Source organism: Actinia tenebrosa, unplaced genomic scaffold, assembly GCF_029948245.1.
Source record: "Actinia tenebrosa isolate PJP-AT-01 unplaced genomic scaffold, QUT_ActTen_1.0 PGA_scaffold17__23_contigs__length_9995812, whole genome shotgun sequence".
NCBI lineage: Eukaryota > Metazoa > Cnidaria > Anthozoa > Actiniaria > Actiniidae > Actinia > Actinia tenebrosa.
Window position 1 is genome coordinate 7,637,980 of NW_028292577.1, and position 138,252 is coordinate 7,776,231.

The 138,252-nt window shown below is 39.4% G+C and overlaps 18 protein-coding genes and 1 long non-coding RNA gene across 22 annotated transcripts; 11 read left to right on the forward strand and 8 right to left on the reverse strand.

Annotated features, from left to right (window-relative positions):
- Positions 1-242: 242 nt before the first annotated feature.
- Positions 243-7,786, forward strand: LOC116299299 (protein ecdysoneless homolog). Its single transcript, XM_031707930.2, has 15 exons — positions 243-462; positions 991-1,108; positions 1,306-1,393; positions 1,606-1,781; positions 1,950-2,091; positions 2,686-2,736; positions 3,332-3,460; positions 3,833-3,886; positions 3,970-4,041; positions 4,369-4,558; positions 5,061-5,164; positions 5,771-5,856; positions 6,235-6,302; positions 6,425-6,597; positions 6,875-7,786. The coding sequence occupies exons 1-15, from the start codon at positions 282-284 to the stop codon at positions 7,160-7,162; spliced, it is 1,920 nt and encodes a 639-aa protein (XP_031563790.1). The 5' UTR covers positions 243-281; the 3' UTR covers positions 7,163-7,786.
- LOC116299301 (uncharacterized) lies at positions 3,809-6,222 on the reverse strand. 2 transcript variants are annotated; one of them, XR_016120064.1, is made up of 3 exons: positions 6,058-6,222; positions 5,058-5,144; positions 3,809-4,488 (listed from the first exon to the last, which is right to left on the reverse strand). It is a non-coding gene; the product is annotated as an uncharacterized LOC116299301 (long non-coding RNA). The 2 variants fall into 2 exon arrangements; XR_004197455.2 differs by lacking the exon at positions 6,058-6,222 and having other exon boundaries at positions 5,058-5,184.
- Positions 7,787-7,911: 125 nt separating the features above from the next.
- Positions 7,912-11,033, forward strand: LOC148910405 (uncharacterized). Its single transcript, XM_089031737.1, has 2 exons — positions 7,912-8,677; positions 9,770-11,033. Exon 1 carries the CDS (start codon positions 8,074-8,076, stop codon positions 8,671-8,673), a length of 600 nt encoding a protein of 199 aa, XP_088887863.1. The 5' UTR covers positions 7,912-8,073; the 3' UTR covers positions 8,674-8,677; positions 9,770-11,033.
- Positions 11,034-11,337: 304 nt separating this feature from the next.
- On the reverse strand, positions 11,338-12,270 carry LOC148910406 (uncharacterized). The gene has a single exon (XM_089031736.1). It carries the CDS (start codon positions 11,941-11,943, stop codon positions 11,338-11,340), a length of 606 nt encoding a protein of 201 aa, XP_088887862.1. The 5' UTR covers positions 11,944-12,270.
- A 911-nt stretch (positions 12,271-13,181) lies between these two features.
- LOC116299300 (uncharacterized) lies at positions 13,182-16,287 on the reverse strand. Of its 2 annotated transcripts, none has more exons than XM_089031738.1 (5): positions 16,144-16,287; positions 15,703-15,914; positions 15,067-15,278; positions 14,011-14,067; positions 13,182-13,673 (listed from the first exon to the last, which is right to left on the reverse strand). In XM_089031738.1, the coding sequence occupies exons 1-4, from the start codon at positions 16,198-16,200 to the stop codon at positions 14,048-14,050; spliced, it is 501 nt and encodes a 166-aa protein (XP_088887864.1). In that variant the 5' UTR covers positions 16,201-16,287; the 3' UTR covers positions 13,182-13,673; positions 14,011-14,047. The 2 variants fall into 2 exon arrangements, with proteins under 2 accessions (XP_088887864.1, XP_031563791.1); XM_031707931.2 differs by having other exon boundaries at positions 14,011-14,075.
- A 294-nt stretch (positions 16,288-16,581) lies between these two features.
- LOC116299316 (cytokine receptor-like factor 3) lies at positions 16,582-23,780 on the forward strand. The gene is made up of 7 exons (XM_031707954.2): positions 16,582-16,680; positions 17,841-17,947; positions 18,081-18,325; positions 19,344-19,428; positions 19,824-19,992; positions 20,816-21,074; positions 21,622-23,780. Exons 2-7 carry the CDS (start codon positions 17,862-17,864, stop codon positions 22,125-22,127), a joined length of 1,350 nt encoding a protein of 449 aa, XP_031563814.1. The 5' UTR covers positions 16,582-16,680; positions 17,841-17,861; the 3' UTR covers positions 22,128-23,780.
- A 1,173-nt stretch (positions 23,781-24,953) lies between these two features.
- On the forward strand, positions 24,954-28,600 carry LOC116299298 (protein BUD31 homolog). The gene is made up of 5 exons (XM_031707928.1): positions 24,954-25,134; positions 25,883-25,940; positions 26,205-26,269; positions 26,787-26,953; positions 27,469-28,600. The coding sequence occupies exons 1-5, from the start codon at positions 25,041-25,043 to the stop codon at positions 27,517-27,519; spliced, it is 435 nt and encodes a 144-aa protein (XP_031563788.1). The 5' UTR covers positions 24,954-25,040; the 3' UTR covers positions 27,520-28,600.
- Positions 28,352-32,407, reverse strand: LOC116299297 (epsin-2). Its single transcript, XM_031707927.2, has 2 exons — positions 30,624-32,407; positions 28,352-30,121 (listed from the first exon to the last, which is right to left on the reverse strand). The coding sequence occupies exon 1, from the start codon at positions 32,253-32,255 to the stop codon at positions 30,645-30,647; it is 1,611 nt and encodes a 536-aa protein (XP_031563787.1). The 5' UTR covers positions 32,256-32,407; the 3' UTR covers positions 28,352-30,121; positions 30,624-30,644.
- A 1,408-nt stretch (positions 32,408-33,815) lies between these two features.
- Positions 33,816-42,402, forward strand: LOC116299313 (uncharacterized). The gene is made up of 10 exons (XM_089032073.1): positions 33,816-33,937; positions 34,908-35,090; positions 35,685-35,872; positions 37,359-37,528; positions 38,854-38,948; positions 39,049-39,205; positions 39,520-39,583; positions 39,919-40,211; positions 41,406-41,577; positions 41,733-42,402. Exons 2-10 carry the CDS (start codon positions 34,942-34,944, stop codon positions 41,885-41,887), a joined length of 1,443 nt encoding a protein of 480 aa, XP_088888199.1. The 5' UTR covers positions 33,816-33,937; positions 34,908-34,941; the 3' UTR covers positions 41,888-42,402.
- On the reverse strand, positions 41,947-43,719 carry LOC116306062 (uncharacterized). The gene is made up of 2 exons (XM_031716094.2): positions 43,492-43,719; positions 41,947-43,093 (listed from the first exon to the last, which is right to left on the reverse strand). The coding sequence occupies exons 1-2, from the start codon at positions 43,674-43,676 to the stop codon at positions 42,733-42,735; spliced, it is 546 nt and encodes a 181-aa protein (XP_031571954.2). The 5' UTR covers positions 43,677-43,719; the 3' UTR covers positions 41,947-42,732.
- A 159-nt stretch (positions 43,720-43,878) lies between these two features.
- Positions 43,879-58,775, forward strand: LOC116306060 (unconventional myosin-X). Its single transcript, XM_031716092.2, has 29 exons — positions 43,879-44,356; positions 45,759-45,884; positions 46,121-46,266; positions 46,952-47,103; positions 47,316-47,412; positions 48,281-48,358; positions 48,627-48,701; positions 48,813-48,897; positions 49,426-49,538; positions 49,802-49,928; positions 50,441-50,559; positions 51,075-51,279; positions 51,502-51,617; positions 51,910-52,007; positions 52,396-52,512; positions 53,010-53,066; positions 53,190-53,247; positions 53,614-53,694; positions 54,589-54,713; positions 54,986-55,037; positions 55,116-55,181; positions 55,599-55,698; positions 55,909-56,107; positions 56,549-56,719; positions 56,892-56,988; positions 57,068-57,167; positions 57,432-57,568; positions 57,850-57,897; positions 58,104-58,775. The coding sequence occupies exons 1-28, from the start codon at positions 43,960-43,962 to the stop codon at positions 57,874-57,876; spliced, it is 3,321 nt and encodes a 1,106-aa protein (XP_031571952.1). The 5' UTR covers positions 43,879-43,959; the 3' UTR covers positions 57,877-57,897; positions 58,104-58,775.
- A 5,246-nt stretch (positions 58,776-64,021) lies between these two features.
- Positions 64,022-65,605, forward strand: LOC116306065 (forkhead box protein I3-like). The gene has a single exon (XM_031716096.1). It carries the CDS (start codon positions 64,200-64,202, stop codon positions 64,974-64,976), a length of 777 nt encoding a protein of 258 aa, XP_031571956.1. The 5' UTR covers positions 64,022-64,199; the 3' UTR covers positions 64,977-65,605.
- Positions 65,606-73,198: 7,593 nt separating this feature from the next.
- On the forward strand, positions 73,199-77,554 carry LOC116306053 (uncharacterized). The gene is made up of 3 exons (XM_031716083.2): positions 73,199-74,652; positions 74,942-76,233; positions 76,745-77,554. Exons 1-3 carry the CDS (start codon positions 73,364-73,366, stop codon positions 77,068-77,070), a joined length of 2,907 nt encoding a protein of 968 aa, XP_031571943.2. The 5' UTR covers positions 73,199-73,363; the 3' UTR covers positions 77,071-77,554.
- A 1,128-nt stretch (positions 77,555-78,682) lies between these two features.
- On the reverse strand, positions 78,683-80,931 carry LOC116306055 (transmembrane protein 11, mitochondrial). Its single transcript, XM_031716086.2, has 2 exons — positions 80,885-80,931; positions 78,683-80,067 (listed from the first exon to the last, which is right to left on the reverse strand). Exons 1-2 carry the CDS (start codon positions 80,899-80,901, stop codon positions 79,548-79,550), a joined length of 537 nt encoding a protein of 178 aa, XP_031571946.1. The 5' UTR covers positions 80,902-80,931; the 3' UTR covers positions 78,683-79,547.
- A 52-nt stretch (positions 80,932-80,983) lies between these two features.
- Positions 80,984-92,957, forward strand: LOC116306054 (TOM1-like protein 2). Of its 2 annotated transcripts, XM_089031741.1 has the most exons (19): positions 80,984-81,078; positions 81,289-81,373; positions 81,518-81,596; positions 82,563-82,661; positions 82,971-83,094; positions 83,917-83,975; positions 85,262-85,309; positions 86,060-86,287; positions 87,007-87,085; positions 87,172-87,326; positions 87,885-87,913; positions 88,425-88,537; positions 88,860-88,971; positions 89,144-89,246; positions 89,590-89,603; positions 89,994-90,044; positions 90,882-90,921; positions 91,376-91,427; positions 91,808-92,957. In XM_089031741.1, exons 1-19 carry the CDS (start codon positions 81,024-81,026, stop codon positions 91,942-91,944), a joined length of 1,662 nt encoding a protein of 553 aa, XP_088887867.1. In that variant the 5' UTR covers positions 80,984-81,023; the 3' UTR covers positions 91,945-92,957. The 2 variants fall into 2 exon arrangements, with proteins under 2 accessions (XP_088887867.1, XP_088887868.1); XM_089031742.1 differs by lacking the exon at positions 89,994-90,044 and having other exon boundaries at positions 80,985-81,078.
- Positions 92,958-93,458: 501 nt separating this feature from the next.
- Positions 93,459-101,015, forward strand: LOC116306061 (ubiquitin carboxyl-terminal hydrolase 22). The gene is made up of 15 exons (XM_031716093.2): positions 93,459-93,677; positions 93,763-93,898; positions 93,995-94,108; positions 94,599-94,703; positions 94,950-95,116; positions 95,776-95,923; positions 96,201-96,315; positions 96,817-96,941; positions 97,040-97,124; positions 97,260-97,386; positions 98,031-98,119; positions 98,236-98,301; positions 98,691-98,772; positions 99,648-99,712; positions 100,381-101,015. The coding sequence occupies exons 1-15, from the start codon at positions 93,564-93,566 to the stop codon at positions 100,421-100,423; spliced, it is 1,581 nt and encodes a 526-aa protein (XP_031571953.1). The 5' UTR covers positions 93,459-93,563; the 3' UTR covers positions 100,424-101,015.
- A 1,011-nt stretch (positions 101,016-102,026) lies between these two features.
- On the forward strand, positions 102,027-113,809 carry LOC116306056 (polycomb protein SUZ12). The gene is made up of 14 exons (XM_031716088.2): positions 102,027-102,232; positions 102,339-102,385; positions 102,581-102,645; positions 103,597-103,665; positions 103,747-103,811; positions 104,669-104,769; positions 105,944-106,193; positions 107,085-107,371; positions 107,958-108,329; positions 108,742-108,899; positions 109,361-109,453; positions 109,784-109,895; positions 110,444-110,523; positions 112,333-113,809. The coding sequence occupies exons 1-14, from the start codon at positions 102,118-102,120 to the stop codon at positions 112,544-112,546; spliced, it is 2,028 nt and encodes a 675-aa protein (XP_031571948.1). The 5' UTR covers positions 102,027-102,117; the 3' UTR covers positions 112,547-113,809.
- A 219-nt stretch (positions 113,810-114,028) lies between these two features.
- Positions 114,029-117,991, reverse strand: LOC116306057 (cornifelin homolog). The gene is made up of 4 exons (XM_031716089.2): positions 117,842-117,991; positions 116,351-116,634; positions 115,677-115,819; positions 114,029-115,161 (listed from the first exon to the last, which is right to left on the reverse strand). The coding sequence occupies exons 2-4, from the start codon at positions 116,631-116,633 to the stop codon at positions 115,069-115,071; spliced, it is 519 nt and encodes a 172-aa protein (XP_031571949.1). The 5' UTR covers position 116,634; positions 117,842-117,991; the 3' UTR covers positions 114,029-115,068.
- A 9,931-nt stretch (positions 117,992-127,922) lies between these two features.
- Positions 127,923-129,395, reverse strand: LOC148910407 (uncharacterized protein F54H12.2-like). The gene has a single exon (XM_089031686.1). The coding sequence runs from the start codon at positions 129,393-129,395 to the stop codon at positions 127,923-127,925; it is 1,473 nt and encodes a 490-aa protein (XP_088887812.1).
- Between the last annotated feature and the right edge of the window lie 8,857 nt (positions 129,396-138,252).

Here is a 138,252-nt window from a genome sequence, read left to right on the forward strand (position 1 = left end):
TTTGACTTGTATCTGTATTCAATATATCTGTATATTAATTCTCAAGGGAATGACACGTGGACTGAAATGGGGAACATTACGCCCAATTTATGCCTATTATGAAGCATCTACAGAAGCTACGACAATTAAAATTGTTGAAATAGAAAAACGCAAAAAAATGAAATTAATATGTGATGACACAGGAAACCCAATTTAGAAGTTCAATTGTAACACAGGAAGCCCACGCATGTGCAAAAAATCAATATGGCGGACAAAACGTGAGTTTGACGTTTCTCTCAAAAATGGACGAATGTAGTGTTGAATACAGGATTTATGTTCGAAATAACACCGAGGAAGGCTCAGAACGAACTGAAGAGGAATACAAGAGCCTTTTAGCTGGGTATTTGGCTTATTTAAGTCAATATATTGGTGATTATATTTGGCAAGATCAGTCTTTTGCCTTGTCGTTCGTTCCAAGGAAAGGTAAGTTTATCTTGATTTATAACTTGTGCTAGTTGAAAAATCTGATTTTGACATTTTAGTCGTTCAACTAAGAGAATTAATTTTTTTCTTATGCGAGGAAGAAATTCAGTCAGAGTCTGTTGGTCAGTCAGTCAGTCAGTCAGTCAGTCAGAGAGTCAGTCAGTCAGTCAGTCAGTCAGTCAGTCAGTCAGTCAGAGAGTCAGTCAGTCAGTCAGAGAGTCAGTCAGTCAGTCAGGGAGTCTGTTGGTCAGTCAGCTAGTCAGTCAGTCAGTCAGAGAGTCAGAGAGTCAGTCAGTCAGTCAGTCAGTCAGTCAGGGAGTCTGTTGGTCAGTCAGAGAGTCAGTCAGTCAGTCAGAGAGTCAGAGAGTCAGTCAGTCAGTCAGTCAGGGAGTCTGTTGGTCAGTCAGCTAGTCAGTCATTGGGTTAGCCAGTCAGTTATTCCTTCAGTAATTGAGCTTAATGAGTTGTTATATTGTTTTTGTTATTATTTTGTTGTCAGTTATTATCATGTTATTTGATAAAAAACAGGTGATTCCTTGGCTCACATTTTTGGTCAGACAAACTATGGAGACAATGTTGAGGATGAATGGTTTATTGTATTCCTTCTTGTTCAACTTACATCAAAATATCCAGATGTCGTTGTAAGGTAAATACTATTGGGAAGCATGGGTAGACACTGATTGCATGCACACTTTAGACATGAAACTCTGACTCACAAGGCTGAGCAATTATTCCCTCCGATTTCAACTTAAAATAGATGTCATTTGCAATTTTGCTCTTTGCCTTTGAGCTCTTGAATGTGTGATTGATTGAAAATTACTTACTCTAGTTGTATTTTATTAGTGTTCAAGATGATGATGGAGATTTTCTATTGATGGAAGCTGCACATGAGATCCCTAAATGGTTGAATCCAGAAACTAGTAAAAACAGGGTAGGTAGAAGTAAACCTCCTCTCCACTTTCTTTTTTTGTGTGAGGCTGGGATCCCTGTGGCAAACACCTGCCACAGATAGCTCACTGGAGGAATAATTAAGAAGATTCCGTGTGTGCCTCTATAAAAGAATAAAAAATCTTTTATTAACATCTTTTGTTATGTAAGACTAAGAAAAAGTTTTAAAACCTGACAATCAATTTCCCATTTAAGGTATTCATTCATGATGGCAAGCTGCACATTATCCCCCTACCCTCCACTCCCAGGGAAATCACCATGTTTCCCACAGGGATCCCATCACTGTCTAAAGCACTGGAGCTGATACATGGGCCATTCAACACAATAGCAGGCCCCAGTGTGCAGCAAGCTGTTCTGAGGAGAATGGAAGGGTAAGTGAATCCAAAGGAAAAAACATGAATTTCATTGAAAGCTAAAATATCGTCTAGACTGTTCTAAGTCAGGGCATGTCTAACCCACAGATTATACTCTGAAACAACCTCAGGGCTGATATAAGTTGGGACATGGCTAACTTTTTTCCTTTTATGACTTTACTTTAGATATCCTGATAAAGCCAAGCACTTTTATCACTATGTGAACTGTTTTATCCCTCCTGCCATTAAATATGTATTGGATAAGAAGCCATCTCTTATTAGTGCTGCAGTGAAGGCCTTCTACCATAGGGATCCCATAGATATGAAGGTAATTTAGAGGTGATTATGTAGTCTATTATGCAGCTGCTATTAGTGTCCTCATGCAATTCTCACTCCCCCAACATGTGTGACAACACTAATAGTGACTGCTTAGCAATGATTATGATGATAATAATGCTGACAATGTTAATGTCTACACTGATAATGGCAAGAAAGATATTGATCTTGATGGTGATGATGATGATGGTATGATGATGATTACCATGACAGAAGAAAATGATGGCCATGACAGAAGGGAATGATGTTGATGATGACTATGATGATGATGGTATGATGATGATTACCATGACAGAAGAAAATGATATGATGATGACTATGATGATGATGGTATGATAATGGTTACTATGACAGAAGAAAATGATATGATGATGACTATGATGATGATGGTATGATGATGATGATGCTACTACTGTTAATGTTGCTGTAGTTGCCATTTACAATGATGATAATCCTATGATGATAATACTAGGACTAAAGACTGATTGTGACACCAATGATAATGAACAATTGAGTAATATTAATTTTATGTATGTAATAAAAAGGTCTTGTGATATTCATTATTCAGTATCTTTATCTTGTCTAGGCTGCAAGTGAAGCAAAACATTTCTCTCCAAAACAAAGAATAATGACAAGGGTAAGATAAACTAGAAATCATTTTTTAAATATATTTTCCAAGTTCTGTAAAATTCATTTGCAAAATTCAGTGAAGCCCCCACCCCTATATTTTTGGGAGTATCTGCCCCTGCAAGTGTCGTAAGCTATTGGTAAACAATTTTGGGAATTGAGGGTGGCATAACAGTAGTACGCTCACCTGTAACCCTTTGGGTTCGTTTTCTGGACTTGGCATCTCATGTGAGTAGAGTTTGTTAGGACTCTCTCTTGATTCAAGGGTTTGTCTCCTGGTTCTCTGATTTTCCTCTCTCCCCAAAACCTAGCATGCTAAATCCCAATATTATCTGTGAGTTAGCCATGCCCTGACTTAGATCAGCCTAGAGTTTGTTTCAGAGTTCGATCTGTGATTTAGCCATGCCCTGGACTTAGATCTCGCCAAAGGTTGTTTCAGGGTTTGATCTGTGAGTTAGCCGTGCCCTGACTTAGATCAGCCCAGAGGTTGTTTCAGGGTTATATCTGTGAGTTAGCTGTACCCTGACGTAGATCAGCCCAGAGGTTGTTTCAGGGTATTGATAAAATTTGTAGGTTTGAGATATCTTGTCTTTTTTAAACATCAGGTCTGCTTCACCAGATGTCTATATGCACAAATGATGCAGCAGAACTTTCAGCCCAATAAGAAGTCACTATGGCAGTTACCTTCATCAACAGATCCTCTGTACAAAGCTCATCAGCTTGGAATGAAAATTGTGAGTGAAAATAATTACATACCCCTTCCCCCCCTCTCCACCCCATGCAGAGTGATTGGAATTTCCACAGGGTGGGGAGGGTCTGAATAGGGTATATTGTGTAGTTCCAGAAGATATCCATACCTCCCCCATGGAGGGGGATGTGAATTTCCAAGGGGTGGGGAGGGTCTGAAGAGGGTATATTGTGTAGTTCCAGAAAATATCCATACCTTCCCCATGGAGGGGGATGTGAATTTCCAAGGGGTGGGGAGGGTCTGAGGAGAAGATATTGTGTAGTTTCTGAAAATGCCCATACCTCCCTACATGAAGGGGATTGAAATTTCCAAAGGCAAACAACTCCCACAGATATTTACAAAGTTGTTTTTATTTTAGACATGTGGGTTTGAAATTCTTTGCTCCAAGAGCAAAGTCAACATTGAAAAACAGGTGAGAAATGAAGGACTATTTCATAGAAATCATGGCTGCACACTCGCTCTGTAACTAATGCTTGATGTAAAACTACTTTTTAGTCGGTAAACAAGCCATCTGGTGCTGAGTGGGAAAGATATCTTCAATGTCTGAAGAAGCAAGGATACTTTAAAGTAAGTCTTGAAGCTTGGAAACCACTAGAAGTCAATCACTCAGTCGGCCAGGTCTTTTGTCAGTCAGTCCATCAATCTGTATATCTGTCAGTCAGTCAGTTTATTCAGTTGGCAGTCGGTCAGTTGGTCAGTCGGTCAGTTGGTCAGTCAGTCAGTTGGTCAGTCGGTCACATGGCAGTGAGTCGGACAGTCAATCAGTCAGTCAGTCAAGGGTCAGTCAGTCAGGTGGACAGTCAGTTGATAGGTCTGTCAGTCAGTCATGCTAAAATGATTAAAAAATACAGTAAATAATAATATTCTACAATTTTTTTTAAAATATAATTTTAGGACGAAATAGAGGGATCAAAGTTGTACATGAAACTGCTATCTGATGCTGAGCAGCATTTTCTTGAGTCATTTCATCCTGATGATGTGGTAACAGATGATCCGGGAAGCACTGTTCTTTCTCTGTTACAAAATATTGAAATAAATGTTGACAAGATGAGAGAAGAGGAAAAAGCATTACCACGAGAAGATGGTAAGATGATATACGTGAAGTATAGGAAACAGGGTATAGGATGAATCATGGTAGAATAGCTGTAGTGCACGCACTTATCTCAAACCTCTGGTTTGATTCCTGGACTCTACATCACATGGAGTAGAGTTTGTTAGGTCTCTCCCTTGATTCGAGGTTTTTTCTCCTGGCTCTACAGTTTTCCTCCCTTTGAAAAACTTAACAAGCTAAATTCAAATTTTATCTGTGAGTTATCTGTGCCCTGACTTGGATCAGCCCAGAGGTTGTTTCAGGGTTATATCTGTGAGTTAGCCATGCCCTGACTTAGATCAGCCCAGAGGTTGTTTCAGGGTTCTATCTGTGAGTTATCCGTGCCCTGACTTAGATCAGCCAAGAGGTTGTTTCAGGGTCATATCTGTGACTTAACCAGAGATAAGATTAAAAGTAAAGTAAAAGGAGGGCAAACAAGAGAGGGAAGTTTGGATATATTGGTTGAATCGCTTTGGATAAATCTTTTTCTTACCAGATGATAGTTGGCTTAATATAAGTCCAGAAGAATTAGATGAAATGTTAAGCAAGTATCGTATGACTGCTAGTACAGAACAAGCCCCTGTTGCAAATGGACAAAAGGTAACTGTCTTTGAATGGAGATATTGTGTGAACGAGCATGGGCGTAGCGAGGGCAAGGGGGGCAATGTAAATTTTTCCGCCAATAGACCCCTCGCATGTGAGTCAAAGCAGCTCAATTTGGAGGACAAAACAAAATAATTTAAATTTCATGAGAATTTGAAACCTATTGTTTTGTCCTCCAAATTGAGCTGCATTCCGTTGCAAGGGCGTAGTGCATACACGCGCGTATGCGTTTCATCTTTAGAGTTTCCCGCCATATTTCCTCCCTCATTACTCCATTTAAGGAGAGGTTTCACTGTGCAAGAAGGGAAGTAAGAAGGGAAAGGAAGAATGGATGGGAAAATTAGCAAATGGAAAGGAAGAGAGGGAGAAGAGGGCCGGGAGAGAAGGAGAGGTGTTGAGAAAAAGATAACAGGAGATGAAAATGTCAAGAAACGGGAAAATAGGAAGGGGAGAAGAAGGAATAGGAGAGAAGAAAAATACGAGGAAGAAGAGAATGAAGAAGGAGAAAAGAAAATTAAAAGAAAAAGGATTATTTACCATCCAATTTTTGATTAAAATTGGGATAATTTGGTATAATAGTATGTTTTTCTTTCTATCTTTAAGGAGGAATTCAACCTGGGCAAAATAACAGAATCGATGAAATCTTTTGTAGATACGGTGTCAAGCTATGAAGGAGCAGAATTTCCCGGGTGAGTTGTTCAAATTTCTCCAAGCTACTTTACTAAAATAGACCTTTGTCAAATTAACTCGCGTGACCGCAAAACAATGGCTTCAAGTCGAGGTTGGACTTGATGTGTTCGTACATATACTGTATTTTATCAAGTTTAACATGGAACCATTGTTTCTTGCTCACTCAAAAGAATTCACAGTGAAAGGTCAATTGATTTTACCATGAATTTGAAGACCATTTTTCTTTTGTTACATTCAATCCAGCTCATGCGTTCCTATAATGGTTCAAAGATTCAATTCATCATTGGAAGTTTGATTTCCTTCCTGCTTTGAAGCTTGCATTAATGAAACGAACGTTGACAATTTCTTTAACTCTATGGTTTTTGTTTTTCATGTAGAGAGGACGAGAATGAAGAAATACATTTTGATGCAGAATCGTTTATGGACACCATGAAACAGCTTTTAGGTTTGGGTTGCATTTTAAACTTTAATTTCGTATAACTCTGAAATACTTACCTCCACACCTTACCATAACCGTGACGATGTCGTTCCCCAGCATCTGATTGGGTTGCTCTCTCTTTATTGCAGAAGGGAAAACAGAAGAAAGGGTGGAAAGTAGTGATGAGGAAGATTATCTAAGTGACAGCAGCGTTGAAGAAAATGATGAAGACGTTCCAGAGGAAAGCGAGGAGTTCTTGAGGTACATGGAAGAGATGGACAGACAGTTAGGAAGCACCATGATTGGGAAGAGTTTTGAGAAGGTAAGACTGCTTATTTGTCGTAAATTTCAATACTCACAATACAAAATCAAATCGCAAAATTAACCGATTTCTCGTTTCCTAGCGGCCACTCTATTGCGTTTCAGGACTAGGACCGCGATTTAGGTCACTGGGAATGGAAAATAGGGTTACCAATATGGGATTCCCCCAAGGTTCATCACTAGGACCGGGATTTGGGTCCCTGTGAATGGGAAATAGAATCACCAACATATTATTCCTGTGCCCCAAGGTTCATCACTGGGACCATTTTAAATTCCAGAAAGAGAAACAACCCGTCAAAGTATCAAGTAAAAAGACTCAGCAAGAAGAAGCGAATCCTACGATAAAGATCCCAACAAACCAAGAAAAATCGTCCTCAGATATGACGTCACAAATGACGTCAGAAGAGACTGTGACGTCAGAGGAAGACCAAATTCCCGTGGACGTAGACTTGAATTTAGTTAAAAACCTGTTGGAGTCGTTCAGTAGTCAGGAGGGACTGGCTGGACCTGCCTCCAATATTCTTAATGCTATGGGAGTGATATTGCCGGTAGATGAAGAGAGATGACGGCTGTCTTTTTCTATAACATCTTTTGTGAAGTTATATATCAATGCTTGAGAGATGGAGAGGCTGCATAAATGTGATGGGAGCCGAGGAAACGGAATGTGGGATGAGAAAAGCAGCGATAGAAGGAAGACGCGGGCACAAAGGTAGGGAGAAGCAAACAACGAAAAAATGGAAAACGAAGGAAGAGTAACGAAAAAAGATAAAGGGAATGGAATGAAAAAGGTGCGAAGAAAAGCGAGAAAATGGGAAAGGAGTAGAGGAAGGAAAATGAAATGAAAAGAGAAAAACTGAATATGAAAGACAAAAGGCAAACTGAGAGGTTTGATATTTTTGATAGAGAGAAAGAGACAGAGAGATAGAGCGAGAGAGAGCTGAAATCCAAAATTAAGAAACGAGGGAAAGGCGAAAGAAAATTCAAAACAAAACAAAAAATAAACTAATATTTAAACTACAAAGGCAGGAAAAAGAACAATGGAAGGTAATACTTAAAATAAACTGTAATCGTTTTCTCAATTAAAACTAAATTAAATACAAAGCAATCTTCCAATCACAAGAACCATTATACAGTACAGTGTACCTTCATTTAGAACGACAAGTTATAATTAAAGCATGTTTTCTATATAATCGCTTTGACGTTTTTTTTATCGTGTGCTAAAGTAAAGTAAACATCAAAATTTTGATGGATGACAAACGTCAAAAGAAAATATTTAACTTTATGTATAATTTAAATTTGAGAAGTCCAAAGTAACTCGACACCTGTGAGGGTCGTTTTCGAAGAACAGCTTAGATTTATCGAAGGCTAGAGCAGATTTCTTCATACTCTCTTGGGTCAAGGATTAGAGAATAGATACTTTAAAGAGAATCTTTTCTAAGACTTTCGTTCTTCGAAAGAAAGAACCCGGAGTTTGAAAATGAGGATTTATATTTGGCACAGTTTGAATCGTAAAGATAGCTTCTTGTTTGGCGTCGTAATAATCTCGGTGGTATTTTCGAGTACCGCTCAAGAAACCGTAGAAGCAGTGGAAAATTTTTGCCCTTATTTTGAGAATCGCGCGCCTTTACCTCAACCGGATCTTCAAAATTGTACGTGGTACCGCAGCAAGTCCTGTTGTTTGTCCAAGGAGTTGAACATCATCTTCGACAACATCCCACCTCCTATGGGTGCGAATAAAAAATGCCTTGGACTCCTGAATCGTCTGATGTGCTTTGTCTGCGCTCCGAATCAAAACCTCTTCTACCGAGACGAACGTCTGACTGTTTGTCTCGAAATTTGTGATAAAATATACGAGGCGTGTGGAGATGCCACGCTCAAAGGAGCCAAGATTAAGGATACCTATAATACTGGAACAGAGTTCTGTTTGTCAAGAAAGTTTCTTGTTGCTAGTGAGATCAATAAGAAGTGCTTTATGCCTGCGGATTTGGATGTTGAAAGTTCGGCTAGTTTACTTCAAGTTGAAGTTTTACTCATTGGTGTGATGTCTTTGATTACAGCTGCAGTGGTACATAAGTGAAAAGGTAATGTAGCTATATATATATATCTTTTTGGTTTTGATAATCTTAGCTATCTTTTAGGACTTTTCTGTTAGCAGAGTCTCCCTCGTTGGCGATTCTTGTCCCAATAATTCTGAGAACAGGTAACCCTCATCCAAAAGTACCAATAATATTATCCTTAAAAACTTATTTTTGATTTGTCCCAAAAAAATATTGTCTTGTCCCTTCAAAATATTTTCCCTGTTATTCCTTATTGCTAAAGCTTTTTTGCCTGTATCCCTTTAATATTCATAATCCCATATCCCTAGCCTCATGAGAAGTGATTCAATACATGAATTGAGGAGTTGGGACTTACAGTGATTTTTGATATTCTGCAAACTCTAACATTTCAATGGTTTGTTGTGAAATTCATTTTTGCTGCTGCCAGTCAAAAAAATTAATATAAAAGGTACTGCCTGATTATTTTTGATGAAAGGCAGATAGAAACCAAATTTGAGCATGCAGCTTGCAACTACCATGTTTCAAATCGTTATAGAATAGATTTTTTTAGTAAAAATATGCAGGTGATTATAGAAAATCTTGCACGCTGGATTGGTCAAGAAACTCGCACTATCACACGATAATTACCTCGAGTGAAAATCCAAAATGGCAGCCAGCTGCTTTTTTGCGGTTAAATATTTAATTATTAATTCATGTTGTGTCCTCAATTAGCTTTATAGCTAAATATTTTGACATGGTAATAAAGTTTATTATTATTATTATTAATATTATAGCCAAACATCAGGAAACAAAATCTTGATCCCAGTGAAGAATTATGGAGAAATCCCATGTATCGTTTCATTTCCCAGTAACCTTAATCTCAGAAATTGTGCAATTGGATGTTTGCATGATGACATCATTTGACTCCCACTACCATAATGCTTCACAAATTGTCTTTCTTATTTATTTATTTTATTCCCTCATAAGAATAGTAAGACATTATAGTAAGGTGCTAATTAACTGAACAAAAGAAAGTGTGCAAGGGAGTCTGGTAGTAGAGGTCAATGATGCTATCATGCAAATGTGCTATTACCTTTAGTAACTCAACTCCAATCTCTTCTTTCTTTCTTAACACAGTAACCCCAATTTCACTAGTAGCGAGATGGTGCTTACTACAGCTGTGATGGAGAAACTTTTAGGAAAGTACATTTAAAAACTATTTAACTTTTACAAAGGCCAGAAATTGTAATTGCATTTTATTGTTTATATTCCTATGAATACGTCTTGATTATAATTTATTGTTTCCTATGAATGGAATTATCTTGGTTTGAACACAATGATATAATATGTTAAGGAGATTATTTCACTACTTTAGCTCAATGTTTAATGTTATAACCTGTTTGAAAAAAAAATATGGAAAGCCATTTCAGTGCTGGCATACATGAGGCTTGTCAATGCTAAAGTCAATCAAAAAACTATGTGAAGCCATTTTATTGTCATGGCACATAACTTGCCAATGACGTAGTCAATCCAATGAAACTATGGGAAGCCATTTCAGCATTATGGCATATCGTAACTCATACATGCTATAGTCAAGCCAATGAAGCTATAGGAAGCCATTTCGCTGTAGGGCTTATTATCTTGTACATGCTATTAGTGAAGCCAATGAGACCACTGGATGCCATTTCACTGTCAACAGAAGGCCATTTCACTGTCACATGGTAGCTTGTACACTTTGAAGTCCATCCAATGAAAACATTATAGGAATCCCTTTAAATGTCATATATACAATTTCTTTTCTGAAATTTGAGGTTTATATGGAATATAAAATATTAACCAAAAAGCATTAAAATTGAGTGGTCCACACACTAGAGTATAACGAATATTTTCTACATCATAGATGACTAAAATGTGAAAGTTAAAAAAAAAAATCTTAAAAAATCTTTTGGTCTGCAAAAAGATCATAAGTTTAAAAAAATGTTTAAAGTGATAAATAGGGATATTACATGGCAGCGTTGAGATACTGATTTTATCTCCAAGTGTTGAGGATATATCTGATGAGTGAGCACAACAAATGAATAAGATATTTTCGGCCACTCATACTGTATATATTACATAAAGGGATGTGTAAACAACAATTATTCTACTAATATGATCAAAGCATAATGTCATAACCTGGGGATACCTATGTATGCCATTTGTCATCGAGCCTATGAGTCATTGTTATTGCTATTTTAAGGATGTATGTTATGCAAATGAAGATGGCGAGTAAGGGCACCTTGTCGGAGATACCCCGCATCGACCTTATATAATCTCCCAATCTCTTTAGATAAATTAATTACGTACTAAGTTTGTTGAAAGTTGCTTGGCAAATCAAATTAATTAAAGATTGTATATAGTGTCCTATTTAACCTTAATTAATGCTTATGAATGATTGCTTCCTATTCTAGTGAAAGTGCAGGCTTATTTGAGTCAGTATTAAATTATTAGTTCCTCAGAAAATCCCCTGTGTATTGGTGATCTGTGAGGAATATTGGAAGAGTATATGTGTAGCTTACATAATAAATTCATTCATTCGTCATGCAAGAGTAAACAAATTTCCCCACTATTAATTTACATCCTTTCTCTTCCGCTATCTTCCATCTCGGGTCACAAGAGTACGCAGCAGTCTCCAAAATATTAACGTAGGAAGAAAAGATGTTAAATTAAGATTCAATGAACGTTTGTAAAATATAAATAAACAAATAAGCATAACAAACAGACGAAAGATTCGTGACCCTCGCCACTCCACTCTTTACGTTCCCGCTGTTCGGGTCGTAACTAAAACAACTCTGAAGCGACTTCTTCACGGTAACAAATCTTCTTCCTTCACAGAATTCCTTCCCACTGCCATACATTTGCTTGATTTCCAAACCTTTTAGGACGGCTTTTTTGCAGGCATTGTAAATTCGATCGCAGAATTCTTCACATACAATCATCGTAGAACGTTCGAAGAAAGTGTTTTGATCCGGAGCACAGATATAGCAGTACAAATAGTTCAAGTAGCGAGCACATTCTTCACTGGCTCCGGGAATAGGATTCAGCTGACTAAAAGCGAATTCCAATTCAGAGTTAACACAACAGGAATTATCTTTATACCAGGTACAGTTTTTTAAATTTTCTTGTCTTGAAGGCCCTCTGTTTTTGAAATACGGACAGTAATTCTGCTTGGTGTTGAGAGAAAGAGTAACCTCGTCGTTGGCCTTGCCTAGAGCTTCACTTATCACGAGCCATAAGAATATATAAAACCAATTATTAATTTTTTTCTGCATGGTTTTGACAACTAGAGTCGAATAAGTAAATGTGCCGCCAGTACGATAGTATTTGTTTACACTGAAGACATGTGCAAAAGCTTTCAGTTCAATAATGGTCTCCGAAGTGATGAGTGGCTTCGCCCAAAAATACGCCACGAAACTGTCTCTTCACATCCAATAGACTTGCTTATCAAACAATAGACAACAAGTGTGGTCTACATATGGTTTTAACTTGTTCGTAGGGGGAGATCAGAGTCAGCTTTACATCAACAGTCAAGGAAATTGGAGTGTTGATCCTTGAGGGCGCGCGAAATGCAAATTCAGTTGTCTACAAGGTGTGCTTTGAATGTCAACAATAGACGCTTGACGTGCATTATGGATCGACAATGCATTGCCCAAATACCAAATGTGCACTCAAAAATTCCTCAATCTTTGAAACAGTCCTCCTACCTTTTGAGGGGTTTTCTCCAGATTTTCCTATTTCCCTTCAACAAGGCTACTTGTTTTTTTTAGGTCAATTGAAAATAAAAAAACAAAAAATGTTTCTAAAGAAAAACAATTCAATGTACAACATCTTTTCGAAAATTTGTCCACAAATTTCAAAATTTTGCTCCAACCAAAATTACCTTTGACATTTTTCTGGAGAGGCACAGAGGATGTGCATTTTAGGGAAGCACGGGTGGCATAGCACTCGCCTCTCTCCAATGCAACCTGGGTTCAAGTCCCGATGAGCTTGGTGTTGTAGGTGAGTTGAGTTGTTTGTTGTTTCTCTCTTGTGCTTCGAGGGTTTTCCAGGTTCTTCTTCTTTCTTCCCTCTGCAAAAACCAACTACTAAATTCTAATTTGATCCAATATCTCCTCAATATATCCTTTCGCACTCACTGATGCAAATAAATTAGTGCTTATTCGACACACACCCCTGTGTTCATGGCTGATCCTCATACTTTCCATCACATTGCAAGTAGTATTAATTTAATGGTTCTCTTCTGTGCTTTGAGGGTTTTCTCTTGGTTCTTCTAATATGACAGGCCTTACTCACTCAGCAACCATGTTTTTGCTCATTATTTAACCCACATAAAATCATTCTCAAGCACTTGAATATGAAGCTACAAATTAATGGAGGAACTTACTGTTCCAGTCCACATGGCTTCCAATTTCCCTGCCTTTGTAAGATTTAACTTCTAAACTCTGACTTGTTGTGTTTCAATGAGATTTGTGCCCGACTCTGTTGTGTTTTTCTATCATTATGCAACAGCAAAAAGCAAACTTTTATTCATATTAGAGGCAATATATAATAGTATTTACAATGATGTTACATGCTCAAACATGGCTGTATTCCACAAACCAGTTCTTTATATTATGAGGAAAAGTCCAATTCCAAGATGTGAGGATTACTGTCAAAAGTAACATGTGCAGGCATGAGAGCCAGGTAATGGACCTCATACATTTATTAACGTTTATTCTCAGGTACTTGAATGTGAGGCTACGTGTGGAAAAATCTATTGTTCCAGTTAACATAGCTGAGAAAGACCAAGAAATTGTTTGTTTACATTTTCGCCAAAAATTGCCTTGCTCTAGATCTCATGCCTTCCCGCGATACTTTTGAAAATGGCTGCACATCTCAAAATTAAACTATTAGAAGGTTTTGATCTTTAATGTTCCCTGCCATACAGATGATGTGTTTGGTAACTCTGAAGTCAGATGCATGCTTAACTGTGAACAAACTAGAGGTCTTCATCTTCAATTGTCTGGAAAAAATTATATTACTTCATTATTAAACAATATGATGCTATAATGCAAACAGCATTAGTATTAGTGCATGCCTATAACGATTGAAGGGGTTAAAATGAAAACGGTATAAGTGACTTTTTGGGGTGATTTTTAGAACTCGCTCAAGTCGTCCCAAAATTGTACCAAACAATTTATTTGTTTTCGCTTATTGCTTCAAGTCAAGGCATTTGGATCAATACAATCAATACGACCCAAATGCAACAATGGCTTGAAGGCAATAGAGTATAACTCTAACATCTGTTATTATTTGAGGGTTAAGTAATTTAAACAGCTCTTTAAAGCACTCTATTGTACCTCAACATCCACCTCGCTGTCTTCACATGGCACCTTTTCAACGACCTGTGGCATCAGCTTACAGTCTGGTAGACAAAATTGACACAAATTGATTAAACTAATAAACATTATAAAACACTCATAAATTATATAATGCAGCCATAGACAATATCTATCACCTCTGGGGTCTTTAGTTTGATTCATGGACTCATCTAATGTGAGTAGAGTTTATCAGGTCTATCTCTTGATTTGAGTGTCTTTTTCCCCAGGTTTTTCTAGTTTTTCTCCCTCCACAAAATATAAATAGCTAAACATCTTTGTTTTTTTAGAGATAGTGACATGTGACAGTGTAGCCAACTTAGCACTGGTAAACTCATGGCCCTCTATATTTAACGACTCTAAGTGAGACAGGACTGACAATGTTTTACTTGGACATCCGAGCCAAATAGCTAAATTCCAATCGGATCTGTGGGTTAGCCTAGCCCTAATAACATTTAATAATATTTGAAGGTTTTTAGTAATTTTAATAAAATCCTGAGCAATAAAATAAAACCAGATGGTCCATGAATCAGATTACAAGGTTGTCTAAAATGATGACCTAAGATCAAATGATGATCTCGTGATTACATTCTTAGTGTCTTGTAAGACAAGCTAAAATGCCAACTAACACTTTAAATTACTCTCAAAAATGAACTTCCTTTCATTGTTGACCTTAGAAGTCTGGAATCTTAAAACAGTCTGCTTCTTTTGGGATATATTGTTCCAGGTCAAAAAATCTCAAATTTCTAGTCCTAGAATTTTCTAAATGAATAAAAAAGCATTAAAATATTTTATTTATTCTAAACATTCTCCCCCACCCCCCCCCCCCTCCACCACATACCATAATGATGATCAGTCTTGATAATAGCTGTCATTACAGCTGAGCCCTCTATGAGATATTCTTTGTTTTAAGAATCATCCAAGTGAGGCTATCGGGTTGAAACAATGCTTGTTGTCTCATTTGCACCTCATTTACATGTATCCATAATATCTGCTGTTCCCAAAGGGCAGCCCCTTGAGGTTCAAACCTATTTTTACCTTCAGCCAATGAATTCATTGATGTTTCTGTTGTGGATGTAACTTTGTCATCACTGGAAACAGTCCATCTTTCCAGCACTGTAGCTATCTTTTTACTCATTCTCTTTCTTTTGTCAACTTTTTTCTGATTTTTTGATTTTTTCTTTCTCTTGAGTTTTTTTTCCTTGGTGTGGTTTTCTTCAGGTGATTGTGAAAAAGTATTACTTGAATTCCTAAAATATTTGTAAGGCATTTCTCATTGGAATCAAGGTTTGGTATAGTGGTAGCAGTAAATGGTACATGTAGGTGTATACATTCTCTCATCATTTGATATTGCAGAACTCACCCACCTCTCCTCTCTGCCTACAAAATTGCTTTTCACAGGGGCTGGGAGGGGTGCATTTTTTGTATCCATCACAATATTTATCGAGGTTGGTGTGGTAGCACACTCACATCTCACCTCTCGATATTATAAAAATTCACTCACCCCTCCCCTCTGTCTATGAAATTTGCTTCTCTCAGGGAGGGGTGCATTTTTTTGTATTTATCAAAATCAAGGGTGCTTGCCTCACTTGAAATTTGGAGAATTTACCCACCCTCCTCTCTGTCTATAAGACTGATTCGCATCCCTTTTACAATTATTCATTTGAGATATACCTCTCTGTTGGATTCTGTTCTTGTTCAATGGCAAAAATCAAGCCAGCGTCTGTAAGAGTATCTCCAACAGTATAGTGTGCAGGCAGATCAAAGTGATACTCGTTTTGTAGCTTACAGACCCTTAAAATCTGTTCATCAGGGTAGAGTTTCTGAAAGACAATTTCTACGCATCTCTTGACGTCCTCAAGAAGCCAGTCTTCATATGCAATAACCTGGGTAAAGGAAAAATGAAGAAAATCTTCTGATACACAAATAGACGTTTGAAACAAATGAGCTTAATACCATGTGATTTATATTTATGAATTTAAAGCAAAACGTACCCTGGGCTCCAGAGGTTCTATTCGCTTTTCCCGGAACATTGAACGAGCGAACACAGTAATATTGCCGGAGCGAGAATGCAATAACCTCTGGGCCCCAGGGTAAGCAAAACGCGGTATTTACCAGAAATCTTTTTTCCCTGGAAGAACACGCGACATTCAGCCTTACTTTACAAGCCATAAGGCTCCATTTTTGACACTATCTTCGCATTTCCTCTTTCAAAAATAACAAATGTTATGAACTAAACTCCGTCACCTTAAATCCGCCATTTTGTTTTTAATTCATAAATTTGTTGGATACTCCGCTGGCTTTAGATATCGCGGGAGATATCCCATAGAAATCATTTACAAAAACCTTTTCACTTTAAAAGTTTATTTTCAGAAGAAGAAAAAAAGAAAAAACACTGCATGAAATAAGTAAGTAAATCCTAGAAAAATTTACTAAAGCTTTGTTGTTTTTTTTTCATTTTATAGATAACGATAAATCTAATCTTGGGCTCCCTGTGGTTAAGGGGCGCTACTGCGCATGCTATGATTATGGTTTCAAGCGACTGCTGTCATTTGAGCTGAAAGACTTGTCATAAGGTTTTCTTCTTCCCTCGGAAAACATTAAAAAAATATTCCTTGAAAATGATGAATTAGCCATCCACTACAATAAATGGTAAGTCTTATCATTATAGAATCCAAAAAGGCTTTTAGTTTGAAAATCGTTTTGTTTAAAGATTTTTTTCTCGTCAAAAATGAAGGTTGTTTTATTGAGAAATCGCTTCAAATTTATTGAAGTTTTTTTCTCAGAAACCTCAAATTTCAGTTTGCTCACGCTTCAAGGTTGATATTTTTCGTTTTCTAATAAATAATAAAGGCTCTATTCCCCTCTTGCAGTTAGGAAGGCTTCAAATATCGATAACGAGAAGTAATGTGCGTTAATTTGCTACATTTATTAAGCAAATATTTATTTTGGTAAACAGTTTAGCGTCTTTCTCTACTCATTTTTATTCATTTATTCGTTAATCTACAATATTGGAATTTAATTCATTTAATAAAAGACATGAAAATTTTAAGAGGTTGAAGAAAATTTGGTCATATTGGTAAAATCCCCTCCCTCAATGTTTATTGAGTAATTCAGTAGGTGGACTATGAATGATTTATGAAGATTATATTTGTTGCTGGATTTAATCAACGTTTGACATTTTGTTACAGTTTTGATTGACAGATGAAGTGGTTATCTAATTAATCAGCTTGTTGATCAATACTATTAATTCAATGATGATTGATTGTTTATTGATTGGTCAAATAAATGCTTTTATCATTAATTGTTTTTGATAGCGCAGCGCACTGATTCTAAAAATAGCTTAAAGATTCAGACCAACATTGCATTCTGTTTAACCACTACGAGGATTATAGAACTGATTTTATTATCTTTACTTAAAGTTACAATAATAACCCATGTAAACTAAGATCAACTGAGATCGGCTGTGGAAATTATCTGTTGAAAGTAAACTTGTAAGTTTGTTTGTCCGAATTTTGCCTTTGTCTTCGTTTTTATGATGTCACGGTTGTGCTGCGCTATTGACTGATAAATTAATAAATTATAAATTAATAAATAGGTCTAAACTGCTTGGGCAAGTATTTTGTTATCCCAGCTTCTCTTTTATTCTCTTTAGAGTTGTTTTATTTCTTTAGTGATAGATAACTTAAAAAAATATAGCCAAAGAATCAGCAAAATGACGCAGACAATATATTGCAATTTCTTTTCAAAATGGGAATTTTAAAACTATGGGAAATAGAAGTAATATAATTTTATTAATGTTAATTTTTCAGGTAAGAGAATAATGCTGTAAAATGAGTGAAGAGGAGGTCATCACCAAGGCTCGACAATCAATCAAAGAAACCTTACAAAAGCTTGAAAAATACCAAGTTTACCTAAAGTAAATATTGCCATACTTATTATTGCGAAGTGATTACCATTTCCTGTAACTCAGAGGCTCATGATCAAAACATTATTTTGACAGTTGATATTTTTAGAAATTCAAATTTTTATGCTATACTATTTATTTTTAGTTCAGAACTCACAGATTTAACCTCAACAAAGGAAGTTGTCAAGGACAGTCTTTCAAAAGCACGACAAGAGGTGGAGGTTAACTTCACCAAGATTCAGAATGACGTACTTGAAGCCCTTGATGGTAGGCAGAAGGAGATCCTTGCTACAATCGATGATGTTGGACACAAAGATTTAGAACCCTTGAATAATCTTGAAGATAAAATCACTGGAGAATTGGAAAAAGTACAAGAAGTAATAAAAGAAGGTAGGGGTTGACTCTGATGATGATAATGATGACAATGATGATGATGATGGTGGTGGTGATGACGACGATGATGATGATGGTGGTGGTGATGATAATGGTGGTGATGATGATGATGGTGGTGATGATGATGATGGTGGTGATGATGATGGTGGTGGTGATGATGATGATGGGGAAGATGATGATGATGGTGGTGGTGATGATGATGATGGTGGTGATGATGATGGTGGTGGTGATGATGATGATGATGATGATGGGGAAGATGATGGTGGTGGTGATGATGATGATGGGGAAGATGATGATGATGGTGGTGGTGATGATGATGATGGTGGTGATGATGATGATGGTGGTGATGATGGTGGTGGTGATGATGATGATGATGATGGGGAAGATGATGGTGGTGGTGGTGGTGATGAGGGTAATTATGATGTCTGATGATGATGATGATGGTGGTGGTGATGATGATGATGATGATGATGATGATGATAATTATGATGTCTGATGATGATGATGATGGTGGTGGTGATGATGATGATGGTGGTGGTGATGAGGGTAATTATGATGTCTGATGATGATGATGATGGTGGTGGTGATGATGATGATGGTGGTGATGATGATGGTGGTGGTGATGATGGGGAAGATGATGATGATGGTGGTGGTGATGAGGGTAATTATGATGACTGATGATGATGATGATTGTGGTGGTGATGATGATGATGGTGGTGATGATGAGGGTAATTATGATGACTGATGATGGTGATGATGATGATGGGGGTGGTGATGATAATGATGACAATAATGATGATGTTGATTATGATAATATTGATTACGATGATAGTGATGATGATGATGATGATGATGAAGGTTTTATGATGACTGATGATAATGATAATTTTATATTTATTGATAATGGTTGTGGTGATTATTTAACCAAGATCACATCTATTAAATTCAGCAGTACATATATGTGGGAAAACATATACCAGACAGGATATGTAATCTTTCCTTTCCTTTAAACCAGGTAATACTACTTTGGAAAAAGAAGATTCTATGTTGCTAGAAGAACTGCATCAAATAAAGAAAAACCTGACCCTAACAGAAAATAGGTAAGGCCTATAGATTAACCCTCCCTACCTTCTGTAGGACGAGAAAGAGTATGAGTTTTAAAATTGCTTCAATCTACATACACAACCAGGACTATGAAATGACAGTGCTAATCTTTAAAAGTTAAAAATTTGTACTCATTGTCATAGTCGAATCTAAAGGTCTCTATTCTTTAAAGAGAGGTGTGCTCAGACTCTGATCAGTCCAAAGGCTGCTTTAAGGATCAATCTGTGAGTTAGCTTTGCCCAGACTTAGATCAGCCCAGAGGCTGCTTCACGGTTTTATCTGTGAGTTAGCCATGCCCTGACTTTGATAAGCCGAGAGGTTATTTCAGGGTATTGGGAAGGCCAGTCTAAATAATTAAATAATTATTAACTTTGTAAAATTCCTTTTGCAGGTATCCAAGTGTGCCATGTATCTCTCAAACTCTTTCTGTCACATTTGAAGAAAGTCCAGAAGCATTTATTGAGACCATCAATCACCTTGGTGAAATCTCAATGACAGGATCGCTACAGATAGTTGAACTGACAGAACGTCCAGGAGGAATGCATGTAGAGTGGGATGACGTGAGTGAAGTATTTTAATTGCCGTTTTATTATCATTATCATCATTGCTTCCACAACTGCAGCCACCATCCTCATCATCACCACCACTAACACCACCACACTTCTTCATTATCATACCTTCCACTTACCAACCACTAAACTGACTACTTACTGTCACCTTACCGACACATTACTGTATGGTGTGGATTGTTCACAACAGCCATCATCATCATTATTACCATCACCACCACCACCACCAGCTCTACCATCTCCATCATCATCCTCACCACTACCACCACACAACATCATCATGGTTATCATTATCACCATCATCTTCATCACCATCATCATTATTGTATCGTCATCATCATTATTACATCATCATCATTGCACCATCATTAAATTATCATCACTACCATCTCCGTAGACTCTTCCACAGTCTCTCGCTCGTCTGTTCCATCTCCACGCTTAGAGACTGTAACGGTACAATGACCAAAAATACTTATGGGTCCCGAAAACTAGGACCCAGCGTGCTTTGGGAACCAAAATACTCGTCCACAGTCTCTCTCGTTTCAATATTTTCAAGATGGCGGGGAAAATGAGAGAGACTGTGGACGAGTATTTTGGTTCCCAAAGCACGCTGGGTCCAAGTTTTTGGGACCCATAAGTCCTTTCGGTCATTGTACTGTTACAGTCTCTAAGCGTGGAGATGGAACGGACGAGCGAGAGACTGTGGAAGAGTCTACCATCTCCGTTGCTATCATCTTTACCATCACCATCATCACCATCATCAAATTGTAAGTACAATATTTAAAATTTATTTCTTTTTTATTTAATGTCCTAGACTTTTTCAGATTGTGAATCAATCACTGATTACAGTGGAATACAGGAGTATATACTACAGTGCTGCTGCAGTGACAACAAGAATGCCAGTGGCACCGTCTTCAATACTGTATACACTGGAGAAGAGATGTCATATACTGTGACAGACCTTGAACCTCATGTCTCTTACACATTCCGTGTTTGTGGGAGATTTGGGAAGGATGGTCGCTGGAGCTCATGGAGCATCCCTAGAAATGGAATTACTACATTAGATCCACATGGTGTGTAGAATGTAACACATACAGTTTGTAACCCTTATTTATAATCACCAACCACTAAATTCATGCTATGAAAAACCTTCCCTGGTAACAATTTTCTTTCAACTATTTTCATTTCTTTAAACAGCTATTTTCCTTAGGTATTAATTGAGGGCAGGGGGGTCAAAATTGGTTTTGTTTTTCCACGATCATGGGTCGTGGTACAATGATGTATATCAATAAAAAACGTTCTACATCAGCAGAGGCTATCCCTCCCTACCTAAAGAAGGGAGAGAAAGAGAAAAGACTCTTCTTGTGGGGAATTCTAGATAGATGACATACACATAAACATAGACAAGGAATTAAAACTGTAGGGTCTGTCTGTCATTACTATATAACCCAGTATAAAGCAGACGCAAAAAGACCCATGTTGAGACGTTGGTGATGACCATCATCAGTGCCTGTGCTAACACTACCGGGCCCATAGTAATTGGCTATACCGTTGTGGTGCCCCTGCCCTGACATGAAAACAAAATAAATAAATAAATAATTCTCTTTTCGTCTTCCACAGAATGGTCTCCTGAAGACTGTGTCAACCGTAACAAGCTGGTTATCTACCAGCTAAGCAACCACCAACGAACAGCAACTAAAATCTTCCCAGATAGTTCTAAAGTTTTAAGGTCTAAAACTATGAGTTACAGAGTAGGTACCTCACTTCAGTTCAAGATTGACGAAACAGGTGATGACAGCAACGGTGATGGCATAGGTTTAACAACAACATCATTCGACTTTAGCAACCCAAAACAAAATCTGCAATGCCCGGGATCGGTGAGCATCAACTCTAAGGGACTGGTGTATGTAAATGGCACCTGCATGACAACAAGACTACCACCGTTCAAGCGAGGGTCTACAATAATCTTTGAAGTCAATAAACTTACCCCAGGGAAGGTGCGTGTGTCAATCAGCATTGATGACAAACAAGTCACATTTGATTGGCAGATAGATAAGGATGATGACTGCGCCAAGCTGTATTTTGCAATGGGATTTCAGCACTCAGGATGGCAAGTTACAGTTTAATGAACTTCATTCATCCTTTGCTATCTCTAGCTTTTCTAGACAAATTTGTACGAAAAAATAGAATTGAAAATCATTTTGTTAGAGCACACGCCTATAGATCTGATTACACATTCTACAAATTTATTGACATCTTTATAATATTGCATTTATTAATTTCTCCTTATTGCTTACAGTCAAACCACCTCAAGCGTGAACACGTAGAGGTCATTAATGACTTTATTTTTGGATTCTTGATTTTATTATTCAATTTGAAGATTCATTAATGAAAATGAATCTTCAATATTCAAAAAAAAAAAAAAAAAAAAAAGAAAAAAATTTTTAATTCAATATTATTAACTTGGCTTGTAGGCTCTGGTTTGTTGTGCAAACAGAAGGTAAGTCATTAACATTACATATTCCTTGCACAAAAAGTCGTTTTTGCATTTCAGCTGCATAAATGCTTGGCTTTTGTATATGCTAGGCTTTGAAGATTCGTTTTCAATAATGAATGTTTGAATTGAATAATGAAATGAAGAATCCAAAAATAAAGTCATTAATGACCTCTACGTGTTCACGCTGGAGGTGGTTTGACTGTAATTATCACATTTTTATTTGATAAAGAAAATTTGGATACAAAAAGTTTCACAAAATTTAGGGCAACATTATACTAAGCATGGCTTAAAATGACAGCTGATCAGACACTGGTCATCATCACAGGCCAAATTAGTTTTAGCTTAGTCATACCTTATTTCTGGCTGAACAATGCTGGTCAAAATGACTGACAAGGCAAAGATTTGACCAGACCAGTCTCAGCACTGGCCGGACATTGTCTGATGGCCTGCTGTTATTTTTAGCCCTGCTAAGAAATACTTAATTATGGCATCTGATGAAAAATGCAAAAGTATTATAGTAAGATATTCTAGCAAAGATTTTTTTATAAGCCACACTAAAAAGAGAATTGCCCTCATCATACCTCAAATCTTACTTTAATAGTTAATAGAATGATGCCCTGAAACAACCTCTGGGCTGATCATGGCTAATCAGGGACATTTTCTGATTTGTCCAGTTTTTGAAATTTTTCAGTTTTTCTTACATTTTTTACATTTTAAAAATATTTTTATTTTATTTTTTCCCCGAAAGTTGGTCTGGTTGAAACTTGACCAACTACGGCCCTGCTAATTAATGATTCACAGAATGAATGCGAGGTTAACATGAAAATACAAAATAAATCCCACAAACTACATTGAGAAAAGGTGTAATTTTTTTTGTATTTTATATGTTAGCCTTGTTAGGGTCCATTGGAATCTATTCAGTGTTTGGTTTTGAGGAAGGGGAAAACTAGAGAAGTTAGAGAAAACCCCTTAAATCAAGGGGAGACCAAACAAAACCTTTGTTGGATAAAAGCCAAATTAATTAGATGGATTGAAGTTCAAGATTATGAATTCTGAAGTCATTTACAACGAATCTGATCCAGTTAGGGAAAATAATTTTTCAATTCTAGCTAGACCAAGTCATTTCCTTACGAAAAAAAATTCTTGCATGATTCTCATTCATATTCATTTGTCTTCTCAAGCATAGTTGGTAAACAAAGAAATGATACTAAGGGGAAATACATAATAATATGGTCTGAAATCAGGAACCTGAGCGATGATTAAAATAGACAAAGCATGAAAAGTTTTTTGGCATGAATATTTGTGTTTTATTAGCTTGACAAAATGTAACTATATCCAGGGCTGTCAACCCCCGATATATTCAAATCTGGACAATTGATAGGGAAGGGACATGACGTCACAGCGCGTCAAAAAGCATGAGAAAAGACGTCTTTCACTTTGTAGCATTTGATGTGATTGGTTTATTTCTGACCAATCAAATTATTGCTTATATTACAATGGCCTGCTTGCAAGAACTGTTTATGATGAATGTTTTGATTTTGTAAGCGATGTAAAAATAACACAAACAACATAAAATAATTGGAATTTTATGGTTGTGAAAGTCTAGTCTCACAAGAAATGGTCAGCTTCAGGGATTATACGGGAGATCTGATACTCTAATCTGGAGACCCGGAGATACGGTCCAAAATCTGGAGACTCCCGGTTTATCCGGGAGAGTTGACAGCCCTGTATATCTTTGATCTTAAACTAGGAAAACGGCTGACTGACAAAAATTGATTATTGAAAAGTTTTATCAATTCATTATGAAAAATTAGTGTATATTAGATAAATATTATTGATGGTAAAGCTAGAAGTTATGAATAATATACATTTTATCTTGAATTTGAAGATGTAAAATAAAATTAATGTAATAAAGATAATATATGAAAATTTGAAGTGTTCTTTTGTCTCAAAATCCTGGTCTGGGAGGGGGGGGGGGGGGGGGGGAGGGGGTACTCCCATATATGGACTATACGGGGATGATCCGCTGAACAGGGTATATGGTTTTTCAAGCTTCTTGTCATAAACAGGGTATGCGATTCCACTCAAGTTCCAAGTTCTCCCTGAGTTTCCTGTCATATTCAGGGATTCTACTTTCATATTGACCTGAAACTGGTTATCATGGTCGCCCAAAAAAAAAAACAATACGAGAGTTGACATGATAATTGAAACAGGAACTCAGTGCAATTAATTATATCTTTTGTCATAAACAGGGTCTACAAATTTGAGTTTTTTGTCATAAACAGCCGAATACCCCTTTCAGATCCCAGCAGAACACCCCTTTCCTTCTTAGTAAGGAGGAAAGAGAAAAAAATCTATTCCCTTCTCTGCCCCCCAAGGGAAATATTTTATTACCCCAGGACACGAGCCAGCATTACTCTTGCCCAGCTGATATGAATCAAACGCATGCGCGAGTCACTACGAACGAATTTTCTCAAAACTAAAAGCACAGGTTTTGAAGTTTGACGATTATTTTCAAAGAATTTTCTATTAAATCTGCATTATGCCGAAAGTTAGACGAAGTAGAAAGCCTCCTCCAGAAGGTTGGGAGCTGATTGAACCGACGTTAGATGAATTGGACCAAAAGATGAGAGAAGGTAAGACTTGAAATGCGTTGTGTTGTGGCGAAGTTTTCGTCAAAGAACACGAATATTTTGTGACATCAAGTTCAAGTTTTATTGGTATAAAAAGCTAAAAAGCACAATTCATTGACACCTTTGCCTTAATAGATTTTGATTTTTGCTTTTAAAAGATGTTGGTTTTTCTTTGGGCCAAAAAAAAAATAGTGAAAGCAACGTCAAAGGTTTTTGCTTATTTGCGTTTTATACACGTGAAGATACTGAATTAACGTAATTGGAAATTGTGTAGTTTATATTTGAAGTTCATCTTAAAACATTTATTTTAACTTGAAGGGAAGGGATTTTCTTTCAGGTATCTAAGTAGTTGGTGAAAAGCATTGATATTTTAGCAACCATTTCATTACCATTATCATTGTTATCATCACCATTCTCATCACCACCATTATTATTACCATCATCATAACTATCATCATCATCACCACAATCATCATTTACAACATCACCATCATCATGATCACTATTATCATCACCAACATCACCACTGTCATCATCTTCACTACTGTACCACCACCATCACCACCATCATTTATCATCATTACCTATCATTCTCACATCTTCATAGCCACCATCATCTCTACCACTTTCAACACAACATTTTTTTGTATGAGTTCTTCAAAATGTACATGTAGTAACATTTGTTAACATTGACACCAAATTCTACAAACATACAATAAGTAAGATTTATAAACGTTTTTTTTGCATATAGCTGAGACAGACCCACATGAGGGAAAGAGAAAAGTAGAGGGTTTATGGCCAATTTTCAGGTTAGTTTATAATATTTGTATCATATATCAACATCTTGTAATTAAATTATTTGTTAGGCAAAAAGCAGGCCCATCATTAGGACCCTGAAAGGGGAGCGATGGACCTGAAAAGAGAGACATTCTTCTAGAAAATGTTGATAATTTATGAAAGATTTGGCAATGATTTTTTTTTTTATTTCTATTATTTTATTTTGACATCATATATCATATAATTATATCAGTTAGTTTTGTAAAGAGGTTTAATTCGATATTTTTCTTTCTTAGAATTCATCACCAAAAATCTCGCTATGTCTATGATTTATATTACAAACGAAAAGCCATCAGTAAAGGTTGGTAAAATTTTTCAACTTATTATTTCGATTTCAAAGCCTAAGCAAACAATTTCATCAAAAACTAAAATAATGCTGACCTAAGTCAGGGCACGGGTAACTCACACAGATGAAACCCTAAAACAACCTCTGGGCTGATAAAAGTCAGGGCACGGCTGACTCAGAGATAAAGGGTGAAGCACTTGCTGGGTTGATCTAAGCCAGGGCACAGCTAACTCACAGATCAAACCTCTGGACTGATTGTAGTCTGAGCATGGCTTAGATTGAATTAGAGTTTAGCCTGTTTAGTTTGCGAAGGTAGGAAAACCAGAGAACCCAGGGAAACCCTCAAATCAATTGAGAGACCTAAAAAACTCTACTTACACGTGATGCTGAGTATAAGAATCAAACCCAAGACCCCAGAGTTAACAGGCAAGTTTATTACTAAACACTAATCTTGATTGATAATTTTCTTGTATTTGTGCTATATTATCTTTTAAAATCTCATCATTAAAAAATGAATTATGGTTTCTTTTAGAATTATATGAATTTTGTCTGAAAGAAGGATATGCAGACAAAAACTTGATAGCAAAATGGAAAAAACAAGGGTATGAAAACTTGTGTTGCCTCCGATGTATCCAGACAAGGGATACTAACTTTGGCTCAAACTGTATCTGTAGAGTACCAAAGAGTAAACTGGAAGAGGTGAGTGACATTTCTAAATCTAAATTGAAACACTGCATTAAACTCCCCTTAATGGGATATACAACTAAGAACAAGCCAAACCAAAGTTTTAGTCCCTCTTTACTGACGTTGGGAAATAAACCTCTTTAGCTTGGCGAAAGTGTTTTTCCATTTCAGCCAACATGACATTCTCTTGAGAATAAGATTCTTTGATCAAATTGTATTCATATGAATATTTATCCATATTCATTTCCCCTGGGGAATGACATATGGTTTGAATTTGGAAAACATTATATGCTCGGCAAGCTAGATGTTGAGGTCTATTCTTGCTTCATTGAATAAGAACTTGGCTGGTAACTAGAGAGGTCAATCTGTGGCAAGTCTAAGCAACATCTAGATGTACACTGCATATTTATATATCTTGCTTTGTTGCTAATAATCTTGTCTATGCTTATTACAGTAATTTTCAATTATTTATCTGTTAAACCAAATTCAAAGCATAACTTTAACAATCTTCTCTGATTTTTCTTCATCAGGGCAAAATCGTAGAATGTGTTATCTGTGGATGCAGAGGATGTTCAGGTTGATCACAGGCTTGTTTTACATCTAATCTGTTTTCATCTTCTGCAAGTCTGTATACAGTCACCTTAGCTACTGTATACAAACACCTTAGCTATTGGATATAAATCCAAGGCTTTTACCAGAGTATATTCCTACATGTTCCTTCATCAGAGATCGTTTGTAAGAATTTCTCTTTAGCTTCAAGAAACATAAATCACAATTTTGACTTTCCTTTAGTCCAGATTTTCAGTTGGAGCTCTTCTCAGTGTCATTATCATTCGTACAAAATGTAAATATGTACTTGCTGTGAGTTTGTAGTTTTTTTCTTTAGTGTAAGGGAAACCTAGTAATTTTTTTCATAGGTGTTTAGATCAGGACTAAGAAAAGTACCCAAGAATGGTTCCTAAGAATCTTTATACAGTCAGTCAATCCCAGAAAGCAATTAAAGTATGAGGCCAATCAAAAAGATAGATGTGTTTTCTGTTGTGCAACCGACCCTAATTTTCTTGCCGATCTTTGACAACCCTAATATTTTTTTCATTCCCAAATGCACCACAGGGTTCCCAGTAAGCTCATTTCCACTGTTGTACCAGTAAAAAAATCTGATCTACCAACCCCAATTACTTTTCTCATGCAACAGGAAACACACTTGTTCCTTTGTTTGGCCTGAGCACTGATTCCTCAGTGTATTTACAAGTACCATATTTTTTATTTGGCAAGAGAGGAAGCCATTTCAGACTCAATTAAGGACCTCATTCCAAACTCAAACAGGAACCGCTGTTATAAACATTTGTAATGCTTTCCAAAAATAAATAAAGGAAAGAAAGAAATAACGAATGAGTGAACAAAGACAACGGGTTTCACCCTTGGGTATGTTTGTCTTTATTTTATTTTTTTTAACATGAAGTACATTCAAGTGTTTGAGTTTCACTTTTTCACAAAACCTACAGTATTTTACACTAAATGGTTTGATACATACTCTGGAACCTTTTGAATAAGCAGCTTTAGGGCTTTTATTTATTACTGCTAATGAAAGAGCCAAATTGTAGGAAGGCTGTGAATTAATTTTAGCATATTTTAGATATTAAATAAACTTTGACATGTCAATCCCTTTTTTTATTTTTAACTGCCGTCAATGAAAAGTGTAATAAAAATCATACCTTGCACATCATTCTTGCAGCAGAAAAATGAAAAAACAACAGATAATAAGAAAGATCAAGTTCATATAATACTGTATCGTACCCAATCAAATTCTATCAATACCCTGGAACAACCTCTGACCTGACCAAAAAGGAAAATTAAACCAAACATACAAATATAGAAAATTAAATTTTTAGAACCTATCCCAAGAATAATCCTAAATATTTTTACAGAATTGTTCCTATCTTTGTATACGGAAGACAATAAATGAAAACCCTCTTGCAGGAAAAAGTAAAAAGACTAATATTATGATTGTCTTTCTTGGAGCAGTTTTGAGAACTTGATTTCTTTGAAGGCTACAGTACTGTTCTTTTCAATTTGTCATCCACAGTCAATAACTCCCTGCATTCTCTGTAGCAGCAGGTTTTAAAATTAAAGCAGAATTCCAAGCTTTGTAAACAGCGTAAATGGTTTCCAAAGCAGGCTTATGTCAGAACCATAGTCAAACCTGGCCAAACAATTAGCTGAAAAGTGAAGTGTGCAAAAAGGGATCGAGGGAGAGAAGCTTGATTCCCAAAAAGGACCAAAACAATCAATATCAAAAATCTAAAGCTAATTACAGTATAAACAAATAAAAAAAACTAGGGACGGGATGTCAAATGGATATATGATTCTCGCCCTCTTGAGTGAATACCCAGTCTTTGCCAAAAGCACAAAATTTTTTAGACACTTTTATAAATATAAAGCCATATGTGTAATAATTATTTCTAGGTATTTCAATTTTAGTCAACTTTATGTGAAAGTAGCCATATTGGTATATAATCCTTTAATTCAAGATATCTACCAATGTGACAAAGAATGGTTGACTAAAAAATGTCTTTGCGAGTACCTTGGGGCATTTTTACACACAATGAAATCAGTTCCACACACTATCAAAATTAAGAAATTTGACCCTAAATTTGCCCAACATTTTTTGATATTCTACAAACTCGGACATTTCAACAGCTCGTTGCAAAATTGGTTTCAACGACTGCCAGTCAAAAATATAATAGGTACTGACTGATTATTTTTGATTCGTGGCAGTGAAAAACCAAATTTGAGTGTGCAGCTTGCAAAAATTACCGAGTTTGCAGAATATCACAAACTGCAGTAACTGTAATTTCAGGCCACTAAAACTGCTTTGAAGCCACTTGACAAACTATTTGAGTATCTCACAAGCATTATTGAATAGTTACAGATACTAAGCAATGTTCCTGGAGGATCTTGTGTGCATTATAACTTCTTTAGAGACCTTCGGCATTGTCAAAGATACAAATGTTAGTCTGTTGAAAATGGAAGATATCAGAATAAAAAACCTCTGATTTTTCTTCACTGTATATTTTAACTACATGGCCGTCAGATTCCATGATTATGAAGCTGAAGTATTGAAATTCAGCTAGAGCTTTCTGAAGGTAGTCCAGGACTTTCCATCTGCTAGAATCCATGCACCTTCAAGAAAAGAAAAAACTTAGTACTAGATTTTTTGGGCCAATTTTTCCATGAAGTAATAAAATGCAAGACTTTCCCAACCATTTGATGGTTTTTTAAGATGGTTGGATTATCATCCATTTATATTATGACACCAACCAGACAACACTGAATTATTACCTGGGGGGGGGGGAGGGTACTCTTGCCCGTTTAGGGTAGGGATGTGCTGCTGAGCCCTCTGAACCCTGACCCTTTTCCAGAGTAAAAATCGCTGAAAACCATACCCTGTTTGGTGGCACGTACCCGTATAGCGAATATAGGGGAGTACCCCCCGGGAATTATTACAAGACTTGTCAAAAACTGGCAGTTAAATTGTATAGGAATTCATTGATGAGAAAATCTTCCAATCCTTTCCTGAATAATCAATCACATGACAGTGATCTGTGACAAACTCCACCCATAAATGATGATTCTATAGCAATATACCTTACTGTGAATTCTGAGTATTTAAGATATGACTTACTAGATTCTTCCCATGACCTTTTCACATGAATGGATTATTAGGATTTGGATTTGAGCCTCCTGTCGAAGAACTGGGTATAAGAGGGGCAGGTAACAGTATGTTATCACTGGCGCCAAATGATGTACTCCCCACACCCGCCACTGGGGCAGAGATGTTCTGGTGCCGTAGCTGATTAAGTGTAGGCTGTTGTGGTTTCTCTTGCAGGAACGGATTGTTTGACTTAGTTTGTTCAGATTGTGTGTTACTCAAAAATGGGTTGGGAGCAGAATCCTTTGTCGAAGCAAGAAGATCCAGGTCTACAAGACTTTTGGGTAAGCCACCACCTAGGAAATCTTCTGGATTTTTTTTCTGATTAGCTAGTTGGTTTTGGTCAACATTTGACGCACCAAAGGGGTCACTAGATGGTTGTGATGCTGCCATAGGTGGGTTACCAAAGCCATCCATCAAGGAAGTGGTACCCATTGCAGGAGTGGTAGATGTAGGCTGACTGAAGGGATCAAATCCAGCAGAGGTGTTAGATTGACCATTTGTTGATGACCACGGGTTACTTTGTGCTACTGGTAATGAGGGGGTACCCCAGGGGTCACTTTGAACAGAAGCAGGAGGTTGAGAAGGAGTACCCCACGGGTCAGCTGGTGCAGATGCAACCATAGGAGCTGAAGAAACCGGTGTAATGTCTGATGTACCCCATGGATCTGATGATACAGGCATCGCCGGGGTACCCCATGGATCTGCAGATGGTTGTGGCACTTGCTGACTCCCTGTACCCCATGGGTCAGACTGTAAGGTGCTAGACACTTGTGTTGTTGTCGTTGTTCCCCATGGATCTGCTGCTACTCCTATCGCTCCATCTTGAAAAGAGTCATCTTTTTGACTCTCTGAAAGAGCCATTTTTAGCCTCTCATCATCGTGTTGATCGATTTGTGTGGTTTCATCTGCCTCTTGTTTACTTAGAGCCAGTGCCAGCTGTAATTGCAGTTCTTCCTCATTGGCATTTGCTGGCCTGCAATTTTCAATATCACTAGGTGCATTTTTTCGCTCTGGTTCCCACGATCGACTTGTAGGAAGGGCAGTATCCCCTGTAGATGCCTGGCGAATATCTGTTAAGCTTCCTCCAGATTCACTCCTCAATTTACCGCCCCTTAGAGAATCACTGCCGATTCCACCACTTGCTTGAGCGAATCTCTCCTTGGCTTTCAAAGCTCTTTGTCGTTCGTTTTTCAGTCTCTCTTCATCTTTAAGCAGAGCTACGAGTTGTTTTGCTTTCTCCCTTACATTCATCCCTTGGTCTTTTCCATCTTTGTCGATAAATTGAAAATCCTTCAGCGTCTGAATCACAAAGATGTTTTCGCGACATTGTTGGGCAACTCTTTCAGACCCAGTCTTGATTATATAATCCAGTAAAACAAGTGCTTTGTAAACATGCCTCCAGTTTTTACCGTGATCATTTAAACGTTTCCATATCATTGCCATTATCTCTGAAAATGCAACGACATTGTATGTAGCATCGGCTATTTCTGACATCAATGAACTCGAGGGTCCCCATGGATCATTAGACGTCGCCTCACGGACCTTCACTTCAGAATTGGAATAATTCTTCACAACATTTTTCATCTGCCGTCTAATCGACATGGTGTATTAAGGAAATATCGAAGAACGTTTTGGCTCAGTAAAAAGATTGGAATGACAACGTAGTCTAAGGAAATTCCGGCTTTAAAGTTCAAACCAAGATGGCGAACAACGCCTTCGCTTTGCTGGCCGTGCAACGCATCAACCGACCCCCAGCCAAGTGTTAACAATACGCATGCGTTAAACCATGACTTCCGGTATTTCTATGACGTAACTACCGGAAAAGGAAATACCGAGCACGAAGCAGGTGGCAGAAAGCAGATTGCAATATTGGCCAAAACGGAAGATGGGAAAAATCTTATGCTTACAGCTAAGGAAGTTGTAATATTCTAATGCTATTTAACTTGTATGTATCATCGAAGACCATTTTATTTTTTGGAAATTGGATTGAATATTAAGAATTACATCCTGACGAATAGTAATAATTCATATATTATTTTAAAAAGTTAATACTTATTAGGTGATTTCTTAATAATTTTTAAAAGTGAGAAAAATTCTCGGAAAATTTCTTTTTCTATCTATCTGTCAGTGTCTGTCTGTCTGTCAGTGTCTGTCTGTCTGTCTGTCAGTCTGTCAGTCTGTCAGTGTCTGTCTGTCTGTCTGTCTGTCAGTCTGTCAGTGTCTGTCTGTCTGTCTGTCAGTGTCTGTCTGTCAGTGTCTGTCTGTCAGTCTGTCAGTGTCTGTCTGTCTGTCAGTGTCTGTCTGTCTGTCTGTCTGTCTGTCAGTCTGTCAGTCTGTCAGTGTCTGTCTGTCTGTCAGTCTGTCAGTCTGTCAGTGTCTGTCTGTCTGTCTGTCTGTCTGTCAGTCTGTCAGTGTCTGTCTGTCTGTCTGTCAGTGTCTGTCTGTCTGTCTGTCTGTCTGTCTGTCAGTCTGTCAGTGTCTGTCTGTCTGTCTGTCTGTCTGTCTGATATACATGCGATATCTGACCCTTAGACAAGCAATATTAACGGTGGAGTTTAAATTTAAATTAACAAACGGCAGATGGAACAGAATAAATGGTAATACTGCTTCGACTGAAATTCAATCATTTGATCGAGCCACGTCTGATGAGACTGATAGTAGGCAACTATCAAAGTATGGCCTTTTAACATTGGATGGATTGTTGAGCTTCCAGAGTTAAGAAAATTAAGAAAAAAATTACAAAATATAAAAATATAGATAGAGTTTTCTTGGACTGATGAAAAGATTAGACTCGCCAAATTAGACTCACCAAACTTTAATTTCTTGCCCCCTTTGCAGGTACATTCGTTTTCAATTGTCGGTCGGGAGGCTACAATCTCTCCGGCCGGCTGCATGTCAAACTACAAGAAAAATTTTGTAGAAATTCGTCATATTTAAATAATTACTTGCCACCAAAATGGGTGTTCCTTGACTTTTCTTCGGCATTTTAATTTTTCATTCGCGAGAAAAAAATTGACAACGTTTGAATAAATTGCAAGTTGTGAATTGACCAATGAAAATTTTCGTTTGCATGGCTTTTGAATTAGTTTGACAAATTAAGTGTTCAGTGTTCCTTTCTGGGCACTGAGTAATTTGCAAATTATTATTTTTTTAGTTGGAGGCTTGCTACTGCTCGATGCTCGAAGGCAAAACACTTCAAGCAAGATAGCTATCAGTCCCTCTTTCCCCTGGATACTTGGCTATGTAAAGTCTTTCAGGCAGCGGTTCTTCAACTTGCAATAAAGGTTAGGCTCTGAATGGTAAACGTGTATTTTTGAACTCTTAAGGACTTTATTTATGTAACAGCTGCTTGTACAAAAGCGAGAATAAGTGAATATTTGCAATAGGGAGTAAAACATTAAGGCAGGATTCATGACAAAAAATAGCCGTGTGTTCTTATATGATATGACGTTAAGAGTCTTAACGAAATGCCTCTAAATAATAGTAACAATCCCGATCCGCCAGTGTAGTAACGTTAGTTCTTCAAGTTCTGGTGATTTTCCGATATAAAATAGATTTTTATTATTGAAAAAGAAAAACGACACCGTGAAAAGCTTGTGAAAATACGACATTTCTGCTGAAAATCATGCGAAAATTTTTTCGAAAAAAATGTCAAACCGTCATTAAAAATTCGAATTCTGCCATTCTTGTCTTCGACAAATAAATTTCAAATAGAGCTTTCAAAGCACTGCAATGTGAAAACAAAAACTCCCAACTAACAGATGGTCAAATCGTTGTCATTTCTTAGTGTTTAAAAAAAATTTACTGTCTCCGGCCGTCAGTGTGGTTGGTTGGATGAGAATTTTCGGGGCGAGGAGCCTTGTGGTTCAAAGCCATGCATTTGAAAAATACTTGTAAAAAATCAAATAATTTCGTCTTTTCTGGTACAGTAGAGCCTCTATTACGCGAACAACCTCTATTTGCGAACAACCTCTCAATGACCAATTTGCCATGACCATTCGATTGGCTAAATCGAAGTAAATTTACCATGGTTACTTACTGTGCAAATACTCCACAGGGAGCCCAAAATTTGATAGAAACGGGTTCAAGCGCAATAGAACCTTTTTAACGGTTTCATTCGCGCTATTTTCGTAGGGATTGAACTTAAAACTTTGAAATGGCTTCCATGTCCAGCCCGGCTGTGATTGAATAGAAGATATTCTCCGTGCATTTTGATTGGTAGACTCCAATAATGCATTTGCTTTTAATTCCTAGGGTGACCGTCAATCAAATCCGCTGACTTTCTCTGATGGCTCTAAGCATCTTTGTGATTCTGGTAGTGTCCACCCAGATGACGCAGTCTAGCCAGCAACCCACTGGAGTTGATGGTACGGCAGATTCAAACAACGATCACCGTCATTGTGATTCGATTCCAGTTTCAGTGGCTGTTCTTCCATGGTTTGTGAAAAGAAGTTACTTTGTTTACACATCCTTTTATTTCCATTCACTCATCGACCGACTGACCGACTGACCGACTGACCGACTGACCGACTGACCGACTGACCGACTGACCGACTGACCGACTGACCGACTGACCGACTGACCGACTGACCGACTGACCGACTGACCGACTGACCGACTGACCGACTGACCGACTGACCGACTGACCGACTGACCGACTGACCGACTGACCGACTGACCGACTGACCGACTGACCGACTGACCGACTGACCGACTGACCGACTGACCGACTGACCGACTGACCGACTGACCGACTGACCGACTGACCGACTGACCGACTGACCGACTGACCGACTGACCGACTGACCGACTGACCGACTGACCGACTGATCAAGTGACTCACACTCTCAGTCACTTCTATTAAGCTATAGCTGTTGTATCACAGCGTGGGACAATCGATCACAACAGAGCTAGGCTCCAACTGGGTGAAAGCCAAAAGATCGAATTAGAATTTATAGTAGTTGATTTTTGTCACTTTTCTTGACTGTTCCCAGAAATAATATTTTATCCATATTTATATCTATCTCATAGGCCGCCTTATGTTGGGAACGTCTCAAATGATTTTCAATCAAAAGTCATCCAACAGCTACGTGATGAGATAATTCAACGGAGCCTTAAAAACCCAATCACGTTTCGTAAAACGTCAAGCGAAAGTGAGCTCAAAAAACTATTTAAGGCCAACCAAACTGATATTGGTTTTCCTTTGATCGGACGGTATGGTAAGTATAAAGGCACGATGATGATGATGATGATATTATCGTGAATTTTTTAATACAATATTGGTATTGCTTTAAAAACGTTCGGCTTCAAGTGAGATTGCTTTTACTTCGATCAGAGAGTATGGTAAGTATAAAGACAATAATATATATATATATTGATGATGATGTTGATGATATTGATAATAATGATAAACTGACATTGATAATGATGATGATGACGATTGATTGATTGATTGATTGAAGACTTTATTTAATGAGGGTGAAACGTGACAGTAATTTTGTTAACTGATTAACTTGTGGCCCTCGATCGATACTGAAGATGGTCGTCAACAGTGTCTTCAGTGGATCTTTTACGTCCGTCTTATACAGGGTTTTATAATGAAGACAGACGGGGCCTACGGTTAAGTCCTTGTCCGAGAAGACTTGAAGGTCTAACCATTTGCAGATATAATTATAAAGGCAGCACCTTCTCCTCAGTTATTTTAAGACCCTGCGGTTGGTCCGGCCGCGGGACTCGAACCACGACCGAAAGTCCGATGCTCAACAAACTAAGTCAACCGGTTGGCAGGTCTTAGTGTCCGAAAATCCCTCTGCGGCTGTAAAGGAGAGTACTTGCGCATGTGCTTGCATCGCCTCGCCTCGCACAACAGACCGACGCTCTTACTAACTGAGCTAACTAACCGGGTGATGATATTGATGATGATGATGGAACTTGATAATGATATTGATGATGATGATGATGATGATATTGATGATGACGATGGAACTTGATAATGATATTGATGATGATGATGATATTGATGATGATGAAACTTGATAATGATATTGATGATGATGATGATATTGATGATGATGATGATGGAATGCTTGATAATGATATTGATGATGATGATATTGATGATGTTGATGGAACTTGATAATTATATTGATGATGATGATGATAATATTGATGATGATGATGGAACTTGATAATGATGATGATGGTGGTGATAGTGATGATGTTGATGATAGTGGGGATGATAATAGTGATCATGATGATACTGGTGATGATACTGGTGGTGATGATTCAGTGGTGATATTGATAATGATGATGTTGCATGATTTTGATGTTGGGTTGGGGATAATGACGATGATGGTGGTGCATATGATGAGGATGAGGACGCTGCTGCTGATGATGATCATATTACCATGCATAATGGTTAATACGGCTTTCGTATAGACCATTTTCTCAAGGCTGCGTGCCCATCCAACTTGACGGGCCATAAAACTGAAAAAAGCAAATTCAGCGGTAAAACAGAGAAACCAGTTTTATATTTAAAGAGGAGATCTAGAATAATCAATTTTATGAATTCTTATCGAAAAAAAAAGCATAGCAATGCATGATAATACTCATCATAAAGCTCGTGCTCTGGTATCGTGGCCCGCCAAGTTCCTTAAATCTGGATGCGCACGCAGCCTTGAGGAAACGGTCTATTGCTTTACCAAGGTTCGGCTCCAAGTGAGGTCATTGGAGATCACCCAGGACTGGAATTCCTTGTAGCACCACAAACCCCAAGCCCAGGAGAAGTGTGTATGAACACGTTGCGGGAGTCTTGGCCTTTGTTAGCTTTGTCACTGATCCTATCTGGAATGGCAGGGATACTGATCTGGTTGATGGTGAGTCGGGAATAGAGACTTTGCACTATCACGTGATATGGTGGCAGCCATGATAGATTGCATCCACAACAATAGAGAGTTTTAGATTTACGTTCACGGCAAACGTGAAACGTCAGTTGACCATTTAAAAATTATTTTAAATAGCTTAAAAAGAATCGCAAAAAAGTCTAAGTAGTAGAAAAACAAAAGAATATTTGTCTTTGGTGAGAAGGTTTGTAAAAGGTAAAGTAAAATACAGGAAAACAATGAAAACGTGGTCACGTTTGCCGTTTGCGGGAAGAAAAAAAGTCAATGTAAAACTCTCTAATATAGTGATTCTTCAATGGAAAACTGAATTCTTTCTCAAGTAAATTAGATTAAACCATATTCTATTGTTCCTAGTGCCTACTGTCATGGCTGCCGTCAAGTGATGGTGCAAAGCCTCTATAGGACGTTTGCATGATGGCGTCACTGACCTCTACTACCAGACTCCCTTGCACACTTTCTTTTATTCAGTTAATTAGCACCAATTGTCTTACTATTCTCATAGGGAAATACAAATTTGAATAAGAAAGAAAATTCGCGAAGCATTATGGTAGTTGGAGTCAAATGACGCCATCATGCAAACGTCCTATTGAAAATAGACAGCCCCGTGACGTCATCATGCAATCCCGCAGTGCACATTTGTTCTTCTCTTGTTCATTTTATTGCCACCAATTGTCTTAAATTTTTATAATTTGATCAATCTCACGATTACTTTCGGTGAGTAAACCTCCTTATCCTGAAACAACCTCTGGGGTTATCAGTTAAGCCACGGCTAACGCACAGCAGATCGAACCCTAAAAAAACCTCTGGGCTGATCAAAGTCAGGGCATAGCTAACTCACAGATCGAACCCTGAAACAACCTCTGGGCTGATCATAGTCAGAGCATGCACGGCTAACTCACAGATCGAATTGGAGATTAGATTGTTAGGTTTCCTGCAGGGAGGAAAACCGGAGGATCCGGAGATAAACCCTCGCATCAAGTATGTGACCTAACGACACTACTCACAGCACTCACATACGAGATATTGACTCCAGGAATCAAACCCAAGGCCCCAGAGGTGGGTGGCGAGTGCGCTAGGCTACCGTAAGCTATAGACCAAATTCAAAACTCGCGCCGATGTGAGGCTTAAGTTGTGAACAAAGGGATCTGGCGTGACTCAAAGTAATCTGGCGTGATTCAAAAGTCACGAATCACGCAAGATTCCTTTGTTCACAACTTAAGCCTCACATCGGCGCGAGTTTTGAATTTGGTCTATTCCATGTAGGCTTGATTCTTAAATTCAAATGTTCTTCGATTCAGGAAGTGATTGGCAACCGAAAAGAGTTTCCGAGGTCTTTTGCCAGAGGACCATGGGAAGGTTTTTGGTGGGCTTTCATCTCTATGACAACCGTGGGGTACGTATGGATATATGAAAATTCAGCTAGAGGGATTTTTCATTGATTCGTTCATCCATCCATTCCGTTTAACGGCCATCTTGGAATTGCTTTACCTCAGATACGGAGATAAATGTCCTCGTTCAGTAGCAGGGCGCTGTTTTGCTATTATTTGGATCTTTGCCGGTCTCATCCTGGTTGCTGTGTTCATGGCCAACGTGACAACAGCTCTCACGTCTGTCTCCATCAAACCAGAATACAAGCTAAGCGAGACAGAGGTTTGTGAAAAGTCTTAATCATATAAATGCGTTTTCTCTAAATCTTTTTCGTCTCAAAACTAAGTTTAGATTGAGTTTTCATGTGAGTACAACTCTCTAGATTTCGTGAAATAGGCCGTTTGACTACCACTTTACCACAGCGCAAAAGACAATTGCTGCTAATTAACTGAACAAAAAGAAAGTGTTCAAGGGAGTTTGGTATTGGTAGTAAATGATCCCATAATGCAAGTGTCCTATTGAATGGTCAAATATAGCACTTGAGTTTTTTCACATTTATATGGAATTTGAACTGAAATGATTTTTTTACGCTGCAGGTTGGTGTGGTATCAAAAAGCCTTGAAGAGGAACTTGCCAGAAATAATAATGCAGAAGTAAAAGGTACTAGTCAATCCATGTCACGTAAACGATACTTTTTAGTCACGCACTCTATAGTCACACAACGTGACTTTAGAGCATGGTACTAGTCGAAACTAGTCATTGTTACGGCATCCTATGGTAACGCAACATTTTGGTTGGTGACATTAGTGGTTTTAGCGGCAACAGGGTCTTTGTTATATCAGTTGGCAAGAGAATATGAAGTACTTTATATTCTCTTCCAGTTGGGTGTTACCAGTGCCGAAAGACCGCTAGCCAAAATGAACCTTCTTCTGCATACAAAAAAAAAAAAAAAAAAAAAAAAATCGCTCATTTTTGCAAATTGCTGTTTTATTTAGTATTTAAGAATTACGACGAGCTTATGACTGCATTCCGTCACCAACGCATACCAGGAATTGTCATTGATCGCTACACCGCTGGGGTACGCCTCGAGAACGAGACGGGCCCCTTTCGTCAACACATTCTTCAGGGCAAGCATTTTTCGCTCCGCAACAAGTACCAATTGATTGCCAATATATCTTCGAATTTTGAAAAGATCATAAATGATGAATGCGACGACTACAACTACGAACAAATCTTAGAATGCATCGAGGAAGTCATGACCAAACATTTACTTGAAAGGAAAATACAGGTATTTTTGTGTTAAAGTGTATACCAAGGAAAAATTTTATTTTCAAAATCACTTGCATGTGACCAGTGTAGTAGTATGGTTGCAGTATTTTTGTATGTGGTTTTCTCTTTTCAGAGATATAAACATTTAAAATATCAATATGCAAATGAGATGACGTAAATTCAAGACTAATTTATTATACGAAAATGCTGTTGTGGAAAGTACTGCTTTTTTCCATTTGCAAATCATCCTTATAACTGAAATATATGGTTTTGGACACTTTTAGGTTATTTCACTTGTCGTAAATTTCACTGCAAAATGTAACACATTCTTGAATTTACGTCATCTCATTTGCATTTTGATATTTCAAATATTTTTATCTCTGAAAACAGAAGACCAGATACAAAAATACTGCAACCAGGCTAATACGCTGTTCCCATATAAGTGATTTTGAATATAATTTTTTTTCCTTGATATACACTTTAAGATTGTATATGCCTTTCGAGAGCCGCGGACGCAAGCACAAGCGCAAGTAGTCTCCTTTGCAGCCGCTTTGGGGAGGGATTTTCGGACCGACACTAAGAGCGACTGCAAAGGAGACTAAAGCACAAGAAAACGCAGGAAATGACGGGTGCTTTCCATTTACCAAGGACAACCGGAAATTCTGGTTGGAAAACAAATGGTATGTATCATTCTGATCGAAAAGTTCCGGAAAACTCGGTCTTCTGATGGAGTAATCCACTTTTCCCGCCCTTTTTGGTTCTTCCGTTTGACGCGTGTATCATTTTTCGAAAGTCAAAGCTTCCCGCTCTTTTCATTGCATTATTAGCGAATGAATTTCCAACCGGATGCGGATTGGTTAATTGGTAAGCACCAAGGGCGGATCTAGCCAAAAAAATATTTGGGGGGAAAGGGGGCTAATTGAGTTGGGGGGGGGGGGGGGGGAGGCTAATTGAGTTTCTTCCGTCAACACAACGGAAAACGATAAAAACCATCTAATTCTTCAGTTTTGTTTTGTTTTTTTCCTGCTTTTTTTCCGCCCTTGAGCACCCAGGATCTATTTCTTAGACTATTGTCCTTTTTTAAATGTACACAAAACTCTTTAACCGGAGCTAAAGTCAGGCAGGCTACACACAAGCTAGGTAAAACCCGGAATTCTCCATGCATAGAATAATGCTTTGATAAAGTCCTAGAAAAATCTTATGTTCTTAACAGGGGATGAACAACAGTTTTTCCACGACTACGCATTCGTTTAATCTTTTCATCGAGTCCAAGGGTGCTTTGAAAGAAGCTATATACATCTCTATTGGGGTTTTAGCCGCATTGATTTGCGTTGGTCTAGTGGTTGACAAGATTTTCCGGAGAGCAGAGTCACACAAGACGGAAGGTAAGTTATTCTCCTCCGCAGCTGTTCTTTGTGTCGTCACGCAATGAGCGTTGCGTGACGACACTAAGACACTAAGAACGACTTTATGTCTGGGGGTCTAACTATTAAATATAATTACAAGATACCCTTAAAACATGATGTGAAAACATTTTCAGAGCAAGAGTTAAAAGTTCATGAAGATGATGACATCATGGAAGACATTGCCAAAGGAAAGGAAATGTTGAAGGAACTACAACTACTTCATCAAAGACTGGAACAAAAGATCAACTTAAATTCTGCTCGGAAAAGAAAATCAGAAATTTCTAAGTAGATACAGCTATTAAGTTCAATGTGTTAAATTAAAAACAAATTAAGTTAGGAAAGGTAAAACCAATTTTAAAAATGTTTATTTAATTTGAATCTCCCAGCACTCCCCCAAATAAAAAAATAACATTTCCTTATGATTTCAAAACACTACATAAAGCATATAGAAACAAGTGGACTATTGAATATTGAATATTCCTATTGCCTGATCTAATAGTGGTCGATTTCAAAGTCTATGTATGGTAGAAAAAATAGTTTTTGATGTAATAACAAATGATGACGACGATGCAACAATGATGACGATGGGAAATTAACAGTGATTCCAAAGAGTGCCTCTTCTACCACTGAATTTAAATTGGAATTTAGAAGTTGATTTTTGCAGAGAGCTAGGAAAGGCAAAGAACCCAGAGAAAATCCCTCCAAGCACAGGAGAGAAATAACTAGCTAATTGTAATCTATACACACATACATCAAATCAAATCCCACTGTTATGAGATTCTAAATAAAAATCAATTGAAATTTCTTTCCGTCATATTCTAATGCTGTCCAGTTTGTTAATATAACAATAATAGGATCACTATTTGCCCTCATGAGATATGGCTTAATCATTACATACGTAATGACAATTCCACTATCTTCAACTATATGGGCCATTTGCATTTATGATGGCATCATTTTACTAACACTACCAAAATGCTTCATGAATTTTCTTTTCTATTCAAATTTACATTTCCTCATGCGAATAGTAAGACAATTGGTGCTAATTAACAGAACAAAAGAAAGGGTGCAAGGGATTATTGTAATGGTAGTAAATGACTCTATAATACAAGTCACCTATTGGCTTGAATTTCATTATTGTTCCAATTTCTTTTTAAGGTTGTTTAGGAGCATTGTGTGAGCTTTCAAAGCCTCACTTGCTGCATATCTTGCTAGAATGCCATAGCTTGTGATTGCAAGATTGTCTGTTACTTTTACGCTTCCATCTGCAATATCTGTTAACTCCCAGTACTGGTGTACCTTCAACAGATCACTGTGTACAGAAACATTGAACTGTACCATTGAATTAGGCTCCAAAACCGTCATGGTTGTTGGCAAACTAGTTTTTTGGTTATAAATACCGAACATTGGTATTACTTCATGATATGTATAAGTTACTTGATCATTACCAATATCATTTTTGCTTTTCTGCAAGTCCGTAACAGCTGGATTGTCCCTAAGAAATAAATAAAAGATCTTATTTTAAGGAAGGTACCTTTTTTGATGGGCGCAAGGGGAGTGGCACAGGAATTGTGAGTTAAATGGGGGGGGGGGGGGGGGGGGGCAGGGGTAAGGTTTTTAAAATAGCAAATTCAAAATAAATCACCCCCAGCCTCTGCAAGATTATAAACGGACACTCCCTTAGCAATATTTCCCTCCAGCCCCTTTAAAGTGTTATTTAAAAATCGCATTAATATTTGATATAAGCTTAGAATGAAAAGTTGACAACTTACGCTAGAGGATGTAGGGATGTTATAAGATAAGGGTCAATCAGAGAAGCAAAGATCGCATTAATATTGAAAAAAATGGCATTAATATTTGATTTAAGCTTAGAATGAAAAGCTGACAACTCACGCTAGAGGATGTAGGGATGTTATGAAATAAGGGTCAATCAGAGAAGCAAAGATATCTTCTTTGGACGGTCCTCTGATTTCAACGCTTAAAGAAATGCTTCTAGTTTCAAGCTCCAGCTTCTGCACTAAAAAATATCCAACTACAGCAGCTACAACGACGAAAATTGCGAGCACAAACTTAGCCATTTTTACAGACTTGCACCAACAGGTACGAGAATACAAATACTGGACGAACTATCCCGAAGAAGGATCAATCGCGTATCAAACGAAAATACCTCGACTCTGTGCCGAAACTTTAGCGAGCAATATAATTGGATTATAGATTTATCGGAGTGTATTCGGAACTGTACGTATTACTCTGTCAAATACACAATCTTCAGCATGCATCTGCAAATAAAGCCATTTTGCTTGAAATTTTCTGGAATTTTCCTTTAAAAACTAAGAATTCTGGACTTAAGTTTACTTGAACATGGCTGCAAAACATGCAGCGTTTGTTGACAAGCCAGGTTTTGAACGCATTCTTGAGGAGAACGCTTCACTTCACGGAGAAGTGCGAATCCTTCGTGAAAACTTGGAAGAAGAACGCAGGAAAAATGGCCAACTCTTAGGAACCTTTAAAACTCGTCAAAATGAGGACTTTAAAAACCTAGCACATGCTAAAAAACTCTCAGAAACCCTAGCTGAGGAAAATGCACAGTTAAAAGCAGAGATAAAAAGTAGTAACCAAGGACGCCACGGTAGTAATTTTGGCGGGGAGTTTTTGAAAGAGTTGGAAAATTTTGGACAAAAATTTGAGATTCTTCATCGCGATTTAATGAACAGCAACTTAATGAAAAACCTTAAAGGAAAACATGTCATTAATCAAGGTGAGGCTTAATTTTCTCTTAGTAAAAAGCAAATTGTATTCTTAGTTTTATAACAACATGTATTGTTTTTCTAACCAGGTATTTTGCTATAATTAAGTGTCTATTTAACCTTACTTTTGATTTCAAAACAATAAACAAAAACCTCTCACATCAACACTTCTAGAAAATATAAAATCCTTGAAAGCTAAGGAGAATAACAATAAAATCAGTCCCGCCATTTTTGTCGACTGTACATTTATTTTCGTATGACTTTAAACCTCCCTCTAAATTCGTTCAAGTCAAAAAACTTTTTCATAAAATGTTCCAAAAAATTCCAACTTTTTAGTCGTCTAAGAAGATTGTACAAAGATTTTTCTTAGATCTCGATGTAATGTAAAAAACGTGACTGATATTTAAGGCTAAATATAAGTGGAATTTGGAGGCATTCAAATTCCGTCTTCATTTGTTTACATTCTTTTGATCCACAATGTTCATTATTATTACTTTTGTATTACAAACCACTTCATCAATGTGTATTCCTTTGTTTTATGCAAGAAAATTTATGATATCAGTTTTTAACTTTAGTTCAAAATATTTTTTACTTTGATTTTGAAAGTAAATTGGATCATGCTGTCATTTCCAGGATTAATGTATAGCATGTAAAAAGGTTTTCCATTGTAGAAACAATAGAAGCCAATTCAGTGCATGTCGGCGTGTTTGATGCTGCACTCAAAGAGCTTCTCTTAATTGGTATTAAGATATGTTGAGAAAACATTGATTATTAACTTTAAATAATTTATAATTTTTTGTTTTTTAAATCTAAATTATTTTTACCTTTGCCATTCGCATTGCATGGTAGCTACAGATCTTTCCAAGATAATGCCAAGTGCTCAGGAAACTAACTGATTGTACTTAAACTCTGTATAGATTGTATAGGATAATCAAAGACTCTGAGGTGCCAATGAATCAAATGATATATTGTTTAATAAGTGCTCTAGCCTCATGTTATTGTTTAATCATCCATAAAAATCTATGTCATGGCGGGTGTGAGATAGTCACAATAATTGTATCCCTGATAATATGTATCCAAACCGTAGCTTTGTCTAGTGCATATGCATCCAGCTGTATCTTGGGAAAAGAATATAAGCACACACATCCCATAGGACTCCATAGCAGGGTAGACTAGTGACAAGGTAGAATAGAACTTTGCTGAGTTTGCTGGAGTGAGCATGAAACATTGGTTCTAAGCCAAGGATGAACTTGATAAAGCACAGTAAATGTACAAACAAAGTCCAACCTCGACTTGGAGCTATTGTTTTGTGGTCACTCATGTGAATTTGAGAAGAATTATAGAGTCAATATCATCACTAACAGAAAAATATATCCAGGTTATAATTTTTACAAAATCTTTTGTTTTCATCAGATGATATCAGAGCTTTGAAGAACAATTTTGAGAAAACAATTACAGAACTTGTGTCCATAAGAAACTTGTTGACAAACAAGAAAGACAGTGTCCCAAATGGAGTACTATTGACAACAGCAAGACAAGGTATTTGGCCTGGGGGGAGAGAGGGGGGAGGATTGAAAGGTACATCAACCATGAATACATGACAGTTATAGTAATTTACCGTAGTTATTTGATAACATTTCAACGGCTTGTTGAAAAATTGTTTTTTCAGTGAAGCCACAACATCCCTACTGTTTTTCTACCAAAACTAAATTATTTTGATATTTTTCCTACTTATGAATCTGCTCATTGTATATATGATTCGTTTTGTGACATAGGATCAAAGACTAATGGCATTCCAAGTAACCTTTTATCTGGCAACAGAACATCAAGTATAGAAGACTTGATCCACTTGAATGGCCCTGTTACAGAGAATGCTATTCTTGATATACTACACAAGAGATTGTCTAATGGTCAAAGCATCGTAAGTTTCTAAAAATAGTAGCATTATCGTTATCATCATTTATTAGGGGCAGTAGTGAAAACAACAACTGCTGTTGTAACCATAGCAACAACATTAATGTCAGTAGCAACCACCACAAGAAAAGCAGAAATAACAATGGTAGCACTAGCAACAACAACAACAGCAACGAAATTATCGACAGCATCCACCACAACAAGAATAGCAGCAACAATTCCAGCAACACTAGCAACATGAACAACAACAACAGCAACACTAGCAACAACAACAAAGACAGCAGCAGCAACAACAACAACAAAGACAGCAGCAGCAGCAGCAACACAACAGCAGCACAACAGCAGCAGCAACAACAATGGCTACATGTAGCTGTAATGTTAACACTAGCAACAGGAGCAACAACAGCTGCAACAACAGCAGCATACTACAGGTGTAACATTAGCAACAGTAGCAGCAGCAATGACAAAAATAACAGCAACTTTTTAAACTATAGTAACAACAGTAGCAGTAGCAGCAACAACAGCAGCAACAACAGCAGCAACAACAACTACAGCTGTAACAGCAACAGCAGTAAATCAAGAATTGCAAAAATAATCTTACATTAAATTAATTACTTGCAAAAATAATCTTACATTAAAACTCTTACATTAAATTAATGATGTTGGTTATCTCTTTGTGCTTTTAATTTTAGACCAAACTTGGACCGGTACTACTGTCAGTCAACTCATTAAACAGCACCCAATTCCAAGCCTTGTCATCAGATACTCTTTGTCTAGACTCATGTGTCAAGGAAGTCATGGATAGATTATCAGAAAGGGGTATACCACAAGTCTTTGTACTCAGGTATTGGATTTCCAAGGAGAGACCTAATGATAGAATTAAAATCCTAGTTTTTAGGGGTGGGGGGGGGGGGGGGGGGGTAATACTTAATAGCCAGTGGCTAGAAAATTTTGTGGTCCTTATTCCATGGTTGAATCGCTCTTCCATTCGCACTTCCTCAGTTTCCACTAAACAATATTACATGTAATTTGATCTAGAATTTTTTTGTCTACTAGTGGCTCTAGTGGTAGTGGTAAGACCTATGTATCTCAGGTTCTTAACAAGAAAATACTTGAACAGGGTGATAAGGGACTCGTCTCCGATATATGTAAGGTGAGTATATTTGATAAACGGTTGATATGTTTGATCAGACCAAATGTCTGGACCAAATGCACTGGGGTGTTATGTTTTCCCCATTTCAGACCATGTGTCTTTCTCTAGAGTATTATTTCTTTGTTTAATGGTTGAGCATGAAAAGACACATGGCAAAGCAAAGCAAAGAATCTTATTCTCAAGAGAATGACAAGTGGTCTGAAATGGGCAAAACATAATACCCAAGTGGATTTGGTCCATTGAAAGCTTTTTTGCCAAGGACTTTAGAGAGGCACTAAATGGCTGTTGCAACAGTGGGTGTGTCATGTTTGGTTTTTCCTGATCTTCCCTTTTTGTGAGCCACAATTTTGATGTACCCGTCTTTTCTCCCACCCCCCTAGATAATGACTGGTTCCTTAGTGCAAGGGGCCTACTAACCTTTTTTAACTAATTTTTTATCAAAACCTTAGTCCAGGTATGATATCAAACATTGGTGATTTTAAATTACAACTTGCATTAGTCCTACCACATCTTAGTGTACTTTAGGGAAGCATGGGTGGCGTAGCGGTGAGAGTGCTCGCCTCTCACCAATGCGACCCAGGTTTGAGTCCCTATGAGCTCGGTGTTGTATGTGAGTTGAGTTTTGTTTGTTCTCTCCTGTGCTTCGAGGGTTTTCTGGTTTCTCCGGTTCTCCTCCCTCCGCAAAAACCAACTCCTAAATTCCAATTCGATCTTGGTCTTTCACCTAGCATGGATCTGAGGGTTCAGTTCATTATTGTCCCACTCTGTGATTACAGAGAAAACTGATAGATTTTTAGAGATTTTATGGTCCTTGTTTTGCTTGAAGTAAAAGTTTTGATTTTTAATATTTTGTTTATGTTTTTCCCAGCATTTTTTGGCTTCAGTAACAGTCTTGCAGTCCTTTAGCTTGGCTAAAACAACATTGAATTCAAATTCTTCAAGAGTGGTAAGTGTAAGACCAGAGTGTCAGGTGCCATTATCCTAGCACACAAAGAAAAAAAATTATTTTCCATTAATGCTAGAGGTGTTTTTTATTGTGTAGTTCCAGAAATTATCCATACCCCCTCCCCCACAGAGGAATTTGGAATTTCCAAGGGGTAAGGGGCATAAAGAAAAAATCCTCCGTGGGGGGAGGGGGGAATGCATAATTTATGGAACTACACATTTTAAATTGTTTTATATATATTATTGATTTTTATTCCTAATTTTCATAGGGCCACCTTTATGAGTTTTATTTCACAGATGGTTATGTATCTAAAACCAAAATACAGTGCTATTCATTAGATTATGTAAGTATATAATATGACCTAGCTTTTCCACCATCCTTTTACCATGAAATGCAGTTGTGCCTCATATATGTTCAGCTGAGACACATAATATCTATCATTACATGTCTATAGACCAGAGTAACCAGTCCTCTATCTGGTGAGAGAGCTTTCCACATCTTCTATGAGATGTTAAATGGGATCACCCAAGAAGAAAGAGGTATACTACAACAACTCTTAATATTGCCCTAGATTACAATTTTACAGACTAGATCATTACACTAGATCAAATATCTTAGATTTTCACCCAATTATAATACAATGTAGATAGTATGTTTCTACGATGACAATTCCTGCAAGTAGGGGATTAAAATACTCTAAAAGGCTTTGGGGAAAGGTTAGAATTGGGTTAGAAGAGGTTGGATGAAAAAAATCCTTGGGTAGTTTTAAGGAATTACTAAAATATCTCCTAAGGGGGGGGGGGGGGGGGTTGGGAAAAAACCCTGGGGTGGGGGTAGTAATAGGTTAAGAAATAGTCCCACTAAAATAAATGAGTGGGAGTGGAAAAATCCTTGGGGTAGGGTTAGGGCATTACAAAATATCTCCCAGGATGGGCTTGGTGGGTAGAAATAGGGTTAGAGGGCTCTAAAATATTGCCTAGAAATGACAGGGGGGAGGGGAGGGAGGTGTGCCATGTCTTAAAACACTAATGATAAGATGTGTTGAGATCATTTCTTGTTCTTTACAGCTAAGCTTCATCTTCAAGGCTATTCCTGTCATAATCTTCATTATTTAAGTGGTTGTCCTTTACCCACAGAAGAAGAGGAGCTCAAAATGAGGACAACGTTTGAAAAATGGAGAGTGAGTTCCTATGAAACCATCATCTTATTCTTGTCAGCCAATGATATTGCCTCAGAGAGTGAGAGGCAAATCTGTTATTAAAGCTGATTCTCTGTCTTAACATGATAATTTCATTAAACCCTGAAGCAAGTGGACTACATCTATGCCGCCCTGTGATGTGACCCTGTTGCATGTCTCTGGAACATGTCCCTTCATGGGTTATAACTAAACCATTCTCAATACAAATTTTGCTCATACTTAATAATTTTTTTTTTAAATTTCAGGGAGGTTTAAGTACTCTGGGGATCCCCTTCACTGATGTGCTGAGAATACTAGCAGCTATTCTGTTGCTAGGAAATGTACAGTTTGTTGAGGGGGAAGGGTTGGAATTGGACGTAAAGGGCAATAATGGTAATGTAGCCTTATCCTCTACATCTTGTCTTAGGTGTCATGATTGTGGGTCCATGAGGATTCTCACTGGGTGCTCTATGCATGATTCCTCAAATATGACATGTTTCATTATATTTCTTGAGAGGAATGTGTCCTAGTAGATTACATCTCACTCTCCCATGTGCGTTGGATAAGTATAAATAACCTGCCGTATGCAAGATAACCCTCTTTGAACTAGTTTAGAATTCAAATAAAACAACACCCATCTCGTCACCCATCTCCCTTTGGCGATGAATTGAACAAGCTTCCCACTGAGAGCCACTTGCTCCCTCCTACCTTGGTGGCAATCTCCCCATAACTTAGTATCATTCCAGGCATTGTGGGTGGGAGCTTTCAGTGAGAATGTATTACTAACTACAGCAGTGAGAGGCAACACATGAGCAGTGCATTCCACCCATCTTTTACATATTACAAATATAATAGTAGTGACATAAACATTTATGAAGTGCTTCTGTTTTAAATTCCTTTTATAGAAATCAAAGCAGTGGCAGCATTACTGGGTGTGTCAGGTGTTTCTCTGTACAGGGGATTGACAACAAAGACAAAGAATCTACGGGGACAAGTCTTTAGATCTCTCTGTGAACCTACTGTGGTAAGACAGGGGCTGGGTTTCAGCTCATTAATATATAATAATGTTGGCGATGGTGGTGGTTTTTAGTTTGATGATGTTGGTGATGGCGATGGTAGTGGTGATGATGATGGTGGTTGTGATGGCGATGATGATGGTGATGATGTTGGTGATGGTTTGGTAGTGGTGATGATGATGATTGTGGTTGTGATGATGATGACGATGATAATGGTAATGATGGTGATGGTGGTCGTAGTGGTGATGATGATGGTGGTTGTGATGATGATGATGATGATGGTGATAAAAGCACCATGTGCTGTCAGCCAGAATGAAAATTATATTGAAAACCTAAATCAGCTGATGGAAAAAAAAAAAAAAAAAATCAGCTGATGGACATCTCCTCGAGACAGGAATTGAGGTCTAGGGAAATCAGGTTATAGAAAGAGGGAATGTAACAAAAGGATGTTTTGTTAACCATTGATATTTTTAGAGCAGTCCTCCAAGTTACTCTTTTTAAAGCATGTTTTTGTTTCCCTCAGGCGAACCAACACAGGGATTCCTTAGCCATGGCCTTATACTCGCGTACCCTAGCTGCCATCGTGCGTCGCGTCAACAGCTTTAAAAGACCTACATCATCAGCAGTGACATCCACCTCAGCCTCGGGTGAGGCGGGGTTGTCCCCAGGGTCTCCTGGCAAGAAGGCGGCGATGACGAATGGAGGGATTCTAAGCACAAACCATGAAGGTGAGTAAGAATGTCGGGCAATATTTCTTTTATCATCCAATGAGATTTTGACAAACCTTCAAACAATCGTGATTTCTCCTACTCCTCGGGATTTTCTCAAAAATGCGGGAAACAGCATCCCGATAAGTTTTGTTTCTTGGGTATATCCCCAACTTAAAATCCTGGATCCGCTAGACGGCGTACATAATTTTGGACCTTTCTATTTGTTGATCCGTTTTGCAGGTTCTCCCACTCTTAGTCCTGTGTTATCTTCATTTAACGGCCTATTGTCCATACCAAAAGGAACCACTGGGCTTGTTGCTGTGATGGACATGTTTGGCTTTGAGAACAGAAACAACGTATGTATTTCCCATTCACAACAACTTACGTTTAGTCGATTTTGGACCTTATAAATGATAGTAGTATTTCACAATTATTCGCCGAAGGCGAAGTGATTATCGGGGAATATTTACCGAGACGCGAGTCTCCGAGCGGCGAGATAAATATTCCCCAATAATCACTGAGCCTGAGGCATTTTTCGCTCGAGGTGATTATCGTGTGATAGTGTGAGTTTCTTGACCAATCAACGCGCGAGATTTTCTATAATCACCTGCGTATTTTTACTAAATTCTAATGCTTTTCCATTTTTAGGTCAATCAGCTTGAGCAGATTTGTATCAACCTTTGTTCTGAAACGATCCAACATTTTTACAACACGCATATCTTCAAAAGCTCAGAGGAGTATTGCAGGTGAGACGCTGGGGAGGAGGGGGCGGGATAGGACAGGGTCACAGTCTAGTTCTAAAGGGGTGCCTCTATTAGGTGGTTACCTTCAGGGCCTTGTGTCCCTGGTGTCCGCTTAATAAGGGTGTCTTCTGAATAGAGGTTTGGTACTGTGAATACAGGGGTACCTAAGCGGACACCCTTGGGACCTTGCCTGGTGTTCGTTGAATAGAAGTTTCACTTGTAGTATTCTTTTCACGTTACGTCATCAGGGCCATGTTGGTACCATTTAACAAAAGATTTATCATTAGCATCCATTGTTAACGGTACCATAATGGCCGCCATGTTTTTGTCTTTTAACTCTCTGGGGAATGCTTGCAACTCATCAATAGCATGTTTTTGTCTTGTTTCTCAGAGAGGATGACATTCACTTAGACGCTGATTACGTTGATAATGCTGCTTGTATCGAGCTACTTACATGCCAAAGAGCAGGAATCCTTACATTGCTGGATAAAGAAAGTTTGTTTATAAGGTATTATAACAGAATAACAAATAAGCCTTAACTGCGCCGGTGTTAAAATGACCACGACTTAACATTTCTTACTCGCTTAGTAAAAAGTGCGCTTGTCGCTCCAACCTGCCAAAGCCCGACAACGGAGTCCAAAGCAGGGAAAAAACGTACTAGGATGCGTATCAGGATGATATTAAATAATATTTTCGATTCCCATCGGCTAGTACCACCACGCTAGTAGCATAACTGAAAAGTGGATTAAAATTATTTTTCAAAGCAGATCTAATGTGTGAGAGCCATAGCGCAATACACACGTGCCGTGCCGTTACAGACGAACATTAATCTTGCGCGCTGCTTCGAAAGTTGTCATCATTTCTGTACCGTTTACGTACCCGGCGCAAGTTGTGCTCCGGACGTACCGTGTTCTAGCTTCGGGTACATGATTACTTACTTCTTAAAGTCATTAGATTCTTGTTTTATTTGATTTTTATATCATTATTTTAATTTGTATCAACCAGAGGGACGTATTTGAGTTTCCTACAGAAGGTCAGAGAACAGCATCAGGAGAGTGAATGGTAAGGTGTCTTTTATCTTCGTTGGGGTATTTGACCTAATACCTTTCTTTCCTTCCACAGGCAGCTCATAACTAGGGTTTTGTTTCCGAATATATCTAACAAATAAACTTGATATCATTTCAGCTTTTTTGATCCTGAACCGGAGAATCCGTGTTTTGCTGTCACACACCATGCAGACAACGTAAGCAAAATGTCTTACAGCAGTTTTCCTTATGATTGTGAAAAGCTTGTTGCTGTATGCGTGCCTTGCGGCGACCGTGATGTTTTCTAGCATTTTGATTGGCTGATTTTTTTCACGCGCAGTATGATTGGTCTGGCAGTGCCGTAACCTTGGCGTGAACTTATCGGTACCGTGTTCGTGTTCGTGTTTCGGGTATTTGAATGGATGGAGAGTAAATTCTCGCGCAATGTGATTGGTCTAGTGTATGCCTTGTCGTGTCACGACCGCGTTCGTGCCGCAAACTTTGAAAAAGACTGCTCTCAAATAGTCCTAATATATTAAGATTTCATTTCTGAAAACATTCTGGAGTATCATCGTTTTCTTTAGGTGGTCTATGATGCCAGAAATCTCATCCACATAAACAGAGACACCATCCCTGATGATATCGTCTGTGTATTCTCTAGGCAGGTAAGTCTCATAGATTCTTCTCTGGAGTCTTCTTGATTCGAGGGTCTTCTCAAGGTTCTACGGTTTTAACCTTCTCTAAACCAAACACGCTGAATTTCAGTTCGATTTGTGAGCTAGCTGTGCCCTGACTTTGATCAGCCAGAGGTTGTTTCAGGGATCTATCTGTGAGTTAGCCATGCCCTGACTTTGATCAGCCAGAGGTTGTTTCAGGGATCTATCTGTGAGTTAGCCGTGCCCTGACTTAGATCAATGTAGAGGTTGTTTCAGGGTTCAATCTGTGAGTTAGCCATGCCCTGACTTAGATCAGCGCAGAGGTTGTTTCAGGGTTCCATCTGTGAGTTAGCCATGCCCTGACTTAGATCAACGCAGAGGTTGTTTCAGGGTTCAATCTGTGAGTTAGCCGTGTCCTGACTTAGATTAGCCCAGAAGTTGTTTCAGGGTTCGATCTGTGAGTTAGCCATGCCCTGACTTAGATCAGCCCAGAGGTTGTTTCAGGGTTCGATCTGTGAGTTAGCCGTGCCCTGACTTAGATCAGCCCAGAGGTTGTTTCATTGTTTGATCTATGAGTTAGCCAAGCCCTGACTTAGATCAGCCCAGAGGTTGTTTCATTGTTTGATCTATGAGTTAGCCAAGCCCTGACTTAGATCAGCCCAGAGGTTGTTTCAGGGTTCTATCTGTGAGTTAGCCGTGCCCTGACTTTGATCAGCCTAGAGGTTGTTTCAGTGTTTGATCTATGAGTGAGCCATGCCCTGACTTAGATCAGCCCAGAGGTTGTTTCAGTGTTCGATCTATGAGTTAGCCGTGCCCTGACTTAGATTAGCCTAGAAGTTTTTTCAGGGTTCGATTTTTGAGTAAGCAATGACTTTTAGATATTTCTCCTTTGTCGTTCTGCAGAACTGTAACTTCGGCTTCGCTACTCACCTATTCACGAGTGATCTGAAGTCACCACAAGGACAGACAGCAGCTCCTAAGGGTGTTCTACACAGAGTCTCACCAACACACACCCCTGAGCTTAACAGGTAAACAAATAGGATTCTTGGTTTTACTACTATGGTTCTTTTTGTTGGCAGTGTATGCTTGTGATGTTGTTTGGTTTAGTTGCTGTTGTTCCTGTCGCTGTTGCTTCTGCTGTTGTGTCTGTTGTTGCTTTTGTTACTCTTAGTTTAGTTAGTTAGTTTTTATTTTTACTGATTTTCTTTTTGTTACACAAAGTGCTTGTTCTTGTTGTCACTATATACTGTGTTGCTGTAAGCACTACTTACCTATTAACGTTCTTATTCTTCATCTTCAGGTCTCCAGGCAACTACGAACAATCACAAACTACATTTTCTCAAGATTTTCAGGTTTTTGTGACACAACCTTAGAACAACTTATCAAATTGATACATTTTTTGTGATAAATGTTTTTCTTTCTTTCCCCAGGGCAAACTAGATAGTTTACTAAAGACCCTAGTACAAGCACAACCCATGTTTTTAAGGTGTATAAAGGTAAGAATTATTGCTTTTTACATTGCATTATGAAGAAGAATCCCTGAAGAAATCGCACAGTAAACCACCAAGTAAGATTTTAGCCCCGCCACATTAAGAGGCCCCGCCAATCATAAAGTGACCCTGGTGTTAGGGAGAAGGCCCTCGGGTCTTTTCTCCATAGAACACCAAAACTAAAAGAATTAGCCTTCGAAGTCCTCATGTAGCCCTACCATCATGTTAACACGGTCTCATTAGGGGCATTTACAGCATTTCCTAAGGAGGCACTCCCTACCAACCACAACAAATCATTCCTCCTTTCTCTCCCTTAAACGACATGCACATAACATTTGGTCCCAGGGATAGGTCCCTGCAGTATCGGGGTATCGGGATGACACAGATCTTGCTAGTGTTATATCAACTTGTTTTTTGTTAAAGACAAACTTGCACCAAGAGCCCAACGTGTTTGATCGTCGGGTGGTAAGCCAACAGCTTAGAGCACTTCAAGTATTTGAGACACTGCGCCTTTTACAATCAGGTATGTTGATAAAATGGCATTGAGAGGGAGAGGAAGTGGGGGAGGAGGAGGGGAGAGGAGGAGGGGAGACGAGGAGGGGAGACGAGGAGGGGAGAGAAGAGGGGGTGTGGTTGGAGGAAGTTGTGTCAAAATACATTAGCTGTAAATAAACTGTTACTATGAATATTAATTTCCACCAAAATATTCAGTCTTATTTTTATCCCTGTTTAGAATTTGCACATCACTCTAGGTTCCCGACTTTTATTCAGAAATACGGCTTCCTTTCGTCCCGTCCTCTTGGTGAAAGAGAAGAGACTGAACCCGAGGACTGTGAAGCCATCTTAGAATCGCATCTACGTAAGGTTCACAAAGACAAAGCAGGAATGCTTTCAAATTCATGGGTACTCGGAAAGAAATATTTATTTTACAGGTAGGTTTTTAAGTATTGGATGGGATGAATTGAACGAAAGGAAGAGCGCTTCATTTTATGTCTAACTCCAGATACAAGGGTTGAAAATCGGTGCAGCGTGTTGCAGTAGAATTCTTTGTATTACGACCATTTGTTTTTCAAACTTCGCTTGCATACACTTCCACCCAATTGGATACTCGTCCACCCAGATGGTTTATTTTCCAACCAGGTGGGTACGTGTCCACCCCGTTGGAAACAAGTCCACCCAGTTGTATACACGTCCACCCAGATACAAACGATACATGTCAACCCAGTTTCGCCGCACAACTTGGGTTGTTGATCTGGGGGACAAAACAAAACAATTCCAATCTCCTAAGAATATTGGGACCTATTGTTTTGTCCCCCAGATTGAACTGCATTCCAAATTGCTGCAAGGGGTCTATTCTAATCTTTTTTTCATAGTGACATCATGAAGCAGGAGTTGGATCGTCAGCGTGACAGTAGAAAATCATCTGCTGTTGTGACAATCCAAGCATTTGTACGAGGCTGGTTGTGCAGAAAACAGTGGATCACTTTGAAAAGATCACTAGAGATGCAGAAAAAGGCACGTTTACAATCAAGAACCAACCACAAGTAAGTCACGCAATGGAAGTCACGCAACAACGCGTGACAGCATTTCAAGGTGGTGGGAGGAAGGGGGAAGTAATCGTTCTGGTCAATATGGCTGCCCGCACACGTCAAGACTCGATTCACGGTTTCTTTTCAAATTAACACCTCGTTGAGCTAATGTTTTTGGTTGCATTAGACATGGTTCCAGCAGGCATATCGTACCCGCAGACCACGAGCTGAGCGTGGATACCAAAACAGCTGAACAGATTTGTTGTCTGCACGGTCTAGATATGGTATGTAGTTGTGCTAGATCTGATTGGTTTATTTTGTTTATCACCTAGTAATCTTGTATCTGATTGGTTATTGTGATAGGAGACGCCACCACCGCTACCAAGGAGCAGACCGTATACTGTGATGGGGAACATGAAGATGGGGTTTCCTCAGACCCGAATCATGAAACAGGATCTACTAGGTAAAGCCCTACTGCGCATGCCTTGGGGTGTAGTAAGGATCTCCCATGAGAGAGGGGGAGGGGCAATCATTCACTCTCTTAAACAAATCTTTCCTCCCATTTCAGATACTGCCAAAGGGAAGGGTGACCGTAAGGTGAAGGTATCCCGGGTACCCCCTTGAGATACGCCCCCAACGCCAAACCTTCAGCCGTCCCAGGTCTCCAGAAGGTTGTGACACAGGACGCCCACGCGACTAATTTTTAAATTTTGGTTTGTATTTGTAGGTGGTGACGGCGAGGTGTTATTACGTAAAGGAGAACACGTCAAGGTGGTCAGTGCCGCTCGTAAGCGAGGATTTCTTCTTGTAGAACAAAGGAGTGGATCTAATATACAAGTACCTTTCCAAATCACTGAACTCAAGGTGCGTAAGAACTCCCGTGGAATTAGCGGGGAATTTTCGCGCCAAAACATGCGCGCTCGCGCTCACAACTATGGGACCCTCTGATGTCATTCTCGTTCCCAGAGCCTGCGCCGTTGCCTTTTGAGCGTTGCCTTCCGCTGGCTGGCAATAGCGCAGGCTCTGTAAACGAGAACGCACTAATGTAAGAGAAACTTGACCAATAAAAAGGGGCGAATTGCTTGCGCTTTTCTATTTCCGGTGAAATCACTTCTCAATATTTAACTACATCTTTTTAATCTCAGGTTTCTCCAAACCCATCTCCTCGTTGAAAAGGCCTACTGAAACTCCAGGTACGCACGTTACTAGTACTGTAATGAAAAGGCTGGTCACAAGCTTTATTAATGTTTATTATTTTATGGTCTACCTGTGCTTTTGAAACCCCGTCAAATCAGGCTCCCTGTGGTATTGAAAGTATTAACATTATATCACGAACATTCACCAAGAAGTTCCGGAAACTAGACGAGTCGATAATCGACTTCATTTTTAAACTTTTTAGAACACGAAGGGGCCACGATTGGCGTCGATTCACTACGAGAGAAAGGTACAGAGAAAGTCCAGTATTAAACTTTTGGACGCCTGCAAACTTATCAGTTTAAAATAGATTGAGTATGATTATAAAACATCCAATTAGAATGCTTGGACGCGGTTCCGTCACGGGCACGACACGTCCAGGCCACAATTTTCTTTAACGTGCGAAATTCGCTTTAAAATATTTCAAACAAAAAAACTTTCTGCTATATACCACCTAAATTTAAACAAGGCGTCACGTGACATGCATTGCATCCTGGGACATTTAACGACTCGAGCGAAGTGTATGATGGGATACCTAAAATACTCGCGCTAATGATTGTTGATAGGAAGTGTAGATTCCCGACCATAATATCTAACAAACATACGAATAGAAAAAAGATAAATCCTACCGTACATAAATCTGGAAGGCTTGTTACGATATGATATTTATAATAATCTTCAAGGTGTAATATTATTTAATCGTTAATCTATTAATAATTAAATATATAGACATATATACCAGTCAGTAGTATATGAAATCAAGAGAATATATTTTATTATACATGGGTTTTTATTATTAATAAGAGTGATTTTGTCAGAGATTATAGAAATGAAATTATCCTTTAAAAAAGCTTGAATAAAAGGTACAAACTATGTGGGATGTCAATGGTTTTTGAAGCTTGCGTCTTGAAATTTAAGAGACCGATACAACCATCTTTCTTTTTTTAGTAACAGCAGGCAAGGTTTCTTTTAGGTCGAGAAAATATATCTAATAAATCTAAAGTCTAAAATCTAACTTATCTAATAATAAGTCTAAAGTCTAAAATATATTTTCTGAGTCTTTAAATTAGCAGCTACGTAAGTTGCTTGATATACTGCGAGGATCAGCTCAATTTGATACATATATACAACCGCATCACAAATATATGGTTTTTATATATTCGCATATATCTAAAGTCTTTCTTTCTCGTAAATAACACTAAAAAATGGAATATCAAAATCGTTTTTACATCTTTTTGAAATATCTAAAACTTAGTATTTTTTTCTCTCATAGTATGCGAGACCGAAGCAAAGTCATATTCGATGGAGAACGTCATTTACGAGCGTTTTGTTTGTTTGGAATTTAGCAACAAGAACGTAAAAACAGAGCTCGCTTAAAGCCAAAAACGCTTAAATATTTAAAGACGTTATTATTTTTCTTCAAAAAACGCGAAGAAAAATCTTTGAACATTAGTTACTTTCTTTCAATAGATTTTCTTCCCAGCTAACGGTAAGAAATGTCACTTGAAAGGATCTCTTCTGAAAAACTATAAGAATTCCGGCAAAAATAATATTAGAATATCATTTATACCACGAAAATGGTAGTGTGTAGGGTATCAGAATAGAACTCTTGCTTGAAAGAAGTCGTATTCGAAAACCATTGAAGTGCTACACCCAGCTGTAAACAAACCGGAAGTGCCATTCAAATTTTTCAATTGACATTAGCGTTAAGAATCATGAATAGTCTTTTTAATGGGGACGTTTTACAATGATAAAAAATGATACTAGAATATGAGAATAAAACTTGTGCTTGAAAGAATTAAAAGAAATGACATTCTAGAATAAATAGTCTTTTAAGTGAACGTTTACGAATATTTAAAAAATCGTGTCCTCAGCCTTAAAAAATGCTAGCACAAAGAGTATCACTTTTGTAATTAAGGTTGAATCGAGTGTGAGCTAGTTATTTTTTAGGCACTTTAAGATCTCGTTGTTTGCGGTTGATTTAGCTGTCTTGCACCTGTTTCATGCCCGCAGCTAACAAGAACAAGTGTCCTTTCATCCTAAATATCTCTCGTCAGGGGTCCATTAACACTCGTATTGTCTCGTATCCACCTCGTCTTGTACCTCCTTTATAATTACCGCGAGCTATGAAACTGTAATAGAATAGATGAACTATGAGATACAGACTCCATCAGGGGGTGGGTCCAAGAGAGGAGCTCAAGCGGGGTACTTGCTATAGTTGCTTAGGTTTTGGGGAGTTTTTTTTGTTACGTTTTCAAGGACCACTCTGTTGTTGGCCTTTTCTCTCATGAACCGGTTTTTTTTTTTTCTTACTCTTTATCTTCCTCCTTCGTTTTTAAATTTAATTTGCCAAAGTTGTTTTAGTTCTTCTGTTGTTGGCTTTTTCTCTCATTTACTGATATTTCTCATCCCCCATTTTTTCTTCCTTCGTTTTGAAATTTTCTTTCTTTTTCATATGAAAGATAATTTTTTCCAAAATTCACACAAAATCATAATGAATCATGCTTTTTTTTTACCTATTTCAAACGAAAATCTATTTAAATGAACAAAAATAAACTTTTCTAGTAATTAATTGTACACCAAAGATATTCAAAATAGCTTGCAAAATAGCTAGCAAAATATTTCTTTCGTATCTCAAACTTTTTTGCTACTTTTATACATAAATAAGTATATACGTAAATATTGCCATAACATTTTCAATGTCATTATTTTTTTTGTTTTAATCCCTCTTTTATATTTTCGAATTGAAAGCATCAAAGTAGGATTGAAACTTTGATACTTGGATTGTTCCCTTAACACAATTAGTCCGGCAAAAATAAGTTGTAAAATATTCTTGAATCATTTTGTGCTCATAGAGTTAAACCAAGTTTCTAACTCATGTAGATAAAGATATCAAATAGAATTTTGAAAAAATTAAGGTATAACCTTGGACGTTTCATACAATAAACCTGTGCCCTAAAACACCTCATCAAAGGACAATAACCGTGCTTATGCAGCTGGATAATTATTTCATTAAAGGAAACAAAAAAGTCTATTGAACATCGAAGAAAGGTGGGACGATTTACGGCGTCATTCATGCTGTTCAAAGTGAAAAACGTTGAATAAAATCTTGGAATTGTGTTCTACAGGATCCTCGGAAAACTAAAGAAAAGAAATCCGATAAACTGGAAAATTTTCGTTAGGAAGGAAAAAGGGATACCAATACTTCAAAGGCCCGAAATAAGACTCATTGTTTTTCAAAAACCAAATTGATTTTAAGACTACGCTCATTTCTAACCCTTAATTTATCATTCTTTCTCATTTTTTCTCAATTTCTTTTTCATTATTCACTTTTTCATTTTTGGTTTCCTTTTTTTCATAAGTGATGCGTCTCTTACTATTTATGGTTGTAGTAAAATGTGTCGCATTTGAGTCTAAAACTGACAAGATAAAAATGGCTTCACAAAGCTAATTTCTCTCCCGCTGTGCGCCATTTTCTCTCGTCTTTGCAGCGTCCAAAAACTCTCAATACTCGAGTGTTCTTTTAAGAAATTCAATATATTTTTAATAAATTAGATTTTAACACTTGAATTGCTCCTAACAAAATTGCTAGCATTTTAATTGATTTATGAACTTAACTTTCATTTTTCGTTTTTAGATTATATTTTCACACTTAAATGACCTCTTAAAAAATAGTACATTCAGTCAAAAGCTTCTCTAGGCTAAACTTTAAGTTTTTCGTTAAATTAGTTAACGAAGGTAGTTTTTGACATGTATTCCAATTTTAACACTTAAATGGCTTTTTAAGAATTGCCAGCAGTTTGATGGCTTTTCAAACCAAACTTTGAATTGTTCATTGAATCAATGATCTTTTTAACTTCTTTGTCCATTAAAGTTGTTTTACTTTAACTTTTTTCCCCATTTTTGGTATGTGTGCTTTTGTTGCTCGTGCAATTCGATAATGAAATTAGTGTATCGTTTTTATTTATATTCCACAAAACGTGGAATTTTTAGACGGGTTTCTTAACAGCATCGATACGAAAGAATGGCAGTGAAATCAATAAATAGCACTAAAATGGCTTCTCTAATTGAGCAAGCAGCATTCAAATTGTCAAGTGGTTTATCAGTTATTCAGTGTCAATATCATGTTTTTCATTCGAGGGAACAAAAAGACTTCAAGTGCGAGATGGCAATTTCAGTATTTGAGGTAGCACTAAAGTGGCTTTTTTTGTTGAAGAAGTGCATTGTAGTTTACGTAATGTTTATAAATCAGGGGAGTGCCAGAAAAACGGCTTCTTAAGAGATAGAGTAGCACTAAAATGGCTTCTTAATTGGCATGAGATTGCACTTAGATGGTTTCTTTAAAAGTTCCTTCTATTTTGTAGTTTCTTCAAATAAACTTGTTTCTTTTACATTTGAAGAAGCAGTATACAATTAAGAATGACTTTTTACGAAGTAATTTTCCTTCATTTTTGAAGGAATTGCACTGGAATGGCTTCTTTGGGTGGGGTGAATTGCATTTAAATAGTTTCTACAGTAGCTTGATTCTACATTTGAAGAAAAAGCACATGCAGGAATGGCCCAAGGAATGGCTTTTTACTTGATAATTTATTTCAAAGGGTAGTACTAAATGTCTTATTTGGTAGTGAGGTTGGCACGTAAATGGCTTCATTTACCGGTAGCATTATCAGTATCCATGCCCTGACTTCGATCAGCCGAGAGGTCGTTCCAGGGTTCGATAAGATTTAAAGGTTTTTGAAGGAATAGCTGATTAACACCTGCATGGCTTCTGAAGCAACACTAAAAGGGTTTCTCTTGACAAAGTTGGCACACAAATGGTTTTCCGACTAAAATATCAGCATCATTTCCTTGATCCCCTTGTCATGATTTTCCTAATCATTCAGATTTACTTTTCCATAAAATCATTCGCTTATTGTCGCAATAACTATCAAGTTTTCTGCTATGCTTTTATTTAAAATTGCTTAAAACTGAAAATTATTCCAAAAGTGCGATAACTTTTTCGATCCTTTAGTTCCCCTTGATTTTTAATCTTTGTAAAAATTTCAATAATCGCGTTTAAGTTAGAATCAACGCTTAAGCACGAATCATGCATAACATCCTGACTAGCTTAGTCACCCCATACCTAGCGTTCATCCCGAAGGTCTTCAATTTTAAGAAGGAAAACACCCTGGCATTTATCCACGGATTATTGCGTTATACATCTCCCTTGTCACGTGATTACACCACAGGAGGTCGCTTAAAGCCGATTTGGAAGATTGACACCAGTACTACGTCATAATGACCGCATGGCGGGTCCATATCACCAGGTATCTACCCGCAACTCTACTAACGATACTTTAGTTACTATGCTCTAAACCACATATATTTGAAACAATAAGTTCGACTAACGTATGAGTTATCATTTCAGTAAAAAGCTAAAAAAATAAAATAAAATAAAATAAAACATGAATAGCGGACAAAACGTTTGAGTGTGTGTGGTTAGTTTGGATTGCTATGATTGTTAAAACCACTTTGAGTTAAATAGTCTTATCTTTAATTCCAAGAAAATATAGGAGAAACTTTTGTCAACTTTCTTTCCTTATCTGTATAGATTTCGCGCTTGCTTAATCATCCCACAGCCTCGCTGTAATAACTTTAAGATTTCATAAACCCGACGACATCGATACAGGAGATTTTTTTCAATTTTCAAAGAATTTTTTCCTTGATTAGATTCCATAGGTTTCGTGTTTGTTTTGGTTAGATAACCCTGTGAGATATCCCCATGGAATGAAGAAACCATAGTGACATTATATCATCTTGATCGCTCGGAAACAGTTTTTATACGTCAGTGAACAATTGAGCTATTATCGCCGGCCTCGCGAGAGATCATTCACTCGATTCTGCAATCTAAATATTGACGAAAGGAAAACCTCGCGATAGCATCGACTAATGATTCTAACTTTCTTGACAAAAAAGGCGCCGAGCCGGCCCCTATTGATAACAGTCGTAGCTTCATTATATTCTCATTTCCTAGAAGAGAGATACGCTTGAGATTCATTGGGTATATTATCCTCTACCACTCGTGTGACCCCGTCCAACCCGTTGGGTGGTCCGGTCGATTTATTACCTATTTGTAAACAAATATTTGGAAACAAAAGACATGGTGTCCATAAACAAACGTACTAGGTGGTCTAAGATAAATATGACAGCATCACCTCACATTTGTCTTTACTTCCATCGACCTTGTGCTGATCAAGACCTCGTTCACGGACGAACAGACCGAAGTATTTGGAACTGACTTCAATAAGGAAGGAACGTAACTATGTTCTCAAACCTTCAAGGGTGCTACCACGTTTCACCTTATTTGTATAATCCCTCGATTCATTCTCAAGTGGCTCCGTGTACAAACTTTGGATGTTCAGTTGGTTCGTTGTACAGATATTCTCCGAGTGGATACGTCTCGCCCTTCCATGGAGGAGTCTACTTTCGCGACTATGAACCCCTTCCAAAGCCTCCTTACTCCTATGTAGCCTTGATTTCAATGGCTATTAAGCAATCGAAGGACAGCAAAATCACTTTAAGTGGTATTTATCAATTCATCATGGAGAACTTCCCTTACTACAGGCTGAACAAGCGTGGATGGCAAAACAGTATCCGACATAATTTATCGCTGAATAAATGTTTCGTTAAAGTACCACGAGAAAGATCCGATCCGGGAAAAGGATGCTATTGGACCTTAGACCCTGCATACCAAGAAATGTTTGAAGATGGGAACTTTAGGAGACGTAGAAGACGACACCAAGCTTACCACAAGCAGTCCACAGCATCACAGGATAGCGTAGATAAGGACTCGGAGAGCGTTGATTGTATCTCTAACGAGAAAAGGAGTGAATCTATGGAAAATGATGAATTAGGAGCCAGAGAATTGATCACAGAGGCAACTAATCCGAGCATAAACTCGCAAGGTCTTAAAAAGTACTCCACGGATAGCCCCTCGAACGAAGTTAAAGATAGATTAACAACCGATAGACAATCTAGATTTTCTCCTCATCCATTTAGTATAGAACAAATACTTAACGCCAAGAGCCGTTTTCGATAATCACATGAACTCGAAAGGAAGAAAGACCAGAGCGGAAATATTTCAAGTTGCTGTAAGAATGCGTCCTTCCACAAGATCCAACATCCTGTAAATACCTCTCTCGCTAAAAAAAACTTTTAGTTCAAACGTTCCGTAGTTTTCAATGCCAAATTACTGGCTTCGAAATTGGAGAATTTTTCTCTTCTTTTACGGCCTTAACCGACATTCCAAAAGTCCTGCAATCTTTATTTGTCAAAGTTTATTTAGCTTATTTTTATTCTAAAGAATTAGTTAGTTTCTTGTACTTTGTATACTATTTTATCACGAAACTAAAAATGGCTTACTTCTCAAGATAAATCAAACTTTTATCTCCTTAAAATCATTAAGATCTCTCGTAGTTTAGGAGTTAATGAACTCTAAAATGTAAATACTGATTTCCTTGTATGTTAGATTAAAAATAGAAAAACTGGAAGTTGTCGAGTTTTCTTAGCTGTGACCCCAAAAAACTTGGCCCGCCAAATCAACACGCCTCGACTTCTTCATTTGACAATAAGATTGTGATCCAGATAAATAATTATTACTTGTACAAAAATGAAGATCCTTATCTCTCTAGTGGTGTATAAGAATAAAATGGTCCTCTTGAACTGTGATTGTGTATACATTTAAAGTTGAACGAATTGGACCTCAAAAAATTGCGAAGTTTGAATGCGGTTTTTATTCAACTTAATTCAAGTACTTCTTTATTCTTAATCAGATTAATTTATTCTTCCTCTTCTTGTTCACTAAACTTTAAAGTATTAATCTTCAAAACTTCCTCGAAATCTCTGTATATTTTCATTCCAGTCAAATTAAAGCCAACTTAATTTGTGTAAATTTGACGCTCTAAGCTTAGAATGTTTGCAAAACTCCAACTTGTTTTACCAAATTACATTTCTGACCAGACATGTTTTTTTTTCTTTGTCAAAACGATAGGAAGCATTTGAACTAAACGACCAATTCTAAATTAAAGTCCTCTCTTTAAAATGTAAAATTTCGGCTTTCAAATTTTTCCCAAGCCTTCGAAATTTATATGAAATATTTTCAAGATTTCAAAACAACTTCACATCTTTAAAACAAAATGTTGATGACAAAGTAAATATGGTCTTAGACCTCAACTTTTCGTTTCTGGTTCTTGGCAAGTCTTGCCTAAGATAATTCAGTATTATATAAACATTTTGTTAAAGTACTGATAGACCATTAAACCTGAGGTCAATATTGACAATTCCAATGGATAAACAATTACTAAACACAGCTTTTTTGCCTTTATTTCTATACAATATTATAAAATATATTTAGGGAAGTCAATGGTAACGCTTCTCGCAACCGGCGGCTCAAAAAATTGCATAAACCCTCTCGCTGTTTCCTTAAGGCCTCGCGAAGTTAAATTAGATATTTTTTAAAAACAGTCAGAATAACTCTTAGATTTCCGGTTTTGGGAGCCAAGCTGTCTCCAAATACTGTATAAACGGAGTTGTGTTTCTCTAAGCAAGTCGCTAATCAATAAGGATAACTTTGGCGTTTCCGATTCGAGGCAGGAGAAAGGTTGCTAAGGGATCTCGTGATGGATCCAACTTGTGTATTATCAAAACAATCATTCCTCCGTTTACAAACCGGACTAAAATTAAAAAACACAACAATCGGTGAGAACAAGTTGACCGTATAAACATTTAAAATCCGTTGTTATTGACTCAAATTTTGCGACGTGTCGACGAATGGTTTTCGTTTTTCCGGGGTGTTTTTGATTAGGATTGAATGCGCTGTAATAAGCTGTTTATAGACAAACGCCTGGGCCTCAAACTCTGTAAAGGCTACACGGCAATCTATAACTCTAGAAAATCTTTATTTCGCTTTTGACTCATTGAGTTCAACGCAATTTTTTTCGCTATTTTAAACGACAAAAATCATTTCCCTTTCTCTATTGTTTATTGATGAATTTTTTTATCGCAGATGCCTGGGTGTTAACGTTGTTTTTCTAACCACATTTCGTTGATATTTTGATATTTTTCATACGAATTATAAAAGCTGTTTTCTGTTTTTCTATTTATCATTTTCTATATTTAAACAGCTTAACATTTTCAACACATGCCATATAACTGATTTTACCGGCTCTTAAAATAGCAGTCAAAGCTCTGAACGTTTTTATTTAACAAACAGAAACATTCAAAAACTCAAAGAATTTCAACACTTTTTGATATAAGTTTATTTCTAATTTTGCTGGCGACTTTTCTTGCACGACTATCGTTTCTATATTTGCCCAAATTATTAAAAAAATTGCCGATATTCACCGCCTTTTGTGCGCTTATCCACAAAGGAATTTTGACACTGAAAGTCAAACATGTATATCAAAATATTTTACCGTCTTAATCATAATCTTTACAAATAACATTTCTAAATATATATTTATTTGAGAGAAAATAAAAGCTAAAATCTCTTTAAGAAATTAAAGCTTCTGTGATTCTTGGAGATGTTGTAAAAAAATAAGGACTGATTGCGAAAGGAATAAACTAAATCCAATATTACTGATATTTCGAGCCGGAATGGACTAAAAGCGAAAGTTGAAAATTCTGCGAATTTGCAACTTCAAAAATAAGCGCTTACTTTGCTCATATTTTTTTACCGTTTTTACTCCTTTTCTATTATTTTTTATCTTAAGACAAAATTCTAAAGACGGTTTTTTGGATTCAAAATACAGAGGAATGGTAAACAGTTTACTTAGTTCACAAGAGTTGAATAATTTTCGGATTTCAAACATGAAGTATAATATCGATAGATAAACGGGTCGATTCGAGTCTTGTGTCATTAATCCCAAATTAAACAGTCAAAAAGAAAACATCTTAGCCAAGATAGGGAGTGTTTTATCTCGACTTTGAGCTAATTATCTTGAGTTATTCAGAGCTTTGTTATTGTAATAATTCAAGCGGCTAGTTTTGGCATTGATTCGTTAGTTCATGAGTCGCGAAGGGATAGCGTAGAACGTTGATGGGGATTTGCCTTGAACTGTGCTGGGGGTGTAGTCCACTCCGCTTCCTCGAAGATTAGTTTTTAAACATCTTTGAAGAGAACAAATGTTACTGTTATTTTATATGGCTTAAGGGCTTATGATTTACTTTAAAAATATCTATGGGTTTAGCTTTGTGGTATTAGAAGAAACTCATGAAGTTTCCTGGGATTTTCCAGGCAAGATCCGTTCCTTGTGGAGCGAGGATACAATACACACTGTAACGTACACGAAAGCCATGACAAACAACAACGACGACAAACTATTTTCTACTTTTTTAAAAATTATCGAACGAAAGAACAGTGCTAAGAAACCATTTTTTTGTTGTTCATCTTAGTTTAACTTTTCAGTCTCGCTGGCTTTTAGACAATATCCCAACGATTTGTAAATATTATCTCTGGAATGTTATTCCTAAAACATCTTAATTTTACAATAAGTGAATGTAGAACAGAGCTCGATACTTGAGTGCTTTCTTAGATACAATAGGGAAATTAGAAAAAGCCGGTTCCTATTGTCCAAAAGATATCGATTCCTACTTTACCGGGAATGATATCGAGATTAACGGTTTAAGGTTGGGAAGGAGACCTTCATACTAGTAAATGATGTTTATACCAACGGCTTCTTGCTTAAGAAACTTACTACGCCTTGACTCGGTTCTCTTGCTCTTACGACTTCTCTGTCAGTTTTTCACGAATGAATTCTCTAAGCTTTATTCTTATCCTTTATCAAAGATTGAGTGAATTTTCGCTTTGGCTTAGTACATTTTCACCTAAGTGAGTACGCATTAGACCTTTATTAATATTCCTTTGGGACTTAAAAAGAAATAGGGCATTTTTACAGAGGGAGAAAAAACTGGAGAACCTAGAGAAAATCCTCGTGGCAAGGGCAAGAATAAGACATCAAACAAACCCCCCTCGACTAACATTTTGATTTTTACAGAGAGAGGAAAACCCGGCGACCTGGAGAAAACCGTTGTGGCACAACCAAACAAACTCAATTTACAAGTAGATTTTTGTGGAGGGAGGAAAACCGGAGAACCTGAAAAAAAACCCTTGTAACAAGCAAGAGAACACTATATCCGAAAAAACTCAACTCAACTCAACTCACATGTTGATTTTTAAACCAGAGAACCAGGAGAAAAACCCTCGTGGCAAGGGAGAGCAACACAACACTAACAAACTTCTCACATAGGCTCAGAATCGGTTTGTTTCTTTCTCTCTCCGTCTTCCTTCATTCTTTCCCTCCACCCTTTCTCTTCACAATAACAGCACTAGTGCAGCACTGATTTATCAACGAAACACATTTTTCTAACGACTTTATTCAAAAACTATAAATACTACTAACTACAACGCTATAGAATAATTCAATGGCAAAAGTATTTAAGATAAAACTTTTGTAACATGCAAAAAAAAATTCCTTATTGACTAACATTTCGACTGTAATCGCATGATTGATGAACTGAACGACTCAGCGAAGGAAAAGAAGTTTGTAGAAGATTTTGTTTTATTTCTGCTCATTTGAACTGTTATTGATACTATAATTTATCATCAGCAATCTTTATTTCTAAAGCTAGATTACATTAAATTTTTTAACTCACATCCATCGAGGAATGATATATCATTCCCAGCGAAAACAATCAAGATATTATCAAGATATATATTTCAGGATAATCTTGGAAATAGCACATACAATTTTCTTTTCTGTTCAAGTTTCTAGTTGACTTCAGCAAAAGTATTTGGTTTAATTTTCTGGTAGAAAAATTAACATATGCTCTTTACAAAAGTATGTATATGCATTTTTAAAACTTACAGTCAATTCTTTCGAAAGATTCGACTTCGACCAACATGATGTAAGCTCAGTTTCGTAGGATCAGAAAGATAATTCAACCGGTTCTTCAAATCAGTCATATTACTCCTCCATTAAGATTTCGCCAGAGATATTCTTTAAAATAAACCTTGAAGTTTCAAATATTGTAGGCGAATTTTAGTTCCTTCGCTGTGTGAACAGACGTTTTGAGAGATTATTGGTACATCTAGATCTCGATAAATTATTTCGGAGTTACAAAGCTGAGTTTCAGTATCAAACCACACACCTTGCTTGCTCGTTTACACAGCTAATCCCACAAAGTTTGTTCAACAAACTGTTAAGTCTTATCAAACATAACCAGAACTGAAAATATTGACTATACAAATATCAATGATACTTAAATGTAACTCTATTCGCTTTGTAATCGCTTCTGAACCTCGAAAGTGCCCAGGAAAAACAACTTGAGGTTTCATTTAAGGAAATGGTTAAATGAGAAGTTGGAAGTTAAGGTCGCGCGCGTTGTTGGGCGATGGATTTTTTTACATGATTTTTCCCCTGCTGGCAGAGGTCTTTCTCTGTCCTTCGTTATGGCTTCAGGTCGGTCCCTGAACAGCCTGCCGCTCAGTTCTATGGAGGGGAAGAAAACTAACCTCTGTTCGCAGGGTTACTGGTGTTATCTGGTACGAATGATATTTGTACGTTAGAAATATTAATTCTTAGTTTGTATTCGAAGACAGAAAGCTATGAGACTGATTTTGAAGAGGGTGCTGTAAAGAGGACGTGGTGAAAACAACTATTTGTATTTTAAGCCCACAGAAGGAAAGAAATGAATAGAAGACTGAAAGGGAGAGGAAATAAAGAAAAGGAAAACTGTTGTTCATTGAAATGGATACAGGAACTAAAGAAAAAAGAGCAGAAAGGAAAGGAAAGGAAAGGAAAGAGAAGCGAAGAGAAGAGAAGAGAAGAGAAGAGAAGAGAAGAGAAGAGAAGAGAAGAGAAGAGAAGAGAAGAGAAGAGAAGAGAAGAGACAGCACATCAAAAAGAAATAGAAAGTACTGAGTAAATGAGAGAAATATAAAATTAATGACTAGGAAAAAAGAGAAGCGTAAGAAAGAGAAAGGAAAACCCCAATTATTGCCTCTACCCCTGCTAAAAGAAACCTGTAAATAATTTAGCCCAGCGAAACGATTCTGACGCCAAGAAGAGATTAGTTTTTGTGTCTGGACCAAATTGTAACTCAATTCTTATCTATATGTACACGTATCATTGTATCATCTGATGGAACCAAGTCGTTAAGTCGCTTAAAACACAAGTTAGATAGAATATTCCTTGCTGCGTGTCTGAACAAAAAAACTTGACCAAGCAATTTTCCAAGTTAGTTAGAACAATGACAAAAGATAAACTGTTCTATTCAAGGTATACAAGTCAATGTGCGCTTTATAATTGAGCGGTTTTTACAGATATAACTTGATTAGGATATACCCTTGTGTGCTTGCTTTTCATAGAGAAAATAAGAAACAATAGTTTCCCAGTGGTTGAGCGCGCTGTGCGTCGAGTGAGCAGGAAGTCTAAAGAAAAAAAAAAAAAAAACCCAGCAGATTAGGCGGCATGTCTAAGGGTTTAAAGCTGGGCGTATCTCTATACGTGTACATCATAGTAGGAAGCCATTTATAGATCGTCAGACACGGATTGGTTTGTAAGAGCTCAGCATGTATCGTTATATTGAAATATTGGGGTATTGATCATCAATCACGTCCGAGTTAGTGCCCTGTGTGAGACTCGTACCCAGGTTATCGTGGATATTTGAGAAGAGAGAGACTGGGAACCTATGTCAGGGATTCTCACTGAGGGAACGCCAATCTCGTTCCCAGAGTCCTCCAGCGCCTTCCGACGCCAGCCCGCTGACCAAAAAACAGGAAGACTCTGGGCTCGAGAGAGGGAACGCTAGAAAGATTTTCCCAGCCAAAAACCCGAAAATCCATCCAGTAATATCAGATATTTAGTACCATTTATGTCCAGTTATATCGGGATGTTCTCCAGTAACTAATATCGAGATATTTGGTTCAGTTTATTTCTATTTTCTTTTTTTCCTTTTTTTTTTTTTTTTTTGTTTTTGTTTTTGCTTCATTCTTCTTCAGTCTTTTATTAGTATTTTTTCATCGGTTAGAAAAGGAACGTCGACAAAGTACGCTCCGCTCGCCAACAACTTCAGTCACTAAACTACAGCATTTCTCCTCAACCTATATTTTTGTTTTTTCATCCTGAGTGAGCAAACTTAATAAATTTACGATTTTCCATTATCTCATAAGATCTTTACTGTTCAAAAGGATTACACAAAGCCGTTAATGCTCAACCCAATTTAATTTTTTATGACTATAAATCAATGTGTTTTTCCCCTCAAATGCTTTGTTAAATCATCTGTTTATTCAATCATTAATTCTAAATGCAAAAACATTCCAACCTGATATCTTAGTCTAGAAATCTTTAAAGAATTCCTCGTTTTATCGGTATTTATAATCAATGAATTGCCGAAGATTTCTGAGAGTTTTTCTTAAATAATTACATCTGCAGTTCTCGACTCGGTCAGCGGACATATATACGTCATAGGAATTCTCACAACTTCAAACGCTCCCGATTAAGTTATGCAATCTTATTCTACTTGGTTTGGTCGCTTATGTTTCTTGTTTTTAATGCAACAAGTCGTATAGACGTGGTGTTGTTTGCTTGGAAAAACAACATCTGGAATCTTAGAGGAAAAATTAATGAGGGAAAATTTCGCTCGGAGCAGAAGTGTTGCCCAGCATAATCTGACATCTTCGCTGTCACTTCAAAAAAAATCTTCTTCGCACCCCTTTGTGGGACAAGAATTTCGTCTTCGTTTCTAACTCGATAGACAGAAGAGAAAAGCTCAATCTCTGTTACCAGAGCTGTAGAATTCAAGCGAGAAAAACACGGTAAAATTCATTCCTAAAACCACAAGCCCACGGAGCGATTTTCCTTGCATTTATTATCACGGCATCCAGCGAGTACTAATGAGAAAAAACCAAGAAGGAATTATATATGAAACGATAATTATTGAAATTTAAAAACAAATTAATTGTTTAACATAAAAAATTCCGTAAGCCATTTTAACTACTTCTACGTTAATTTCCACTCATTAAGTTTTGAATTTAAACAACGGAAAATCAGACAACATTTTACCAATGAGACAGAAAGCTTCAACCTTTCGTCAGGACCACCGCTGCAGATCTAAATTCATTCCTCGTAAGATACGAATGTCTAGAAAAAAGAGCGAAATTTTTAGCGGTGTTTGAATACAATTTCGCTTGAATTCATTTTCCCCCGCTATTCGTTGATTTGAATCTTCAATTTATTTAATTCATTCGGATATACCTAGGGTTTTTCCACGATTCGTGGTTTTATAAGCCAGACTCCTTATCTGTCAAGAACCAAGTCAAGTGTGAGATACTCGCTCAATTCAAGGGTTGAAAACAGACTACCATTTAATCACTTTTTATCGTTCTAGTCTTTATTTTTTGAGCAAATTATTCCTTATTTTTGAGCGATGGAGAGCGGGAAGCGAAAGCTAGATTACGAATCATTAACACAGAAGAATGACAAAGATAGAAGAGACCAAAAGCGAGCGAAAAGAGAAAGGCCCATATCTCCCGACAGCCAGGATGCTGATACAGAAGAAAGCGAGTCAGAAAATGACGAAGTCGCGGACTTTGAGAAAGAAGACGACGCAGAATCAAAAGAAAGTAACCAGACGCAGTTTTCCACTCAACGTCGCATATGTTTAGTCGGGTCGTTGTTGCTCTGTGTATTTACTATCTTCGCCTTCGCTTTCATTTTACCTTGTCATCATGAGTCCTGCGCGAAGGATAGAGAATGTGGAAACAAGCCGTTGAAACACTGGTCTAAGAATTTCAGCGGAATGGCACCGTTGGTCTTGAGAGACTTTAATGACGGGAAATACAGTCAGGAGAATTTGCTGGTAGGGTATAGATTTCCTGGTAATGGTGGGTCTCGTAATACCAGTTGCCCAGGAAGGCATTGCCAGGGAGTTTTATCTTTGAAAGGTTGTAATGGCAAGTCTCTTTGGAGCACAGACATCGACGGAATGTTAGGGAAAGTCCAGTGTATAAAACATGTCAGGAAGAAGAACCATTTCCAGGAAGGATCAGGGTGTTTTGTCCAGGAAGGGAAAGACAAAGTGATTTTTATCGATACGGTGAATGGCAACAAGAAATGGCAGGCAGAAAAATTGGGAGACGTTAGTTCGTTCCGAACGATCCCAGACATTGATGGCGATCATTTTCAAGATATCTTACTTCTTCATGCCTCGCCAAACCCTCGGCTAGACCGGTCAAGACGAGCTTATACTCTAGGTAAAAATACTCTAAAAGTATTATCAGGAAGATCGGGCAAACTGATTGGAACGAGTGTTCTACTCTCTATTTTTCTTCAAATCAGCAAAGAACATGTGTTTCTTCGAATACATCGCGTTTCTGCAACACTACATTACATCCTCATCGGAATCAAACCAGAATCCGCCAAAACTGGTACTCTCCTCGCCATAGAAGTACGAGATCTATCAAACAGGGTCCATAATTCTTCCATCGCGAAGAGAAGAACACCCTGGGGTTCGAACGAGCCGAATGAGTTTGGCTTCATCGAGTTGTTCAAAGACACCTTGGTTCTGACGTCACCGCTGCTTGCGGATTTGAACAAAGACGGAGTTGAAGATGTCGTTCTATGTAGTCTTGATAATGGAGTTACGGTTCAAGCCCTTGATGGTAAAAATGCGGCGGAGATCTGGTCGAGGAGACTGACGGTGGGAGTAAATGACAGGTAGGTCGGCATGAAGTCGTGTCAAGAGATTATACTAAAAAACTCGCTTTGTGCTGTGCCGTTACCGTGACGGTAGATCGATGTCAGGTCATGGCTAACTCACAGAACAAACCCTGAAACTACCTCTGGGCTGATCGAAGTCAGGGCACAAGTTTCGGCTAAAAGTTTCAGCATGTAACAAGGTTTTTAGTTTTGAAACTCGCGCACCACACTAAAACTATGCGTTCTACTGATACCTGAAATAAAACCCCATGATTTTCATTAATGTTTATCATGTTTATATTTCCAGTGCTTTACCAGCCATTGTATCCCTTGGCAACTATTTAATTGACGTCGCCGTCATGATTAAGCTTAACAACCATTCGTCAAGAATTGTGGTCCTCAATGGAAAAAACGGAGCAGTTCGATGGCTGTTCACACTTACTAACCCCCTTCCCGTCCCCCCCTTGGGAGTACCCAAGGCTGATGGAATCCCAGAAGGGTTGTTGCTATGGTTACCCAAGACGAAGGTGAATGGATACATGACGGAGAGATATCGAAAATACCACGGGAATGACGAGACTGTGGCGAAGAAGAAGAAAAGAGATGGACCAAGAAGAAGAAGAAGAGATTTGAGTGATGTTGTTCATGACTTACTGGAGATGATGAATGAAGGGAAGTCGCGTGATGAGGGAGAAGAACACGTGATTGATGACCTGCAAGCCATTGTTGATGATGAGGATGATGGCAATGATGACGATGATGATGGAGGTGATGATAATGAGGAAAGTAACGGTGGTGGTGACGTAATTGATGGCAATATCAATAAAGAAAGTAATCATCGTAAAGATTCTAAAGCTATAGTTCATGATAAAGATACAGAAGATCGCAGTGATGTTACTGATGTAAAGAGTCTCAGCGATAAGGATGTCTATAACACAGATAACCAGGAAAATATAAAAACCAGCCTCGTGGAAACCCACGAAAGTGCCTTAGAAGATAAGCCTTACGGAAATAATCCAGTTAAAATAAAACCTGATAACCCGACCGATCACCAACCATTCTCCTATGACACCAAACCTGATAATCCGAACGACAACCGACCATACTCCTTTTACATCAAACCTGATAATCCGAAACGACCATACTCCTACGTCATCCATCCCACACCTACTAAAAACTCTGAACAAACGAGATCAATCGATTACGAGGCGCTGAAAAAATTCCTTAAAAAATTAAAAGAGAATTTACGATCAAAGCAACAACCACAAGCTACGAAGCCGACTACAGCTCTGCCAACTCCGAGGACCAGGTTTGAGTCGTTCAAGGAGTCTCCTCACACGAAAGAGAAAAATAAAAAGAGAGAAACACTACAGAATTCAGCGCCTTTGAAAAATTCTTCTGTAGAGGTCAAAAGCACGATTGAAGCGAACAAGACAAAGAGAGGATTCTTCACGGGGAAAGAACGTGACAAGTCTTTATTGCTAGCTTGTGCCAAGCAAGAGAAGGATCTGTCTAAAGAACTAAGCGTGGTGTTGGTGTACAGGGACGAGAAACGATTACGGATGATGGAGATCACAAAAGATGAAATCATCAGCTTAGGTAAATATAATGTCAGTAATTGATGTTTGCAAATTTTTGTATGACTGTGAGAAAAGTCATGGTACTGGCGTGACATACTGTGACCGTGACGGTAACGTAATGTAGCATTCTGATTGGTTGAGCAGCGGTCTCGTGCGCTTTGATTTGCTGAGTAGCGGGTGTCGGCAGTCACTCCGTACCGTGACCGTGACGGTGACTTCATAATTATATCAAGTACGTTGATTGGATAAGTGGTGACTTCGTGCACAGTGGTTGGTTAAAATTCCATGCCGTGCCGTGTCATGCCACGTTTCACGGTCATACAGTTACATCTCATGATATTCCTGTTCCCATTTTCCAAATCTTGGTTATTCTTTATTACCCAGAATAGCTGAATATTGGGTGTGGGGAAGGAGTCGTAGTCCCGATAGTAGCCCACCAGTTAACTTCCTCTTTTCTCTGGAAGAGGGGGAGACGAAATTGCACGCGTTTTCTGAAAAAAGAAATATCATTTTTTTACCCTCTTTTTCAGATCCACATGAGTACAAAAAACAGTTTGGTGAACCACCGCCCACCGCAAACTGCCAACACTTTATTCCACACGTAAAATCCAAACCACTCGTGAAGGATATCGACGGGGATGGAAGACTTGACTTGATATATGTCCTAGAATACCGCAATACTATAATCCCTGATGGATACAAAAAAGAGCGTTTCATGAAAATTAAGAAACTAGATATCCGAGATGCAATATTGACAAGGAAATCAAAGAGGGTTAATTATTCTAGTTATGAGAGCAAAAGTTCTAAGAGAAACGAAAGGTTTGACTCGCCATTTGCGCAGTGGAAGACAGACTGATTCCTCTTTCACAAGTCAGTGTTTTTCAATAGAATGTGCGGAATCGTCGGCGCGATGAAGTAGGTTTTTTTGGTGGATGTCAATCAAGGCGTTTTCGTGACATTCAACAGACACGCGTTCTTCAAACTTTGGATTTTCCGACAATGTCATGGAAACACTTTGATTGACGTCCACCTAAACCTCAGTTTTTAATCGCGACGATGATTCCGCGATTCCTCCCTTCTAATGAGAAGCACTGTAAACCAGAGGAAGTCTGGTGCTAATGGAGCTGGACACGAGATTGTAAAGCTTTTACATCTCCTGTCCAGATTCATCCCATAATCCAATGCACCATAGGGACAGATTTGAATTCGTAATTTTAAGGGTTCAGTGAAAGTCAGACCCCACTAATACGTTTTTAGTTAATATGGAAAGAAATGATCAGTAAAGTTGTTAATTCTGTAAAGGGTAAACTGGGAAATGCAATAAACAAAAACACAATTTTTGAGATTTTAAAATTTACTTTTAAATTACTATTATCGCACACTGCACATGAGTGTGATTTCCTTTCATTGCCAATGTCGTTCCTAGGGTCTTCTTGGCCGAGAGGACCCCTGGGTGGGGATTTGTGATGTCACATTCGTTCTTGCAGTCTTCAAATTTTGAAAAATGCTTGCATATATAGGTAGGTACCTTGAAACACCCTCTGGGCTTATCTACGTCAGGGCACAGCTAATTCACAGATCGAACCCTGATAAACCTTGGGGCTGATCTAAGTCAGGGCATGACTAACTGACAGATCGGATTTGAATTTAGGTAGGGAGGAAAGAATTCTCAAATCAAAGGAGAGACCTAACAAACTCTACTCACATGTGTTGTTAAGGAGTTAAGCACAAGACCCCAGTAGTAGAACAACAGTCATGACAATTTTTTTAGAACACTCCTCTCCTCTCTCCCACACCCTACTTGTATACTTAATTAAGTGACCAGAGTGCAATTAAACAAACATCAAGTCTGGATGTAATATTGATGTTGAAATCATAGCCAAGTTATCAAAACAAGCTTTTTAAAGGTTAACATGTTTGTTTATAAATAACACTAAACCACACGCAAAGAAAACTAAAATTAATCAAGATTTATATCTAAAGACAATAATTACAATGTAATCTAAAACGCTCTCCTGACATTCAACTAATTGACAGATTTATTAGTTACATTAGAAATTATCCATACTACCCCCCCCCCCCCCACCCCAAGGAATTTAGAATTTCCAAGGGGTGGGGGTCAAAGAAAGAACAAAATTACAGAGTTTGTATGGAAGACAATCAGAATTTCTGGGGGTAGGGGGGATGGGGGTCTTTACGAAAATTCCTCCTTGGGGTATGGATAATTTCTGGAACTTCACATTTTTAGATTTCATGCTAGAAGACCTTTTGTAGTTTATAAAATACCACTGTTTCCCTTGATTACAGACTAGTTTACTCAGGGTTTTCAAAAGATGGATGATTATTTTCTCTTGCACGAGAATAATACTTAATCAAAATAGCAAAACTATTATAAATACTTCTTAGATTAGGGTATGTTAAATTGTTAAGAGGTCTTGAAATTCCCTTGAATGACGACGAAACAATGGTTCCAAGTTGAGGGCTTGATGTATTAAAGACATTCATACATTAAATGCATTTTATCAAACCCAACCTTGGCTTGAGACCAACGTTTAGTTTTTCAATTTTGTATTCCCAAAAGATACCCACAGACTTTAAGAAAAAATTACATTCCTAAAAACACTGTTTTCTTGGCCTGCAGACTCTCTTGTGAAAAATTAATCTTCCTTAGTACTTAAGCATTCCTTGTTCCACACTCTATTGATGGAATAACTTACACCAATTTCAAAAATAAAATCATTGTCAAAGCCAAAGAAGATCTGTGATAAGCAATAGAGGCTTTGCACCATCAAGATATGGCATCCATGACAAGAGGCACAGCAACAGTCTTTTTTCCCCAGGGAAACTGAATTCTTTCTTGTGTAAATCAGGTTAGGTCAGGTTCAATTGTTCCTGCCTCCTGTCATGGCTGTGATCACATGATGGTGCAAAGCCTAGCTCATTTCAGGATCCAAGAATAGATCCCCTCGCATGTGACGTCAAAGCAGCTCAACTTGGAGGACAAAACAAAAGAACTTCAATCTAATGAGAATTGGAAACCTATTGTTTTGTCCTCCAAATATTGAGCTGCATTCCAATGTGGTGCAAGGGGTCTATAAATTGAATAACTTGAGTTCCTTATTATTATTGTCCAGAAGACAAAGTCTAGAGTTGATATATTTATGTTGCTCAGTTTTGTTGCTTGTCAGTGGACAAAATACCCCAATTTGAAAAATTTCTAAAAGTTTTCATGTTCATCCTTTTGGTCTTGCAACTTCATACTTTGCCTCTGGCAACCTTTTTTGAAATAGGTATATTCCACAATACTGTGTAAGTGCCGATAAGGCAATCCAGTTATCCATAATATGAAATATATATCTTCCATCCACAGTAAAGAGCTGCCGCACCTGCAATAGCATTATGAAGAATTTTCCTATATTTGTCATCAGTCCTTAATAGTACAACCGGGGACGATGACATTCCCCCTGGTAGTTGTGCTAGTTTTTTAGTGTCATATTCTATTTGGTATTTACAACACGGGTCAAACTGCCATGATACTCCATATAACAAGGCACAGAATATGCTGATGCCGCTAAAACCAAAAGAACTTGGACATCTAAATGCTCTCGGCATGATAAATGGACTTAGTAGTGCTATAGATCCAGTGACAACACATGTCTTGTGTAGGCAGTTACCAACTCGAATCCATCTTGTAGTTTCTTCGCCAATTTTATTAGGTTCTATGATGATAGTGGCGCACCCTGATTCCAGCGCGGCTTCTAGTTTGGCCTCAAACTCTTCATGTGCATCCTCAGAGTCGTAAATTTCATGGATTATTACACAGCTGGCACTTGGCTCCTCTTCTCTTGGAGATCTAAAGAAATGACATAGAATTGTTAAGTCTGTGGTACAGACATTTTCTGGAACTACACAATATACCCTCTTCTGACCCGCCCCACCCCTTGAAAATTCCAATCCCCTTTCATGGGGAAGGTATGGATATTTTCAGGTACTATCCAAATATATACCCTTCCCAGACCCTCCTCACCCCTTGGAAATTGCTTAAAGATGTATTGGCTCCTTCAGGTACTAGACAAAGTTTACGTAATTTGATTGGGGGGGGGGGGGGGGACCCCAAGTTATATAATAGAACAAAGCTAATAAAGAATACAATGTGGTAAATACATGAAGAAGGGTCCAAAGTATCTTTTAGTTACTCAGAAGCAACATAGACAGAATTATTACTCGTTATTCCTTTCGCAGGCAGCAAACGGGAACAGACGAAACAAGTCAGACAGAATGACGATGATGTAATACTTTAACCTTTGAGCCGGCTGCACAGGTCGTCTCTTAGTAAGATATAAATAGCAGTTTACGAAAATCAAGCTAGATATTATGTAACAGCTATCTAACTTATTCTAGATTTAAAGCGCAAAAAAACTAGTTGAAGCAAACGAATAAACCCGGTAAATCTAGTTGAAGAATAAGGTAATCAGTTGACAAAAAATAATATTCAACATTACAGGTAAATTTATATTTCCACTTAAAACAATTTTGTTAACTACAACACCAAAAAAAATCCACCAGGGTCAAGATAAATTCCTCTCCCAGCTATATAAATAGTTATATCCATTAAAAAAGTATGATTTAGGTTAAATATCCTCGTTAAATCAGAGCACACTTCAACTCACCCTTCACTAGCAGCCATCTTGATCTTTGCGCAACCAGGAGACCTGAGTCGAGCATTGATACGAGGCTCTAACCGTGTGCGCCTGGGTACTAGTATCTATTTTTAGCAAATGTCGTCATTTTTTCCCGTCCAAATCCAAGATGGCGTCCTTGTTTGCTTCGAATCCCTTTTCTTCTCCTGTTGGACAAAGAATAGGTCAGCTTGAAACCATTATTTTATTACAATTCCTTCAATTTTATTATCTTGATTTATCCCTCGAACATTTTTGCTTAAAATTTTTTTAGCATTTCATTTGTGTTTAAGAAAAATACGTCGAAGCTTCATGGATGAATTGACTTTGTGAACAAAAAAATACACTCAATTCTCAAGTATTGTGACGGAATTTTTGAAAATTTATAATTATAGAGAGGGCTACAGATGGAGCTTTGGCGTCAGAAGACTGGGCTTTGAATCTAGAAATTTGTGATATTATAAACGAGACAGAAGAGGGGTGAGTAAATCTTGAACATTCTTGATGTCTTATTCACTGACATATTGTAGTACTTCGTTCGTGTAGCAAATCTAACTGCTTCAAGATCACAGATCGCTCTCATTTATAATTTATTTCTAATTGTTTGTTTTGCTTGTATTTTAGGCCTAAAGACGCAATCAAGGCTATTAGAAAACGACTCACCAATAATAAGAATTTTAAAAGTGTTATTTTGACTTTAACGGTAAGTTTATATATAATTTGTTATATAAGCTTAGCTTACATAAGGTTATCAACTTTATAATATTATTATTTATGCATATGTTAAGCTTAATCGTACCTAAAGGCTTCAGTTGTTTGTTTGTATATGCTCTAAAATTCAATTTCGAGTTATTCTTTTTTCTCTCTTCCAACCTTTTTTAAATTGTTTTTGATGACTTTTGAATTAATTTTTAGTATCCATTAAAGCTCAGTTTCTTTTTGTTTGATACTTAATCTTCTTTATTATTTTTCAATTGAAAACAAAAACAAAAGCAAAAGGATTGGCATTTTAACCACATAAAAGAATACATATTTATAGTATTTTAAAAAGCTTTCCTTGAGAAGAAACTTCCTCTGATTTTTCAGGGTCTTCTCTTCTTTTGTTATCTAAGGAAAAATTTCCCATTATGAGTAAATTTTAAGACTTCGAAGTGATCACACAATAATACTTTATACGAAGATGTATCAAGAATGCAAAAGAACAGTCGAAAAAGTTATAAATGCAGATTCACAACTCTCTTTTTACATAAAAATATCAAAAAAATGGATAAATTAACATCTAAAGCTGGGTCTTTTTCTGTTAGATAAAAAAGCTCTTCACATTGCCCTAATACTTAGATTTTATGTGTTATAGTTTATTACTTCAAAATGTTATCATCTCTGGACTGATGAAACTTAGGGCTGGGCTAATTCACTCACAGATCGAATTGGAATTTAGCACGTTATGTTCTGCGATGGGAAAAAAGCCAGAGAGCCCTTGAGAGAAAATTCCATTGAATCAAGGGAGACTAGACCTAACAAAATCTACTCACATAATTGTAAGTCCAGGAATCGAACCTGAGACCCTACAAATGAGAGATGAGTGAACTACTTCTTTACCAACCTCCATTCCCTTAAACATTTTCAAGATTTCTAGTTTGCCTGTAATGTTTTGTTTCTCACTTTATAGGTGTTGGAATCATGTGTCAAGAACTGTGGGCACAGATTTCATGTACTGGTTGCCAAGAAGGATTTTCTTGAGGAAATGACCAAGATTCTTAATCCTAAGGTAAGCTAGGAGTATGACGACTTGCTAACGGTTGAGAAACCAAGATTGAATATTTACCTCTAATTCAACATTGCATGATTAAACTCATTCGTAATTTAAATGGACTGCAGCAGACTATTAGCAGGTAGGGCTATACCCCTACCGACATGCATGTTGATGGTGAATGACAACAGTTAATAAATTGTGTCAACGAATTGACATAAGCATTTGTCTTACCACAGCAGACCAGTGGGCTTATAATTAACTGGGTAATGGGTGGGGGTGTTTAAAACTGGGATTTTAGTGTATTTATGTTTTATCTTCTCCCAGGTTAATGCACCTCAGGTCGTACAAGAAAAGATTCTCTCTCTTCTTCAAGACTGGGCCGATGCATTCAGGAACAGTCCTGACATGGGGAATATCCTACACACATACGAGTCTCTTAGAAACCAAGGTATGTTCGTATAGCAATACCAGCTTGCACACATCAACTTGTTTCCATGGAAACCAAGTTATATTCATCAGTCTTATTGACAAATGTTTGGATCCTTGCTGATGACAAATCATGACTTGATTCGATATTATATGTATAGCAATTATAGCAGTTTTCACCCATTACCGAGTTTCCATGGATACAATTTATTATACTTAATAGAGCATTTTCACTCAGTCCCTAGAGAGTTAACAGACAATAGAAATGGCAGCTATATTGTTGTACCTAACAGAACAATCTAATGACAAAGTTATTGTCAAAGGTACACCAATATGGTGGCTGTGACGTCATGTCTGACAATAGAGATGGCAGCCATATTGGGGTACCTAACAAAAGAAACTAATGACAAAGTTATTGTCAAAGGTACACTAATATGGTGGCTGTGACGTCAATAGAGACAATAGAGATGGCAGCCATATTGGTGTACCTAACAAAAGAAACTAATGACAAAGCTATTGTCAAATATACACTAGTGTAGTGGCTGTGTCGTCATGTGAAAACGCTTTATAGATGCAGGGCTAAACAGAATGGCTGGTCACCAGCCAATGTCTGCCCTTGGTTAAATTTTGACCAGTAACATTGAGCCAGAAACATGGTATGATTGAGCTAAAACTAATTTGGCTGGTCATCCTGACTGGTGACTGACAAGCCAATTATTTTATAGCCCTGTGCTTGTGAATTTCAATGATGAAGGAACGGAAGGATGAACAAATGAACCAACAAATGAGTGAGAATAAATGAATAACATTCATTTGACAATGTATTGTTTTTTTGCTGTTTTAGGGATCGAGTTTCCGCCCAAAGACCTGGATACTTTATCTCCAATATTTACACCAGAAAGAGTAAGTTTGTCCAAAAAAAAAAACAAGGCTTTTTATACCATAATAAAATCAAAAAATGTGTGTTTCCAGTAAATTTCCATGCCCAACTATAGAGGAAATTTTAAAAAAGGTCCCCCGTCCCTCTGGAATTTCCAGTTTTCTTCAATATAAAACAAACCATTTTTTCTCTCACCCCCACGCCCTGGGGATTTCCAATTTCCTCCAAGGTGTGTTTGATAATTTTTCTTCCCCATCCCACACCCATCCCTTTCAGAAAAAATAAAATATATAAAACCTTTATAGCTGAGCAGATTAAATGCAACTTCCACAATCAAGAAAACATGAACTCAATGTTGGAATCACTATTTATGAATAAAAATTAGGAATTTCGAATTCAAAAAATATCTGACAGACTGTAGTCATAATAAAATGCTAAATTAGGCTCACTAGGTTCTTAATTAGGTTCTTAACTTTTGTTCAAGAAATAACAAAGTTTCATTTTAAGTTGGATTTTTTTATTCAATGAGGACATGTTCTTTACTATAACCATGTACAGTTATAGTGTTTATAGCATTATTGTGTACACACTGTGTTATAAATATAGATTGATTCCAATTTTTTTTTTTCTTTTTAAAAAATAAGAACCTGTTTTAGGATTTTAGCCTAAAATGGTTCTTATGTAAAGGGTGCTTAAAAATGAAATTTCAGCCTAACAGGTTCTTAAATTTTAGGTTCTTATACGCGGGTTTTTACTGTAGTTAATTTGAATAATAATCATAATATTGTCAAGACATTGGTTCCTAGAGAGATTAACTGGTGCAGATATGATAATTAAAGTGTAGATATTTGAATTGCAAATCTTGATTTCTCTGTTCATCAATATATAGAGTATCGTCTTCTAGGTAAGATGTGTAGTTTCTGGAAATTATTCTCTTTAAAACTAACCAAAAATGATTTTAACAAAACAATTTATTAGATATTAAGTCTTGCTTTCCTCTTGGACTAAAGATTAAAATTAAACGAACAATAGATAAATAAAGTAAAAATGGATTTTTCAGACAAGTTTTTTTCAGGTTCATGCACCCACATTTAGCTGTATAGCTAGTCTAGGCAGGATTTGTGAAAAATATTTATATAGAATAATTATCTACGTTAAGGCTTCTAAATACAATAAGTTATATTTTGAGTGAGATTTAGTGTCAAGTGTATTTTCCAAAAATTGGTATTTTAGACCTGCCTATATCTAAGGAATATATCAAATAATTTGAAATTTAAAAAAAATCTAATTGAAAATTTTTTTATTTCAGTCACAACCAGAAAGACCAGTTGCACCCTTGGGAGGATCTCCATCACATGTAAGATATATAAATATTAATTATTTTGTATTATTCATATTCTTATTTCCCATTTTCCATTCAATTTCTTTATGTTCATTTCATTTTAACATGAAATGTTTTCTATCCCCTTTTTTTAGTCTTTAACTATTTTTTATTTCATTCATTGCATATAAATTATACTTTATCCCATTTCCATTTCTTCATTTGTCCTTTTAATTTTCTAAATTAGGTTTAGTTTGCATGCAGCTGATATCACCATTCAAGCTTGCTTCACCTAGACATCCACCAGCAGTTTAGATACACTTTCTCCCATTTTTCCGTTATTTCATTTGCCCCTTTCTTCTCAATCAAAACAGCAACCCTCGGCAGCACCTTCCACCCTGATGCAATCACCTAGCCAATCACCAGCAGTTAAATATCAATTTTCCCATTTTTCAATTATTTCATTTGTCCCTTTCTTCTCAATTAAGACAGCAACCCTCGGCAGCACCTTCCATCATGAAGCAATCACCTAGCCAATCACTGCCAGCTTAAATGTGAATTAAATTAAATTTGAGAGGCATGAGTTTGTTAGTATTTTTGTAATAATTGGTGTGTATTTATCCTTTTTCCCACTTTTCCATTATTTCATTTTGTCCCTTTCTTCTCATATCAACACAGCAACCCTTCCACCTTGCAGCCATCACACAGTTGACCACTTCCAGTCAAATGTACTTTCTCCCATTTATCCATTATTTCATTAGTTTCATTCTTCTTAAATCAACACAGCAACCCTCGGCAGCTCCTCCTCCCAACATGCAGCCACCAACTCACCAACTACCAACTCACCAACCACCACCAGCAGCCGTGACAGGACCTATTAACCCAACACCTGAACAGCTTGCAAAGTTACGGTCAGATTTAGATATTGTGCAAGGAAATGTACAAGTTATGTCGGAGATGCTGACAGAGATGACACCAGGACAAGAAGAGGCTGGAGACCTGGAACTATTACAGGTAGAAAAAATGATATCTGATAGTATCTGAGATAGATTTAAAATGTCACGTAATTATTACTCTTTCTGTTGCTCTGTAGGGTTAAAAATTAGCAGTCCTCCGGTCGTCAGAGATAACTAAAATTTTCAATTGAGGACTGGATTTCACATTGTCCAAGAATTTTGTCCCAAGCCTGTTTGCAGCGTTCTTTTTATAAAAGAAAAAGGCCGTTCTAAATAGTTTTCAGTCGATTATTATTTTCTGTTTCCAGCACTAAAAAGTAACCGAAAATAAATAAATAAATAAATAATTACACAATTTGATAGAGTAACTAGATTTACACAGAATAATTTTCATCCAGGCCCTTTCTAGATCGAATTAGAATTTAGAAGTTAATTTTTGCAAAGGAAGAAAAACCAGAAAACCCGGAGGAAAAACCTTGAAGTACAGGAGAGAACCAACAAACAACTCTTCTCATATACGATGAGTCTGTGAATCAGATTGCATTACATTGCTGAGAGGCGAGCATTTGTGAAAGGCGAGCACTCTCACCATTTTGATTTTAGGAAATACTGCAGACCAAGATTTTTTTGGATGCCAAAACCCCAAGCATGACAGACAATCTCTTTTCAAGGTTAATTTTGAACCCTGCACTAAATGAGACAAAAAGTTCAAGCAGGATAATCCACAGTTGGTGATGATGGCTCACATTGATGTTTATTTGATGTTTATTCATACAGGAATTGAATAGAACATGCCGAGCAATGCAACAACGTTTGATGGTACTTCTCGAGCAAGTGGCAAATGAAGAAGTTGTTGGTAAGATATTTATTATGATTAATTATTATCAGAATTAGATTAATTGCATATACTTATTTACTTTTCTAAATTTTTTAAATTTTTAGGTGAGCTTCTAAGAACTAATGATGACATCAACAATGTTTTTATTCGATATGATCGCTATGAGCGATTCCGCCAAGCCCAGTCAAAGCCTGCTGAACCACCCAGGCCAGCACCTACAACAGTACCGCCGATGCCTCCAAGACCAGCAGCTCAAACAGTATGAGAAAACTTTAGTTCTGTTTAGTTATTTTCCTAATAGAAATTTTCTTTGGGCATAATGTTTACCAATCAGACCACGTCACTGTTATTTCCTAAGGGTTTCATTTCTTTGTTAAGACACGAGAACACACATGAATATGGATACAACTCAAACAAAGAATATAATTCTCAAGAGAATGAAAAGAATTCTGAGATGAAAAAACATTGCGTGCAAGCCAAAAGTCTACTGAAATACATTGGGAATAGACCCTGTTCATCTTGGTACAATATTTTCCCATTTCAAGACAATGTTTCTTTCCCTAGAGTATAATTTTTTGTTTGATGATTGCATATAAGAAGATGGTACACATGAATATGGATGCAACTCCGATCTCGTTGTCAAGAGAATTACATGTGGTCTAAAAGGGGGGGAAACATTATGCCAGACATAGAGGAATATTGAAATGCATGGGAAATTTCCACCAGGGGTTTTCATACCTCTATTCCAGTTATTATCATGCCTCTTCTATGTCATTCTAAGATTTTTGATTCACCTTTTTCTCATCTCTCTAATCAGGTCTCTCCTGCAGATATTAACCTGACAGAGTAAGTCAAAATTAGATCAGTTACAATTTCGTGGCTTCTCAAAGTATTTTTTTATGACAGACTAGGGAATATTGTGTGAGGAAGACTGGCAAACTAGTGAGACCCCATCCTTTTCCTTAATCCATCTTTTGCAAATCTTCCTCTCTTCTTCTTATCTTGTTTAAATATTTTTCTCCTCCTCCTTTATATACTGCGAGGATCAGCTCAATTTGATACATTACAACTGCAGTACAAATATATATTTCACATATATTCTCATACACACATATATATTATATCTCCTATCGGGCCTATAAACCCACCCAATATGTCCTTGAAGTCTCATATGAGACTTGGTAGCTCAGTGGTTAGAGCATGACGCCAGAATCGGCAGGGCACAGTTTCAAATCCTGTTTGAGACTCAGAATTTTTTCTCTGGCTTCCAATTTGCAGCTATGTAAGTTGCTTTACATACTGTGAGGATCAGCTCAATTTGATAGACTATTTTCATTAACTATTTTGTGTTCTTTAGGGCTTCTTCTGATGCTCTGATCAGTTTTGATGAACCCTCCCTATCCACCCTTGCGGAGGCTGATGGTGATGCTGGTGCAACAAATGGTGTTACATCACAACTACAAGGACTAGGTAAGGATACAATTAAACATATCCATGTCTTCAAGGAGACGGGAGGGTCTAAAGATGTTATTGATTTTTTTGTGTATAGTCCTATGAAAATATCCACACCTCCTCTAATGGAGTGGATTGGAATTTCCAAGGGGTGGGGAGGGACTGAGGAGCATATATTGTGTAGTTCCAAAAAATATCCATACTTTCCCCATGGAGGGGGATTGGAAATTTCAAGGAGTGCGGAGGGTTGGAGGAGCATATAACATGTAGTTTCATTACCACAATCATCTCTAGAAATACTAATGTTGACTTTTTAATATATTATTATTGTATTATTCAGATATTAAGAAAACTAACCAAGAGCCGGATGTAGCTGCATCTGTCACTCATGACGATGAGTTTGACATGTTTGCACAGTCAAGAAAAAGCACTTTTGAAGAAAGTAGACAAAGGTACAAAATCAATTAAACAAGGACGTAGCCACCACATGGACAATATGTTTTTTTAAAATTTTGTCTCTGTCCTCTGATATAAATATAGTAGCCAGCCAATTAGCGTGCACAATATATTTCAAATATTTTATAAAAACGTGTATAAAACGCTTGGTTCTTATCAACGTTTTAGTGGAACTACATACAGTGACAACCAACAACCAATGGATCGTCTCATAACCGATTCTCTGAGCATTAACAAATCACAAGCTAACTCTTCATCAGCAGAGGTCAAGGTATTTATATTAGAATCATAAGTAGAGGTGTTGAGATAGGAGAACTAGTAATGACACTGATGTGGGTTGTGAGAATAATGGTGTTTGCTGAAAATGATGGTGTTGGTGGTTGTGATGGTAGTGATGTTTGGGATGATAGTAATGATGTTGATACCAGTGATAGTTGATGATGACAGTAATGATAATGATGATTATGACAATGATGACAATTCTTATAGATTAAAATATATTTTATTGACTAATATACATGAAACAAATATAAATGAAAATATCAAGAAGTGATAGAGAAGAAAGATGTCTAATACTATGCATGTATTCACCTATTTTTTCTCTTTGCTTACAGCCCACTGAACCAAGGTAAAAATGGTTAGAGTTCCAAAGTACCAATATTTTACAGTCGAGGAAGCATGATCATATGCAAGACATTTATGCTGCCAAACTGCAAATGATTTTTCCATCCACTACGTCCCATTTCATCTATTCTATCCCATCACTTCATCTATCCCAATTCTAACTGTTAATAATATTCCTGTATCTTCTAACCTTTTTATCCATAACCAACAACAACTGCTATAGGAAGCATGATCATATGCAAGACATTTATGCTGCCAAACAACAAATGATCCTTCCATCCACTACATCCCATTTCATCTATTCTATCCCATCACTTCATCTATCCCAGTTTTAACTGTTAATAATATTCCTGTATCTTCTAACCTTTTCATCTATAACCAATAACTGCTATAGGTCTGGGGACTCCACACAGCAGGGACAAACATCTGCTACAAAACACGAGCCGTAATTACTTGCATGCAAAGCTTTTTTTATATTGTCGTCATATGTTATAATAATGTACTAATCTATGTCTAAAATGCTGGAAAATTGTGTCCTAAACAAGGAATTTTACTGGCTGATTTTTGGGGTGTCAAAATACCTACTGTCAATGCACCTACCCCTTAGGGATTGTTTATTACAGTCAAACCACCTCAAGCGTGAACACGTAGAGGTCATTAATGACTTTATTTTTGGATTCTTGATTTCATTATTCGATTCGAACATTCATTAATGAAAACCAATCTTCGGTATTCAAAAAATAATAATATAATTTGAAAATTCGATTAACTTGGCTTGTAGGCTCTTGTTTGTAGCGAAAACAGAAGGTAAGTCATTAATATTACATATTCCTTGCACAAAAAGTTGTTTTTGCATTTCAGTTGCAGATTTGCTTGGCTTACGTATATGCCAGGCTTTGAAGATTCGTTTTCAATAATGAATGTTCAAATCGAATAATGAAATCAAGAATCCAAAAATAAAGTCATTAATGACCTCTACGTTTGAGGTGGTTTGACTGTAACCATAAAAGGATCATCAAGGGCCTCTACTCCACCCTATGTCAGTGTGTCTATGACCCTGTTTTCTCAAGACTTCTTTAGACCCCCATTTTGGGATTTCCTGAATCCATGCTGGCTACCTTTATTGTTAGTGAGCACGTTATGACATTATCAAGAAATAATACTAAAGGGAAGGAGGAGTTCAAGATCTGAAGGCACAAAGATAGAAAGGAGAATAAATGTTATTTACATAGATCATGGCCATTATATATGTATCAATCATTGTGTTCTTCTTACCCAACAGCCCCATGGAAAGTATTGAATCTTGGCTAGGAGAAGAAAATGTAAGTAACCATGGTAATGCTACCTGATGGTAACACAGGCAGATCTAGGGGAGGGATAAAGAGGGAGCACACTCCCCCTCCCCCCATCCCAAGATGAGCTGATATATACTGCATTATTGGTGTTTGTGTTTGTAAGCAAAGGATGCACCCCTTCTTAAACGAAAATCCTGGATGGTGCATCCCACCCCCTTACAAAGAATCCTGCATCCACCCCCTTGATAACCATGCCAACACCACTCTGCTCTGAGAATAACCATGACAATGTTATTAAAGGTTAAACGTCACCTTGAAAGGGTAATCATGGCAACCTAAACTTGAATCTTGATGTGAATTTGGGGAGGGGAAGGGGGGGGGGGGGTGTAAAAAAAAAAGAAGGGATCTTTTGCTTTGAAAGAGTTTTTAGAAGTCTTTAAACTAATAATTAAAATATCTGCTAAATGATTTGATTTCTCAGGTTGCAAAGGAAGAAGAAGCTTCAGGACAAGCAGAGACACTGTCTAGTCAAGGTAATGCTGTAATGAATTATTGAATCAAGGGTGGAGCATCAGTTGTATACTCTCCCCTCACCTCTGGGGTCTCGGGTTTAATTCCTGGACTTGCCATAACATGTGAATAGAATGTGTTATTTCAGGGTTTGATCTGTGAGTTAGCCATGCCTTGACTTAGATATACACACACACACACACACACACACACACACACACACACACACACACACACACACACACACACACACACACACATACATATAACAAATGAGCTGGTAGGTGATTTAATCTTGGTTCTCATACAACCACTCAAGCAGCATTATTGCAAAGCGTAATCAGTACAGAGATTGTTTTTGGGTACTTTTTTTAGTCTTATTGTTCTTCTCATTTTCTTGCAGATTTTGACCAGTTTCTGGCAGAACGTGCTGCCTCAGGTGGTCAACGATCAAATAGCGCAAAATCTGGTTCCCAGCGACCAAAACAACGACAAATGCAAATGGAAAATAAAACAGAAGACGAATTCTTTGGACTATGAAGAACACAGAATCTTCTTATTAGTTGTTTTGCCTAATTCTCAAATGTGAGAGCAAATAGGAGGACTACATCCAATGAAACTTCTAAGATGTGATCTTAAATGTGTTTTTAAAGGACTCAATTGTTTACCGACGTAAAGGTTGGAATAGCTGTTTTACTTCAATCACATCTTGTAATATGTAACTAAATGAGTTCTCAAGATGCTATAGAAACACACATTTGAGACCTTTAGATCTGATGATGAGTATGAAAATAATGAGTGTTGTTAGTTGCTTTGCTTGCTTACAAGCTTGACATTGCATTGACATAACCAATTAGATGAAACTTCATAGCTGCTGTCTTGTTTACTGAGAGTTTTTTTGGAACCATCAGCTTCATAGTGTTGAAAACAAAGTGTAAATGAATGAATTGGTTTTAGTTACTTTTTGTTTTATACTTCATGAGAGATGTTATTAAGCTTAAGTCGTTATCAAAGCTGTCTAATCCATTCTATTTTCATGTGATTTTGATTTTTTTCAGCTCCCCTTGCAGTGAACAGAGATCAGATCATTTTTCATGTTGACCTAAATGTTTTTTAAACATAGTGCGAATACAAGGACAAAATATATTACAGACCAGGTCATACTATTAGTCGTAGTCTTGGTTGTCAGATCTAAAGGTCTCTATCATGTATTCTCCCACCCCAACCTCATGCCACAGTATGAACAAGAAAAGGCAATATGTCATAGAATAATCAGCAAGCTACCTCTCAAAATATATCAGACTTTTACTTAGAAAGAACTGGATTAGTTACACAGTCTTATTATTAATAAGTGTCTAGCATAACAGTATCGTACCTTTCAAGAGTTAATCAAGTATTTCCTTTACAAAAGCTGGATATATCGTTCTAGCAGAACCTGGTAGCAGTGGTAGTACTGGACATAAATGGAAAATAAAAAGAAATCCAAATAATAACTGTGATTTTTTTTTCAAGAATGAAATAAAAATATAACTGAGTAATGAGTAAAAGCATAACTTTTTCTTGTGTTTTGTTTCTATAATTTATATATCTTTTATTTCTTTCTTATCTACCAGTCGTGTTGCGGTAAATACTTTCCTTTTGGCCATATCAAAGCCTTTCTTTTATAATCTTGTCCTTCTTAAGTTAACTCTCTTTTCCCCCCTAAACTTAAGAGAAATCCCATTCCATTCATTTTGTATCCCATTCCTATTGATCAAAATCCCAGTCCCAATCTTATTCCAAATTAGTATGAAAATAATAATCAATTCACAAATCCAATATAAACTTCCACAATCTACCCCAAGGTAAATCGTTTTCAAAATTCTATGAAATTCTCAAAGTAGATCGTTCAAATTCATCTCTAAATTCAGAAATTTTTCCCCAAATTTTCCTTCCAACGATTTGAAAATAGCGGGTCTTGTCAAAATCTTCCTTATTTGGTCAGTCGATTGTTCTAGCATCGACCAATAGGAGCAGGGTACAGGTCTGCGCATATAAAAAGTGCACATGTTTCTTTGAAGATGTGTTATTATTTAAAGTAATGTCATGGCTCTGGCATTTTTTCAAAATCAAGCTCGTTTGAGCCTCCGATTTCCTCGTTTCATCAAGGTTTAGACATCATGGTTAGCTGTGTCCACGTGAGCCGCTTTAAACAAGCGAACGGGATTAAAACTTATAGGAAAATTCACTCGCGGTTTGTTTCTTGTATCTCGCGTGAGGACAGAAAGAGGAAGGTACGAGATCATGGTTTAGATTTCTTCCTCTCGAGCTCTCAAACCTTGATGAGTTTTAAAACACTTTGTTCTTGTTATTTTACAGGCTACTTCGTGTAACTGCCATGCCTGTGGCACGTATTCTTCACGCTTGCATTCCTGTTTATCTTGCGTTTACTTCGGATGTTATACTGGTAGCCGGCATATTCAACAACATGCAAGGACCTCTGGCCATTCACTTGGTGAATACCCATTCTCTTTGATTATGAAAAACCTTTGATCGAATTCTCAAATTAGCTTTCTTGAACCTTCTACTTTGTTGTGTTTTATTCTTACAGCCATCGATTTAAACCACGGAAGTGTGTACTGCTTTATTTGCGGTGACTATAAGTATGATAAAGACTTTGAAAAAATTGGTCGTGAAGAGAACAGACGTGCTTGGAGAAGATTGAGTAAGCAATTATTAACTTAATAGAGATATTTTATACCCTTTTTATTCTTTATATTTATTTTTCCTAACTATCTTCATATCTTTAAAATTCGTTGTCAATAAACCTTTTGGTCAAAGAACGAAAGTTCAACGGCCATTGATTTGTCCACGTTTCCCTAAGCTTAGTTGACCAGAGAAACTTAATTTTTTTATTGTTAATTAAAGTTTCTTTATCCTTCGTTCCTATTCATCTCTGGTAAGAACATTTTGTACATAAATATGGAGCCGTGTTTTTGTTTATGTACGCAAACTTAATAAATGAGCTATTGTTTGAGCTGTAATCTCGTTAAAATGCTTTGTTTTTGACAGATTTGAATTTTAAATGGCATCATACGGCGATGAGAGAAACATTTCTTAGATTGCCAATCTTCAGTTTGGATTTCTGAGCCAAATATGGTGGAAAAAACGAGGTCATTTTTCCAAAATAAAAAGAATTTTCTCTTTTTTTCCAGCTAATGGACATGTCAGATATCATATGTGGCAGCCAACAAAATCTGATGCCAAGCTACTGAGGGACAATCCACAGAGAATCAAAATTACAACGAACTCTACCATAGGTGATTATTGAAATTGCAAGCCTCTAGAGAACCATTGTAGGAAAATATGCAAATCACAGGGTTAGAATAAATAGATGGGTTTCACCGTGGTTTCTTCTAGCAGCAATGGAACAATTTGCCCAGGCATTCATCTATGCTGCAGCGACCAATTGTTGCACCGTCAGATGATTGAACTCACAATGCAATCCTTACTCATTGCAAATAGCATACTGATAGTTAAGACCTCTATCATTTCCAATATTGCAGGTTTGCGAGGGCTGATAAATCTTGGCAATACCTGCTTTATGAACTGCATAGTACAAGCATTAACACACACTCCACTCCTACGTGACTACTTCCTGTCAGATCAGCATATATGTAAAGGTGATAGTGATAACTGTCTCGTTTGTGAAATGGCGTCATTGTTCCAGGAGGTGAGTTAAAAGCAGACTTTCTTTTCATAAAATTTACTCAGTGGTGAAGGAAATAACATTTTCTATTATAACAATTTTATGGTGACTTAATAAAGTGCTTTAAAACAACCTAAATGCAGGGTAATCAAGCTAGGAATTTAAAGAGAGTTGAGAAAATCTTCAAATTCAAATTTTTATTGGATCTTAAAACAACCTCTGGGCTAAACCATTTGAAGTCAGGTCATGGCTAACTCACAGACTGAACCTTGAAACAACTTCAATTCTTGGCTGATCTAAGTCGGGCACAGCTAACTCACAGACTGAACCCTGAAACAACCTCATTCTGATCTAAGTTAGTTCATAGCTAACTGAAAGATCAAACCCTGAAACAACCTCTGGGTTTATCTAAGCTATTAGTTTAAGGCTAACTCACAAATCAAACCCTGAAATAACCTCTGGGCTGACAAAAGTCAAGGCATGGCTACCCTCACAGCTATCCAATTTGGACTTAGCATGTTGCATTTTGCAAATGGAGGAAAACCCCCTAAAATACCCACAAATCAAGAGAGAAACCTAACAAACTCTGCTCACATGTGATGACGAGTCCATGAATCAAACCCAAGACCCCAGAGGTGAGTGCACTCAGGCAGGCCATTTTAAATTCTGCTTCCTCTTTTTAGTTTTATTCTGGACAGAAGATGCCTCATTCTCCATTCAAGCTGCTTCACTTGGTGTGGACGCACGCACGCCACTTGGCCGGCTATGAACAGCAAGATGCTCACGAGTTTTTCATAGCTGCTTTAGATGTTTTACACAATTACTGTAAAGGTACTAGTGATGTCTTTAAACATCTTACCCATGGGTCAAAGCAATTGGCCCATGGCTAAGGGAGAGGAGGGGGTATTTTACTGGTTCCCATCACCTAAATCAATAAAAGTGAGTCCCTATTTTGGACCTTTGTTTTAACCTTGTCCCTCGAGTGTACAATATTCTAGATTCGTGGATTTTTATGATAGCGTTGAAGCTATGTATACTTTACAGTTGGTATTTAGGAATATTATATATTGATAAGATGGTAATCTTAGTTTGTATTTGATTCAAATAGACGATGCCCCTGACAAGAACACGTTAAAGCCAAACAACCACAACCAATGTAACTGTATTATTGATAGGATATTCACTGGTGGGCTGCAGTCTGACGTCACCTGTCAAGTTTGCAAGTAAATCATACATACTTCCTATTTTTGATTGTGCAGCATTCCCTAGGATATTTTATCTTTCCCGATTGGTCATACTGAAGAAACAGAAAACGCATGCGTGTTGTCTGCAGTTATAAAGCACACAGGGATTGGCAGAACACAAGAGAAATGTTAGGAGAAGCACGACACGCAGTGGTGCAAGCAGCATGTAGACAAGTAGAAATATGATAACCAAATGGAACAGGAAGGATATCGTAGAAAGTGTGTGAGTGTGCTGTGAACTCTTATAAAGCACAGCTCGCAACCAATAAGAATGCGGTATTTCATAATAATTGGTATAGGCCCTGAAAGATTAGTTTTTTGCATTTGTTAGATGTCAGACATACTTTCATTTTGAATCACGTGTAAATCCCTTGAGGATTATATCTTTCTTTACTTTTAATACTGATTAATATGGTGTGAAGGATGAAAGGAGAAGGGACTACAGCCAACTGAAACTCAACACATTTCTATTCATTTCAGTTCTGTTTCTACCACTGTTGATCCATTCTGGGATATCTCTCTTGATCTTGGTCACGGTGAGCAAGGAAATGGACGAAACAGTTCTGGAGCATCTGCTGCATCTACTCCTGACCCAGCTTATTCTGGTACTAAATCTGACAACAGTGACTCAAGAATATCCTATATGAATCATTCTTGCTACTTAAAATTGTAACAATCCAATGATTCATTTTTCTTGTTTTAGGTGAGGATAGTAATGGACAGACTCCAGAACGCACCCACTTGGATGAGAGTTTTGTACCAAAATCATTGATAGAGTGTTTACGAAGGTTAGTATGATCTCCACAAGGAGAATTCTAATGAGTCTAAAAAGTGTTTTTACATTTTTTTTTTACATTTTGTTTAAATCAAAAAATGATATGGTATATAAGTTCCACATTTTTGGCCGTCCACTCGAATTTTAGGTTTACAAGACCAGAACGACTTGGAAGTGAAGCTAAAATCAAATGCAACAAATGCCAGAGTTACCAGGAGTCAACTAAACAGCTTTCCATGAAGAAATTACCTATTGTAGTATGCTTTCATCTGAAGGTAGAGGAATTTGGACTTAAAGTTCATCATCATCATTGCTAATAATCATCATCTTCAGTTGTCACTATCATTATCATCATCATTATTATTGTCATCATATGCATTATCGTCTTCATCAGTATCATCACTGTCAGCATCATGACCATCATTATGTTCACCACCATGATCATCATCAATTACATCATCATCATCATCATTACCATCATCCTCCTCATCATCATCATCACCATCATCTTCGTCACCATCATCTTCGTCACCATCATCCTCATCACCATCACCTTCATCACCATCTTCATCACCATCATCTTCATCACTATCATCATCAATCACCATCACCTTCATCACCTTCATCACCATCACCTTCATCACCATCATCTTCATCACCATCATCACCATCATCTTCATCACCATCACCTTCATCACCATCACCTTCATCACCATCATCTTCATCACCATCATCATCAGCACCATCACCATCATCTTCGTCACCATCATCCTCATCACTGTCACCATTATCATATCATGCTCATTATCATTATCATCACCATTTTCTTTGGTATGATTCTTGCCATCATTGTCATCATTGTCTTATCAGTCTATCTTAGCGGCACTAAACACCCCTTTTTCTTCTGTTCCCTCCTTAGCGTTTTGAACATTCCAAAAAATCCAAAAAGATTTCTACATATATACCATTTCCTCAAGAACTGGACATGACACCATTCACATCATTAAGGTTTGTTCAGCCTTTGAAATACTTTTACAGTAATCCTGTTGACTGTAATGAATGGAACTAGAGATGATATGGGAAATTTAGTACTCTAGTCTTATATTCTCTGTTTTTCTTTACAGATTAGGGCAAAATGTTGATATCAGTACTATATCTCATCAGAATCAATGTTTATCATACAACAGCAAGTAAGTCTAACTGAAATAAAAATAGATCACGTCTTCTTCGTCAGGAAAATAATTGAACATGACATAAAATATGTCTGTGCTATACACCCTTCTCATAATGGCTAACGAGCACACAAAAACAACTTAGGTCACCCAGTCATCTTGCAAGGCTGAGCAAGGCTGCTTATTCAGAATAACGGTGGATAGCATGAATACAGGTCAAAATAAGAGTTAAATTTCTATACTTTTCACTTATAAACTCAATTAATGTACTTTTATATCTTGTATTGTGAACTAATGACTGGGTGACCTCGTTTTCGTGCCCTTTTCAGCACAGTGAGAACGGTGTATATTTTGTATGCTTTAATTCTTATGTGTGTTTTGGATTGTTTTGTTTTCTTTCTTTGTAGGTATTTGTTATTTGCGGTGGTCAATCATAGTGGTACATTAGAAGTTGGTCATTACACAGCATTTATACGTCAACAACATGAGGTGAGTGCAAAGAGATCTTTTTGCATTTTATTGAACCCTGAAACCACCTCTGGGCTGATCTAAGTCAGGGCATGGCTAACTCACAGATTGAACCCTGAAACAACCTCTGGGTTGATCTAAGTCAGGGTATGGCTAACTCACAGATCAAACCCTGAAACAACCTCTGGGCTGATCTAAGTCAGGGTATGGCTAACTCACAGATCAAACCCTGAAACAACCTCTGGGTTGATCTAAGTCAGGGTATGTCTAACTCACAGATCAAACCCTGAAACAACCTCTGGGCTGATCTAAGTCAGGGTATGTCTAACTCACAGATCAAACCCTGAAACAACCTCTGGGTTGATCTAAGTCAGGGTATGGCTAACTCACAGATCAAACCCTGAAACAACCTCTGGGCTGATCTAAGTCAGGGTATGGCTAACTCACAGATCAAACCCTGAAACAACCTCTGGGTTGATCTAAGTCAGGGTATGGCTAACTCACAGATAGAACCCTGAAACAACCTCTGGGCTGATCTAAGTCAGGGCATGGCTAACTCACAGATTGAACCCTGAAACCACCTCTGGGCTGATCTAAAGTCAGGACATGACTAATTCACAGATTGTAGTGAAATTTAGCATATTAGGTTTTGCAGAGGGAGGAAAACCAGGAAACCTGGAGATAATCCATTGAACTCTACTCACATGTGATGTAGTAAGTTCGGGAATCGAACCTTAGACCCAGGTGTGAAAGGCGAGAAAAAAGATGTATGCAAGTGATGGTGCTGATAAAGATAGTAGCATTAAAAGCAAATATCACTACAGTCATGATGCTAGTAAGATATACTTGCTGGATTAATAATCTCTAATATTTTTCTTATTTCTTGTTGGTTTTAGTGGTTCAAATGTGATGATGCATGGATCACTAAAGCATCCATAGATGATGTGTTACAAAGTGAAGGGTAAATGTTGCTTGATCCTGATGATGGCAGTTGATGCTGATGCTAATGATGATGATGATGATGACGATGATGATAATGGTGGTGCTGGTGCTGGTTCTGGTGGTGATGATGATGATGATGGTGATGGAAGCATATAATGATGGTGATAATGGCAGTGATGATATTTATTGAGGACTCAAAACCTTATTCTGTGCAGGCTTAGCCTTGATTCCAGGAGTTGCTGGAGGAGTTTTTTGATCTCAGAAGTGAATCTGAGACTGCATAACTGAAGTTGTTCATAGGAAGATGATAATGGTGGTAGTAGATAATGATGGTAGTATAGTGATGATGATAGGTAGATGATGATGATGGTGGTGGTAGATAATGATGGTAGTATAGTGATGATGATGATGGTGGTGGTAGATGGTGATGGAAATAATGGCAGCAGGGATGATGGAAGAAGTGGTTATGTAAGTCGTTGATGATGCTGCTGTTGATGTCGATACTAATGGTGCTGTTGCTATTGCTGTAATAGTACTGAGTGCACCGTTGGGTTTATTGATTCTCATGTTCCACCTTAACCTTTCGTAACTGACCACAAAATATTCTATGATTATTAATGATGATAGTGATGATGATAATGACAGTTTTCTTATTATTAACAAAAGCAATTTGTTTTTTCGTTTTAGGTATCTACTTTTCTACCACAAGAAAGTACTTGAATATGAATAAAAAACAAGTGTCGATATAATAATTAGCTCTGATTTCAACTTCTTCTTTCACTTGCAAAAATTTCCTAAAAACTTTCCACCTCAATTTTTTATTCTTCTATTTTTCACTAAGTTCTACCTCATTGTTCCTTGTGATTTTGTATTTCTTGTGCTTGCATCTTACATACAAAAACTATAATTAAATGCATTCCTCCATTTTTTCATGCTTAGATTTTTCTAAAATACTTGCAAAAACTATAAGTACACAAAATAACATAAGTTTCACGAAAATTATGGTTCAAGTTTTCAATATTTTTTTGAAAATATTAGGTGTCTTTTCAAGCATACTACCAAAAGTTTCTGAACTACTTTTGGCAAAAAGTCAACATCTATTTGAAATATATTTTAGAGTCTTTTCTTTATTATTTAATTACAACATTTATTGATACTCTTTATAACAAATAGTCTAATCTGTGAAAAATTAGACTGATACTTAAATCTTTGTCTGGTATCCTCGCACGAAACACTTGCAAACATTCGTGGAGTTGCTCTTTGTTCATGCTTCGAAGCTATTGATGTAAAAAAGATAGTAAAAATAAAGATACTGAAAATTATGTTGTAGAATTGGTTTAATGGTTCAATTACTACTTAAGCAAGACTCGGGATACGAATTATATGAGGTATAAAACATTTGGGGGGAATAGTGGATGCTCGATTCAAAAAGTGGTGAAAGAACTCGTGAGATACAAAAAATACCGTTCGTTTAATCATGGAAACACTGTGTTATGTTTTGAAGAAAAATAGAGATATTTCAGTTCACCATAATGGGTCTTCCATAACTTTTAGCCAATGTCCAAGTATAAAAACTGAGAGAGAAGTTTTGGGGAAGTAATCTTTGCTGAATGAAATAGCATGGGTGCAAGGGATCATTCCCAAATTCGGGATTATACGATAAAGTAGAGTTCGTTTATTTGTCTCTCCCCAGAGTCTCTGGTTTCTCCCTCTATTCGAGTTTTTTTAGGTTTTCTTTCCTCCTTTCAACCTAACGCAGTAAATTCTAATTCGAACTGTAAGTTAGTTGTGCCCTTGCTCTGATCAGCCCAGAGATTGTTTCACCTGTATCGATAGAATATGAGTATCCTTCCGCATACTATAAGGCAAAAACAAGGTAAAAAAAATCCAGCGATTTTAAAAACGTTTCATCTTGTGTTTAACTTGAGTTTCAGGCCCTGAAACTCAGGTTATCTATACAATATTAAGAAGGCTTATCTTCACAAAAACAAGCATTCCAAAATAAGAATATTCTTGGCTTTTTCGAAGCCAGGGAAATTTTCTGACCAAGACAAAACTACGGTGAGACGTCAGGGGTGAAACTCGAAAAGATTTACGCCAAGTCGAAATTTCAGAATATCTGAGTCGAGGATTTTAGCGTTAGGTAGTGATTACTTAGCTCTTTTCCCCGGTACCCTTATCATGCTATACCCCTACACCCCTGTACCCCTACACCCCTGTACCCCTACACCCCTGTACCCCTACACCCCTGTACCCCTGCACCCCTGTACCCCTGTACCCCACCCTCTAGGGTATCCCAGTATTCCTCGCGACTCTCGCCGCAGTTCCCGCGTTTACTTGACAAGAAACTTTGTGAATGGCGACCAGTTAACGACTACTGAACAAGGGAACGTATTTCCTGAGTTAAATAACTCAATACAAATCATGGATTCAGTTAAGACAGAGGCTGAAAAGCCTAGTGTTACCCTTCCTGCCCAAAAGAAGCCAAAGTTCGATCAACTTCGAGCGGATCACGAGATGTTTCTCAAAGCGTTTGAGAGTGAGTCTCAAGTAACAACATCCAAATCTCCTCTCAAAACCAGAGAATTTCTCGTCTTTCGGACCTCATTATTGTATTTTCATTCATTAATCTTTCTTGCTTACAGAGCCGACACAGATATATCGTTTTTTGAGGACGAGAAATGCTGTTCAAGTGAGTTTTTAAGGATAAACATGTACAACAACTGAACTCTGTCTGAACTTGCTCTCTTCATTCCCAATGATAATTGAAATTCCTAACCTTTTCTTTAAGAATTCCCTTAAAAATAACATATTAAAATCTATCCTTGATAATTTCTTGAATAATCATTAGTTCTAAACGTTAAATTTTATGGTTTTCTTCCCAAAGCCGGTGTATTTGCACCGAACATTGTCCTACATGAAGCATCTTAGAACACCAAGAAGACAACATAGGTAAGTTCGTCGGGGGATTTTTTAATAAAAAATTCCTCTCCTGTAACCTAAAACTAAGAAATAACGTAATTCTAGGATAGAATAGTAAGAATATGAGGAGTTTGGGTTGAAAAATTTTGAATATTCCGTATAATTATAAGACAAAGCTAAGGAACATGCTAATAATAAGTGTTAAACAAAGAAAGGCACTTCTGAAGTTCGACTCAAAACACGTGCGCGAATCTTCTGAATCCTTTCGTATGCATCCTAAAATTCCCAAGCTATAAATCCCTAAAAAACTTCTTTTCGAAGTTAAAACAAACTAATATTCCTTATTTTCACTTTTTTTCTATTTTTAATGATATTCACAAAGATGGAGTTACCTAAGGCTGTGACCTGCTAGATGACAATGAATGCAAATGTCATCATTGTTTTCTGTAAAAAGTGTTTAGTCTCCACACGTGGAATATTCAAAATAATACAATTGTTTTTCTTCCTGCATGAAGTAAAATAATATCCCTAAGATTATTTTCAAACGGTGTACAGACACCTCCAGTTTTTCTATTTTTGTTTTTCTTGCGATCTGGAGATATTTATTGCTATAGGCTATTGTTTGCGAAAATATTGAGGAAGTTTATCAACATTCAGGATTACGTTCAGTAACAGACGAAGATGAGGAAGTAAAAGCACGAAATCTTTTTATTGTACAAAAATATGTTCATTGTAAGTGAGGGGAAATCGTGTCTAACAATCTAACATTTTTCCAAAGAATGTCTTCTTCAGAGGGGGGGGGGGGGGGTGTAGTTTCTTAGGGGTTAGAGGTCTTACTTACATACTTGAGATTTACGCAAAACTCTGGGAGAAGTGTATGGATTGTATAAAGTTTATAAACTCGCAACTTCATGTAAAATATATATTCAAATTTGATAGATAGAGTTATAGTACATGAGAATTGGATTCTTTTTCACTTAGAATGGATTTCAAGGTGGATAACATGTTAGAGGTCGTAGAAAAAAGAGAAACGGAAGTGGAGAATAATAGGTACGTACAAATTGTTGGTCAATTAGATGATCTTTACAACTCTCAATTTACTCATCCCATTTATATTTTCTTCTCATTCAGCAAATTAGAGGAGGGTGGCTACCTCAATCTCACCTTCAGTAGCTTCTTCTTTGGATCTGGTCCAGGTATGTACTGTTGGATTGTAAAATACAGTAATAAAATTCTAGTGATACATAGCCATGATATAACGCACGCTCTGATTAGTTATTTAGCGTGCACAAGATTGCATCTAAATATCGAAGGTTCAAGCTGACCTGATGGAATAGTAGGGCAGTATGTGATGGAGATTTTGGTTTAAAAATTTGAATTTTTCTCAATTAAATTTTTTTTTACACTTTTGCAGTGTCATAAAAGCATTGGTCATTGATTAGCGTGCTTCCATCGATTTTTTGAGAGCATTTGGTTGGATGCTTAAGCACTTAAGAAGCTAAAATCACAGCTTTCTTCATCCTTAGCAAACTCCTGCTTGCACCCAAAACTCAACGTGAGAAGCACACTTATCAATAACCAATCCTTTACTCTTTGCAAACTACCCTTTGAACTTGATCAGCCCAAAGATTGATTCAAGATTTGATAAAACCAGGATAAATGTTTATTAACATTTGTATCTCAGGGCCGTAACTAGGGGGGAGCACAGGGTGCACGTGCACCCCCCCCCCCATAAAAGCTTAAGGTCCGCTCATCCATCTCCTTTTTTTTTGGTTCTGCTTTCTTTTGGTTACCTTTTTTATTTTTTATTTTTTTATTTTTATTTTTATTTATTTTTATTTATTTTTATTTTGGTCCTGCTTTCTTTCAGTTACCTTTTTTTTTTTTTTTTGGTTCTGCTTTCTTAAAAGAAACGATCAATGGTCCGATTTTATTCGATGTGCACCCTCCCTGTAAAAGTTCTGGTTACGGCCCTGTATCTTGTTCTTTTTATACATATTTTGATTGGTTATTTATTTTGATTTTTTCACTGACTTCATTTCTTCATTCACAGCCAATGGTAACTTTACTGGAAGTAAAAAGAAATCTATGCTGGAGCAAGACCTTGTAAATGCAGAAGTTTATCTGGTCAAGATATCAAATAAAAGGAAAAAGGTATGAAAAATAAACACCTGGAGAAAACTGGGAAATGAATGGGAGAGTCTTAAGAAAATGAATGGAAATTCCTTTACCAAAATTCTGGGAAATGAATGGGAAATCTCTCATTAAACAATTAGGAAATAGATAAGAAGTATTTAAGCAAATGACTATATAACTATATGACCAATATAACTTTCATATTCTGGCTGCATTACCAGCGTGGTTGGTCCTTGTGGTGTAGTGGTTAACACATTAGACTAGGACTAGAATACCGAAGACGTGGGTTCAATTCCCGCCAAGGGCATTTGATATTTTTCTCTCCATTTCATTTCATACACCGAACGCATAATTTATTACTACTATACTATGACTATATAATGTATTGAAGTATGTCCAGCAAATATATGGGAATTGAATAAGAAATAGAACTTTTTACTTTGGGTGTAAGGTTTTCCCATTTCAAGCCATGTGTCATTCTCTTGAGTATCATTTCTTTGTTTAATGGTTCATGAAAAGACACATAAATATGGATACGACTCAAACAAAGAATGTTAACCTCAACAGGGTTCGTGCTACTCCTTAAACTCCTTGAAAACTCCTTGAATTTAATTCACGTTTTCAAGGGCACTTAAAAAATTCTTGAATTTTACTATTTTAGTGAAACTCCTTGAATTTTTGCTTCAATCATTACTTGCATGGTTCTGATATAGATCTACTCAGAAAGATCAGAAAATCTGAAAGTCAGCCGTGTGCAACAACCATGTAAAACCTTGGCATAGGTAGCTGAACATACTCCTTGGAAATTCATTTTTTGGTCCTTGTATACTCCTTGAATAGTCCTTGAATTTTAAGTGGTTACCTCAGCACAAACCCTGTCTCAAAAAATGATACCGTTTTCTAAAATAGGAGAACATTGCGCCCAAAGTAGAGATCTGTTCTTCTGGCAAATTGCTAGAAAATACATAGAAAAATATTAAGTTTCTTTGTGCCCTAAACAATGAAACTATTCAGGGTTATAATGATGATGCGGTTGATTATGATGATGATGATGAGGATGATGATAAATGATCATTCCTAAGGATGCGCCCATTACAAGTGTGGTTTTCAGGAAGGTCCCCCATTACCAAAACAAATACACTAAACTTCCATAAATTAGAAAAAAAGAATTAAACACAGGTTTTTTCCACAGGATAGCGATGCTCACATAGATCAAACACTTCTTGGTAAGGTAGCCATACCATTCAATCCCAACTCCCAACTGCTTCCAGCATCTTCATCTGGTATCCTGTCAGTACCAAATAGTAACTTTAAAGGAGCAAAAGGCTTCAGCAAGACATTTATCCTTACTATCCAAATAGCTGTTCCATATAAAGTACCTACCAAGGGTACTAAGAGAAGCAAAAATGATAATAGCTCAGATTCAAACGATATAGCAAACGGTGAGTCTATATTATTAGTAGTAATCTAATGCGTTTACCACTCCTGGGTGGACGGCTTAACGCTGAACAGGCCTTGCAACCCAATTGATAAGGAAGCCGGTAGATCGAATTAGAATCTAGAAGTCGATTTTTGTGGAGGGAGGAAAAACTGGAGAGCCGGAGGAAAAACCCTCAAAGCACAGGAGACAACCAACAAACAACTTTACTCACATAGGACACCAAGACTCGGGGAGCACAAACCTGGGTCACATTGGTGAAAGGCGGCATATTAGCAATGCAAAAATAATAATAGTAGCAGTATTTAACCAATGCAGTATATATTCATGTCCTAGCCTGGGGACAATTATTGATACAAAGGACTCAGGTTTATGCTTATGTTGGCTCTGTTGATTGAGCATCCAACTGACTAACACTCAGGATTCTCAAAGAACTGGGGAAAAAAGTGCTGCCTTTGTAATTATGTCTAAAAATGACAATCCTAACACTTTAAATAGAAGTCCCGTCTCTCCACACTGCATCATGACTAACCAAAATCAGAGGGATACAATAGAACCACTGACGACAAAATAGAGACCCTAAGATCCGACGGGGAGTATAAGAACAAGATAGTATGAGTTTATAACTTTTAAAGATTGGCACAATCATTTCATAGTCATGGTCATTTACATAGATTATCACTATAGATAATAAGATAAATGAAATATGACTAAGATTAAGTGTTAGCCACATGCGCAAGACCAATTTTAAGACTGATACGTCTTGTTGTTGGATCTAAAGGTAAATATTGAAACCCTGGCACTAACCACCTCTCTTAAGCAATTTGTCATTTACAGTACTACTAATAAAATGTGTCATGTTTCATTTCATCATTTCTTTTATTTCATATTTTAGGTAATGAAAAACCATACAAAGAAAACAGTGAACCTCCTGCTAAACGAGTAAGGAATTCCAGCATCGACGAACCTGCTGAAGAAGGCAATAACTCCAAAAAGTCTGCAGACTTTGAAATAGAAAATATGTTATACACTGCTGAACTAATTATGTTCGATAACAAGAGGAATTGTTTGCTTACTGACGGGGACTATGAGCTGGCATTACAGGAAAAGTACAAGAGACCAGGAAGGAAGAGGGGGTTATTGTCCAACAAATCGTCTTGGGAAAATATCTTCAAAGGAAATGTAAGTAAATGAGGTGATCAAAGTTAGCACATACCTACCCCACTGGTGAAACTCCCTACCCTATCCCCCTCATCCTACAGTGCTCGGGATTTCTCGTGAAGAAAGTTCAAACTGTATCTGGTAAGAACATTTACCATTTCCCCAATAATTGTAATAATTGGTAATTTGGAACAATACAATAACCCTCCTCACTTCCTCCTCACCCCTAGGAAATTTCAATCCCCCTCCATGTGGGAGGTATGATATTTTCTGGTACTACACAATATACCCTCCTCAGACCCTCCCCACCCCTTGGAAATCCACTCCCCCTCCACAGGGAGGTACAGTTATTTTCTGGACCTACACAATTACCATACACTCTCTCTCAAAATGTTCAGATGCAATCTTCTTGCAACATTACAGTATCCTCTAAGAGTAATTATCCTCTCGTTTTCTCACTGGACTCTGAAGATGACTTCCGCTCAGGTTGTCGAAACGTCAGTCACCACCAACAACAGTCTTTCTCAAAACTACACTCACCCGGACAATCACATTTCACACCAAAAATTATCCTGTAAGTGATTCTTTGCAATTATATTTTTGACAGATGGGTCCATTTGAAGTCTTTGCATATGGCCCAACGATTAAGTTCAAACTCTCATGGTCCAGCGATCCAGCCATACCATTAACACGACGACCAACAACCTTGCCGCTTAGGCCGACTCACACTAACCAGTCTACCGACAACAATAATACGACAGAATCCAATCGACAGCCTGCAGAGGATGCTGGGAATCCTAAAGAAGGGAAGAAACGACAAGTCATTTATTATCAATTTATTTACAACAGTCATACACGTCAGCAGACAGAAGCTCGGGACGATTTTTTTTGTCCCTGGTGTTCTATTAATTGTAACGAATTGTACAGCCTTCTAAAGCATCTCAAACTATGCCATGGAAGATTTAAATTTACTTATGCGGTAAGTTTGATGTGAGGGGCAATAGTCCACTTCCGAGATATGCTTTACTTGTCACACACAAAGGTTTCAGTATGAGGCTGCGTGCTAAATGCTCAGTCATTCGTGACAGGCGGTAAGAATAAAATTTAATTTAGCAAGTAGCTTCATACTGAAACATTTTTGCGTGACAAGGGAAGCATATCTCAGAGCTGGGCGTGTATGTTACCTAGCTCGTTTAGCTTTATATAGTTATTCTAGGTAACCTCTACCATTCTTTGGTAAATGTACTTATATCTATATTTTTCTTTATTGTAATCTCTGGTATAAATAAAGTACATTGTATTGTATTGTATTGTTGGGCTATTATCAACAACTTTCAAATAATTTGTGTCTACCATAGTCAGACTAACAATATTGTACATGCTTTTTTCAGCCTCACAACAAAGGTGCTTGCATAGATGTGTGTGTAAATGAACACTATGATGGATCATATGCCGGGAAACCTGAGGAAATCAATGACATGATGGGGTATGCCTTCAGCCGTGAAGGCCCTTTGAAGCGAGTATCCCAAACCCAGGTCTTACTCTGGAGGTGAGTTGTCATCCAGTTCAAACCTTCTGGGCTAATTCAAGTCGGGGCTAATCTATGTCAGGGCATGGCTAACTAAAAGCTTGAATCCTGGAACACCCTGTGCTCTGATAAAAGTCAGGACATGACTTACTCACAGATCAAACCCTGAAACAACCTCTGGGCTGATCTAAGTCAGGCCACGGATAACTCACAGATCAAACCCTGAATCAATCTCTATGCTAATCTAAGTCAGGGCACAGCTAACTCAAAGATCAAGCCCTGAAACAACCTCTGGGCTGATCTAAGTCAGGGCATGGCTAACTCACAGATAGAACCCTGAAACAACCTCTGGGCTGATCTAAGTCAGGGCACAGCTAACTCAAAGATCAAAACTTTGAAAATAAAGCAATCCAGCTTACTGTCGTTTTCATCAAATGTTATTAACAACACCATGAAAATGACACATTTTGATTTTGATATAGACCGAGTCAAAGGAGAACAAGTTTGTCAGAGTTTTTAGAAACTGATGACATGGAATACGAGACCAATAGACCTTATTATAATGGACACAAAAGGTATTTGAAACCATTGAAGTAATAAAACCAGGAAAATTATAGATATCTGGGTCCAGTCGTATGAAGAGTGGTTAGCGCTATCTGATGGACAAATCTTATCCAGTGGATACATTTATTTGATAACAGCATTGACTTATCCACTGGATAAAGATTTATCCATTGGATAGCGTTATCCATCCTTCGTACAACCGGGCCCTAGAGTGTTGACTTCTGTCAATAAATATTGAAACGACCATGATTTAAGCAAGTGATAAAATGATTGATTATGATTGATTTGATGGTATGACTTGTCTTCTCTTCGATAATTGTTTTCTTGTTTGTTTGTTGCAGAATTTACTTCCATTCAGCCACAACTTTACCTGGGTTTGCAGGTGAAGATAAGGACATGTCAGACAGCGAGGAGGAAGAAAATCCAGAGTGGATGAGGATGAGAACATTACAGGTAAAGTAGGAAAGTAATCTATTCAGAACCTCTGGGCTGATCTGAGTTAACTCACAGATCAAACCCTGAAACAACCTCTGGGCTGATCTAACTCAGGGCATGGCTAACTCACAGATCAAACCCTGAAACAACCTCTGGGCTGATCTAACTCAGGGCATGGCTAACTCACAGATCAAACACTGAAACATCCTCTGGGCTGATCTAAGTCAGGGCATGGCTAATTCACATATTGAACCCTGAAACAACCTCTAGGCTGATCTAAGTCAGGGCATGGCTAACTCACAGATCTAACCCTGAAACAACCTCTGGACTGATCTAAGTCAGGGCATGGCTAACTCACAGATCAAACCCTGAAACAACCTCTGGACTGATCTAAGTCAGGGCATGGCTAACTCACAGATCAAACCCTGAAGGGAGAAAAGCCCTCTAAAATCCCAATAAACTCTACTCGCATATGATGCAAAGTCCAGGAATTGAATGCTGCAGAAGAACTTGCACAATGGTTGTCATAATCTTCTAATCTTTAAATGTTATTAATGTGTTCATAGATGATAGATGAGTTCACTGATGTTAATGAAGGTGAAAAAGAACTGATGAAACTATGGAACATCCACTTAATGACAAACAGGTAAGCAACACTCAACAGTATTATGAATAAATACTGGTAAAATGTATTTCATTATTAGTTAATATTAATAATAATAATAATAAAAAGTAGAATGTCCTTGGCCTTGGTTAATTATTTTACTATGTGAAAATGCAACAAATACTATCTAGTCAACAAATAACCAAAGTCATAGTAAACTTGTCAGGAGATGTATTTTATCGCGCCGTATGTTGAATAAGAAAGCACCATCTGCTTGGTGTCAGATCTCATGATAAATGCTTAAATGCAAAGTTGGATTGATGCTTTTAAGAAAACGTACGTGTTGTGAGCTTTATTTATTTACCTTTAAGCTGTGTTCAATGGAGTCGTCCATTATATCTTTATTCATAATTTGAGCATGACGGTTCTGTGAGCATTATTGGAAAATGTGTCTCATAATATTCAAAATGTCTTAAATTAGATAAATGTGTGAGCTTGGTATTCATTGATTGTATTCAGTTAAAAGGTCTTTCAAATACAGTCCTGCGGGAATATATACTTATTTCAATTAAGTTAGTCACCAAAAAGCTAGAAAGCTGTGATCACTAACTTTACTGACTTTTAGTTTACTATGATGATAAAGGTAATGATTGTTGTGAATTAGGTTTCTATGTGGCCTATTTTTAGCTTGAAATGTGGTCTATTTTTAGCTAGTATGTGGTCTATTTTTAGCTTGAAATGTGGTCTATTTTTAGCTGCTGTGGTCTATTTTTAGCTTGAAATGTGGTCTATTTTTAGCTTCTATGTGGTCTATTTTTAGCTTCTATGTGGTCTATTTTTAGTTTATATATGGTCTATTTTTAGCTGGGGCTTTTTTTTTCCATTTTAGACCACATGTCATTTTCTGTGTTTTTCCCTTATAAATCATGCATTTGCGCAAACAGCCACTATTCCATAATTTTTTAGCACACATGCATTCAATACATGCAGTATTCCAAACAGATACTCACTTGTACTTTCAAAAGTGTTGTAGTTTTACATGAAGTTCAAAGTCTGCTCACACATAACAGAACTCTCCATTACAGCACTAAAATGGTGATTTTCAATGATGGTGGGAAAATGAAAAAAAAAAAAATTGGGGGGGGGGGGGGAGGGAGGGGGACAAGAAAGAAAACATTAAAATTAAAATTAGAACATTAAACAAGCCGAACTGGCAATTACAGTGATGTATGTATAACGATCCAGCCACTTCCCTGAAAAATCTGAGTGGAATAAACTGACTGAGTCATATTTCTGCATACTAAACAGTTAACAAACATCTACGGTAATAAGAGCTTCCATACACATTTTTATATAATCTTTCAAAAAATATGGTTAAATAATGAGGTACAATAATAGAAATCCTTCACAGAGGAAAAGTCTGTAAACTGAATACAGCACCCTCTGCATCTTGCCTTCAACTTTAACATGAATTTTCTTCGTCAAGACTCACTTTAGTCTCAAAATGTCCAGTAGAACATGAAATAATACTCCAGACTCATTCAATAAAGCAATATGCAATATTCAAATTATATCTGATTTGTAACAGCTAATCCTTGTTAATATTGTTAATATCTGATTAGCAAAGCACTTTATGAGAGACATTAATGATTTTATTATTTTTAATCCAATATGCATAAATTGCTTATAATATTATTTTTGATTACATTTGATAACCATCTAGTTTAATTATCAGCCCTCCCTTAAAGATAACTTTATTAACTTAAACAAAGTTATTTTCATGGCCATAATCTCTTTCTTATCTCAGCTTTCTTATCTCAATTCTTATTTTTCTCTTCCTCAACTTTTCAGTTTTCAGTCTGACTCCCAAGTCTTCAATGCCTGCTGTTGTTTTGTTGAAAACAATGCCCAAGAAATAGTCAAAAAGAACCTCAAAAGAAACTTAATCCTGCATCTAGTGAACTTAAATGACTTTGATCTGATTAATGGAGGCCAGATACAACACATCATCACCAAGTTCCATGAGAGAATCTTTCAGCTTTCTCAACCAACTACTTCAGAGTAAAAACTTTGTTTATCTGGGATTATTTTGGTTGAAATGCAAAATTTTTTTGGTTCCTTGATCCATACTATCATTGAATATTATTTACAGTCAAAGGACATGAAGTGTGCCCATCTAGAATGCACTATTCAGTTCATTATTCGATTTTTGACATCATTCTTCGTTTTTTTAATATTCCGTAATTATTTTCAAAAATCATGAATGAAATCCGATTGCAAGGCTTATCACAGGCTTTAGGGAATTCTTTGCTTTTTGATGTGAGAAATATTTGTGAACAAATCAATGACTTTCAAATACCCACATTTCCATTCTGTTTTGCCGTGTTCATAATCTTTACATCAATTAACTGGAATTTTGTCCTTTTTCGGCACCTTTTTCATCGGTTTAATTGATCAAATAAATTTTTGAGCGAGTAAAAAAGTCTAAGCAAACAGGTAGAGCGTCAATTTGAATCGAAGCATTAAATAGCTAACACTTGTTTTCTGGGTTAAACTGGCTATTTTTACTTCGCAATCCTAATAAGGTCACAATCTCGCATTCCTAACATTGATCAGCAACTGTATAACGGTTAATTCACGATTTTTAAGTCTTTTTAACCATTTGAGATTTAAAAAATAACGGAGTTATCTATTTTATGTATTGTGTTTAGACATTTTGATTGATTTGAAGTTGTGAGGGTTTCGTTGTGAGAGACAAATCTGCGCAATCGCTGGCCCGTAAAAATGAGACAGCCCAAAAACTTATTTCCAATCGTACATTGAAGAATTTCAACAAAATCTATTGTCTTTAAGATCATCAGCTCAAACAGATTAACGTTTTTTTCTATCAGTTATGCTATAAAGTAATCTAATCAAATTTCCAAGTCTGGATTTAAATTTGATTTCATTCTTGGAAGATTGGAACAACAAAAAATATTTTTATGGATTGAATAATGCAGTCTAGCTGGGCACACTTCATGTCCTTTGACTGTAACTCGTAAATAATTCTTTGCTACACATTTTTTATGTCATTAATATGCATTTAATGGTGTCAGGAAACTGGACTTATAACGACACTTGAAAATTACAGTAGGTTGAAGTTAGATCAAACATTTAGTTATTGCACCTTAGTTGATTTATTTTGCCGATAGAAGTGCCACTGTGTATATTTACTTTTTATGGAATTTGTTTTCCATTGGTTGGATAGTTTGAAGGTTGCAAAGGTCATCTTTGTGGTTTCTTGTGATGTACAACACAAGAGTCTAATAAATTCAACTCGGTACAGGAATGAATTCATCATCATTTTTTCCCATTTTGCGTGTTTCTGGCCTTCTTGGCATGGCAGGAATCTTGTGTCCTGCAGTCACATAAAGTCAGGTGTCTTGATCATCATTCTTCTAGCCTGTTGGGTGTCTATACCCATCAGGGATTCATTCCTAGTCCATAACATCCTTGATGTTCTACTTTCAAACAAGAGTCTAATACCCCATTCACACCAAGGCTTAAACATGTTTTAAAGTGGTTTAACTAAACAGGCTAAAACTAATACCCCATTCACACCTAGGCTTAAACATGTTTTAAAGTGGTTTAACTAAACAGGCTAAAACTAATACCCCATTCACACCAAGGCTTAAACATGTTTTAAAGTGGTTTATCTAACAGGCTAAAACTAATGCCCCATTCACACCAAGGCTTAAACATGTTTTAAAGTGGTTTATCTAAACAGGCTAAAACTAATACCCCATTCACACCTAGACTTAAACATGTTTTAAAGTGGTTTAACTAAACAGGCTAAAACTAATACCCCATTCACACCTAGGCTTAAACATGTTTTAAAGTGATTTAACTAAACAGGTTTGGAAAACTATCTACAAACACTGCAGGATCCTTGGTAAAATAATGCTTGTAAACTATCCTTTGTCTTGCTCTGACAATATTTTAGAAAGTTTTATTATATTATAGGTTTCTAGTTTCTCAATTTTTTTCCTAATGAAAACATAGTTTAACTAAACACGTTTAGGTGTGAATGAGGTATAATGAGTTCAACTCAGTTTAGGAACAAATTCCATCTTGATTCTGTTGTTTATTCCTGCCATACAGTTAACTAAAGTCAATTGATTTTTTGTTTTTTCTTTTTTTTATCAACTTTCATGTTGTGGTCGCCTTTTATTTTATACTCTTAAAAATCATTACAAACAACCTTTCCTCCCTTATTCTTAAAATACATTTAACTATCATGCTATAAAAGTATTAATGTGCTTAACACCAATAATATGCAACTATATTACAATACATGTCAGACATTTCAACATTTTCTATTGTTTGTCAGTTTCTAAATTATTTTGGCTGTCCTTGATTTGAGTAATAAAACTTTGTAGAACTTTTATCGACACTGCCAGATTTTTGTGTTAGGCATAATTTTTACCCATTTCAAACATCAATCTTGGAATGGAATTATTGGTTTACTATAAACAAAGAAATAATCCTAAAGGAAGTGACATGGAACAGATACAGTACTATGCCCAAACAAAGAAGGCTGGTGCAGTTCTAGCGTCCAAGATGCTTGAGTTCCCTTGACATCTGGCACAAAACACATGACTGACACCAAATAATTGAGCAGTAGTCATTACAGAGGGATCCCTGAAGAACAACAAAAAAATATTTTTTTAAAAATAATATTTAAAAATATTATTGATAATATTTAAAAATATTATTGATCAATGAAACCCACATAGAAATCATAAACCATGGAGAAGTCATTTGCATGCATCTTTAAGGTGAATTTTCACAGCCACAACCCTCAAAACAAGACAGAATCATCCAATTAACTCCACTCACATGATGGTAAGTTCAGAAAATGAGCCCAATCCAATACCCTAGGATACTAGGGTAATATAGGCTAATGCTACTATACCACACTTGGTTATTAGTGATTCATGGATATTTAAGGATGAAACCCAAATTTACATTTAAAAAATGGAGAAGTCGTTTACAGAACCTTCAAATCAAGATGGACAATCATCCAATGAATTTTACTCACACTCCAAGATTGATGCCAAATTCAAGGGGGGAAATCCAAGATTCAGAGGAGAGAGGCAAATTTGGTTCCACTCTTATAATTATTTTAATTATAAATAAAAGAAAGCTGATGTTACCTGAATGTTCTGTTCAGTTCTGAGTTGTACCCTGAGTCCAAACATGGCTTCCAGTGGGCAGCAAAGACAGAAGCAGCAATCTTCACCCATCTTCTGGGTGATTTCGTACAACAAGCACATTGGACACCATATTGCACAGCAACCTAAAGGACATGTTTTTAATTTATTTTGTACTAATTTTTAGCTTCTGTTCATTCATCCATCTTCCACCCATCCCTCACTTCCATCTATCCATTCATCAAACATAGCTCATCCATCCATCCTCCCATCCATCTATCCATCCATTCATCCATCCATCACTTCCATCTATCCATTCATCAAACACAGCTCATCCATCCATCCTCCCATTCATCCATCCATCCTCCCATCAATCCCTCCATCCATCCATCCATTCCTCCATCCCTACCTCCCTTCATCCATCCACTCATCCATCAGTTCATCCATTCATCCATCTACCCATCTATTCACTCCCATTTATTCATTCTCCTGTCCATCTATCCATCCTCCCATCCATCATACCCATTCATCTGTCTACCTATTCATCCTCCCAACTATTCATCCTTCCATCCATCCATACATGGTTATCAGCTGATTATAGCCTAGCCTTCTACAAAGAGAAGTATTGCATGACAACCATGATGACCATAATACCATTGAAACCCAACAATACTTACAAGAGCCCATATCATCAAAACAAGCACACATCCCACTATGCCAATCTCTTTTCCCTTGCACTATGAAGGTTGGTTGCTGGTTAACCACAACAACATTAGTAGTGGTGTGTGACACCCCAGCAGGCTGAGAAGGGTAACCCTGTGGGGGATACCCTTGGGCAGGATAGCCTTGCTGAGGGTATTCTGGTCCAGAATATGGAGGTGGGTTGGCTACACCTGGCTGTGTCATAACTGGTTGATTCTGATCATCTTGGAGTCTGTCGTATTTGGTATTTGCTTCCATACTTGATATGAAACATGGAACAAAACAAAAAATACATAATCTTTATTCAGAAGGGCCATGCTAATGTCATATAAAATGATTAGAAAATAATTCTAATAAATAAAGAATCATGAAAAAAGTCAATAGGCTATAAAAATATCGATATATGAAAAGACTAAAGCCTTATTATTGACTATAAAGGAACTTTTCTTTTGACTTTATGATGTCATTGGGTAGGGAATCCAGCTTTGTAGACACATGTTTAGAGATCTTTGCAGACCCCGACATGACACATCGACTATTAGATGTCAAGTCAAAGATAATAAATAATTCACATATAAACTATAGCATGACAAATAGACGCTGTGAGTGTTTCGGAAAAAAATATTGAAATTCAAGGTAACAATTTAAAAATTTATACTAGTAAGTTATTGCTCGAGTACATTTTTTGCATGATTTGGCCAGTAGGCGGCTGCTCAAAATCTACAGCCGGCAACGCAGGCTATAAACTTATGACGATGAAACAAACACGTGCCAGCTCGCAGCTAATTCGAAAGAAAGTATGAAATTAGGTTTCCTTTCCTAACAAAATTCCGTGAAAGAAATCTTTCAAGAAATCTTTAGCTATAATTACCTAAAAATCGTTTGGTATTATCATATTTATGTTAGAATAGTTCAAAGTTATTGGAGAGTTAGTTTTAGATAAAATACATTATCAAATAACAAGATCACTAATATATTAAACGCATGTTTGAACTCAACGTTTGATCACATGGCGCTTCAAATATCTTAACCTTACTTCCTTTCGTTCTTATTTCATAGAAAGTTGTGCTAAAAAGAGACTTATCCTTTCTCGATCACCTTTCGCTCGACTCGGGAGAGTTATTCGAGGAAACAATTTATATTATTATTAAACAAGACAATATTCAATATTCATTCGGATCCAAATAAATAAGCCCGCTTTACTTGTAAACGCACTGAAGGCGATGAAAAACTTTGCAAAAAAATGTTGCGACAAATGTTGGGATCCTTTGTCATGGTCTTCCAAACGAATTTGGGTCAAAATGTTACTATCTAAAGAATATTTTTGGGCTAACGTTGGGTAAAATGTCGCTACCTTTGGTAGGCCTTAAGAGACTTAAGGTAAGGTCTTGTAAGAAAATATTTTTTCGAAATCTTTTGCATGGTTTGTTAGACAAGAAGTAAATACAGACCAGTTTCAATCTTACCTGAATGTATTTTACTGACTTGAATTGTTTTAAAAGATCCAAATTAGAACTCTGTTGGATTTCGCCGATCTGCCACGCTGAATCCTTCACTGTATAAACGTCTGGAGTTACATTTTTAGCATAATTTGTTTAGACGAATTCCGGCCAATGAGAAATTTTAGCTATCATTTTTTCCGCGGTTTTATTTTAATTTTTCTTGGTTTCCATCAATATATATCTCTTTTCTTTAAACTGACAATTTTTAAATTACCCAATTGTGATAAAAATTATATTTTTGACAGCATTTTTTGTGTTTAGTAAAGCGGGTTTTGTTTGCGTGCGAAATTATTCTGTTTCGTGTCGATTTCGTCCTCTTCAGTGGCTTTCAATGTATCACGAAATCACTGAAGCGGTCATTCTGAATTGACCGCTTCGGCGCTAGCTGTCATGTGGTATGAATCGCGTTGGATTGTGTAACGGACACCAAGAAGATTCCATTTCCCATACAAATGTACTGGCGTTTGGACAAACTATTTACTTTGCTTGTTTATCTGTTTCCCTAATAATCCTGGATGGATGGGGGCCGAGAGAAAGTTTTACCGCCGTTTGCATTACTACGCGGCCACCCCAGACACAAATCGCGTCGTGTAGTTTGCAATAGACTGCCGTCAATCAAACACCTCATTCTACTTGGATGTACTCAAACTCTTTGCAATCGCTTTCGGAACTTTCCTTCGTGATATCTGACTGAGAAAGTTTGACAGAAAAGCCAACTCACTGATCCAAACGTGTATAAATGGCGTCAACATGAATGATTGACAGTAGTCTATTGCAAACTACACGACTCGATTTGTGTCTGGGGTGGCCGCGTAGTAATGCAAACGGAGGTAAAGTCAGTACATTCACAGTTAGCCCAAGCTTGGTTTCTGACCGAAAACGAATGTTTTCGAATACGGTCTCCAGAGTGGAACAATTTGAAGACGCCGTCTAGCCGTATTAGTGTGGACGGAGGACATTTCGTACCCGAAATTTTTCGAATACGATGAGGTCATGATTGTCATGGGAACATGGCGGGAAGGCTGAAAATTCACCGCAGGCTGAATTTCAGCTTCGATGCGCATGCTCAGATGTGCAATGAAGCGTTTTTGCCGCCTCTGATCGGACTAGTGTGGACGCGAAACACTTTATCCGTTTTCATGTGTGGACGGAAAACTTTTTTTTCGGTTTCGGTGTGAAAGTTGCGGATTCAAATTTATCCGGCACAGTGTGGACGGGGCCTAAGAAATAGCAGTTCCTTTGCTCTGTGTGGTTATTTTTGAATTTAGCCCGTTTTAAGGATTTTTTCCCCCACCTTTATTATGACTAAAATTTGGCGCTGGAAAGAAAATTCGAAGACGTACGAGGTTTCAAAGACTCGTGATGGTTCGCTGTTGGGATCCCGTGTATCCAACCTTCTCTTATTCCTTACTGGTGGATTTTTTTGACATTTTTGAAGAATCCCCATACATTTCCTTATAACATGATATCACAGACACCAAGCTTGGGCTACCTGTGGTACATTCGTATCGAAATCCAAGAACATTGTCCGAACTTTTTGGCGAGCGTAACACGTACTTAGGACCTTCGATTGGCCTTCTAACTAAAGTGGATTGATTGTGCCGTATGAGTTATGTAAGTGCAGTCATTGTCACGCATTTTCAAAGCATTACAAATGGGGAAATTCGATTGAAATAATACGTTTTTATTTTAGTAGATGACTGTTAACTTTATTCCGATAGTTATTTTCATTTAAATATTGAAGTGGGTGCAAAAGAAACAAGATTTTCAAATTTCGTGATTTGGCCGCCATCATTGTGCCCCTCAATAGGACACCAAGATGGCGGACCCACTCATGTCAACTACATTATGGGTATAACCCATCGCTCGTATCTCCGTATCTAAAACTCCTTTTACCTAGAATTTTGGCTGAGATATATAGCTTTAGTTCATCTTTCCGCGGTCTTTGGAGGTTTTGTTGTATATAAGTCTTTGGAAAATTTTCAATGACGTCTGATTTTCCAATTACTTTTTGTGGCCAGACCAGAGGGAAAGGAACGAGCCGACACTAAAAACGTATTCACAGCAGGCTAGCAATTACTACGTTGGACCTAAGTTTGGTTAACACAGATGGTGTTGGTTTATGTTGTGGTGCCTAAGAACAGTAAGTGTTAATTATTATAACCATTACGTATCACTGTTCCATAACCATCTGTAAAGTGTTAATAAACTATCTGTCAATTATGTAAGGGAACATATGGCTTGATGTCGAAATATTTATACAGACTAGAATTTTCCTTCATTCTAACCAGATAAAGTTGGTTTGTCTGTGTGTCTGCTCGTAGTGTTTTGTCTGCTCGTCTGTCCTATTGACTGTTTGTCGGATTGTCTGTCCATCCGTCCGTCTAACTGTCTGTCCGTCCGTCCGTCCGTCCGTCCGTCTATATATATCTGTCTGTCTTTGTTGCTGGATTTCCGGTTCGTCCATCCGCCTCTCTTCTTTCTATCAATGTCTGTCTTGCAGCTAAAATCCCTAGTGCATAAACCTTTTCTTTTCGGTCGGTGAACATTTGACTGTACAGTTACATTAAAGGTTCCCATGAATCTAAGTGGAGTCCGTCACTAAGTGAGGTCTAAGTGCAATCTAACCCAAACATTCAAAGTCATTCAATGTCGACCAGCCTAGGCAGTGTAACGTCCAACGTGCTTGATTTCTCTTGAGAGTTGACACAAGGCGCAAAGGGGACAGGAGCTAACGATGGTGTAGTCATTACATACACGTTGATTGGCTGAACGCAAGCCAAATTACGCTAAGTCTAGGGAGGACAAAGTGTACGCGAAAATCAAGGCAGTTGTGCGCCGAAAATATCAACTCGCTCTCGTAGTTACGTACCTCAATGTTTTGCTCCAGTCTGAGTTTTATTCTCAGTCCAAGAAGAGCTCCAGGACAGCAGTAAGGAAAACAACCGCTTTCTCTCAGACGGTTGGAGATGTCGATTAGCAGGTACATTGGACAGAAGCAACCGAGCAAGCCTTAGAACAGAAGGAAATTAGATAGTCACTAACGTTGTTACACGAGATCTATCTGTTTCAGGATTTTAACACAACCAGTTCACGATCACTTACACGACCAGTTCTACGATCACGCATATGACCACTTCTAGAGACCACGCATATGACCAGTTCTTGAGATCACGCATATGACCAGTTCTACGATCACGCATATGACCACTTCTAGAGACCACGCATATGACCAGTTCTTGAGATCACGCATATGACCAGTTCTACGATCACGCATATTACCACATCTAGAGACCACGCATATGACCAGTTCTACGATCACGCATATGACCAGTCCTACGATCACGCATATGGCCAGTTTTACGATCACGCATACGACCACTTCTAGAGACCACGCATATGACCAGTTCTTGAGATCACGCATATGACCACTTCTAGAGACCACGCATATGACCAGTCCTACGATCACGCATATGGCCAGTTTTACGATCACGCATATGACCAGTTCTACGATCACGCATATGACCAGTTCTAGAGACCACGCATATGACCAGTTCTACGATCACGCATATGACCAGTTCTTGAGATCACGCATATGACCACTTCTAGAGACCACGCACATGACCAGTCCTACGATCACGCATATGGCCAGTTTTACGATCACGCATATGACCAGTTCTACGATCACGCATATGACCAGTTCTAGAGACCACGCATATGACCAGTTCTACGATCACGCATATGACCAGTTCTACGATCACGCATATGACCAGTTTTACGATCACGCATATGACCAGTTCTACGATCACGCATATGACCAGTTCTAGAGATCACGCATACGACCAGTTCTACGATCACGGACACGACCAGTTTAAGATCACCTACACTACCAGTTCACGAATACGCACACGGCCAGTTCACGATCACGCACACGGCTAGTTTCACGATCATTACACGATTACGCACACGACCAGAGTAGTAACGTATGTCCATCCTTAGGGTCAGGTTAATTTATTCATGAATTAGATATTCATATATTCCTGTTACCATAGCGAATCACCGGAAACGGAAACGAATGGGGTGACGGATCGCCCAAGGGGAGACGGGAACGGGTGACGTAACGGGTGACGTAACGGGTGACGTAAGTGGGGAGTGACCGCCCGGAAACCAGAAGAACTACACGTGGTGTTAAGTTTAAAAAGGTTTAATGAACTCATCAATTATCTTAAGTGTTTACATGGTTGGTTTTAAAAAAGTCCTGAAGTGTTGTACGTGGAGTGACGTGGAAGAGGACGAGAAGCACTGCCAAAGTTAGTAGCGAAGGAGGTTGAGGCTTGAGGTTGCTGCCAGGGATCACGGTAGCCAGGGTTGACTAGGTTCCTAGGATCTTCACCTGTGCTTGTGCGGGTGAAGGGAGAGGGGTGTTGATGCTGAGGGGGTTGATGCTGAAGAGATTGGATGTAGCGGTAGTCTTCTTGATCGTAGCGTCCTCGTTTGGGCGGGGGTCCTACAGGTTGTGGCGCCAGTTGTTGCTGAAGCTGTTCGCGGGAAGGGATGACTTCGTCACACCAGGCAAAGTAATCGCAAGCCACATCCGGGTAGTTGACCGAGCACGCGAGGAAGGTGCGGTTCTTGTTTTTCTCGGAACTGCTGACGTTGACTTTGGCAAATAGGTTGTGCTCGCGACACTTGGGAAGGAAGTTGGGATCGAGCCCAAAGAGACGGTTGTCTACGGCATTGTAGAGGTCTTTCTTTATGTACATTTTACATCCCAGCCTGGAAGTGGCATAAACGCGCGCTTTTTCGTCCCTGGTTTTGGCGCCCTTGAGACGTTCGGTGATGGCCTTGTAATCCACCTTGACGCCACACTTGAAGAAGGTGGCATTCTTGGTCTTGATGACAGCACATGGCGAGCCACAAAAGCAGGGATGGTTGACTTGGCTGTATTCGTCTTGAGGCGGGAGCGTTTGTGGAGAGGGCGGCAAAGTAGGTGGCGGTGGTTGATACTGTTCTTCAGACATCGTAATCTTGGTCTGACTCTGGATCGATGTGAGGTTCGTCGGAAGAGGGGTCTTGATATAGCTCCTCAGTGTGGGGGAGGGACTTAGGAGAACCAATGGAACGGCTTTCACGTGGGGGTGAATTAGTAGGGGGAGGAGTCACGCCGAACAGGTGACTGAGGATTTTGAGTTGTTCTTCGTTGGTGTAAGTGGGCGGTCCGTGGACGACGTCATCAGACCATTCACGTGGTGCGGTGATGATCTGGGCGTGGGCTTGGCTTTGCGAGAGCTTTTGCCGGATGTTGATTTCGGAGTCCACGTGATTGCGGGCCTTGCGAAGAACGTCCCACGTGGTGTCGTTATAATTGTCTTTGGGAACGGTACAGGTAAAGGTACACCACGGATGCTGTTGGTTGCAAATGAAGGTAACGTACCGCGCGTGAAACGTAGAGGTTTCTACGGTACAGTGTTCGCTATCGCGGTCGGTGAAGTAATAGGTGCAGGGTTTACGGCAAAGGCAGTGAGGCAGCCGAGGATTGCGACGTCCGCTCATGTTGAAGTGGAAGCGAGATGTGAGTCTTTGACGAGGGTGGAGCATGACTTGAGTCCGTAAAGTAATAGGCACCAGGTCTTCCGTGAAGGCGAAGAGGCAGGACCGCCTGTTGGGTGGCGGGAGGACGTGGGACCCCTTTCTTTGGGAAGGTGAAGAGCAGGTTGGCTTGACGATGTTGACTCATGATGAAGTGGCGAAGTTGTGGCGTAGGTCGTGATGCAGGCGATGTATTATTTCGGTGGGGGTTAGACGTAGGGCTTCGTACACGAGACGTTCCCAACACGAGGCCATGCAATAGGTGGGGAGGTTGCAGGAGTCGTCTGCCAGGTCACGTGGGTGGACGTCAGAGCGAAGGATCGTGCTGACGAGGCTGCTGATGGCATAGAGTTGATTGCTTTCTTGACCTTGAAGGGGCGCGGAATGATGTTGAGGATGAAGGCGCCAATGACGGTAGAAGCTGCGCATGTGCAAGCGTTGGTTCTTCCGGCTGGACCAGTTCACCCAGGGGGCGGCATGGGTATCTTCGGGTAGGTCCTTGATGGTGTCCATGCAATCCAAGAGGAAGGTGAGGAGGATGAGGCGCATGCGCGGAGTGAGGCGAGCTTGCTTGATGTCCCACCAGCGGTCGGGCACGTCGTAGAGGTAGTCGAAGTGAGTTTGTCTGATGCGGTCGTCCACGTGCTGAGTTGTACGAGTTAGAGCCATGCTTTAGTTGCGATGCGAATCGAGGCGGGATTCGTGGTTAAGCTCGCCGATAAGTTCTAGGAGGGGAACGTCTTTCCTGTAAGCTTCAGTGGTGGAAGGATCGAGACGACTGAGGTCGAAGTCTGTATTGACCACGTTATGAGCCAAGGTGCGGTACTTGCTGAAGTGCAGCCAACGGCGGGCATCGGAAACGCGGCGCGCCTCGTAGAGGTCTTTGATCCATTGGTACTTGGGTTTGACGTATTTGTGTTCTGGGTAGGGGCAGGGGTGTTGGGCGTGCACGAGATCCAAGCAGTCGACGTAGAACTCCAGGAGCTTGAGACGCTCTTGTTCGTCGTGAGGAGAGGCGTCGTTGTCGTGGAGGGTCGGCAGGCACCAGGAGCGAACGCGCTTCTCGAGGAAGGCAAGAGCGCGGGTACGGGGTCGTGTTGCTGGCATGGTAGTTGGGTGGGTTAGTGGTTTTTTTTTTTTTCCAAGCACATTTGTAGCGCCACGTCCATGCCGTAACGATGAACCAGGAGATCGAAGGCGGGAATGGACATGTAGTGTCCAACGGTCATGAGCTTGCTGAGTTCGGTACTTCCGTGGGAGATGATTCGTTTGAGATGACCTTTGTATTCTTGAACGTGGGCGTAACGTTGCATGACGTCGTAGTCATGAGACTTGTAATCGTCGGACAACCATTGGTGCTCTTCCTTGACCTTGGCGCGGGGATGAATGACGTCCAAGCAATCCAGGAGGTAGAGAATGAGCAGGAGCTGAGGCACGCGGTGACGGAGGTCTTGCGGAAAGCAGGCGCATTCTTGGACTTGATGGAAGTTGAGGCGATCGAGTGTGGAGGTGATGAGACGGGTGTGATAACTTTCGGTGGTTTCCATGAGGAGACTGATGCGCACTCGTAGCGTGTTAGGGTTTTTCTAGAGGCTTTCTAGACCTTTCTTGACGCCGAACCCCACCCCTGCTCCAACGGCGCCAAGACTGGCAGCTTTGGCGGCAGCAATGGCCGCGGGAACGAGCGCCAACAAGGGGAAGAGCCCGCCTTGCTGAGAGCGTCTCTTTCGTCTTCGTCTGCCCCCTACTTGGCCATAGTTTTGTTTTCGTGGTCTGGAACGGATGTTTCCTCCTACTTGTCCATAGGTTCGTTTTTTCTGGCGTGATCGGATGCCTCCGCCTCCTTGTTTACGTGGCATGTTCGTATTGGTTGACGATGCGGTGCGAAATCGAATAAAGGGAGGCTAAGGGCGAGCGGGCTTTTATTCATTTTTATCATGACTACTACCACCACCGCGTTCGGAATGAAGCCAAGACCAGCATCGTTAATCCTACCTACGGCACCTACCATGAGGGCGGACAATCCTGGGCCAACGTTCGAGGTGACGGACGAAGTGATGGCCGCCATGCCTTTAGACGTGAAGCAGGGAGCGCCCGTTTATTTAAGACCGTTGTCTTCCCGCGTGTGTTCGAGTCATGAAAATTGGGTGCTGGGATTGGATAAAATAAAGAACCCCGCCCGAAGGGAACAGAGTAACGCGTTGCTGTTGTTGGATTCTAAGTATAACGATTTGCTTAACCTCGAGAAGACTTTGTTGGGAGGAGTCATGATGAAATTGAAGTTTTTTAGGACCAACAGACGAAGCGATGACTGGGAAGGAGAAGGAGGAGGAGAAGAAGGAGGAGAAGAGTCTGGGAGGTCGAGCATGGGCGAGCTTCATTACGAATACAAAGAAATGATGGCCGCCATTGCCAAGGCTAGAAAGGAGACCTTGAGCTTCATCATGGCGTTGACGCGCTGTTGTGGTAACAAGACAGGCGATGAAGAGGAGGAGGAGGAGGAGGAGAACGAGGAGGATGCTGCCGTGCGCAGGAAGAATCACAAGAATCAAAAGAAGAAGGAACAGAGAAGGAGAAGGAGAATGAACGAAGTGGTCTACGATCCCCGAGGAAGAGACGAAACGGACGGAAAGGATATAAAGGGGACAGAAAGGGGGCACGAGTACCAATTTGTGGAAGCAGCATGGGGAGACGCAGACGACGTAGAAAGCATCAGGCGGGAGGCAACGTCTTCAAGAGCCTGAGGAACCGTGCTGGGAGTAGCATTAGTAGCATTATAGCCAATAAGGCGCAAGGAATAGCTGGCAAGTTGATCGATTCAAAAGTAAAGTCCAAGAAAGCACGTGCTTTTCTTCACAACCAATTGAAAGCCGCCGTACCGTTTATTAAGAAACAAGTCGCGTCAAGCATACAGTCAGGAAGTGGAGCGAGCAAGGACATGCAACGGGCCATGCGTGCGATGAAACGATTTGAAAGAGTGAAGCTAAGACGACGATGATTTTGACAGTGATGACCGTGACGTTGATGATGTGGGAGGAGTGGAGTCGAAGGAGGAGGAGGGGCATAAAAGTCTCAAAATTCGCACACGCCGTGTACCTTGCACTCATTGCTCGAACACCGTCGTGGGAAGAAGATCTGTGTTAATGCGAAGGAGGCGTCGAAGAAGGAGGAGGAACGAAGACGAAGAAAAGATGTATAAGGCGGTAATGGGGCACATAGGATCGTTGAGGATGATGTTGGCTCAAGAGGGCGTGCACTTGGGAGCGTATGACCGCGTGGTGTACGGCTTGCTGCAAAGCATGGAGTACGATGTCATTTGTGCCGAAACTCAGAAAGAACAACGAAAGGCACGAGTGGAACTTCATCAGCTGTTGAGCGAATCTCTGGAAGCCTTGGGCGGGGACAAGTACGTCAAGGGACCTAAGGAGGAGGAGGAAAGCGTAATCGAAGAAACTGCAACAACTGAAGGCGAAGGACCTATCGAAATCGTGACCGAAGTGATCAAGCCATTGCAACCCGTGAAGCCCGCGAAGAGAAAGAGAAAGGTCAAGACAGGAACCAAGGAGGAAGCTAAGAGAAAGGTACCGACGTTGATGAAGGAAGGAGAGATCGTACAAGTGGAAGTCCCTACAGGCCCTCCAGGCGTGGAAAGCATTTCTCCTCTCGAGGAAGACAACCTGAGGATGCTCCTAGACTCCATTACCAACCCACAGCAGACATCAGTCTAGACGTTTGATTTGATTGTGAAGAAGAGAGCGTAGTAAGATTTTGTTTCATGTAAAAAAAGAAGGGAAAAAAATAAAGAGACCAGACTTTTGTGTTACTCAAACGTTGTCTTTATTGCTTCTAAGTTTAAATCTTTGTGGCAACAATTGCCTTGACAGGGTTGACCCAAGGGTCCTATCTTGTCGTTGAACTTGGGGCGGAGGGACTTGGGAATCATGACTTGACACACGAACTGACAGACTTTCTTGTCGTTGTCTCTCTTGTTGCGGGCGGTGAAGGGTTTGATGAACTTGGAAAACGACCCGCCACGGGTTCGGATGTGGAGATAGGCCTGGCAGTAATGCCCGCAGACGTACGTGTTGTAGGCTTGCAGCTGAGGCATCTTGACGACGTCCGTCATGCCGATGAGCTCTTGGAGGAGTGGATCCCCATAGATCTCGAGGTTCGCGGATCCGTACGAGTCCATGATTTCGATGCGTTTGGTATCGACGTCGGGAGCGTACAAGGCGATCCAATGTTGGCCGGGCTTGTCGATGGGGTCGGTATTGAACACCATGCCCCAAGGGCGGGGCGGGTCTTGCCCATCGCGGTACTTCTTGAGCAGGGCTAGAGCTTGGTCGGCGCCTTGAGTGCCGACGTAGGAGTACGTGGGGTGCTCGTGATAATTGGGAGGGTACGATGCGACCGTGTTGATTTGGGAGGTGAGGAGTTGACTCTTGCTGTTCATGATCTAATAGCTGTATCTCTGGGAAGCGTTCTTGTTACCATCCAACCACGTTTCTTGTTCAAAGTATCCGCTGACGACCATGGTGGTGTTGTCGGCTGTGTTGGCTGAGAAGTCGACGTCGATGTTGACGTTGCCTACGTTTCGAGCGTAGCTGTAGCCAAAGTTTTGTTCGCCGTCGGGGTTGAAGTTGTAGAGGATGAGATAATTGCCGTCCTTATACCCTTTTCGATCGATGCCGGTGGGTGCAGAGTCGATGCCACGTCCTGAGAACTGAAGAAGGGTATTGAAACCTTCTTCTTTATGATGCGAGGTCAGGTCCAATCGCTGATGGGGAATTTCTTCACCGTCGACGGTCACGCGAAGGGACGATTGATGCATGTCTTGAAAGTTGAAAGGAGAATGAGCTATGTTCCCATCGAAGGCGTCTCCTCGCTGAAATCCAATGATCATGTAGTTGGGTCGGTACCCCTGAAACACGTTGTGCATCTGAGCCCGTCGTCGACCATCGGGAACGGTGTGGGTAACGGTTCTGTTGGTGAAGTAAGGGTAGAGGGCAATGTCTTGGTTTTCCAACATGGCAGCTTCCATCTTGATGTGCAATTCGCTGTTGACGTCCACGTGACGGATGTGCAACTTGGGAGAGTAGTTGACTATTCTGTAGGTGGCGTTAGCGTGGGTAATGGCTGTAGCCCCCACGGTGGGACCATTCATCATGACCAATTCTCGAGGGTTCCATTGGATTCTGAATTTCAATTCACAGCCAGGAGTCAAGTAGCGTTGACTGGAGAAGAGGGGGATGACGGGTCTGAGGATGAACTTGACGGCTCGGTTTTGACAGCACAATCCAACGCGTTCCTTGGCTCCTTGGTTAGGCGTGACGCGAGTGGCAGCGGTACGAATGGCGTCTCCTACTTCTGCAGCTGTGAGCGCTGCGCCTGCCATGTTTGGATTCGCGATGGCCAAGTCGTTGGGATTGAGCTGATCAAACTTGTCGGGAGTGTCCGTGGCCCATCCTTCCAGGGACAGCAGGGATTTCTTTTCTTCTTCAGAGTAGTTCAGCAGTCGGTCGAAGTAAGCTTCCAGATGGTAGTGGTCGGCATTGACGGTTACGGCTCCTTTGTTAATAGTCAGTTGAATTTGTTTGATGAGAGAGTGAGCCACGTTGTTGATGGGAACGGCCGACGAGGTATTGGTCAGGAGTGCACCATTGGGTGCGTCGAGAAATTCCACGTCGAATTCCAGCAGGATCTTGGTCATGTCGATCCAGGTACGGGTTCGGTCCACGGTGATTTCCAAAGGGTCCACGGCCGCCGTGGCTTGCGAGTAGACTTCCCATTTGGATTTTTCGCACGTGACGTCGATGGGCAGTCGTTTAAACAAATCGACCACGGTCCCTTTGTGTACTTTCAAGGGAGGGGCATCTTCGCGCGCGGCTTTGGCGGCAGGAGCAGCACGTCCTCCGTGTTGTCGTTTCATGACGAGGTCGAGTGACGAATCAGGGTAGGTCGGGTAGGTCGACGGTCCTTTTTATATGGTCTAACTGTTGAGGATGTCGTTTCGCATCACCTTGTACTTGGTACGTCCACGCGTGAGTACGCCTTGCTTTTCGCGTTTTTGCTCAGGGGTCAAGCTATTGTCCTGAGCAATTTGCCTGGACTTCTGATCGATGGCATGGATGAGGTTGTCTACCTTTTTCAACTGCTTGACTTGTTGAGGTCTGAGGTTGTTCAGCGGCGTAGACGTGCCGGGCACGTTCCCAAAGTGGATTTGACGTTTGAGCGGGGTCTTGCCTTTGCCTGTATAACCACGACCACGACCACGACCACGACCACGGCCTGGACCTGAACCCGTACCCGTACCCGTACCTTTAGGAGTAACGCTTCCAGACCCAAGCTTGACTCCCGAGGGTCCTGCAGGAAGAGACCAAGCAGGGGTGGTGCCGACGACGGGTCCAGGACCAGGAACAAGAGCAGGAGCAGGACCAGGGGCAGGACCAGGTGCAGGCGCAGGAGCAGGACCTGGGGCAGGAGCCGCTGCAGGAGTAAGTCCTTTTTGAGCCATGGCTTTTTGGTCTTGAAAGCTGGCCGCATAGTTGGTCATGAAGCGAACACGCTCGTCGGGCGTGAGACTGGGGTCAGACATGACTTGCTTGACCATCTTATCCGCGTACTTGACGAATTCCACCTTGGGGGATTGCTGCAACGACTGTTGAACGGCCATGGTGTGCAAGAATTCGTTCATGCGGACGTTCCCATCTCGATCCACTCCGGCGATGGCTCCTCCAGTTTGGGACTTGGCGGCGGAAGCAGCTACATTTTCTTTAAGGTGTTTGAGTTCTTCTTGCAGGCGATTCCAGAGAATGACGGGAACCACGTAAGAGTTGGTGCCTGTGCTGCTGTTCATTTCGTAGTGGTGACGACTTGACGACCTTTAGGATAAAGCGTAACGGGACGGCCTTTTATGACGACGTCCAAGGAGTCGTTGTTGGACGGAAGATGTCGGAGACTGGCGGGGGCCATGCGGCGAAGAGTCTGAACCTTGTTGGAGGGCACGGCGGGACGTGGTTGTGAAAATCGAATGTGAAAGGGGTTGGTCACGGGTCCGTAGTCGGGAATGCCAGGAGCCAAGGTTCCACGCAGAGCTGCCTTGATCTTGGGAGCGGTGGACGAAGAACGCTTTCGTTTGGCCCCGCCCAACTGAGTATGCTTTGCACGTTTCTTGCCTCCGCGTTGACGTCGTCCTTTCTTGGTGTTAACCATGATGCCTTTTCTTATGTTTCAGTGAGCAAGTTCTTCAATTCGTCGTCGCCGTCGTCGTAATCGAAGTCTTGAAGCGATTCGGCGGTGGTCGAGGGGTCCTCCTTTTTATCTTCTTTGGGGGCTCCTACCTTTTTGATTTTGGTCGTGGCCACGTTGATGCCTTCGGCCAGAGCTCCTGCCGCCGCATGCTTGGCCAGACTCACGCCGGCTTTCTTGAGGCTGGGAGCCGCGATCTTGGCCAGGGCTTTGATGGCCGTGCCGACCAATTCGGCTTTGGATCCTCCTCGCTGAAGGCTAGAGCGTCGTAGGCTCTGAATGGAAGGATGCCGATCGTTGACCACCGACCCGAACCAACGTCGAGCGGCCTTGGGCATTTTCTTGCTTCCTCCCTTCATGGGGAGATCCCCATTGGCCAGTTTTTTGCACATGTCTTTGATGTACTTCCATTGGTCGTCGCTACCGCTACGTAGCAGAGGAACCACTTGCGTGGGGTGGCATTGTGCCAAGGAGCGTATATAGGACTTTCCATCCATGCTGTGAAACATTCGGTGCGTCGACGTTATGTCCTATGAACGTGTGGGGGCTCAAGATTTATACCTACGTTACGGTGTAGGACAGCATACCGAGCGCGAGCCTTTCTTCCAAGCTCCGGGCGTTGCTCCTCGAACGCCCCGTACGACATCCACGGCCGAACGGGCTGCCAATCGCTTCTTGATGAATACGCCCGTCCTACCGCCCCTGTCGCCGTTGCCTCCTTCGCCCACGCAAGATTACGATGAGGACATGCTGCAGTTGTTAGGCTCGCCGTTCAACTTGCCAGACGACATGGCCAGCGTGTTGTCCAGCGACACGCCCTTGTCGACGGGAAGCGACTTGGTCCGGGCCATGGACCCACCATCACCCGAACCGTCACCAGGTCCATCTCCCGAGAGATCACCCGGTGTATCGCCAACCTTTTCACCCTCAGCATCGCCTGCAGCATCACCCCCTTCGGAAGTGGCGAATTTGGCGGCATGGACGCCAAGCAGTGGGAGGACATTGACGTCGTTGCCGGACGCTACGTTGGATCAGATGAACAAGGAGGAATTGCGCGAGTACGCCGAGGCCTTGAAATCGTTGGCGGAGAAGTACCCCCAGGTGAAGGACACCTTGACGCCTACCATCAAGAACGTGATGACGCGGGTGGACGGTCGATGGCGAGGCAACCGAAGCGAGAAGAGGATGAACTTGGCCGAAGTGGAAGAGTACGTCAAGGAATTGGAAGCTACCGATCAAAGCAAGTTTGACGAAACGTCTCAAATGCGGATTCGCTATGCCCTGGAAAAAGCCCTAGCGCGACGACTGCAGCTGCGCAAGGAAGCCGAACAAGACAGGAGGAGGGATGGTGGGGACGATGACCGAGGGTGGGACGATCCTGGAGGGGACGATGGTGATGACGATGGTGGCGATGACGACGATGACGATGACGACGACGCTAATGACGATCATGGGGAACGCTTCAAGAACGCGGATCAAGATACCGTGTCCAAAGCCTTGCGCAAAAAATTAGGCAAAGGGGATCATCAAACCATCGCCAATACCACCACCGTGACCACGGTTCGTCGAGGCAAGCGGCCCGTAGTGGAACGCGAGCACACCAGCCAAACCTTCCCCGGTCCCGGCAGCGATAACGACGACGATAATGATGGCGGCGGCGATGACGCGACGATCGAGGGCGGCGTACTGCGGCGCAAGCGAAAATCGCGAGTGTCCAAATCCAAACCTCGTCGCAAGAAACACAGTCAACGGGGAGGCATCGTAGCCGAGGAAGGGTATAACAAGACCCCTCACGAGGTAGTGGATCAGTACATTCGCTTTCTTCGCGACGCCAAGAGAAAGAAACTAGCATGAACGTAGAAGCAATCAAACCGTTTAACTCACGGTGGCAGCATCCGTGCAACATCGTCGTGGCCGGACCTTCCAAGAGTGGCAAGACGCGGTTCATCCGCAAGATGATTCGTCATCGGACGTGGAAGTTCGATCCCCCCATCAAGTACGTGGTGTACTTGTACAGCATATGGCAAGACGAGTACGACAACATGAAAAAAGAATTTGGAGACGAGGTTAAGTGGGTCAAAGGATTGCCCGACGACCCCTATGCCCTATTCAAGCGAACCCCGGGACTGCTGATCGCGGACGACCTGATGGGAGAAATGGAATCGGATCATCGTCAGATCTCGAAATGGTTTACCAAGGGAACCCACCACATGGACGTGAGTCTGGTCGTGCTCATGCAAAACGTGTTTCCCGCCCACATGCGAACCGCCTCCCTCAACGCCCACCGCATCGTGCTGTTTCGCAATCCTCGAGACAAGTCTCAGCTGCAAGCCTTGGCGCGTCAAGCGTTTCCGGGTCAAGCCAGGTGGTTGAACCGTGCTTTGGAGGAAGCCAGCAAGCGACCGTTCCGTCCGCTCATCATGGACTTTGATCAATCCACGCCCGACGAGTACCGACTGTCGTTGGACCCCTTCCCTGAAGACTTGAAAGATTCCAACAAACCCTTCCCCCAAGTCATACTCCCCTAGTTGTGAAATAAAGAAAAGATCAATGAAACGAACACACTGTCGTCTGTTACTTCTTTCTCTTTAATCTACATCCATAGCGATGCGTCCATCGTACAACTTGACAAATATGTCGTAAGCTTTAACAATGTCTCTTTCTTTAGTCCGTATGCCTTGTTGGGGTCCGTGGGCCATACGGTACGTAATGTACTTGGTATACCGCTCTTCGCTGATGCGCTTGAATACGCCATTCTCAGTAATCAGTCGGGGTTGATTCATCTTCTCTAGTCGAACAATGCGTTTAGGGTAGATTTGGCATACTTGGATCCAGAACTCTTGATGCTTTTCTTGACGCTTCCCACTTTGCTGGCTTCGGCGTCTATCTTTCGTTTCAAGTCAACTCGAGCTTCGGTCGCTTCGTCTTTGAGGGCTTCTTTCAAATCTTTACCTTCCAGTACCTCTGAGGCCACGTTAGCCAACGCTTTGCCTCCTCGGTCCACGGCAGCGTCTTTTACGGCATTAATCTTGGGTAGAACGTATTGCATGGCCCCACGCCCCAACCGTCCGATGCTTAGTCCTCCTCCGGCTTGTCGAGGGGTATAGACGGGAATGTTGCCGCCTCCTTCTTGGGGAACGTAAATGGGAATGTTCATGGTCCTTTTTGAAATCCAACGATACGGTGGTCACTCCTGAATTGAGGAAGGGAAGCTCTTGTCCTGCTTCGTCTTGCACGGCAAAGGCCACGGTCTGGTAACTATTCTTGGAGAGGGGGTAGTATTTAACGTGTTGGGGCTCGAACACGTATTCCTTGGGTTCGGCTGCAGCACCCATGGACACGGACGAGAGGAGAACCACGTCCATGAGAGGGATGATCTGATCGCCGACGTGTTGATTGTGGACCAGACTGCAGGTCACGTACGCATTCTTGGGAACGGCCTTGGTGTTGGTGATCACGTCGATGGCGTAGGGACCACTCTGAGAATTGAGGACGTCCTTGTTGCCTCGAAGCTGGGTATACTGATACCCCGGGATACGAGCCACGCGATTGGATTGCGGCTCCGTATTGGTCTTCTGATCGGACTCGACGTGTCCTGAAGGCCTCCATCCTTCCTTGCACGTGATTCTCACGAATTCGCCTGGACCCATGACGGCGGCGTCCACGCTTTCGTACTCCAGTCCAGCACTCGATCCATTGTTAAAATTCATCAAGTCGTAGAACCCTTTGGGCATGGTCAGGTACAACTCGCTGGGGGTAATGGTAGTAGTCGTGGGTCCTGAGGACGGTGGTGGGGGTCCAATATCAATGGACCCCAAGCGTTCGTAAAATCCCATCTTCAAGTAAAAGCGGTTGAACGTACTAACTTCAAGGCTGGTCTGGATGAGGTATACGGGAGAATGATCCTTCACGGAGTCCTTGGAAAAAGGAGGGTTAAAGGCATGCCACTGAGTCGTGCCGTCTTGTTGAATTGTTCCTTGTATGGGGGCGTCGACATCATCAGGGCTAAAGCCCAACCGTTCCATCATCAGGTTTCTCGTCGGAGCGTTGATTCCCACCAACACGTCATGACGTGACGTAAAGTCCCACTTGGTTTGGGTCTGGTCGGCTTCCATTTTGATTTCATTAGCATGGAATAGATCGTAGAGGTCGTCCAAGCTCTTCCTTCCTGTGAGGTTCATATTGATGAGCACATCTGACCCTGAGGAGTCGTCCACCCACGTGGCGACGTGAGCCGCGCTTGGCAGTCCTCCGATGCCACCCCCATCAAATGCGCCTCCGACGCCTCCATTGGCTGGCTTCCATTGCGTTTGCGGAAACCAGCTATCGAACACGGCATCCACGCCTTTCTTAAATTGAGCACACAGGTCTTGCACGCTGTTGACGTCGCTTAGGGTAAACGCGTGCTGCGCCCCAGAAGGCAGCTTGCTTTTCAGGTACCCTCCGGCGTCCAGTCTAAAGGTCCATTGCGTGGACTTGGAGGTGCTGGCCACGGGCGGCAGCGTCACCTTGGTCAGTCCTACTCTCCATTGATCACTCATCCTTTGAGAGGCGGGTAGTTCGCCTGTAAAATTTCCTGGTCGGTTGGAAGGAAAGCGAGGTTTGGATTGGTTGGACAGAAGCGTCAAGCTCATGGAGGAAGAATCGTACTCGTCCACTTGAGGCGTGAAGAGAAGGCAGAGGGTGGTGTCCTTAGTAGGTCTGTCTTTCAGCCAGACTGGTGGGCGACCCTTGGTGTCGGCCAATTTAAACCCTACGCTCTCCAGGTAACTGCGGTTGACGCGTCGGCGGAAGGGATGCTTGGATTCTTGGTAGCGGATGGCTTGAGCGGAAGACGTGGTAATGCGCTCGATCAGCGGAAAATAATCGTGGCCCACGATCTCGTAGCGAATGAGATTCGTGTACAGCAGCAAGTCGCCTTTGGTCTTCGTGGTTTCCGGCGTCATGATGGCTTGGATTTCCACCGACCACACGCCCGGCAAGTGCCATCCTATGGGCAGTTGGACCACGAATTCTGAGGCGGTGTTGTCGTTGGTCTGGGGGTACTCGGGATCGGGCTTGCTGTTGAACCAGTAGATAAACGGTTTGCGTTCCAACCTCATGGTTTCTTCTTGGGTCCCAAGTCTTCGACTTGGCGTTCGTCGATCCAATTGGCGTACTTTTCAGGCCACCCTTGATATTTGACCAGCACTTGGGGACGACCTGTAGCGGGGTCCGCCCTGCGTTGAAGTATCTTCTCGATGCGATAACGCATGTGCTTTATTTCTTCGTCTTCGACCTTGAGCAGCTCCTCTTCGTAAAACGTGCCCTTTAATATGTCCTCGCCGTCGTAGTCCATCAAGCGGTAGTACGCGGGAGGGCCGGGATCGCGGGCTCGGATCTTGAACCATTCTTCCGACCACTGAGGCAAGTAGCCCTTGTCGAAGATCGTGGTTTGACGGCTGATCCGGACCACGTCGCCCAGGTTAAACTTGTAAGGCCCCTTGAGCTTTTGTCGCGCTCCTCCTTCGGGACCGTACTCCCCGTACAATTTTTTCCACACCTCCCCTTCGTTCCCGCGATGGACCGAGGCCGGCGATTGCTTCAACGTGCCGTGTCGCTGATGGTTGTACGACTCCGTCAACGGACCAATCACGTCCACCCACCGTCGAGTCCCGTTTTCGTAGAAGTACTTCCACAGCCGCCCCTTCAACGTTCGCTGCAACCGTTCTACGATGGCGGCCTTGGTGGTGGACTCCCCCGACATGAGCTTGGGTGGAAGGGGACAACTGGCAAACAAGTCTTTGACGTCCTTGTTGTAGAACTCGCTCCCCTTGTCTACGTACACGGTACGCGGCAACGTATGTTTCTTGTCCGGGTCTTGGGCCACTTCCTCAAAGATCTCGCGAATGCCCCGCGCCGTTTCTTCCCCCGTCTTCCGTTTCAGCGGCCGTACCCAGCAGTACCGCGACAGCACGTCGACCACGAACAAGATCCACCCCATCCCATCGTTGGCCGGCTTGTCCCACGTCATGTCCGACAAGTCCATCTGCCACTGCTCGTCCATGGAAAACACGACAAAGGGACGACGAGGATAATTACGCCGTGCTGGGCGATGAATTTGGTGTGTCGTCTGCGCTTCCAGCCATTTCTCCTTGATGGCTTTCGCTCGAGGTCCCTTGGAGACGTCGCCGGGGTCGGACAAGAACGCGGAGGTTCCCGCTAGGGCTTGGGGGTGTTCCGCCCCCACTTCGAAATACCGACTGTACCACTTGGACGCTTGTTTCTTGCTGGCCACCGTGGCGGCGGCGGCGGCTCCGATGCTGCTCTTCTTTCCTTTCCTCCCTCTCGTCTTTCCAGCGGCGGATCGACCTTTGCGCGTGGATGACGATGGATCCCCCGCAGCACGACGAGAGGCAGCATCGGACGCGCGCTTGACGTCCACACCCGATGCGGTTGTTGCTGATGTCGCCATCAGGCTGGTCTTCTCCGTTGCTTCCCGACACGATGGCGGCGGCTTTCTTGGCCAACCAACGCCCGATTCGTCCTGCGGCGATTTGAGTCATGACGATGAACGCGCCTCCCTTTATGTCCCCCTTCTTTTATGGACCTTTAATAACCATAAGGCAACGTGGTCAGGCCTTGGTCGATACGTCGTCGCTTGGTATAGACCAAGCGCACGTCCTTGTCCATGGGTACCGTTCGCAGTACCTTGTGCGTGCTGTCCCTCACGATCTTGCGCGGGTAACTCACCGTTACCTTTTCGTTCTCTTGGACGAGCAGACGTTTCATGCTCTTGAGGTGGACCAGTTCTTTGGCGCAGGGGGTCAAGCTGATGCCCTTGCACTTCACGACGCACTCGCCCTTCTTGGTGCGGTACGCGTACGTCTTGGGGCCCAAGGACACGTATTCCACGATCCAGTTGGCGTCCGAATCGCCGCATTCGTCCGACCACTGACCCAGCTGATCCCCCGTGTCCAGTTCCTCGTCGCCTTCCCGCACCGTCTTGTAGATGATGGAATCCGTGTCATGGTACAGCACGCGGTCCCCCAGAGCACTCAGCTTGTCGTACAACCGCAAGCGGGCCCAGGCCGTCACGAACGCAGGGATGACGACGTTGCCGTTGGGGTTGCACGCCGTGGACTCGCGGTGCACGTCGTAGTTGACTTGTACCATGTCGCCCGTCAGCAGCAGCACCGTCTTCACGTTGACCGTATCGTCGTGCAGCAGTTCGAAGAAGCGGCAAGGTTCCGTGACGTACTCGACCTTGCCGCGAAACGGATTCTGTCCGAACTTGCCCCACAACGAATTGAGGTTCAACTTGGCCACCGAACGCAGCCCCGGATTCTTGACGACGTCTTCGTACTGAAGATCGATGCCCTGACTGACCTTCACGGACCGCACGAATTCCCGCTTCTTGTCTTCCGTGTCGCAATCGGACGGCCACCCCGAGGCTTCCATCTTCATTTTCAGATTTTCACGAATGTACGATCGAAACAAGTCGTTGCTGCGTTCGGGGTAGTGCCACACTTCGTGCACCTGCGCCACGTCGTACCCCT

Excerpts from the sequence above, each read along its gene's own strand:
- LOC148910406 (XM_089031736.1), bottom strand. The coding sequence starts at position 11,943 with ATGCAGAAAAAAATTAATAATTGGTTTTATATATTCTTATGGCTCGTG.
- LOC116306062 (XM_031716094.2), bottom strand. The coding sequence starts at position 43,676 with ATGGCTAAGTTTGTGCTCGCAATTTTCGTCGTTGTAGCTGCTGTAGTT. Across the intron at positions 43,094-43,491 it reads ACATCCCTACATCCTCTAGC|GGACAATCCAGCTGTTACGG; the intron begins GTGAGTTGTCAG and ends TTTATTTCTTAG.
- LOC116306053 (XM_031716083.2), top strand. The coding sequence starts at position 73,364 with ATGGAGAGCGGGAAGCGAAAGCTAGATTACGAATCATTAACACAGAAG. Across the intron at positions 74,653-74,941 it reads ACGGTGGGAGTAAATGACAG|TGCTTTACCAGCCATTGTAT; the intron begins GTAGGTCGGCAT and ends TTATATTTCCAG. Across the intron at positions 76,234-76,744 it reads AGATGAAATCATCAGCTTAG|ATCCACATGAGTACAAAAAA; the intron begins GTAAATATAATG and ends CCTCTTTTTCAG.
- LOC116306056 (XM_031716088.2), top strand. The coding sequence starts at position 102,118 with ATGGATTCAGTTAAGACAGAGGCTGAAAAGCCTAGTGTTACCCTTCCT. Across the intron at positions 102,233-102,338 it reads GTTTCTCAAAGCGTTTGAGA|AGCCGACACAGATATATCGT; the intron begins GTGAGTCTCAAG and ends TCTTGCTTACAG. Across the intron at positions 102,646-103,596 it reads ACACCAAGAAGACAACATAG|AATGGATTTCAAGGTGGATA; the intron begins GTAAGTTCGTCG and ends TTTTTCACTTAG.
- LOC148910405 (XM_089031737.1), top strand. The coding sequence starts at position 8,074 with ATGAGGATTTATATTTGGCACAGTTTGAATCGTAAAGATAGCTTCTTG.
- LOC116299299 (XM_031707930.2), top strand. The coding sequence starts at position 282 with ATGGACGAATGTAGTGTTGAATACAGGATTTATGTTCGAAATAACACC. Across the intron at positions 3,461-3,832 it reads ATCAGCTTGGAATGAAAATT|ACATGTGGGTTTGAAATTCT; the intron begins GTGAGTGAAAAT and ends TTTTTATTTTAG. Across the intron at positions 5,165-5,770 it reads CTGTTGCAAATGGACAAAAG|GAGGAATTCAACCTGGGCAA; the intron begins GTAACTGTCTTT and ends TCTATCTTTAAG.
- LOC116306065 (XM_031716096.1), top strand. The coding sequence starts at position 64,200 with ATGTTCTCAAACCTTCAAGGGTGCTACCACGTTTCACCTTATTTGTAT.
- LOC116299297 (XM_031707927.2), bottom strand. The coding sequence starts at position 32,255 with ATGTCGATTAGACGGCAGATGAAAAATGTTGTGAAGAATTATTCCAAT.
- LOC116299316 (XM_031707954.2), top strand. The coding sequence starts at position 17,862 with ATGAGTGAAGAGGAGGTCATCACCAAGGCTCGACAATCAATCAAAGAA. Across the intron at positions 19,429-19,823 it reads CTGACCCTAACAGAAAATAG|GTATCCAAGTGTGCCATGTA; the intron begins GTAAGGCCTATA and ends TTCCTTTTGCAG. Across the intron at positions 19,993-20,815 it reads TGCATGTAGAGTGGGATGAC|ACTTTTTCAGATTGTGAATC; the intron begins GTGAGTGAAGTA and ends TTAATGTCCTAG.
- LOC116306060 (XM_031716092.2), top strand. The coding sequence starts at position 43,960 with ATGGCTGCAAAACATGCAGCGTTTGTTGACAAGCCAGGTTTTGAACGC. Across the intron at positions 47,413-48,280 it reads TCGTCTCCGATATATGTAAG|CATTTTTTGGCTTCAGTAAC; the intron begins GTGAGTATATTT and ends TGTTTTTCCCAG. Across the intron at positions 55,182-55,598 it reads TGTTTTTAAGGTGTATAAAG|ACAAACTTGCACCAAGAGCC; the intron begins GTAAGAATTATT and ends TTTTTGTTAAAG.
- LOC116299300 (XM_031707931.2), bottom strand. The coding sequence starts at position 16,200 with ATGGCTTGTAAAGTAAGGCTGAATGTCGCGTGTTCTTCCAGGGAAAAA. Across the intron at positions 15,279-15,702 it reads GAACAGAATCCAACAGAGAG|GAATTCAAGTAATACTTTTT; the intron begins GTATATCTCAAA and ends CAAATATTTTAG. Across the intron at positions 13,674-14,010 it reads ACAGCGAGGTGGATGTTGAG|ACAATTGAAGATGAAGACCT; the intron begins GTACAATAGAGT and ends AATTTTTTCCAG.
- LOC116299298 (XM_031707928.1), top strand. The coding sequence starts at position 25,041 with ATGCCGAAAGTTAGACGAAGTAGAAAGCCTCCTCCAGAAGGTTGGGAG. Across the intron at positions 25,135-25,882 it reads GGACCAAAAGATGAGAGAAG|CTGAGACAGACCCACATGAG; the intron begins GTAAGACTTGAA and ends TTTTGCATATAG. Across the intron at positions 26,270-26,786 it reads ACGAAAAGCCATCAGTAAAG|AATTATATGAATTTTGTCTG; the intron begins GTTGGTAAAATT and ends GGTTTCTTTTAG.
- LOC116306061 (XM_031716093.2), top strand. The coding sequence starts at position 93,564 with ATGGTTAGCTGTGTCCACGTGAGCCGCTTTAAACAAGCGAACGGGATT. Across the intron at positions 97,387-98,030 it reads TAGTATGCTTTCATCTGAAG|CGTTTTGAACATTCCAAAAA; the intron begins GTAGAGGAATTT and ends TTCCCTCCTTAG. Across the intron at positions 98,120-98,235 it reads ACACCATTCACATCATTAAG|ATTAGGGCAAAATGTTGATA; the intron begins GTTTGTTCAGCC and ends TTTTCTTTACAG.
- LOC116299313 (XM_089032073.1), top strand. The coding sequence starts at position 34,942 with ATGGCTCTAAGCATCTTTGTGATTCTGGTAGTGTCCACCCAGATGACG. Across the intron at positions 37,529-38,853 it reads GGATACTGATCTGGTTGATG|GAAGTGATTGGCAACCGAAA; the intron begins GTGAGTCGGGAA and ends TCTTCGATTCAG. Across the intron at positions 38,949-39,048 it reads ATCTCTATGACAACCGTGGG|ATACGGAGATAAATGTCCTC; the intron begins GTACGTATGGAT and ends GCTTTACCTCAG.
- LOC148910407 (XM_089031686.1), bottom strand. The coding sequence starts at position 129,395 with ATGAAACGACAACACGGAGGACGTGCTGCTCCTGCCGCCAAAGCCGCG.
- LOC116306054 (XM_089031741.1), top strand. The coding sequence starts at position 81,024 with ATGGCGTCCTTGTTTGCTTCGAATCCCTTTTCTTCTCCTGTTGGACAA. Across the intron at positions 87,327-87,884 it reads CAAGACCAGCAGCTCAAACA|GTCTCTCCTGCAGATATTAA; the intron begins GTATGAGAAAAC and ends CTCTCTAATCAG. Across the intron at positions 90,045-90,881 it reads TCTGCTACAAAACACGAGCC|CCCCATGGAAAGTATTGAAT; the intron begins GTAATTACTTGC and ends CTTACCCAACAG.
- LOC116306057 (XM_031716089.2), bottom strand. The coding sequence starts at position 116,633 with ATGGAAGCAAATACCAAATACGACAGACTCCAAGATGATCAGAATCAA. Across the intron at positions 115,820-116,350 it reads TTTTGATGATATGGGCTCTT|GTTGCTGTGCAATATGGTGT; the intron begins GTAAGTATTGTT and ends CATGTCCTTTAG. Across the intron at positions 115,162-115,676 it reads GAACTGAACAGAACATTCAG|GGATCCCTCTGTAATGACTA; the intron begins GTAACATCAGCT and ends GTTGTTCTTCAG.